Consider the following 130,000-nt stretch of genomic DNA (forward strand, 5'->3'; position numbering starts at 1 on the left):
GGGGTGCCCGGACGAGGCGGCGGCGGTGTGGGAGTCGCTGCGGCAGGAGTCGAAGAAGATGCAATTCTCCGGGAACCTGTACGACATGTGCGCCAACCGCGCCCAGCCGGCCACCACTGTGCAGAGCCCGCCCAGCCAGGACCAGACCAATCAGGAGTCTCTAAAAGCTCACGCCCACCGCAATGACCGCGCCTACATCCTGCTGCTCTCCCTGCTGATGCTGCTGGCTGTGATGTAGCCACACCCCAGGGAGGGGGAAAAGGGGCCGGGCAAGTGGATCATTGGACAGGCCGTTGATAGGAATCAATACACATGTACATGGACAGTGTCATGTTTCATAAGACCTTCCCCCATTTTTCAGGGGGAGGGTTTTAATTCACTAAAAGCTGCATCTCAAGTTCTATTTGGCAAATTCAAATTCTTCCTAAAGCAAATGCACCTACACACACACACACACACACACGCACACACACTGATACACAAGCATGCACACATGCATATATTTATTATGACAAACAATATTATAATCATCAAATACCAAAATACTGTATCTAAATAATAATCATAAAATGTCTTATCAGTTAGTTGCAGAATAGTTCAGACCCCAAGATATTGTGTGAAGAAGTGCACACATTTTTAGCCGAAATGGAGTTTTTTAGACTCACGTTCCCATTTCAAATCAGGATTTGCGTTTCTGCTGTTCAACATTCAGTGTGGCGACTTTGTAATTAACATGTACATACTGTAAATACCAGATTACTATCAGTTCCACTGGAACCTAACCCGTAGGGAGAGCACTTTCGGCGGTGTGTCACAGACAGGTGGACCTGCTGGTGCTCCTTTGCGTTTTCTCTCTGTGTTGATTCCGCTCTGATAGCCACTCCCTCCTCATCCACCTGATACTCTCACCCTCAGTCTCACTGCTGACTGCCAGGAGATGCCGTGTGTAGCATGGAACCGTAGAAAAGGTAGTGCATTTAACCATTTTTTTTTCTGTTTGTAACATATATTGTAAAATATGCCATCTGATACACAATGTAATTTGGCTCAGCATTAAACTGAAGTACAGTGTAATATCTGTATATCACAGCAAACAGTGTATAGACAATGTACATTTTCAGGCAATGGGTAACAGTTATCTACATATTATCTTATATATTATATTACTATTATATTTAGATTTCACACATCCATTCAAACACTGATGAGAACAGAGGAAATGAAATAATGTTTTTTAAGAATAAATATAGAAAAATATATAGTTCATGTTTACCTTTTTAAAATGGCTATCAGATATTTTTCTAATTTTATGTCCTCATCACTACGGGAGTTGATGACTTCACAGCGGACAGAGTCTATAAAGTCTATAAAGTCTATATAAGAATCTATAAGAATCATAATAGCAGCATATACTTTTATTACACTTTTATGTCCAGCTTGGAAGCTTTATTCTGGTATTTGTCGGATGTTTCTGTGCTGAATCAATATGCTGAAGATGGCTCTAAGGGGCAAAAAAACCATTCCGAGACAAAGGGGGAAAATTCCACAGAATTCTAGATCACATCCCTGACCCTTGCTTTGAAGCGTTTGATTCTGTTGTTGTAAAGGATTGTCCATCAAACACTCAGGCTGAGAGAGAATGTTTATTCAGAGGGCCAGAGATGAAAGAGTCTCTGTGAAGGTCATTCAGCGTTGCTGTAGCACTGGTAACCAGCAGAGACTGGCCGGAGGAGAGCCCTAATTCAGCTGGCCATAATGTATTCATCACTTATATTAATCACCTTCCATGGGATGGCTTTTGTGACAGTGAAATTAACTCTTGTTCTGCTAGGATGTGTAAGTCTCCCAGCTGTAGGTAAGTGTTCACTATCATAAAGAAGAAAAAAAAAACAGCAAGATATGTGAAACGTAATCCACTGGTCCTTTGAATGGTTGGATTGTTCTGTCAAATGTTCTTTTTCTTCTATTTGGATATTCTGTCTGTATGCATAAAGATTTATTACATTTATAAAAAAGAAATAAAATGGAGGTGACTGACTCGGTTGTTTGTTACTGTAGCCCTGCCTCAGGGGGTGAAACTGTCCCACACGCTGGATTCAGACACGTTTCCACACTGAGTACTTTATACACTCACTTTGCAGACGTTCTTATGCAGGGAGGCTTGCATAGCTTATATAAAGCACATTACCCATTCATACAGCTGGATATTTACTGAAGCATTCAGCTGAGGTCCATTATACTCAAGGGTATGACTGCGGGCCTACACCTAGAATCCAAGCCTGTGACGCTCTGGTTATGAGTGCAGTCATGTTCCGGAACCTACGCCACACTGGTGTTCTACGTCCTTTTTGGAAGAAATTGGGGATCTGGGTAATAATGGCCATTGACTGAAATCAAGTCAGAGATGATGGAAAATTAGTAGAGCCAATGGCTGCCCGAGTCTCTGGCCTGTGGAGGATATCAGCTCTATACGTTCTGGGAGTGCTGCGTGATTTGCATGGCTGCGTCTCTCTGCTTTAGATCATATTATTATTTATATTCCTCACTTCCATCATTATTAATATTTCATGGCTGACAGCTGCTCCAGTAAACAGCGAGCTACCCTCACTTAGCAAAACAGAGATCATCTCCCAGCACACCTAGCGTTATACACACTCACATACGCACAGAGAGACACACACACACTCACATACGCACAGAGAGACACACACACACACTCACATACGCACAGAGAGACACACACACGCTCACATACGCACAGAGAGACACACACACACACTCACATACGCACAGAGAGACACACACACACACACTCACATACGCACAGAGAGACACACACACACTCACATACGCACAGAGAGACACACACACACACACTCACATACGCACAGAGAGACACACACACACACACTCACATACGCACAGAGAGACACACACACACTCACACACACACTCACATACGCACAGAGAGACACACACACACACACACACTCACATACGCACAGAGAGACACACACACACACTCACATACGCACAGAGAGACACACACACACACTCACATACGCACAGAGAGACACACACACACACACACGCCTGCACGATCACACCTAGCATTATACACACTCACATACGCACAGAGAGACACACACACACTCACATACGCACAGAGAGACACACACACACTCACATACGCACAGAGACACACACACACACTCACATACGCACAGAGAGACACACACACACTCACATACGCACAGAGAGACACACACACACACTCACATACGCACAGAGAGACACACACACACTCACATACGCACAGAGAGACACACACACACTCACATACGTACAGAGAGACACACACACACTCACATGCGCACAGAGAGACACACACACACACACACTCACATACGCACAGAGAGACACACACACACACTCACATACGTACAGAGAGACACACACACACTCACATGCGCACAGAGAGACACACACACACACTCACATACGCACAGAGAGACACACACACACACCCACGCCTGCACGATCACACCTAGCATTATACACACTCACATACGCACAGAGAGACACACACACACTCACATACGCACAGAGAGACACACACACACTCACATACGCACAGAGAGACACACACACACACCCACGCCTGCACGATCACACCTAGCGTTATACACACTCACATACGTACAGAGAGACACACACACACTCACATACGCACAAACCTCCACACACACACTCACATACGCACAGACCTCCACACACACACACTCACATGCGCACAGACCTCCACACACACACAGCCAAGCGTGTATGGCACACCTAGCCTTATACACACTCACACACGCACAGAGAGACACACACACACCCACGCGTGCATGGCACACCTAGCGTTATACACACTCACATACGCACAGACCTCCACACACACACACCCACGCATGCATGGCACACCTAGCATTATACACACTCACATACGCACAGACCTCCACACACACACACACACACCCACGCGTGCACGATCACACACAGAGACATATACACCATACACACGTGCACAGACTCACCCGAATGCACATACAAGCACACGCTGATCACACGCCTGTGTCCCAGACGCACAGCAATACACAGCTGAGAGAGTGTAAATGCACTTTCCTTCTTCACTGGTTTATTGTGAAATGGATCCACGCCACTCGTGCATGCGCTAGGACCCGGAACACACCTGCGGGTTTCCAGACTGCGGTAACGCATACACCAGCAGCCCCCCCATCGCACAAACACTGCACACATTCATCCTAATGCCACCTGACTGATCAGAGTGAAGCTGGGCCATTTGATGATAGTTATCCTTCCTGTCCTCCCTCCCTCTTTCACTCCCTCTCTCTCTCTCTCTCCCTCTCTCTCCCTCTCCTTGTCTCTCTCTCCCTCTCTCTCTCTCTCCCTCTCTCTCCATCTCTCCCTCTCTCTCTCTCTGTCTCCATCTCTCTCTCTCTCTCTCCATCTCTCCCTCTCTCTCTCCCTCTCTCTCTCTCTCTCTCTCTCTCCATCTCTCCCTCTCTCTCTCCATCGTGTGAGTCTGCCTCACACAGTAAATTTACCCATAATCCCTTTTTTTCGCACTGTTACCGAGGAGACAGGGTACGTCCAGGAGCTGCAGCCTCTGCAGTTCAGCCCCAGGGAATGCTGGGATATGTGACGTAATGTCAGCCAGGGTCCCTGGGGGGGCAGGAGGGTGTGGGAGTTTAACCAGCCCTTCAGTAGCCTGCTCTGACTTCAGTTAGCCATCAGATGAGAAGAGTACCTGGCTCCAGGTAATTGGATGCCAAGATAATCAGGTGATAGAAAAGACAGATGTCTGTTGGAACTTTCTTCGCTCCGTTATTCAGCATGAGATGAACCCCCCCCCCCCCCCCCCCCCCCCCCTTCTCCTCCAATCCAAGGCCGGAGCTGTGGTGAGGAGCTGTGATGAGGAGATCCTGAAAGGAGCGGCCATCTCTCCTGCTGCCACACCCCATGTCTTCCAAACTCAATCAGCAGCAGAGCAGTGAGGTAACGGGATCCAGGAGAATTAAATATGAAATATTGACACGGGACTCAATCAAAGCGGACCTTGATTCGCTGCAACAAAGCTCAGGGCCTGCTTTGTTCTTCTACAAAGGCGTCTCCTCTTTGATTCAGGGAAGAGGGGGTGGAGTGGGTGGGAGGGGTGGTAGTTGGTGGGGTTGAGGTGACAAAGTTAAGAACATGAATCAAAGTGTCAGATCTGTGAAGCTGACACCGACGGGCTCTCGGTCGGGCTAACCCCTCACCGTCATCACCTGCACACCAGGAGAGTTCTGGAACCCCCATTCATGTCCTTTAGAAAGTATTCTTTTGATATGATTATACCTAATGCATGCAAAGTTGGATATCTTGTTTTTGTATAAGCTCTTTTTCGGAACCTCAGTGTCCAGGAGGTGACAAGAGTGTTCAGCGGGTTCCGGAACCCTTATGCAAGGAACCTGGAATAGAGACCACCAAGGACTGACCAAGATGAAACGGTCAATTTTTGCTTCCTTCTGTCCTGAGCTATCTGTGCTTGAGCTCTACAAACATGTCACCTTCGAACAGATTGCGGTGATGTCATATAATGGCTGTCATTGGGTCTGCTGCCGGACATAAATCATGGTCTCTGAGTTAAGAAAGCTGTGGTCTAAAACCCTGAACTGGATTAAGATGGTTGTTGTTTGAATCATGGATTAAGGCCACGGGTTTGAAGCCAAGAGTTTGGAATAAAAGGGTCATATGTTTGAACCTTAGATTCAGGACTAAGAGGGTCATGAATTTGACTCCTGGAGGGGATAATGCTTCTGATATTTCACCTGGATTGCTCCAGCAAGACCCAGTTTTATGAATGCACACCTGATTCAAGCACTGCTCTATTGATTTCATAATGAGGGCCATCACCCCTGCAACAGTCACTTTCTTCTGTTCACTCAGAATAAATGGCTGTACCACCCACTGCCTCGCACCTCTTCAGAGACAGCTCAATAAACACACAAGCTCCACTCCCCCCAGCACCCTCCCAAAACGCATCAGCCAAATTTGAAAAGACAAAAAAGGTGATTTATCACCCAGGAAATTTTAATATTGCCCCTACCATCTCCTGACAAAACGAGCACAATCGCAGTTATTAGAAATGTGCCCTGAGGCCCTGGATCGAGTTTGCTTTCTTTATTCTCTTATTTCAGGAGCTCATAAACCTGAGAGAGAGCGGGCAGACATGCAGATGAAGTTCCTCCACTCACTACAGCAACGCAGCCAGACTCACCCAGGGAGGACAGGGCGTCAATCAACAGACAAAAAAAACTCAAAAGTGTTCACCTTAAAATAAGGATGTGTTGCATCAGTGTTTTCATACAATTTAGGTTACATAATAAATAATTTTATTTTTATACCTATCTGTATGTTTTATTTTATTATGACTCCCACATTTACCACTGATTTTTCACTGTTGTTACCAAAATGAAGACGGATTGTTTCATAATCTTATCAAGAAAAAAGTAGAATTGTTAACACACATACTTACTTTTAAATAGATAATCTTACAATGAGAAAATAAGCTTCCATCGAACCCCCCCAACCCCACACACATGAGCTCACACACACACAAGCACACACACACACACACACACACACAAGCACACACACACACACACACACACACACACAGCAGAACCACAGGGCTGATGGAAATGCTAGGGAAGATTAGGTTTCAGGGTTGCCAGATGTGTCAGATTACGGTGGTGGGTTATTGATCCAGTCAGTGCAGGCAGCGAGGGGCTGGGGAGGTAATTCCTTGGCGCCCCATGTGTGTGTGGGTAGAGGCTGGGGTGGGGGGTGGATTGCAGTCTGACCTTTGAGAATCATGAAGTTTCTGTAAGTGAGTCTGTCTCTGTATGTGTCTGTGGGTTTATGTTAGTAGTGTAGTGTGGTTTTGTAGTTCTGTGTGTGTGTGTGCGTGCAGCAGATAAGGGTCATATGTATTGTACATCTCACTAAGATGGAGGACACACCTACTTTTCTACACAGATAGGAAACCAATGGGGGAGCAACAGGGCTGTGTTAAAATTAATAAACTGCACTCTTCCAATCAACAGACACTGGATGACTTTATTGATTTTCAGCAACATTGCAATTAATTACAAATCTCAGATTTGGTAAAGTATTCAGATATTACAATTAGAAACAACCAAAAAAAGGCACTTGGATTTTTATTGATTGTACATAGGAATATTTTTAAAGACATGGATTCATGTCAATCAAAGTAATATACATAAAGTATCAATGATTTCTGAAAGGTTAGCTGAGGCATAGCCCTGGAGACAAAATGTGAAGCACCTACAAGCTTACTCTACTGATTTTATCTTTGGTGAAAATACTGACAAATGCATCATATCCTTTACTTTCATTTAGTAATATGTAATTATAACGTATGACAAATTTAAAGCCACCGGCCCTGCTGTTTGGGAGCTTTTACACTTTAGGACACAAGAGGTTCAGCAGCACTTTCCTGGGTGAACGCCCCAAAATCTACCTCAGTAGCAGCACACAGTCAAGGGGTCCCCATTCTCCCCCTTAAAATAAAAGCCAGGATTGAAGTAGACAAAAAGGGACTTGTCTGTGTCATATGCAGTGGAGTGGATGAGAGACATGTTGTCCGCATTATAAAAAGAGATTCGCTTTCTCTCACAGTCGAGGAAAGTCCCGATCTTCTTAGGTCTGACCGGGAGGTTGAGAGGGATTTCTTTTTGCGTTTTAACCCTATGTTTGCCGAACCTCCCATTCAGCCTGCAGATGGCCTGTTTGCTGCTGCTGAGCTGAGCGTCCAGCCCCAGGCTCCAGTGCGACTTCTCCCCCACCGTCACCTCCCAGTAATGCTGCCCTGATCTGAAGCTCTCCTGGCTCCAGGTGTGGGACATGGAGAATTCCGGAGCTTCCCCAAGCCCCCACAGTGTCCTGGAATTCAGTTCTACGTGTCTGACGCTATCAGCTGACACTTTCAAAAGCGGGTCATGAAGGTCCTCCAAAGTCACACATGTGAGAACTAACACATAAATAAAATAGAATAAAACAAGAAAAGACAAAAACCATAAGTATTTAATGCATTAAAGTTATGATGTTATCATTAATTGATAACAATGAACAAACATGTCTGAATGTTATATATTATGAATTCACAGGAAGATGTTGGTAAGCGTTTGGTTGGACGGACCATAAACACAGCAGATCAGAGCTCACCTGGTTTGATCACTTGCAGCATCTCCTTCCACACGAAAAGCTGCAGGTGGCTGTCATACGGCCCCAGGGAGGGGGAGTGCGGGGAGTGAGGTGTCACACAGAGGCCTTTCGCCTCAGACTTAAACCTGTGGGAAAAAGCAAATACCAGCATTTCAACAGGGTAGGACCTATAAACAGCAGACAGAATTTCCCTCCTTGGTAAAAAATATCCATCTTAGGTCAGTTTAATCATTCTGATACAGCCAAAAAGTGTTACACCAGGTCAATGAATGTATATTTAGGAAAATCACAGGTTTTGAAACGTAGGCTAATCGCTGATCTGTGAGGGATATCACAGGATACGGCAGACCAGCTCAGGAGAGTGAGCTGAACACTCACTCATCATTTGCTGCCTGGCCCCTCGGTCCTCTTGCTCTACCACCTCGGTTCCTCAGTTCCTCAACTGCAGAGGAACCCTTGCTGATCCACCACTGCACACAGAAAAACAGAAAGTGGCTCATTCAGACAGAGAACTGCAGGTGATCTTACTGGCAAACTGTCAGCCAACCAGGTCTGCTCTCATAAGGAGCTCTCGGTGAAGGAAGTGCCAAAGACCACTCCGCAGAGACAGAGAAAGCCTGAACACTTCCATCCAGGCTCAAGCATCAGAGTCAGAGTGAAAACACACACCCCGCCTCTTCCCCTGCACCAACAGCGACAGCGAGGATAAAGTATTCATCACTCTCAGACGATTTTTAAAAGGAGACGTGCATGTTACAGGACAGCGGCAGGGTTTGCAGGCCTGTGGCGTTTTCCCCAGACCAGCCCCTGGTGCCCCTCACACCTGTCACCTTCTCACCTGTTGGAAGCGGTCAGACTCGCTGATGTGCAGCGCTGACCGCAGCATCTGTTCTCTCTCCCGCCGGGCCGTGAGCGCCTGCGTCATCACCGCCAGACCTCCCTGCATGGGAGTCAGAGCTCTCTTCTCCTCCCGCGCCGCCTCCTCCTTCAGCACCCGCTCCCTCTCTTGCAGGAAACGCTGAAGCTCTGCAAACTTCGCCGTGATCTGGCCCATCAGCAAGGTGGACCTCTCCTACAGTTACAGAGCAGTTATAACAGGCAAGCGGACTTCTCCCACAGTTATAGAGCAGTTATAGCAGCCAGGTGGGCCTCTCCTATAGTTATAGAGCAGTTATAACATCTTGGTGGGCTTCTCTTACAGTTATAGAGCATTTATAACAAGCGGGTGGACTTCTCCCACAGTTACAGAGCAGTTATGGCAGCCAGGTGGGCCTCTCCTATAGTTACAGAGCAGTTATAACAGGCCAGTGGACTTTGCCTACAATTGTAGAGCAGTTATAACAGGCAGATAGACCTCTGCTGTAGTTATAAAGCAATTGTATATAGAAGGAATGTGACTGAGTACAGCAAAAACGGCTTGTTGATATGCAAGGCAAAGTAATGACAGGGTTCAGGGAATGTGGGCGTGCGTCTCACTTTGGTCTTCCTTATCTCATCACTCTGCTGGGCGATCAGGTGAGTCAGAGCAGCGTTGTCCTCAGACAGGAACTCCAAAGCCTTTTCCAATTCAGCCTGCAAAACAGATGAAAACATATCAAACCTGAGCGTGACTCCAGCTCTTCCTCTGAGCTGTACCAATTACCACCTCCCACTACACCCTCAGTGGAGTGACTGCAGCTTAAAGCCTTTCATAATGTGACTAGCGGGCGGAGAGACAGGGGCTTACTAAAATACAGGGGGTGTTATCTGCCCCTGCCCCCCAATGAGGCAATGGCTAACTGACTGACACTTGAAAGAGTTACCCTCTGACGTTTATTTACTTATTTTATCTCTTCATAATATTGCCTCAATAAGTTCTGCAGGTTTTTTAATGTAGAAAATGAAAATAACTGTTACGGGAAGCAAAGGTTACACTCTGAAACGGCATTCTTTAACCCTTTTCCCTCCCTTCTTTTGGAAATGGGTTGAAGAAAGTAATTCCTGCCACTGACAGAAATGACCCAAAGCAGGCCTGTCCACTCAGACAAGGACAGGCAAACTGTGACTGAGAGCTGTGTTTATTGTGCGCAGTCAGTAGAAGAGGGTAGTGCAGGTGGCCATAGGTCATGCTCACCCTGCTGATCGCCGCTGCCTCGCTGATGGGCTTGCATTTGTGATCCCGGTGCGTGTTTCCGTCGCGGCAGACCACGCAGATCAGCTGTCGGTCTGTCTCGCAGAATAGCTTCATCTTTTCCTGGTGCTCGGGACAGTTGCACAGGTTCAGCTCCGTTTGCAGTCTGTCGGCCATGTTCCGCAGAGTTCGGTTTGTGCGGAACTCTCCGTGTGCAAACGTCGCTCGGCATTCCGGGCAGTGCGGGCTCAGATTTTTTTCGCATTGCCTGATGCACCGGCGACAGAAGGTGTGATCACACGGCAGGCTGACCGGATCACTGAAGAGATCGAAACACACGGCGCAGTAAAGTTCTCTGAACAAGCCGGACGCAGCCATCGCGACCTCTCTCTTCTCTTCGGCTCTCTAGGTTACTTTCATTTTCTGTTCTGGGACACAGATAACAAAGAGAACGTTCAAAGAGCGGAAATTTCCACACGCAACGCCCTTGGCGAAACTCCTGCCCGCAAGCGCTCCCTCACCTCACTCCTGGATTCCCCTCCTGCCCTCCATAACAGTTATTTTCATTTTCTGTATTACTAACCCGCACAACTTGTTTATGATCACACAATGTATTTGTTCTTTTTTATTTTACGGCCACGTAATAGTTTTTTCAAGCTTTTCAAGTGTCAGCCAATCGACCTTTACCCCACGCTTGACTTGGGTTCAGTTTAATTATTTCTAAGCAAATAAAGCCTTTTACTACTGACTCTTTGAGGGGAGTAAGAAAGCTTGTAGGATCCGGTGCATGCACTGGAAAATGTACATGGAAAACATTGACGTTACACTGCCGATATAATTGCGCAAACCCAGCTCGCGGGTATTTCAGACGCAATCCACGGCAATCTGACGCGTGCCGCGGGCAACAGCGCGAGCGCAACGCACTGTAAAGCTCGCGCTTCCATTTCATTTAGTACCTTGAGCGCGCGCTGGAAAATTGTCATGGTAACTCGTCTGCGCTCGTTGAGCGCCGGAGATAATGTAGGATTGGAGGAATATCATTATATCACGGTACGTGTCACCGTGCCTTTGAAGAGATACTTACATGAGTGGAACCGCAACCCACAGTTTTTATGTTTATTAAAATGGACATAAATGTGCAATCTGTAATATTTTTATCAACGCAAACAATGGTTCCTGGTGAATGGATCAGCGCGTTTTTACTGTGAACCAGTTCCCCTGCAGACTTCTTACCATTATCTTATATTAGTCATTATCCATCTAGACACGGACCCAACGGCCAGAGACCTAATCTTCCCTCTGTGTTGTTAATCGAATGCAGCACAGTGCCCTAGGTGAGTGTGTTTTGTGCGTGTAGTGAACCTGTAGTGAACCATGGTTATATAGCGTGGTCTGAGCCAGGGGGCTGTGTGTGTGGCATTCTCCTCACCCTGGGGAACACCAGCAGGGCCAACGTCCCCCTGGTGCGAATCTCCCACCCAGGGTAATTCCTTTCCTGTTGGGCAACAGCTTCCCTCACTGTATGGGGCAACTCTCCCTCTGTGGGGCAAGTCCCCCAGCCTCCCACAGGTGGTGCTTGTGTGACTGCCGGGTTGAACTTTACTACGTCAGAAGGTTCATCTTGTCTTTCTTTTCAAAACACTGGGGAAAACAGAACAGTGGAACAGAAATGTGATAAGGACAACATTGAACACAGTGGAGACAAGTTGCATAAAGGACATTTTCAGCGGATTGATTTATTTCCAGCAGAAAAGTCGTCCAGTCGTCAGTAGAAGCCATGCCCTGTGCAACTCTCTGTCTTCGCAGGCCAGGTAAGTCACAGTGACTCATCACACCTGTACACATGCATAGTTCTGCTCCTTATGGGCGGGGTTATGTGAGGGCTTTGTTTATGTGGCGGTGTTGCTCGGCAGCACGGTTGTTACCTGAGTGGGAACGACCGTAAGCAGAGACATAACCACGTGCCGGCTTTGCTCACCGCACCCGGGCCTTTCCCTCGTCCCCGAGGCAGCAGATGCTCCTTCTGTGCTGTGCGGTTAATATTCGGAGCAGTCATGTGTCTGGGCTCTCCAGAGCTAATTGGGTTTGCCTGTTTTAGCTGTTGAAGGAGCACTAAGTAACATGAAGATGGGAAAACACATCACCGTCCCTGCCAACCACCCCCCCCCCCCCCCCCCCCCCCCCGCCCCACTGCGTCAGCTCTGTTACTGTGACTTTATTCTTTCCCCCGTCCCTTTGTCTTTCTTTCCCTCCTGTCTTAAAATGGACCTTTTCTTCTCTGTATTCATTCTTTCTCTCCTGCTTGAGGTCTTTTTTTCTGTCTGTGATTAATGAGGATCCAGCTCAGTCTGTAAGGAATCTGGGGCATAGTGACAGGATCAGGCCGCGCTCTGATTGGCTGTGAGCCCGAATGGAGTCTGGATCGGGTCTGCTGGAGTCTGGAGCTGTGCTCCAGGGCTGTGTGCCGAGGGGCAAAAGACAGCTCAGAGAGGATATCAATTTTCTGGGATAACCAGGCCCTTTCTGCCCCATCCACTGATCCTGGGTAACCCAACCCCACCGCGGTTTCGCATCCCGAATGTTAATCGGAACGGTGGAAACTGATCCAGGGTCAGCTCATGGGATTGGAATAAACTGAGCAGTTTGGGAATGGCAGCCCTCATGGCCGTAGCCCCAGACGGTCACCGTCACACACTGCACACCAGCTGTCCTTTGGATGGCAGAGCGGGCGTCACTGTCGACACGTTCTGCCTCGGTCCCTGCGACGTCACCCCCTCCGCAGAACACAAATCACAGGTGGTCCAGACAGCGATTCCGTTTTTCACTACGGCCCGGCCCAGTGTAGCGCGAGTCCCCGGAACTGCCCCAGAGTGGCACAGATACAAGACACGGGAGCGAAGGGATTTATCGAGCAGCACTTCCATGGAAGCCATAAACAGGCGGTCAGCGGGGGGGATAAATGTGTGTATGTGTGTGTGTGTGTGTGAGTGTGAGTCTGCGTGTGTGTGGTGGTGGTGGGGGGGGGGGGTCAGCCTCTTGTTCATTATGTGGACTGTTGGGCGGGGGGGGAGTATTAGTGTGTGTGTGTGTGTGTGTGTGTGTGTGTGTGTGTGGGGGGGGTGGGGGGTGGGGGGGGGGCTTGTCGTAAAGCTCTGATTAATTTGCCTCTGCTTTCGTAATGAAATTCCCAGTGGAGGTGGGAATGGTCCGCAAAGGGTCCCCATGGAAATCATATTTCCTTCTGCTCTGATTATTAAAGCCAGTGCTTCGACTGGGATCCCTCCACATTCGGAGGAGATGAAAATAATCCGGCTGAGAGAGGGGGAAAAAGAGAGAGAGAGAGAAACAGAGGGAGGGAGAGAGAGTTGGAGATACAGAGAGAGAGAGAGAGAGAAAGACAGACAGAGAGAAAGACAGAGAGAGTGAGAGGTTTGATTGACCATCCAGAGACACAAGGAGATTAGTAACAGCGCAGCATAAAAAGCCAAAGTTGATCTGCACGTGTTTCCTGGGTAACAGAAGCACAGATATGATTACAATACCCCTGATTACTTTAACAGCACTGTGATATTACAAAAAATGATGTCACCTGATCTGTTTATATTTATGTTAAATACATACTGTATAGACAAGGGCGTAGGTTTGGCCTCAACATTGGTAGGGACAGAACAACCAAGGGCACATCGGAATTATCTAATATGACTTCACTCCAAAGATAACGCAAACGAGTTCACTCAAATATTGGTAGGAACAATTCTGTCCTCCCAAATCATAGGTAGGGACATGTCCCTACCGTCCATATGCAAACCTACGCGCTTGCATATAGATAATGGTGATTACTGTTTTTATTAGGCAGACTCCTTACATATGTATTATGTTTCATTGCTCCTGTTCCACAAAGTGTATTTGCATAAGATATGCTGTAATATAATCAAGCTAATACAAAAAAATCTCAATAAGTGACAGAGATCTGTACATATGTGTGCATATGTGCACGCATAATGTTCATCTTCTTTGTTAATTTATTTTTTGTCGTTATAAATGCTTTGGCAATGCAGATATAATCTTGAAATTGAATTATAATAAAAATCTGAAGGACATGGAGTGAGGAAAGCAGAAAGAAAAGGAAAAAGGGATGGGGCAGGGAGGCAGGAAGAGAGAGAGAGAGAGAAAGGTGGTGTCTAATTTCACACATACATCCACTGACACCAAAAGCAGAACAGGGGACTAAAAATACCAGCAGAGTTCAATGATTGTGGGTTTTATGGGTGCAGTGAGGATGATCCATTTCCCCCTCCTGATAGCTGCCTTCCGAGAAAGCCCTCCTCCTTCAAGGAGTTAAACACTCGTGAAACAAAGATGGAACCTTGTCTTTCAGCAAAAAAAAAGCATCAGTGGAGAGCAGCCACTTTGAAGCTGTACGTAAAGCAGCCTGCTTCACAAAAGCAGTTCCGAGGAGGGAGACGCTGAATGAGCTGTGGTCGTTCCACGAACCTGCGGCTATTTTCAGTTCACCGTTTGTGAGAAGAATGACGGTGCTGGATGTGGCCATTCTCCAAGCCACTCTGAGCACGGTCAAAAGAAACGTCAGGTGTTTCATTTCCTACGGTACAGAGACTGCTAACCGCAAGTGATGTCACGACTTCGAACCTGAGCTTAAACGGCCCCCCTCCCTGAATGCCTGCGCCGTTTGCTGGATGTGGAAGTTTCGGAAAATGACACCTCACACTGTACCTGCCAGTCTCGCCCCCCCCCCCCCCCCCACACCCTCGCCCCGTCTGGGAGAGCAAGGGTGCAGGATGGAAATAGCAGCACGCTGAAATAAGCCTGGAGTTTTAGGGACATCTGACAGGCGACATCTCACTCCTGTTCCTGTTCTGCAGCTTCCTGTCCCCTGCGTTACGCATCCACAGGGTCCGGAGAGAGGAAAGAGCAGCGTGATATCTGAGGCGCAGAGACAGGGGTGCTTGTGTTTGCTCCAGTAGGGCTAGTTTTTTCTCTCCTCCTTTCCAATAAATAATGCACAGCAGTCAGCACATTTGGATTTAATGAATGGTCCTGACCTTTATAAGTGTGGAAAGAAAGTCAGAGGGAGAGGGAGAAGTAAGAGAGAGAGAGAGAGAAAGTATATGAGAGGGCAAATGAGAAAGTGCAGGAAATTAGAGAGCCTGTAGAGCTGGGTGAGGGGAACGCTGGGGGTGCGCACGGAGAGATTTAAAAAGAGTCATCGCCATGGAGACATCACCATGGCGACCTCAGGCCTGTTATGGAGAAGGGTCTGGATGATTGGCAGGGGACAGTTCACCACAACCCAAGCCTCCTGATGTCACCTGTCCTGAGAAGTCTGACAGGTGAAGGGGGAAGTCACCTATCCAGGGTAGCTCTGACACCTGAAGAACACCAGAGTGTGAGAATGTCTCACAATGTGCCACAGTTCTGCTCTGGTCTGGAATCCATCAAAATCATAAGCACTTATTAACAGAAGCCGTGTCCACACCTGTGTTAGTGATAAAGCCGAGCACAGGCCCAATTTCTGTTGCTAATCCATCATTGTGCCTTTGTTACCATGAAATCTTACTGGAGATTCAACCTCAGGCTGGACACTCATAAGGCCGCTGATACTGAAATATTAAAGGCATACGGTACATGTGTCAGGGAACAGCTGGAAAGTGCAGCACACAGACAGCAGGTGATTCATGCACTTTGCCAGCTGCAAAGAGACTGAGGGAGAGAGAGGGGTCAAAGGGATTGGAAGACAGAGGGATGTAGGACCTGGCAATGGACAGGACCCTGAGGAAAGTGAACTCAGATCAGCAGAAACCTAACCCAAAATTACTTTCAAATGCAGCCATTCCGACCGAACCACCTCCCTATCTCCACACCCCACATCTCTCTCACCCACAACCCCCCTCAGAGCTACATCACTCTTACACCCCCCCCCCCAACATTCCTGCACCCAATCACCTCAGACCTCAGTCACTCTCACACAGAGGCACGCCCCCACCCACTCCTCCCCATCACCCAGCCAGAGAAACACAATAAATATGAATCAGATCCAGCAATGAGCTGACTTATTGCCCTGCAGTAACTGGTTCACCAGAGATACAGAGCCAGCTTTCAGTGCTCAGTCAGTCCCCTAAAAACCAGACAGTGTCCTCTGTCTCTCTCTCTGTCTCTTTCTTGCTCTTGCTCCAAATATCTTTTACTGTCTCCTGCTGCAACAATATCCCTTTCTGTCTTGTTCCAAATATTTCTGTTGATCTGTCTCTCTCTTTCACAATCTCTGTCTTTCTTTCTCTGAATATCTCGCTAAGACCTCTAAATATATCTCTCCTTCACTGTGTCTTTCTTTCTGCTTCTGTGTTCACCTCCCTCTTTTTCTCTCTGCCTTTCACAGAGGGCTGTTTGTCTTAGTTCCCTTTACTGGAAATAAGAACATCATCTGGCAGTGGGGTTGAGAACAGTAGTTCCTTTGAAGATGGGGGTGAGGGGTTCTGTCCTGTTGTGCAAGGTTTAGTATGAACCAATGGCAGCTGTGGAGAGGGTCATTAGTTAGCTTTGGCTGCCATGTAATCAATTGAAACCCACTTAGTTACAGAGCGAGAGGAAGGAGGAGTATTCTGATACAATCAAATTGCTGACATGGTATTTTCATTTCTCAGTGGACAGAAATGTTCTCTGAAGAGAATAATTTACATTTGAAGGACCACAACAAATAATGTGTCTGGGATTGGTCAGCGCTAACCTTTAGCGCACTGCACCCCCTGTGTGAAATGTGGTACAGTCCTTATTGCCCTTATTGCCATTTGCAACAGTCTGAAATTCACTGTTGTCACAGTCAGTCATTCGGCTGCTGGATGGCAGCTCACTTTATGTGCTTTATGTTTGTCAGACCCTAACGTCAAACCCTGGAAACCTCTGTGATTGGCTGGTTGCATAGTGATGCTCTCCACCTATGCTCTCCACCCTTATCCACATCATTTAGACAGAAGCCCACCTGAGTGCCGTCACCTGTATACCTGGGCGTGCCACTTGGGCAGAAGGCCGAGGTGAGCTCAGGGCTGGTTACACACCTCCACACCTGTTCACTGGTGTGAATACACGCACACACCTGCGCTGCACCTGTGACCTACACAGACCCTGAGGGAGACTCCTCCCCTCCCTACCCCGGCAGCAGGACCCTACAGGGGACAGAGCTGCAGCCAGTCCATTACCAGAGAGCCACAACTCCCAGAGATTAAACACACCGGATTAAGGGGTTTACCTTATTCTCACGCAACATCGTCATAAATGTGTTCCAACATCGCTCGCACATGCACACACAGCCTCAAACACCATCACCACACAAATCAAACAGAGGCAGAGAGGCACAGGGCTCCATTAGCCCAGCAGCAGACATTTTGAGTGTCTGGCAGACAGATGTGGGCGGGGTCAGGGGTCAGATGATGGCTGATATCCTCAGGAAGTCGGGGGCTGGATGGTAACTCAATCAAACAGAAACAAAACACTGGGATTAAACCAGGCCACAGCAGGAAGCAGGGACACAAACAAGTGTCCCTCCACCACCTGTGCTGCCCTAACAGCTGGATTGCCGACACACTCTGCTGTTGAAGGCCTCTCCTGGCTAAATACCCCGTCCTTCCCCTGAGTTTAATCCCCTTAATGCGGGGTTTTGTTGTATTTAAAGGAGACATGCTTCTTCGTAATCTGCATATTTTTTCATTAGATGCTCTCTGGAAATCCCAACTTGCAGGGTGTATTAATGGTTACGTGTTGGAGTGCACGGAGGCGGGTTGGGTGTGAGAGGGTAGGGCTGCGGGGGGGGGGGGGGGGGGATTACTGTAGTCCAAGCTGGTTAATACGCAGGGCTGAGGTAGGACGCCTCTGGTGATATCTAATCTCTCTCTCCGCTCCTCTCGTTCCCTCCAGATTGTTGTATTTATTTTTTCCCGGCTCCGGTCACCTCTGACCCAATGAACGGACACATCTGACATGTGATCCAGAGTGTTTGGATCCGAGCGCCAAATATGGACACAGGCAGGGTGGCCTGAAACAGCATCTGCATACACAACTGTGATTCATTTCAGCCAATATATTTTTTATAGCTTTAAAAACTGGAGGAACCGGAGTCAGACCTGAGATAAAGCCATTGGTGAAACGGACCTGAAGTGATACTTAATCTGAGCTGAAGGCGTTTATGTGAAGATGCAGCTGAAGTGGTGCTGAATTTGTGTTTTATTAGGAGCTTTTATTAGGACAGAAGTTTTTATTAGGACAGTGGTTTCAGAAATGATCCTGCACAAGATCTTTGAGTTTAACGGACATGCTGTGGCTCTGGGATCATTCTGGTGCAGACCGCTTGCCCTCTTCCCTGTCCGGTGCACTGTGCTCATGTGACGTCCCCCTGCACCTGTGCCAAAACCACCTGATCTGAGAGTGCAACCTGGCTTTTTCATAATGTTGCTGTGATATAACAGGACTGCAATGACTCTGCTGTAACTTTGATTTGTGAACATCAACATCCACAACAGGAATAAAAAGAATTACATCACTCCAACTGACACAGGGAAGGCTGCAGGACATGACTGTAAATTTTTAAGTCAAACATTAAAAATGCACAGATTCCAGGGCTGTTGTGGGGCTACTTAGCTTCTGTTTTAGGGATGGGGGTGTGGAAGATAATGTATGTTCTCAGGGTATATCTGTCTGTGACATCAGGCTCTGTGACCAGTGAATTGTGGGACACAAGTTTCAGTCTGACAGTTTGCTGTGACCGACTCCAAACTTTTCCTCTATCCTTCTGTCTCCTACTCTATTTGTCTCTCTCTTCTTATATCCATCTCTGATTCTCCCCCCCTCTCCCTCCTGCCCCCCCCCCCTCCCTTCTGCTTTTTTTTTTTTTTTTTTTTTTTTACTGTCAGTCTCTGTGTCTCTTGAACATTGCCCTCCCCTTTGGTTATCTCTTTGTCTCTAATTCTCTCTCTTCCTCAGATGATCATCTCTGTTGGCAACAGCAAAATTGTCTCATAGACTTCTGTTGTTGCATGGAGGTTTTTTTTTAGGATTTATATTTTCATAAAACTCACATTAGCGTTTGGTGTAATTTAGCATATTTTCATGGCAACTGTCAGCATGAATTCACTGTAAAACAGGCGACAATGTTAAACCCAATATTTGCCATCATTACTTTGTCTAAAGCAATGCTCATTCCACCTCTCTCTCTTTCTCTCTGTCATTTTCTGAGGGGATTAACTGAAAGTGGTTATGAAACAAAAAATACTTTGATTAAAGACTAAAGCAGGTTGACATCACTCTGACTGATGTCAAAAATATTCTTTGTGGGGGGAAAAAGTTTAAATAAATGGCATAATAATTTTCAGCAATGTAAGCAATGCTGTGATTTTTCACACATACAAATATCAACAATATAATAAGTATTTGCTCTTTTATTTGATGGTTGAACTTTTCTCTGTGGCATAAATCGTGTTTATGAGGAGGAAAACAATCAGCAAGTATAATTTAATTCTCTGGGTTGAAGATTGTCTGAGCATAATATTGTACACGCTGTCTCATACGGCAGTAGGAGGGGGAAGCGGGTAGTGACATTATCCATCATAAATACATACATCGCGATTTCATTTTTACACACACACACACACACACACACACACACACACACACACACACACAAAGCATCGAATCAGAATGATCTCCCTTACAAACCCCTCCGTATAAATAAGATATTTTAGATTCCACATATTCTCAACGGTAAAGACATTACACAAAATACATTTCCCCCCTCTGGTTATGTCTAACGTTACGTAGACCGAGGCAGAGGTTTTTTTTAAAGAGTCCGTTTGATCTCTGGATCACGCCCCCATCGGTCGGGCCGAAGTGAGGGTAGCGGCAAGGCCCCACTAAATATTATGAGACTTCTCTGTGAAGAAAATATTAAAGTAGGCTATTGCTGATCGAGTTATTTGTAGCAAGTAACAACCCTTTACAGCTGGCTCCGAACTCCGATGTCTGTTGTGACAATGTTGTCACCTTCCTGTGACTAACCCTAAAATAAAATACTTGCAAAACAGCTTTCCGCAGAAGATAGGACAAGCTTTTTAAATGCATTTTGCTGAACTGTCTTCAGCATGGCAGACGGAGATGCTTGGGTGTAACTTGTACTTCTTTCAGTTTGAATTCGAGCAGCTTCCCTGTCACCTGCTCTGGACACATGTGCAGGAAGCCATCAGCAGGGGCATGGCGCCCTCCAACGGCTGCCTCTGGTCATTCAATGTGAAAATAAATAACTTTCTCTGAACATGTTCGCACTTTTCCTTTGAAGAAGCGAGAACCTTAGGCCTATTTGCTGAACGTTCATGGAATAAAGATTATACTTTACCCTAAATAAATGCACTAAATTAGAAGTACCGGAGCACGCCACTCGTTCGCTTCCCAAATACGCTTTCCCCAAATTTTGGCAAAACTTTGACTAAACCTGACGCCATTTCGGATCTATTTAAGGTCGGTCTTTTCTAATGGAAAAGACTGACCCTGGAGCCAAAATGGCAGCATATGTTTGCAAGGAAAAAAGTGTCGGCAAGGAGCGTCGCTCGGTATCCAGGATGTGAGCTCACAACCAGTCGGTGTGGGTCTGTTTCTGTGTTAGAAAAAAAGCCGAGGTCCTCCCAAAAAAAGTTGTGCTGAAAAAAGGTGGACCATCGCAAAAACAGTTTCGGAGCAAGTCAACAAGAACCTGAAACACAGATTATTGTGCAATGTCGGAGTTTGGTCGTGATTGTCACACTCATCTCTGCAGCTTGTTCAGAATGCTATTATTTTTAAAGTAAAAGTAGACGGAAGGAGAAATAGTCACCAACTAACTGGATTAAAGTTATAAAAAAAATCTGAAGTAAAAAATGGAGAGATCTGCTGGAAGTGGGGTGAGGAGGCTGGCGCTCGCAACTGCAGGAATCTGCCTTTGTTATTCGCTGCACCGTATCTAGCGACTTTAGCCAGCTAACATCCATTATAACTACGAGAAGCGGTGAGTTTTGCTTTATTTTTAAGTAATATGATTTAAGACTGAATGGTATTATTGAGATCGTAGTGCTGCTAGCCAGCTAGTGAACTTGAGTTGCGATAAGACGTTTGGGAATGCGGGATTCGCTTTTCACTCATGTTTTCTGGAAGAAAACGAAAGAGGTAGTTATCTTGGTAACAAAAAGCGTCTTGGTGGTTTAAACAAACGTAAATGTTAGTAATACGTATCCGAACAAGCCGTGTTTAATGTTTGGTCAACTTTTTTTGGAAGGGTAAGAATCAAATGTCTGTAACTTTGCTAGCTACATGGCTAGCTAGCCGCACGGCCTTGCAGAAGTCTAAAGTTAGTTAGCTGTCTAAGGCTAATTAGCCTAGCTGTTTCCCTAAGGGTTTTTCTGCTGTGTGTAGTAGCTTACTGGCTAACAGTGCATCGTAGTATAAAATTATTATTTTTTTATTTTCAGTGGTAGTTAGCTAGCAAGCCAGTTACGCCCGTTCTGTATGTTTTCCATTTTAACTAGCTCGCTAGTTTAGCTGGGCCGCTGACATTTGACATTTAAGGTCATGTGAGTTTTAAAGTTATAGTGAAGCTTGTAACTTGTATATTCTTTCGAAAAACTAATACTTATTGTGCACGGCCATTTCAACGGCTCGGTTCAGGTAGCATTAGCTGTGTGCTGTATGGTAAGCGATGGACTGGGAGTCTGTTACCTACTCATGCTGAACGTGAAAATTTTAGTTGTAGTTTTAATTTGAGACTAACAACTAACAAAATCGATATAAGATATTACAAATGCGAAATCTTATCGTTCTGAAGCGGTCCTGTTGCATATTCGCTACGCAGCCATGTGTAACTTTCTCCACGTTTTGTGCTCTGACAGTGTAATTAAGATGATGTCGAAGTTCTTAGAGAGCAAGCAAAGGTGTCATACAAATTCCTAAATGAGATATAATAATTCAGCAAGCTAGCAAATCGGGTGGATTACTGATGTTGTCAGAGACAGCTGTCACAGGCATTGTAGTTGGCACGTATTAGCTTTTCAATGTGACAGATTTCCTGGCATCATAAATGAGGCCCCCCCTTTGGGCCACCTGTGGGGCACGCCCACTTCATAAACAGAAGCATATCACAGGTGGCATATTTGTGAGATATTCATTGACACAGTTGCATTTTTTGGGGGGGTAATAGGGGTATGCAGGTTTATTATGGTAAGGATGACTGAAAAGGACTTTCAGTGGAGAGTTGTTTCATGTTCTCTTGCCTGTTTGAATACCATTTTATAACCACTTGCGCTTGTTTTTGCAGGGGGTTTCTACATTTGCAAATCTCCCCCCCCCTCCTCTCTCTGGGAAGTGGATTCTCACTGTGGTGGTTTGGTGGTCGGCAGTGACCGGGTCAGACGGGGTGTTGGGGGTTTTTTTTGGGGCGTGGCCAGCGCGCGGGGGTCTGACGCCGCGCGGGCGATGACGATGGTCTGTGGCGTCCGGGCGGCAGGATCGTGACATGATGGGCTGTGGGACGAGCAAGGTGCTCCCCGAGCCGCCCGCGGAGGTCCAGCTCGACCTGGTCAAGAAGGTGGAGGCCCACATGAGCCAGCACACTGACCCGTACAGGCACTTCATCCGGGACGGGGGCGGGGCCAGCAAAACGGGCGGGGAGAAGACGGCCCCGGCCTCGCCCTCTCCCCAGGCCCCGCCCCCTCCCGGCAGCCCCCCCGACCCCGCCGACCCCCGGCGCAGCAAGGCGGCCAAGTACCGGGCCAAGTTCGACCCGCGGGTGACAGCCAAGTACGACATCAAGGCACTGATCGGGCGGGGCAGCTTCAGCCGGGTGGTGCGGGTGGAGCACAAGAGCACGCGGCAGCCCTACGCCATCAAGATGATCGAGACGCGCTGCCAGGAGGGCCGGGAGGTGTGCGAGTCGGAGCTGAACGTGCTGCGCCGTGTTCGCCACACCAACATCATCCAGCTGATGGAGGTGTTCGAGACGGCCGAGCGCGTGTACATGGTGATGGAGCTGGCCACGGGCGGCGAGCTGTTCGACCGCATCATCGCCCGCGGCTCCTTCACCGAGCGCGACGCCACGCGCGTCCTGCAGATGGTGCTGGACGGCGTCAAGTACCTGCACACGCTGGGCATCACGCACCGCGACCTCAAGCCCGAGAACCTGCTGTACTACCATCCCGGAGCTGACTCTAAGATCATGATCACCGACTTCGGCCTGGCCAGCACTCGCAAGAAGGGCAACGAGTGCCTGATGAAGACCACCTGCGGCACGCCGGAGTACATCGCCCCCGAGATCCTGGTGCGCAAGCCCTACACCAACGCCGTGGACATGTGGGCGCTGGGCGTCATCTCCTACATCCTGCTCAGCGGCACCATGCCCTTCGAGGACGAGAACCGCACGCGTCTCTACCGGCAGATCCTCAAGGGGAAGTACAGCTTCTCCGGAGAGGTGAGGGCTCGCTGCATCTCTCTGCTTCTCTCCCTCTCTTTTCCTTTCTTCTTTCTCTCCTCACTTCTTCTCTTTTCCTTTTGTCTTTCTCGCCTCGCTTCGTCTCTGCTTCTCTTATTCTCCCTCTTTGACTTTATTTTCTCAAAGTGCTGACGCACCCCCCCCCCCCCCCCCCCCCACCACCCCCTGCCCCCAGCCGTGTCTGCACAGGAAAGCAGATGTTTTTGGTTGCTTTTTTTCCTTCTCTGTATTCCCAGGGAAGCAAAAAAATGTCTCACATTTTCAAATGTTTATCAGATTTTGAGTGTTTGATTTGTTCACTTATTCACGCCGTGTTTTCTCTGCTGAAGCCAGTGAGAATACTCCCCTCTTTGATATAGGTGCTCTTGAACGTTTGACTCTTTGGTGTTTGTGCACGGGGTGGTGGTGGTGGTGGTGGTGGGGGGGGTTTTGGGAGAAGAGCAGCGAGAGGGCATGCGTAATATGAGATGGCTCTGGGCTTGCTGTTTGTGTGTGTGTTTTTGTGTGTGTGCTTGCCAGTCTGAATGTGAGAATGTGTCTGTCTGTTTGTGGTGTGTGTATGTATGTGTATTTGTCTGTTTTTATGTGTGTGTCTGTGTATATGTTTGTCAGTGTGTGTGCGTGTGTGTGCGTGTGTGTGGCTGTGTGCGAGTGAGTATGTGAGTGTGTGTGTGTGTGCGTGTGTGTGGCTGTGTGCGAGTGAGTATGTGAGTGTGTGCGTGTGTGTGTGTGCGTGTGTGTGTGTGTGTGTGTGGCTGTGTGCGAGTGAGTATGTGAGTGTGTATATGTTTGTCAGTGTGTGTGTGGCTGTGTGCGAGTGAGTATGTGAGTGTGTGTGTGTGTGTGCGTGTGTGTGGCTGTGTGCGAGTGAGTATGTGAGTGTGTTTTTATTTTCATTGGAAATGGAATCTGGAAGTTTCAGAACACAGAAGTGCCAAACTTTCCCAGAACCCCCTGCATATGCCGCAGGGAGTCGGTTCCCATTACCCAGCCTTACCCAGTGTCTGCGTACGGTAACCATGGCGTCAGACGCAGAGAGACCAGGCCCTCGGTGTCCCCTGCTGCGACCTGCCCGTCCGGCCGGCGGGGGTCAGCTACCTGTGTTTGCAGAGCGGTTATCTCCTCACTGCACTGCCCTGCTGCTCACCCTCTGAATGCAGGCCAGCGAGAGTGTGTGTGAGGGTTTGTGTGTGTGTGTGAGGGTGAGCGTGTGTGTGTGTGAGCGTGTGTGTGTGAGCGTGTGTGTGTGAGCGTGTGAGAGGGAGCGTGTGAGAGGGAGCGTGTGAGAGGGAGCGTGTGAGAGGGAGCGTGTGAGAGGGAGCGTGTGAGAGAGAGCGTGAGTGTGTGAGCGTGGGTGTGTGTGTGTGTGTGTGTGTGTGTGTGTGTGTGTGTGTGTGTGTGAGCGTGTGAGAGAGAGAGCGTGAGTGTGTGAGCGTGAGAGAGAGAGAGCATGTGTGTGTGATTGTGTGTGTGTGATTGTGAGTGTGGTGTCCCTGCAACGCCTGCACTTCTCTCTCTGTTTAACACAGGCTGCGGGCAGCGCTGAGGAAGCCGTCTGAGGTCCTTCCAAACCAAACAGGCCAGTAATAGTCAGATTAGTGCTGTACAGACGATAAGGAGGCAAAACAAACAGAAACATGCATCGGAAACATGCGTCCGCTGCTGCGTGTGTGCGAGCAGAGTTTGGTACTGCGGTAAGCGCTGTGTCAGGAGGCATGTGCCGCTGTCATACCTGCCTGAGTGGGGGACACCAGGAGTCACCTCTCCTCACCTGTGACACTGGTGGATATCGCCTTTAAAAAAACAGGGGTAGTGACAGATGTGTCTGTGTACCAGCTCAAGTGGTGTGTTTGTGTGTGTCCCTGTATCTCTGCGTGTTCCAAGTATATGTGTGTGTCCTGTCTGTGTGTGTGTGTGCATGCACATGCATGTTTGTATCTGTGTGTGTATGAAGGGAAAGGCAGGAAATCTTTGCGTGGCTTGTGTGCCACTAGGGGGGGTTGTACTCACTGACTGAGGGGGGGGGGGAGTGCGCTGCTGCCGGTAAGGACAGCCCACAGGAGGGCACCCAGCACGGAGGGGTCAAACAGCGCTCACATCCACTACAGTCTCTCACTGCAGGTCATTCATACAGCGAGGACGCACTCAGAGCTGGGCTCACAGCGGAAACCGGACTGAGCGTTTCAAAAAGGCTGTGTGTTTTCCTCTTTTCTCATTGCATAAAAACATTTTCTCACAGGCCCCAGAGAGGGTAGATTTGAGATTGTACTCGCCAAGAACTGGTGTTTCAAGAGTTTTTTTTTTTTTTTTTTTTAAAGGGTAAACCACAACAGGTTGAAGTTCAGGTTTAAGCCTCAGTAGCAAGGGAGTAGTTAGAGATGAGGATGTGACCACAAGTTTGGAAAATTCCTGTAAGCCGTAGAACAGGATGAAAACTGCTTATGTATTGTACATTTACATTTACATTTATTTATTTAGCTGACGCTTTTATCCAAAGCGACATACAAAAGTGCATATAGTAAGTATAGCGACAGTACGGGGACAGGATGTGTACAGTTCTCAGCTGAGAAGAAAGTCTGTTTGAGGACGCCGTACTAGTTAATTTATACAATTACAGGGTAAAGGGCAACTAACAAGATACTGTAAGCTCAGGAAACAGTTCTGGGGTGTGAAGATGCTGCCATTCTGAGACACATTTCAAGGATCTACCTTTAGATTCAACCAGTGGCTGAACCTTCTGGGGCTCCCGGGGTAAAATATACAGATAGTTAGACCTTGTATAACTCCAGTTCTACGTAAATTATGACTCAGTGCATGCAGATCTGCGTTCTCTCACACTGTTAGGCCGGAAAATTAATAATGTCGTTGACTGCAGGGTTATCCAGGGTTCTTACTAATTCATGAATATTGATGAGAATGAGTGCAACTTTTTTTCCAGTTACAGACGTTTTTATACCGATGCCAGAGATTCATAAGGGATATCAAGGTCAAATGTGATTAGAATAGGCTGATGCTGGGAGCTGTGGGTAGTCAGTAGCACTGAGCAGAATGGGGTATCTTGCAAGCATGAGTAGGCTAACTCTGGCTGTAGGTTTGCCTGGTTGGGGGGTTGTGTATGGTGGTGAGAAACAGTGTGTTATTTTCACCTGAAAAAGCCACACCCACCTGCTATACTGTATAAATGGTGTGCTGTCTGATGTAGCTCTGTGGCATAACCCTTTTATCAGATGTGAGTTTTGGAGTTGTGCAGGCTAAGGACATCTGCTAAGCTACTTGGTATTAATAATAATAATCTGAGACCTTTAGATGAGATGGTAATGTTCCCTTTTCTTCCTAGTTAGCTAGAGGAGTGGGTTGTGGGTAGTCAGTTTTCCGCAGGGCTCTTGTAATTTCAAAAGTGATTTTCAGTCATTAGAATGGTTCATTCGCAACATGAAAAGGTTCCACTGGAACATGAACTTCAGTAACTGAGTGAATTTGAAGAGAAAATTTTGACAGTAAGGGTTACGTAAAAGTTACTGCTTAAGTGTTAGAAAATCCCACATGGGGCATTCACTTGCATTCATGTCTGAACTCCTTTCTACCCATAATGCACTGGTTCTGAGAGCGATATCATTTTCAGTGGTAACAGCTGGAAGGTTTCCCTCCTCCTGTGCCTTCAGTTCTATGGTAAAGTCTCTGACGCAGCTCTGTCTGTGATACATGGATTGATGATGTCATAATGCTTGGCAGGGAGTGCAGTGTGATTGGTTCTGTGTGGTCAATGGCACACGTGGTGTGAAAAAGCAGTTTTTCAGGTATGTTGTGGTCACAGAAAGGTTATCCACAGGTGTGTTGGAGTCATAGGAAGGTTAGCCACAGGTGTGTTGGAGTCATAGGAAGGTTAGCCACAGGTGTGTTGGAGTCATAGGAAGGTGAAGGTGTCGGATACTCATATAGCTGTCAGTCAGTGTTGGCCAGAACATATTTGTGTTTTTGAGGAATTTCCTAGCCTGCAGGCATTTTACCTTTGGCTGGTGAGGTTTCTTTTGTCTGTATGTAACTGGGACAACACTTGCTCATGTGCATACACACACACACACACACACACACACACACACACACACACACACACACGCACGCCATGTGGGTCTGTGTGCTTTGGGCCATCATCGTACATCACCGTAAAGCCCTCACCTGTGTTACAGGTTATAGCAGGGTACCTGTGTCCCATTATTATCGGAATGATTGAGAAATTCTGATCCAGTGAATCAGACTTGATTTGCTCCGGCGGATGGTCAGAAAGCGCTGAACTTACAGCGCAGAGCGTTCTCCCGAGGGAATGAAAGAGAAAGAAGGTAAAACCCAGGGCCAGCGCGGCAAAGTGGACCATTACTCCCTTTTCGTGGGAGAGGGCGGCCTGGAGACTCCAGATTTAATGATTAACATTGTTTTTATAATGGTGGCTGCAGTTTACTCCACAGCTAAAGGGAGCTAATGCGGTTAAAATGCTGTGCTCCGTGTCCTGACCGTCCCCAGGGACAGGCAAACCCACAAAGTAACATGACGCGCTTTAGTGCTTCTTTCATATTAACACGGGTGCTTGTCTGTGACATTAGATTAAAATAAAATTGCCGTCGCCTCACTTCTAACTGAAAGCAGCCGTGTATCAGAAACAGGAACGAGTTAAAGTGAAATCCTCAGCGCAGAGAGTGTTTCAGAGGAAGAAGGCGAGAGTGTGTGAGCTCAGACACACAGGAGAGGGGGGTAACGGCAGGACTGCTCTCCTGTCAGGGGTTTGCGCTAGGCTGTGACCTGTGACCTGTGAGGGTCGCGACCCCTCCCTGTGGTCAGAGGGGCGCTTCCCGGCAGCATGGTCACCCCCTCTTCCGGGCTCGGTGCGGTGCAGTGCTTCTGCTCTGAGTCAGAGACAGCGGACTCACGCCCCCCCGCCCCCCCGCGGCACTGGCCTTTGTCCTGCCGCTACGCCTCCCTGGAGCTCAGCGCCCTGACGGAGCACGGCCCCTGGGCGGAGCTGTAGGGAGCAGCGAAGGAGTGACCTTTCAGCTGCTGCCAAACACCCGCTCTCACTCCCTCTGTCCTCCCCCTCCCTCTCTCCCTCCCCCAGTCTGTGGGTCAGAGGGACACTCTTTCCATCCCTGTTCTCTCAGGATATCTCTGGTTTTGTCACATGACTTTGACCACAGCGGGTGTCTCCATCTCCCTCTGCTGGACACAGTTGGTACTCCCGGTTCTGCTTACATAAAGCTGGCTTCTCACTGTTGCCTGGACACAGAAGGTCACACACCTGTTGTGATACACGCAGTAGAAAATTACTGACAATCCCTAACCAGAGAGTCACTGAGGCGCAAGGAATCGCACTGAAACGGAAACTCTCGCCAGTGTTTGTGACTGTGGAGTGGTTTTCACCAGACGGCTTTGATGAACTGTTACAGTGCTGGTGTGAAGTTCTCGCCACAGCGGTTTCTCCGTCGCTGAATGTGCCTGCATATAAAAGCGTGAAAAAACACCCAGTGAAAATGGAGAAGTGTAGTACTCAGCACAGAGGCTGCTCTCGGGGGGCGGTCTGCTGTTATAACCTCAATCTCGGCAGCAGAAAACCAAAACCCCTACTGTTCCCACACTCACCCTCTCAAATAATGCAAGCAATGAACATCAGGTGTGCCGGGCTGTGTGTGTGTGTGTGTGTGTGTGTGTGTGTGAGAGAGAAAGAGATTCCTTTTTGTTCTTCCTGAATGAAATTTTGTCTTTTAGAAAATTAAATCACCCTGGTTAGAATTACATATTTATATAATTTAATGTGTTTGGCTGTCCGTATAGTATGGATGAGAGCGCGTTAGAGTAGTGTGGCATCGTGATAAGGCATCGTAACGGGAAAGTTGCTGGTTCAGTCCCATGAGGCACTGCTGTGGTACGCTTGGGCAAGGTACTGCCTTCAGTAAATATTCAGCTGTATAAATGGGTAAAATTGTTAGCTGCACTGGAAGAGAGTGACTGCTAAATGACAACAGTGAAATGAAAGGAAATGTAATGAAATGTAATGCAATGTAATGAAATGTAATGCAGTGTAATGAAATGTAATGTACTACAGGAACAGCAAGAATGCCTGAACAGCGGTACTAACACTAAGCCACTTACTGCTATGGTGGCCTTCATGCTGATAGGTGGTGCTATAACATAAGCCTGTAACAGTTTTACAGTGTGAGGATAATCCTGAAGAGCAGCATGAAGTTGCCTCAGAACACAGGCCTGTAAGAGTGGTCTGTGAAAGCAGCGTAGCTGCTCCCTCCCTGGGGGCTGGAGCGGTCTTACTCAGCACTGTCTGCTAAGAGCATCTGCTAAGTGAAGGCAATGTTCCGTGGATACATTACCTTACATTGTCATTTAGCAGGCTCTCTTATCCAGAGCGACTTACATAGGTCACAGTTTTTTATCTGTTTATACAGCTGGGTATTTATGGAGGCAGTAGTGGGCTAAGTAATTTTCCCAGGTAGGTACAGCGGCAGTGCCCCAGCAGGGATTTGAATCGGCAACCTTTCGGTTACAAACCTTGCTCGTGTGCCACACGGCCTGGTGTGCTGCTGTAGAGTGACAGTGATTTTCCCCCTCTCTCCCAGCCCTGGCCAAACGTGTCCAACCTGGCGAAGGACTTCATCGAGCGCGTGCTGACGGTGGACCCCAGCTCGCGGCTGACGGCGGGCCAGGCGCTGAAGCATCCCTGGATTGTCAGCATGGCGGCCACGTCCTCCATGAAGAACCTGCACCGCTCCATTTCCCAAAACCTCCTGAAGAGGGCGTCCTCACGCTGCCACAGCACCAAGTCCGCCCAGTCCACGCGCTCCAGCCGCTCCACCAAGTCCAACAAGTCGCGGCGCGCCAGAGAGCGCGAACTGAGAGAGCTCAACCGACGCTACCAGCAGCAGTACAACGGCTGAGAGCGTGCCTGCCTCTCCTCCCGGCCCACACACACACACACACCCCTTTGGTCTGTCGTTTCTCTGCGTCCGTGTCTCTCTCCTCTTCCTGTTCCTTCCTTTCCTTTATTTATTTATTGTTTTTGTTGCTGGTGTCACATTGTTTGTATTTTTTTTTTTTTTCAGTTAGCATTACTAGAAGTTACTCAGAGCCTTATGGCTGGAAGGGTCTGTTGAACAGAATGCTGGGTAATGAAGTTTTATGAAGGACTGATAAAAGAAGGTGTAGTCTGTTCCTTGGATGTTTTCTACAACCTTGCTGTGAAATGAGATGGTGCAAGAAAGGCAGGTGAATGTGAAGGTGAAGGGAAAGCTGCAGCAGGCATTTGAAAGGCTGTCCGGTTGAGAAAATCTGGGAGAAATCTCAGCGTATTTATAACGGCCAAATTCACGTTTTGATTTTGAAGTTAGTTTCAACTCACCTAATCACCAAATGTTTGGTGAAGGCCGACTCATGCCATTTTTGGGTAAAAATGAAGTTATTTTTCCTGTATATTGTTTTGAAGGTTATACAGGGCTGTCTCCCTACAGTGTCTGTATTTGTGACTGATAGCTCAGTCTCGATGCGACTTCCTCAGCTGGAGTGAAGAGGCCAAACTCTCTCCCTGTGACCATCACTCCTGTGCCATTGCTCCGCCCCCACCAGTGGCCCCGGCCCTGTTACCACTCATTTTCCCATAAAATCCGCTGTTCACTTGGCTCACGTGTTCTCCATGGTGACAGCCAGTGACATCATCTATGCTAGCTGATGCACTGCAGGCGTTTGCCTGTCTGCAGTGACCTCTGACCCCACCCCTGCTTCCCAGGCGCACTGACATCCGATGCCCTTCCGCTTCGTAGCGCTGATGACCTCACGGTGAGAGTGCTGTCGGCTCATACAGCCTGTGTCGGCCCGAGGCCAGTGAGAGTCCTCAGAGCGGCCCGAGGCCAGTGAGAGTCCTCAGAGCGGCCCGAGGCCAGTGAGAGTCCTCAGAGCGGCCCGAGGCCAGTGAGAGTCCTCAGAGCGGCCCGAGGCCAGTGAGAGTCCTCAGAGCGGCCCGAGGCCAGTGAGCGTCTGCAGAGCGGCAGATAAAGATGGAGCAGAGAAAGGAACGGGCTGCCATCGCTGACCACAGCGAGCAGCCAGGAGCAGCAGCAACGAGGAGAGCAGCTCTGCGGGGAAGGGGCAGTTCCACCAGCTTTCAGACTGAGCGTCACGCAGGACAGCTCTGGTTCTGGGTGCTGCGGTGGATAAGCAGCTGTGCTGTACCAGGCCGGCCCGCTTTGGCTGTAACTCATGCCAGCCTTGTTCTAACCTGATGTGGCTTACCCTTACTTTAGAACAGTGTTCAATATGATGGCCCAGAATGTCTGTGCTCTTGTGAATTCTGGGTAATACGCAAGCATGCATTGTACAGCTCATCAGCCCTGACTTTTGAGCAGGGAGGCACAGGCTGATGATGTCACAGTCAGTGGAGGACCTCTGTCCCCATACACGAAGCCTGGAACAGCTTCCCCCTCCCTGATCCTACCCAGCCTTGCTGAGCAGAGGGTGGACAGTAACTCAGAATCGAGCTGCAGGTCTCTGCTCAGTCTCTCTGTGTTGCACCAGTGGGCTTTGGTCAACACTGAAACGACAGAATCCGATTGGCTGTCTGCAGACTGAGCCTTGGTGGGGCGCTTTCCCGCTGCAGTGACGACTCGCAGTTTGGGCCCCTGCAACAGAGTAGTGAACATCATGTGGGGGCGCAGGGCACAGACGCCGAATTATTGGGGAGGAAAATGGCTGCTCCCGGCCTGTCAGGTTCACATGGTGGGTCTCCAACAGAAGCAGCAAATGAAGGACAGTGTCAAGTTTAGGTTTATTTAGCTCTGGCTGACACCAGGCGAAGCTGGAAGAGGAAGGAACCCTGGGTTTGTTGGGAACTCTTACCTAGTCTACTGCTGTGAAGTTTCTCTCCCTCTTACCCCAAGAAAAAGCAAAAAAAAAAAAAAAAAAAAAAATTTGTTGTCATTTTAATTTGTACTCACCAGTATTATATTTGTAATGATGGTCACCTTATAGCCTTTGAATGAAGTATTCTGTTTTATGCTCCTGAACTTAAGTTTTTTTTTCCCCATTTCAGTGCAGCTAGTAAGTTGAAACCCGTTTGTTTTTAAATGCACTAGTTTTCACTTAAACGTGTCTGAAATGTTGACCTGCATTGATTTTAAGAAGAATGCATTACGACAGACATGCAAGCAGGTGCATCCTAAATAAAGGCACTACGGTGACGGAACTGTGCTGCAGGCGAGGGCACAGCCAGGCCTGGGCTCCGCGCAGTACACTGACAAGCTAGTGCATGATGGGAAATGTGTCTGTTGTGAAACTGCAGGTGAAAAAGCAGATTCTGGTTAGATTACAGTCCTCCGGCCTAATGCGTTTGCTGGCATCCGTTGTTGGTTTCATGTTGAGATAAATACTTTTTTTTGGAAAATTGATTGTTTCTGTATCTACCCGTTTTTTCCATTCAGAAAGAACGTTACTTAGGAACTCAATGCTGGTTATTTTGCTACTGGACATATCTTTCAGTGAATACGTATTTCTGAAAAAAAGGGGTCATTTTCTTTATTTTTTTTGTTGTGTGTGAATCCTTTTGACGTTGTAGAAACTGCTTTCTGTTCTCTTCTGAATCGAGATGTGAATTACTTTGTTTTTGAAATACTGGAATTGCTGAGGAGGCCAGGAGGCCGATGGCGGCAGTTGGTCTCGCTGTGGGGGGCAGGGGCGGCCTCTGGGGGTACCAGCGCGCCTCTGATCCCGGGCTGGTCCATGGCCCGGCTTTTTCTCTGCTCAAAGACTGCGGGGGCATTTTAACCTGTATCTTTCTGACCCTAGCACTTTTAAAGTGACCTGTGGAGTAGAGTAAATGGTTGGATTGTTTGTAATTTTTTTTTTGTTAAGATTTGCCTTTTTAAGTCAGTGGGTTATCGCTGTCACGAATGACCCTGTTCATGAACGGTCAGCATCGTCTTAGCCGACCAAAAACCATGTCAGAACTCATGCTAATTGAAAATAAACATCCTTTATTTTAGTAGCCCTGAAGTTACTCAGGATGTTCACTTAATCAGCACTGTTAAAAAATGATGAAAACAGCGGTGACTCAGATTTCGTTAATAATCCCTCATGTGTTGTCCACATCAGTTTTGACCAAATCCACTTCAGTCTTGTTTGTTTTCCTGACTGATCATGTGGAACTGAGTGATATCCTGAAAAAGAGGGACTAGCCCACAGTATCAGCGTGACTCTGACCTCACTGTGACATCACAGCAGATGACCCTCACCTGTGAATAGCCTTTATTCCATTAGTGAGCTGCAGGACACAGCGAAGCAATAACCCACGCTCACAACAGCATTCCACACATCTTTCATAAACATCTTTAATCAAAAATCAGCGGTTTTCACAGCTTCTACAGGAGACTGCTCAACTCTGGAGCGGAACCACAATCCCAGCCTAAATACAGGGGCTTTACAAAGTTGCCAATCCAATTCTCGAGGCAAAAACTGACCATTTGAGAGGAGCAAATTGAGCCGAAGTCGTCTTTGCTTTATTTTCCTCGACATACACTGTGTGCAGAATGGCTAGATCAGAAAGGCATTTAGCTGTAAGAGTGCAGAAATTCCTTTTTTTTTAAATATACATGTACTTGTATTGTGTGTTGTGTGTTTCACACTTGTACAGTCCATACAAAGCAAAACCAGCACTGTCTCCCCAACTTTTTTATTTGTTTGTATCGTATGTATGTTAAATGTTTTTATTTGTGTGTTTATAATGAAGGCTAATAATGAATAGATTTTTTAATTTACTTTTTTTATGATGAAGTGGCTCAGTTGTAGTTTTGTGTAAACTCGTGCCTACAAAATAAACAGTATAACATGTCACGGTGTCCTCTTCCTTACGGACCGGTCCAGGAAGGCCATCCAGAGCGCAGCTTTTAAAACTCACCATTTCTACTACTCTGCTTGTTCTAATCATGTTTAGTAAAAGTCTTCTGGAGAAGGTGTGGCTCCAGATGTTGAAAACTGTTAAAATCCCAAAATGACAGCTCTAGGTGCATTCATTTCAACAACGTACATGCCTGGCAAGGTGCTCTGCCCAGTTCTGCAGAATTGCATGCCGGGAGATTTCACCCAGGTGGTGACTGTGGAAGTCATGCTCCTGCTGAATTGTTGTGATCAGAACGTTACACTAAAGTACGGTGAGATTGTGGCGTGGCTTCCCTCACCTTCAGTCGCCTTCCCTCACCTTCAGTCGCCTTTAATCTAGCTCTTCTATCAGACACTCTGGTTTCCTGCGCCCTGTGTCTGGTTTGGGTTTGTCCGGACAGCTCAGTGGTTCTGGTACCATGCTCTTCCACTGAGCACCGTCTGCCACCCCCTGCTCCTCTGCTGCGCTGCAATTGGTGGGCTCTGGCTGCTCTGATTTGATCAGAAGGTGTCTGTTGGTGACCCTGAGAAACAGCTCTGGGGACCCCACTTCCAGGACCTCAGCGGGTTTGGGGTCAGAGGGAGCGTCCTCGATTGATGATGTCACGGCTGGCGGCTCGTCCGTCTCCTCCGCCTCGCTCTCATCACTGCTGCCCCCGATTACTTCAATTTTCAGTCGCTGTACATGCTGTAAAAATAAAACAATACACAAAATGGCTACAGAAGAATTATTTATTAGGAGCCTTTTCAAACTGTGAGACACTGAACTGCTGGGGGTTCAGATTTGGTTACTCTGAGGATGCCCTCTCTGCCCCCCACATTAAAGTCTCATCTTCAGTCCCTGTCAGCTGGAGGAAATCACCTGTGAGGAAATCACCGTTGCGCTCAGATCCTCTGTGTCAACCTCCTCCAGATCAGGAAGATCCTGTGATTAAAAACACCTCAGTTAAATTATTATGTTTTTCAAGGATCAAGGTCAGGTTCTCAGGGCTTTCCAAACCACATTAATGTTAGAAGAAACTGGAATTCAGAGAGTACAGTAGTTACAGTATAGAGATTTGGGAGTACAGCATTACTGCATTGGTAGAAGACAGAAAATGTAGTTCAGCTCTTCAGTAACAATGAGGTCATTGTGCGGGAACACAGAGTTGAGGGTTATGCTGTTCTCCTCTGTCACAATGAGCAGTGCTAGGGAGGGCACTCACATCGATGAGGATCCGGCATTGTGTGTCTGTGGGGATGGTCTCTATCTGATCTGCGCTCTCCAGCTCTGTGACCAAGGAGCCCTGAGTGGCCATGGGCCATGTCTCCAGCTCTGTTATTGGTTGAGATCCTTGAGGGGGTGTTGACCATGTATGCAGCTCTGTGATTGGCTGGTGTCCCTCTGTGGACATTGGCTGTGTCTCAGGCTTTGTGATTGGCTGGGTTCCCTCAGCGGTCATCGGCTGCGTTTCCGTCTCTGTGTTTGGCTGGGCTTGCCCATCGCTTGTTGGCTGAGCATGGCTCTCTGAGTGGAGGACAGAGAGGAACAGCAGAGGTGATGTCACTGCACTGCCTCACACGCAGACTCAGAGCCCTTGTCTGAATGGCACCTTAGCACATCTCCAGCTGTGAGGGTGAACTGGTTTCAGGATAGCAGGCAACCCTATACTGTGGCAGTCGTTTAGAGCCAGGGATGAGAAGCATGATGGTTTTTAAACTCAGTTCCACGGCAGAGTTTAACTGGTGATTCACCTTTCCCAAGAACCATTAAAAACCACATTTGAGTGGGTGGAGATGGTTCAGTCCTCCATACTACGCTACCGTGGAAACATGACCAATGTGGAGATGCTGGCCCTTGCAGTCTGACACATTCAATACCAGTCCATTCCCATGGACCAGACACAGGTGAGTTTAGAGCCATGGTCTCACCTGCAAGTGAGTGAGTGCTGGAGTCCTGCTCTCTGAGGGATGGCTCCTCTGTTGCCATGACAATGCCAGGGGGCTCCCCCCTGGCAACCGCCTCCAGGAACTCCTCGTGGGCCTGAAGACTCTGCTGCACAAAGGCTTCGGTCCTCTCTGGCAGGGCGGAGCCCTTGGATTCGCTGAGAGGGTCCTGGCTTTCCACTGCCACAGAGGACTGTGCAGCAGACCCAGCTAACAGAGTGCAGTGGGAAAGAGCACTGTCACTTACCACTGTCACGCCTCCCACCACCAGGGGGCAGTGTCACATGATATGTACACACAGAATGCAGTGTGAAAATATTTATGCAACTGGGGCAGTGTGTGTTTGTGTGTGTTTGTTTAAGGTGCAAGGAAGTATGTGTGTGTCTGTTTCAGGAGTGTGTGTGCGTGTGCGCGCATGTATGTGTGTGTGTGAGTGAGTGAGTGAGTGAGAGTGTATGTGTGCGTGTGTGAGTGAGTGAGAGTGTGTGTGTGCTCGCGTGTGTATGTGTGCGCGTGTGTGAGTGAGTGTGTGCGTGCGTGTGTGCGCGTGTATGTGTGCGCGCGTGTGTGTGTGTATGTGCGCGCATGTGTGTGCGCGTGTGTGTGAGTGAGAGTGTATGTGTGCGCGTGTGTGAGTGAGAGTGTGTGTGTGTGCATGTGTGTGCGCGCGTGTGTGTGTGCGCGTGTGTGTGAGTGAGTGAGTCGGAGTGTGTATGTGCGCGTGTGTGAGTGAGAGTGTGTGTGTGCGCGTGTGTGAGTGAGAGTGTGTGAGTAGGTGAGTCGGAGTGTGTGTGTGTGCGTTCGTGTGTGTGTGCGCGTGTGTGAGTGAGAGTGTGTGAGTGAGTCGGAGTGTGTGTGTGTGTTCGCTGCACCTCTCTCCTGCTCCTCCTTGAGTCTGCGTCTCTCCCTTGCTCTGTCCCGGATGGCGATCAGGGCATCCACGCTGTCCTGGATCTTCTTTCTCTCCCGGGACTCCCACGCTTCCCTCTCTCTCCTCTCCGCCTCCAACCCTCCCTCTGCCCACGCCTCTGCACACGCCCTGCGACCCAACAGCCAAACAGCATCACTCAACACCCACACACACTCAACACACCCACATGCACTGCGCCCAACAGCCAAACGGCACCACTCAACACCCACACACACACAACACACCCACAAACACCCAACACACCCACACGCACTGTGCCCAACAGCCAAACAGCATCACTCAACACCCACACACACCCAACACACCCACACACACTCAACACACCCACATGCACTGCGCCCAACAGCCAAACGGCACCACTCAACACCCACACACACAACACACCCACAAACACCCAACACACCCACACGCACTGCGCCCAACAGCCAAACGGCACCACTCGACCACCACACACACCCAACACACCCACACACTCGACACCCCCACACCCAACACATGCCCTGTGGTGCACACCTTCAGCCCTGCACTGCCCCCTCCTGACCGCTCTGAGTGTTACGCTGCACTTTTTATTTTTATGCACTGGTTGTCTTATATACTGCTTTGTTTTCACTAACCATCTCCTCCTGAATTTTGAACCTTATCTTATTTCATTTTATTAGTCTTATGAATACAAATTTATCTCCTTTGTTAAGCAATGTGAGTTACCTTTGGCATTAATTGTGCTGTGTAAAGAAAGACACATTACTATCATAATTAGGTCAGTGCCTGCCTTTCTGCATTAAACGTTCCCTCAGCGCCCTCTAGTGTGTGGAAGCGGAAGACCACAGTAATGGGCAGAAGGGGCACCGTGCTGGGAGTCCTCACCTGTCCTTGGGAAACACTGGTCTGTCGTCCAGGTAGGTCAGCTGCTTCAGACGCACTATCAGAGTCTTCCTGTAGTTGGGGATCTTCCTGATGACCTCATTTCCCATCAGGTTCAGCACTCGCTGAGTCAGGAGGGAGACGACCACAAACGAGTCACAGAAATCAGAGGATTACAGAGGTTACACACACCCCTGTCAGAGATAGAGGGCAGAGACAGACCCTGACCAACTACAGTGACCACATCCTAGCAGCTGAAAAAGGTCGACTCAGACAGTCATGGCAACCAAAAGAAGAAAAGCTATGTGGTCAGTGTGAGACAGGTGAGGTAGAAACAGAGATGTACTTTCTCCTACACTGTAATAGAACATCAGTGAACAATTACAAAAACTTTAAATACTTTGAAAGATTTCATGCAATGGAAAGATGAAGAGAAATTACAAAACGTTCTGCACCTTTAGCAGCACAGAACGTATCTGACTTCCACAGACAGAGAGACAATGGGAGGGAAGTATCTCTCAGTAACTGTATAACTATATATATATTATATTGTCTGTATGTGTGTTTCTGTTTGTGCATATTTTTTGGTTAATTATCATTTTGTTTGCATATTTTTGTGAAAATTGCTTTGGCAATACTGCACATCTGTGTGGTCATGCCAATAAAGCTTGTTTAAATACGAATTTGATATCTGCTGTGGGTTTGCCATGGGGGAGGGGAAACATTTAGGCATGTCCCCCTGGACAGGATGCCACTCAAACCTAAAGTATCATCGGGGGACATGGCCGTGATGTCACTTGACCTGTGATGTCATGAGTGTATGTTTGTTCACACAGAGAACGAGAGAGGGAGGAAGACAATGGAAGAAAGACAGAGAGATAGGAAGGGTGGGAGTAAGGAAAAAGTAAAACGTGGGGCTCACTAGATCAGGCATGACCTCCAGGACAGTGAGGATGTCTGGGTCACTGAGCTTGTTGTGTGACAGGTCGAGCACACTGATGCTGGGACAGTCGGCCAGGTGCGCGACGTCCTGCACCGTCTGCAGCTTATTGTGAGCAAGCTGCAGAGTGCTCAGCTTAGGAAGGCATGCTGGGAAAAAATAATACAATAAATAAACAAATAAATGAAAGAGACACTTGACAGACGCCACCTGCCACAGCCAGGGCTCAGGGCTTTTTTAAAAAGATTTCATCTTGAGAGCAGGATCACTTTCAAGGTTGTAGAATAAAACAAGCACTTATAAGGTAAAACATCACAATTTCATGAGATTATGATTTAAGAGTCTGAATTATGGAGAGGATTTTTAACCAGTCTAAAGCTTCACATTAAAATGTAAAGCAAACTTTAGTTTTGATCACTTGTCTCTAATCCAGAACATCTCAGGCTGGGTCTGTAAGAATGTGCCAAACCGGGATCTGCAGCAGCAGCACCGGCAGCCCTGTCTCAGGCAGGACGACTGCAGTAAGGGAGGGCTGGGAGCCCTCTCTGAGCATGGCTGTAGGATGCACGTACAGATGTTCTCGATGACCTGGATGTAGTTGTTGCAGAGGTTGAGGGTGCACAGTTTGCTCAGTGGCTCCAGGTTCTCCAGCCTGTGGATCAGGTTCTGCTGCAGATAGAGGCAGCGCAGGTCCGTTTGGGCCCCCAGGTTCTGGATTCGCTGCAGGCCATTACACTCCAACCACAGGCACTTCAGCCCAGAGTACTCCTCCAGGTTCTCTATGGTGGAGAAACCTGGCAGGGCAATCACAGATACTCAGCTCCAAGCACAGATACTCAGCTCCAATCACAGATACTCAGCTCCAAGCACAGATACTCAGCTCCAAACACAGATACTCAGCTCCAAGCACAGATACTCAGCTCCAAACACAGATACTCAGCTCCAACCACAGATACTCAGCTCCAAGCACAGATACTCAGCTCCAAACACAGATACTCAGCTCCAAACACAGATACTCAGCTCCAACCACAGATACTCAGCTCCAACCACAGATACTCCGCTCCAACCACAGATACTCAGCTCCAACCAGATGACTTGCAGGAAAACACTGGGGAAGTGTTGATGAAATGGCAACTCACCTTTATACCCCTCCTCCACCCCCCAAACAGAAAGTGAAGATTTTCTCAAAATGATTCAGTGAAGCAGACACTTCATTGCACCTCACCAGCTGATTCCATTGCTAGTTTTTCACTGATAGCTATTTTACTATGATGAATTCTGTGGTGGAAATTCACCCCTGAAGAGCCATCCTATCAGTTTGAGCTGCTGTACTGTGATAATGGAGGTCGAGTCCCTACCTTTGAAGTGCAGGTAGAGTGTGTCATTCAGGTAAGGGGTCAGATACAGTTTATTCTGCTTGCAATGATTTCTCAGGAACTCCTTTGTAATTCTGCGGAAGGAAATAAACACAGTTCAGGATTATAAAACTGGAACCACATGCATGTGGTTTGCAGAATAAAATAACTGAGAAGTTGAACATACATTTTTGCAGGACTCATTCTAAAACTGAAAACGGAAACCATTCAGAAAACAAGCGGTGAGTTCTGACTGACCCCATAGGGTGTATTTTTTTCATGTGCAAAGAAAACATGCCAGTAGTCTGTACTGGAGAATATATTTAAATAGATCATATTTTTAAAAACAGTATCATGTTTATAAATGTTTTTGTCCTCATTTATATTGTAATTGCACCCAGTGGTGCAATGGCTTTCTGCATGCATTAAAGACATAGCTCTTTAAGACAATCAAAAGACGATGGTTTGATCCATGCACAATTAGATCAATGTCATATATGATGTAATTAGCTATAATTTAACAGGATTGTAGTTAACCACCTTGGACCCGTGTCTTTTTCAGACTTGTCCCTCTGTTGTCTCTTGACGTCACTGTTCGACCCTTCTGTTGTTGTAACTTCTTTCGTTACTACGTCACTGCCTGCCGTTTCTGCAGCGCGTGCCTCCAAGTGTGTGGAGCAGACGGCTTCGTCTAAGAGAAGGGCAAGAATGCTCAATATAATATTGACAATATATTTCACAAGCCTCACAAAAAAAATGTTTCATAAATATCCCAACCATGCTGAAATCTTAGCAAGATAAACTGAAATGGGAATGTAGCGAGCTAAATTCAGTGTAGTTCATCTTATATAGCTATATTACAGTCAAAGTCACTGAGAGGTAACGTTATACTACATACACAAAGGTTAAGGTTTCACGCTATCCAGCTCGATGAATGTTAAGTTTTACCCCTTTTGCCAGTCGTGCTCTCTTGAAGCGTCACGGCATCCTCGGTTTGCGCCAGGCTGATGTCCAGGCTAGCTCCCTCTTGCTGTGGGACCACTTTCAGCTCCTTGGGCTGCATTCCGGGCGAACACTTCTCCTCAAACAACCGATTTAGCAAACTAAACACGACGTAGCAGGCAGTTCACTAGACTATTACTTATTCAGCCCACTAACGTTGGTGTAGCTAATTTGGGATGTCTGAGAATTCATTCACTCAATCAACTTGTCTAGTAGCATAAAACATTTTCGCATGTCTATTGTTTCATATTTATATTGAAATAATACTGAAGAATCGGATTGGCTGTTCTTTCTTTCTTCTCTTGGTACTTATATAGTTGTTGCAAACTTTCAATAGCTGTTGTCTTCTACCCGGATACCATCAAAGTATCCTGCAACGCTGTTTGTGTTACCATAGAAACAGTGTAACGTCAAATTACAAGCGCCCTTACTCATTGATGATTGGCCGAAGTCATTGCCTATCGTTTATGTAACCGCCCTTACATTTTAACTCTTTATAACGGGTTACGCATGTGTTATTTAAATTAAATCTACCCCTATTTGATACAATTCCTGACAATCGTTAGTTCTACCCGAAAGTACTGATTTATCTTATTTTTATTGGTCAGACCTAACGTCAATTTACAATGGTGGGCGGGAGTATTATTTTAGCCTATGCCATTGGGCAGTTTCAGTATCTGTCTTGTTAATATTCCGCATCTGTGCTGATGATTGGCTGGCTCATGCCTGTGGGCGGGCTTCGGGATGTCTTGGACCGCCAGTGAATGCTGCAATGTTGATAAAGCGTCTGTGTTGGGAGAGTAGTGAAGTTTTGTTGTCTGGAATTGCTTGCTAGTGGTCTGACGCATACGAAACCAATCAATATAAAGCAGGGGAAGTAGCTGGCTGTCTAATTTGCTGTCGGTTCGGAAATCTGCATCTGTCGTTGAAACGAATCCAGAAAGTGAGTATGATCATCGCACATGTGTTGCTATAATTTCATCTGAACGCGACTTGGCTAGCTACCAAGCGTTAGCTTAGCTATGCTGTTACACTGAGGTAGCCCGCTAACCAGCTGCCTAACGTTAGCTGAGCTAGCGTGTTATATTGAGGTAGCCCGCTAGCTAACCACCTGAATATCTGTTTTCATACAGCTTGCTGGAACAAAGCCTGCTAGCTAAAGTTACCATCGTTGTAAACAGTGTGGCCTGTAATGTTGGCTTATGTTTTTAGCCAGCTAGCTAGACTGTCTAATGTTAGTTAGCCTGGTACTACTGCTAGCCAGCTAACTAGCTACCGTGAAATAATGCTAATGGCATTGACGTTAGGTACGGATGAGAGGCCTATATTACGGATGCATAATCAGTTAAGATAAGATCATCACACTAGCTGCATGAATTCATAAATTAAACGCTGACAGCAGCTAATGAGATCATTCCTGTTGTAAACAGCCACTGGTTTGCGGGGTTGATGAGCTAGACAAGTTGACTTTATCTGGTTAGCATGTAGCATACTGATTTGCAGAGTTCTCGCTGTTTTGTTTATAAGGTAACGTTAGGTAGCCATCGGGTTGTAACTCATTTCTCTGCATGTATGTAGCCAGCGAGCTAACGGCGCTGGGGATCATTTTAGCAAGATTTTGGTGATGGCTACCATTAGCTAAGTAACGTTAGCTGATTGCTAGCTAGTTTATAAATATTTGCATAGGTAGCTAACGTTATTTAGGAAGCCAGGTAGCTAACTGGACCAGGTCCTACTTGGTAGTAGGTGGTTAGCTATTATTATGTAGATAGGTTATTTTGTTATTTCCAGATATAACAATATTTGTATTCCCAACTAGCTGGATATGCAGGTTTATAAAGAATAGAAGGACGGGGAAGGTCTCGGAATTGTTGTAGCTAACATGTACGGAGAGAAAGAGGGGGCGGGTAGCTGTTGTAGAAATGATCCACTTTCCTGCTGTTGAATCTGTTGAAGGATGCTGTTTGGATGGTAAAGCGGTGGGACCGGGTACCATCAGACCCCAGGCTAGAAAGCAGCCGGATGCTATAGATGTTATAATTCGGACAGACTCTTTGTCTTCGTTCGATGGCCAGTTAAAAATGACGGGAATATCGTTGGCTGTTATATTCCCCAGTATGTGGGAGAGGATTGTCAGTTCGTTTTCACCTCCCCAACTGCAGTATCAGTGATTTTCTTTGTATAATTTTTAAACATGTAATTGTCTTTATGACCTCAGTACAGATGGAGATGGAGTGCCTCGATCGTTAGTAGTAGGTTGGTTGTCAGATTGGTCCAGCATGTGTTTTGTGGCCTCTTGCCTGAAACCTTGCTGGATAATTGTGGAAAAAATTTCCCAGAATGTTAGAAAGTAAGAATTTTGGGTTCTGGTCTCCCTCATGCATGTGTGTGTTTCCATGGTCACTACGATGTGCATGAATCCATCCTGTCCTGTTTGGGAAGGAACAGCAAAGCCCTTTAACCTTTTAGTGCCATCCTCACCTGGGCCTGCCATCTGTGCTCTGTGGGAGGGAGGTTATTAACAGTGAGGTTTGCTGTGAGTTTTTAAGGGTAGTAATTAGTAAGGAACAAAAAAAATGACATTCGATTTTTGCCTGGGCTAATCTGTTAAAATGTGGCCTGTAGTACGTTCACATTTAATGTGCTCAGTATTTGGAAGGAAACCTTGAGGCAGACGGGGAGCAATGTTGGTCTTACCCCCTGGGTAGTGATGTCACGTCTGTGCAACATTTCCCAAAGCATGCTGGGAAGAGGTTTTCTCATGCCAGTGTCTTTTTGTCGCATTGACTCAAATGGGTGCTGTCTTTGCAGCATTTGTACAGCAGTGTGTGTCTTGGACTTTTGGAGGAAGAGCTAGAGATGTGGATTTACATGTGAGGTCCCATCTGGCCTGCACATTAGGGCTTTCTGTGTGTTTTTTCTCTTACATCCGGAAGTAAAAAGCTCCCTCTTACATAACCAGCCTGAAAGACGGGGTTGGGTATCAGAGGGGTTTGGGGGGCTGGGTTTTGCTTAAGTTTCTGCTGCGGGAGGCTACAAAATTCAAATCCCTGCAGCTGGAGTCTGTGGTTGTGGAGGTGGTGGTGGTGGGGGGGGGGGTGTATTGGGAGGAGGTGGGGTTTGTTTTGGAACAGGATCTTTACAAGACAAAGTGTACCCTGGGGGTGGGGGGTGATTTTATATAGCCACTGCAGGACCCCCAGTGATAAAAAGCTGCAGAATTCCCGGCCGGATTGTGAGGCCTCTGTACGTCCTGTACTTTGGCGAAATGCTGTGCTGTACAGTGGGTGGATTCGGCTCGGTTCCGTGCGCAGCTGTGCGGACCGGCCGATCGCGGCGGCCGAGAGGGAGCAGGGAGGTCCCTTTAAGAGAAGGTCCTGGCGGCAGGGGGAGCGTTGGCTCAGGGCTGTCGTGTGCTTTTTAGTCGTCTTGTCTTGCTTGGTTTTGTTTGGTCTGCTCAGGGCGTGTAATAACACAGCCCAGGGTGTTTAAGGATACACGACCTTCCTGTATACTTACAGCAGTTGACAGGATACAGTTACAGAAAAACCTCTCCCTCCCTTTATTCTCGTGTAAATTGCCCCAGAATTGCTGGATATTTCATCAGCTGTTTGGCCTCTGTGCCTGACCGACTGGCGTGCTTGCTGCTGCCAGAGCGTAATTTGATTAAGGAAATATTATCATGTTTCTTCTTAGAAACTTTTAGTCACAGCCTTCCCCCAAAGCGCTGTAAAGTGTTTACTTTTCTCACATGCTATTGATTATTGATGAAACCGAACGCCAGGTCTTTGGTCCAGTGGATCTGGAAATGTTTAGGGGGATTTTTCCGCACTGAGTTTGGCTGGAGGAACCCTCAAGCGCGTCTCTGGTGCAGGAGATACGTCCCCTGCAGTGAAGCTAACACCAGAGCTTGTGAGCGTTACCGAGTTGGGTAAACACCTCAGCATGACCCTCACAGTGTAAACAGGCTGGGAGTGTGGGTGGCAGGGGGCAGGACACCCGGGTTTATTTGCCTGTGCATACAGACGAACATCCTGTGTGTCTGAGAAACCAGGCTGCCCACAGCCTGGTGTCTCTCTCTCACACACACACACACACACACACACACACACACACAGGCTGTGTCACTCTGGGCGCAGAGCAGCAGGTCTGAGTGGCGATGCTGATGTCCTTGTCTTTCCTTTTCAGGTGCTGTGGCAGGGTGTCTCCAGCGGACCCCTCCCCCGCCCCCTCCTCGTTCTCTCTCTTCCTCTGGTGTGCGAGTATGGACCCCCCTACGCCCTGCTTCACTCTGCATGACTGAGCACCACGCTGAAAACCCGGCCCAAGATGGAGAGGAAACGCAGAAAGAAATGAGAGAGCGCGGGCCCTGTGCGATCCAGGATTGTGTGGAATGGACCATGACACCCCACCCTGTTCTCTCCCCTGTAAACTGCTCCCATTGAGTTTGTTGCTTTCAGTTTGATTCAGTCTTTTACTGCTGTGAGCAGCTCCCCCAGGTGGCGTGGAGGGACAAAAGCCAGAGTTTGGCTCCCTGTGGGCGGACACTGACAGAGGCTATAGGGACCATGGCTCTGGTGCACTTGTGGCTTCCCGTCCTGGGGCTGCTGCTGTGTGGGGGGTGGGCCTCTGTGGGGACAGAGGAGGGGGGTGCAGGTTCCCTCCCCCCACCCACCGTCACAGGACTTCACTGTGTGAACTGCTCTCGCCTCACCCTCAAGGTGGAGTTCTCTACTAGTGTGGTGGAACACGGTAAGTCGGTTGGAGCGATTTTTTAAATTTTAAAATTTTTTAAATCTATGCTTTGTGCTGTCTCCATCCATTTTTACAGCTCACGTGTTCTTCACAAGATATAAAGTGGCAAAGTCCAGATGGTGCCAAAATCCAAAGCGAGCCCCAGTTTCCGACATTAAACGGGACAGTCTGCCAGGAGGGCTGAGGGCTTCTCTGAGCTGTCCATGAAAACAAATGGAAGCAAACACAGAAGCACCACAGGCCTAATCCCAGAACACTCGTTTTTCTTCAGTTTGCTGCACACCTATTATTCAGAAATGGTGGTGGCAGCTGGGGAGGGGGGGGGGTGTTAAATTTCACACACTCAGCAGCAGCCCCCCAAGGAGGAGACCACACTGCTCTGTGTGTGGGGGTTGGTCATGTGACCACCGTCTGAGAACATCTCAGGCTTTGAAAAAAACAGACTGACTTCATACCTAGAATTCACAAATGCGTTTAAAAGATTTGGGTCTTCTGTTGAGTTAATGAGGGAGTACAAGTGTCTACGCTAATGCATGGAGAATGTTTTAGCAGTGAATGGCAGTGTAACAGCAGGGTGGTCTTCTGAATGTAAAGGGGAGGTTCACTCCTCCTTTGAGGGGTTGTGTAGGGCCTTGGTGCTTGTGCTTCCTTAATCCCAGAATGCACTGCTTCAGTGGCAGCAGATGTTTAAAACCCACAAGCCAAACATTTTCTTTGGTAGCAAGATCACTAAACTCAAGATGAAAAATGAAAAGTTAAAATGAAGAATTCCGAAGTTGAACTCCTTATCACCATCTTAAATGGTGTGTGAACTGAGAAGGAATGTGTAGGCTGCGTCATTAACGGTCTCTGCTTAAGTGCTCAGTGTAATTGGGGTCTGGGCAAGTGAGAGAAACTTCTCCCACAGAGGAGAAAGCAAGCTGGCCTGCAGGGAGGCTCCACCCCTTTCACAGGCCTGGAGCTGGAGGTGAACAGGGCTGTGTTGAGCTGGTCGCCCAGAATCGCCGCTTCAGAGATGGCTGTGGATCTGCAGACTGTCTCCCCGTTCAGGAAGTGCAGAGAAATGTGTCGCCCACATGTCTGGCAGCGCAGTGCCTGGTGCGTTCCCCCTCTGCCTTCGGCTTTCTGTGGGGGAACCGGTTGCGCTAAATATTATATATAATGAATATAAAAGACCGTGAACAGGAGTCTCAGGTTGGACCAGTCTCGTGGTTGGCGCTGTTTGTAACTTTCTCTTTTGGCAGTCTAAAGACGGCAGGTGGTCATTCCCACGTTGTTCGGAATGTGGAAGGAGGATGTGGTGTGGTGCATTTACACCGCAGCGATTGCGGCGTGCGATTGCGGCGTGCGATTGCGGCGTGCGATTGCGGCGTGCGATTGCGGCGTGCGATTGCGGCGTGCGAATGCAGCGCATGTTCCAGCTGCATGGCTTCCCCCCCACCCTCTCCCAGACACAGGATCCACATGCAGGAGGCTGCAGCACTGATACTCAGTGTGTTGCCCAGATAATCCGCTTCCTGTGTTTGACACTGAAAGTTCTGTCTCTTCCTTTGTTGAAACTGTAAGAGTTCTGTTTTGTGGGCTCAGAATAGCAACGTGCAGGACGAAAACCTCCTGTTACCAGCCAGAGCCCTCTAGACAATGAAGTGGGGAGTGGGGAGGAGCGTAGGAGCTGAATATCTGCTCAGAATATAGAGTGTCTGTGGCTGTGTCCTCAGGGCTGGGAGTGAAGTTTGAGGGTATTGTACTTCTTTACAGCGCTGTTCTCTGTCTCTATCTCTAGCCCTGAGGCTGCTGGGGTTATGGCACCCTGTGGAAAGCTGTCTCACTGATTTAAGGTGTCTGTGGGGTTGTTTTTGGACTGTTGAGTGGGGGCAGGCGTAGCAGAGGGTGGGGTAGGTGGGGGACAGGAGGCGTGGCTGGAGACAGTGGGGCGTGGCCCGGCCTCAAACCCCACCCCCTGCCGCCTCCAGGTCCCTGCAGCTCAGTGTTCATTGGCCGCTGTCCCAGAATGCGAGAATGCCCTGACCCTCGCCCGGGGGCCCTGCGGCTCGGCCACCGGAGGCCCGAGCACGCCTTCGTATGCCAGAAGAAAACGCGATATTCACAGCGAGCCGGTCTCCTCGTCAATGCCTGCTCTGTGCCGGCCCCAATGCCCCTTTCATCTGCCCCTCCCCCGGCACTCAGAGCAGTGCATTGTGGGTTGTGGTAGAGGGTCGCTGGGGAGTTCGGGTGGCGGAGTGGGCGCAGCAGTACAGTAATACCTGTTTTAATAGGTAGTTTACTGTGACATGCTTTCAGAGGGAAATTGCAGGCGATCTTGGCGAGTTTCGTCTTTGAAACGCAGCGCTGGGTCAGAGGGTCCTGCCCAGGTCGTGGGAGCTGAGAAAGGCGTCTACAGCTCTGCCTGAACGGAAAGGCCTGGGTGCAGACCCCCCCCCTCCGGCCGTGCTGCTGCAGATTACATCACCGCCTGTGTTTCCATCGCACCGGCGGTGCCTGAAGCCGTGCGTATGCATGCAGCCAGCGTGTCCCTGCTCACAGATATCGATGCAAACTACACCTGTTTCCATTGAAGTGTCAGCGCTGTGTTTCCACATTCACTTCCAGGGCTTGACTCTGGCGCCCGTAATGGAAAGGGCAGCGGTGTCAGACAGGTGTAACGCGCACTCTGAGAGAGGGAGGGAGAGAGACAGGGAGGGAGAGAGAGAGACAGAGAGAGAGAGACAGAGAGAGAGGTGTGCTCTGTGCGGGAGCGTGTTTATCTACGCGCTGGGGAAACTCGAGAGTTTAGCGACCCCTCCTCGAAAGGAATGCTGTCTGACAGCGCGGGAGGAGCGAGGCAAGGATCACACCTGGTGAGAAGGTCAGGTGTGGCCTGGAGCACCTGGGACGGGTATCTCACCTGTGTACACAGTGCTGGAGCTGCAGCACCCGTCCGTCCGACGGTAAAACAGGTCTGTTGGTTAATGTCATCGATTTGCATTTCTGCTTTATCTCTTTGGCAGAACTGGGTGTTCGCTGGGATGTCCCTGGGACTTCAGCTTTTGTTCCTTGAAAAGAAAACGGCCGAAATCCCGTGACACAACATTCCCTGCATCAAATTGACCACAGCTTCACTTGGAGGATAGGGCAGCTACTGAACACACAGCACATCAGTGGTGTCAGCTTTGGGCTGGTTTTTAATGTGTAGTGTGGTGTTTTCCCTAATTGGTAGATTTTAAAAAGGTTGAGATTTTTGGGCTTGTGTGAACAGGATGTGTCAGGCCGGGTCTGGCTGTGAGTTTGTGCAGAAGTGAGCGGGGTTGCATAAAAGGAAACGTGTGTCCTGGGCTGGCGGGAGCACGCTGCAGCAGAAGGCAGCTCTTCTCTGGAACAGACGGTCACGCCTCTGACCCTGTGTGGATGGAGTTTCTTTGTCTGACTGCCCCCATCCCCCAGGCTGCTGCGATAACTGTTGAAGCAGGATTAGAAAGAGATATGACTGACAAAAAAGTGACACTTCTTTCTAGCTTTTTTCCCAACTCGTAACCAGACATAAACATTTACAGGTCTGGACTTGTTGATAGCCGCATGTCTCTAGCTCAGACCGGTGTTCCTGGACATATTGTACTTGCTTATTTGTACACATCCCTGTAATTTGTAATGTTCATTTGGCTTCATAAGATAAGGGTCTGTTCCATATTAATGCTGACAGTAATCTTGCAAAGCTGTCCTGGGGGATAATGTAGGTATTGAGACATGAGCACTCAGTGTAAACCTGTGGGAAAATGGCTGCCTCACCATGCTGTGGCGTTATCCTGCGGGATGGCTGAGCGGGAGGCTGCTGGACACTGCTCCAGGAGATGTTCCTCTTTGGATGAGCTTTGACACAGAAATCCTGACTCACTGAGGATCTGATGTGATCTTTAAAGATCTAATAGTGTTTATCACAAAGGGTTTTTAGGGAGGGTTCCCTTGTGGCCTGGCAAATCGCCCCGTCTGGCTTTATAATCTGACCTTTATTCTGACCTCTGATCCGTCTCTCATTTTAACTGTCGAAATGATTCCTTGAGCCCCCACATCAGCTTCCCAAAATGGCCGCCATGTGTCAACCCAGTAGGAGGAGTACATTAGCGGTAGTTGTGTCGAGTCCAAGTAATATTCTTGGGAGTGACAGAAAGCCAGAAACGCGTGGATCATGTTCCATCACATGCTCTGGTGGTGTGACTGTTTTGCAGGGGGGGGCAAAGGGGTTTTTTTTTTTTTTTTTTTTAATTCGGTTGGTACAGAAGAGTTTATCATTGACAGCAGTGGCAGCTCCACCAATCATGGGATGCCTGAGTCCTCACTCTTCCTTCACGAGTTCCTCACTCCGAATGAATGGATTGATGGATGGATGAACGAATGAATGAATGAATGACTGGATGGATGTGATCGTCCTGCTTCATGGCCGGTCAGTTAGATTCTGCTTGTGACTGGACCTGTGTCCGCTGAGTGACATGTCGTCCTGTCACCCCCCCCCCCACAGAGTACATTGTCACCTTCAACGGCTACTTCACGGCCAAGGCGCGGGGCCACTTCATCGGCAGTGCACTGCGCAGCTCGGAGGCGGTGGACTGGCGCATCGTCCCGCGGGACAACCCAGCCAGCGACTACCCCAGCGACTTCGAGGTGGTGCAGATTCGGCAGGCGCCCCAGCAGAGCCTGCTCACCCTGCAGGAGCACCCCTACATCAAGCGGGTGACGCCCCAGCGCAAGGTCTTCCGCAGCCTCAAGTTCGCCGACTGTGAGTGTGCAAGCCCGCCCATCCCGCCCCGACTACACCTGCTCACTGCCCTACTCCCAATCTACCCCCCTCCCTCTCTCCCTCCCCCTCCCTCTCTAACCCCTCCGCCAATCTACCCGCTCCCTCTCTGACCCCCCCCCCCCAATCTACCTGCTCCCTCTCTGACCCCCCCCCCAATCTACCCGCTCCCTCTCTGACCCCCCCAATCTACCCGCTCCCTCTCTGACCCCTCCCAATCTACCCGCTCCCTCTCTGACCCCCCCAATCTACCCGCTCCCTCTCTGACCCCTCTCTCTCCCCCCATACCCCCTCCCTCTGTACCACCTCTCTCTCTACCACCTCTATACCCCTCTCTAGGTGCCCCTTACCTCTGTGCCCCTCACATACACAAACCCACTCTCGTCTTTAGAGCTTTGGTGTGACAGACATTCTGCTCCATGGTGACCCTGTGACCAGATAGGGATACACAGTCAGCAGTCATGTAATTCAGCCGGTCAGTAAGGGCTGATGGTTGTGTGCAGACCGTGGGAGTCGGGTCCATAACCGCTGCCACTGAGGCCTGGGAAAGAGTGGGTTTTGTGCTGATTTTCAGCAGGGATTGGTAGGATTAGCTGTAAAGTGACAGAGGGTTTTGAAAGTATTTGATGGTTTTTAACTCGCTCTCAGAGGGTATGATGTATGACACTCCTTGGGGCAGAAGGGAGGGCGGAGTTCTGTGACTGTGCCAGTCCCCTGTAATTTAAGTAGAGGAACCGTCTGGAATGTCTTTCAGAGAACACGCCCTCCCCCTCTCCCTCCCCCCCTTTCTCTTTCTCCCTCTCTTCCTCTCTCTCTATTGAAACAAGCTTTATTGGCGTGCCCACACAGATGTACAGCATTGCCAAAGCAATAGTCACATAATTATCCAAACAAAAGAGTAATTTAACCTAAAATATGTATACACACACACACACACATTAAACTGAATATATACAAATTTATATATATATATATATATATATATATACATTTTTTTTTTTTTATATGCTTAGTGGGTTGATGCTTCCTGCCCATAGTCTCTCAGCCTGTGATGCTTGCATGCGTACCCCCCCCCAGGCTTGGTCTCCTTCCTTTTGGAGGTCTGTAAGCTGAGAGTTGGGGGTTGTGGGAGGGATGGGGCCGTCCCCTCCCCTCTAAATAAAGGATGCTTTCCCAGCAGTGGTGCTGCTGGTGGTTAGGGGGTGAGTTTGTGCGGGCGCCACCCTCCCCCCTCTCCCCTGTCATTATCGCGCCTCTCCTGGGCGTGGCCTGCAGGCCTGCGTCTCTGTGGTCACCTCGCCTTTGTCCTTCACCCAGAGAGGAGTCCCGGCCTGGTCTGGTCCGGTCAGGGTGACTCTGTTCTCACCAAGGTGTGGCTGGGCTGATCAAAGACTCTGTGGCACCAGGCTGACGGCGTTTGTGTGTGTGTGTGTGTGTGTGTGTGACCGGGGGGGGGGGGGGGGTCAGAAAGGCACGGTTTGTGTTTACTGTGTGTGTTGGGAGGGGGGGCACTGGGTGGGGTAGTCTCGCCTGTCCCTGTGAGCGCTGTAGTGAAAGACTCCTCTGTGTGGGTCATTAACAGCAGCCCACCCGCCGCCCGCCCCCCCTCCTGCCCGCCCCTTCCTCTGCTCTCTGGCGCCCCAACTCCCATATAAAAAGAGCATTTTAAGCTGTTGAACATGTTTATGACTACAGTATGCGTGAATTGTAAATGAGGGAACTCAGACCCTGTCTGTGCCCGAGGCCGACCTTTCACCCTGAGTGACGTAGGCGAGCAGTCCTTCCGCTAACGATGGCGTTAGTACGGGCCGTGTGGTTGCCCGGGTGATGGCTGCGGTTCGTGGGGCCCCTGGGCTGGGGTTTACGGCCTGTGACACTGTGCTGTGGAGTTGCTCTGCCCCTGTAGATGATTCACTGATTCTGTACCCTGTGGTGTGGGGTCTGTCACCTCTCCTCCGGCCAATCAGGGCCCAGTGTCTCTCGCCACTGTGGCGGGAAGCGGTGCAGGGAGACGTGGGTAATAACGGGCCGTAGAGGAGTACCGGCCCGTAACACTGCTCTCAGACCTTCGGGAGCTCAGACTCACCCAGGCCCACCACACCAGCCGGCCCCGTAATGAACATCTGATGAACTGATCCTGTCTCTCGCTTTTGGATGGCGGCAGCAGTGATGATCATCAGGAACGAGCACGCTTATCTGCGTTTCCTCATTGAGATGAATCAAACGGCCACCTTAGATTACTCCCGGCTGTAACCTGCTGGGGTTTGCCAGTCAGCACTCAGCCTTTAGTATGATTAAAACTGGGCAGTCTGCGGTCAGGGGCCTTGCTGTGGTGCTTTTGCGTTTCGTGAAAGTGCTTTTGCACGATTAGACTGTGGTGCTGATAAGATTTCGAGGCAAGAAGCTTCATCTGTTTCACCCAGAGCTGCAGATTTTGTAACGGTATAGAAATGTCCTTCCCTGGAGTAATGCAGCACTATACGTACACAGGCGATAGCTCTCATTTTTCACTCTGCCTTATGGCGTTTGTACTCGTGTTGTGGCTTGTGTTTCTGCCTGATCGTGTGCTGGGAGGAGTAACTGGCGGTGGGATAAAACGAGGCTGGGCAATCCAGTGTCATCTTTCTGATTCTCCCTCCCCTCCGGCGATTATGATGTCATAATCATAATGATGTCATAATCGTCCATTCTGGAGCTGGTCTGCATTCTACAGACATCTCATTTCCAGACCGAAGTCTTATTCTTCTTAAAGCGTCTTCTTTACATTTTGTTCACTCCTGCTCATCCATCAGGAGGTAAAGCATGGATTTCCTCTCTCCCCCGTCGTTTCCTTCAATAGACTGCAGCTCTGTAGCCTGTTCCCTGTCAGGGTGATGTAAAGCCCTCAGCTCTTCCCTCTGCTCGTCTCACATAAGTGCTTCGACTCGTTTAGATGGTACTTAATCAGCCGGAATGAAACCACCGAGCGCCACAGAGGCAGAGGAATCGATGAGGCGTGCTCGGTCTGTGTGTGAGTGATTGGTGTTGGGCTCCGAAGGGTGCTAATGGAACCCCTAACAGAGGGCAGCTGGAGCGCATGTTTCTCCTGTCTCCCCCTGGTGGCAGCTGATGGACGTGGCTCCTGTCCAGCTGTGCTGTTTCAGCTCTGTTGTAGTGGTGGGACTCCTCTCCCCTTCTCTTCTCTCCTTCCCACAGCTGCGGCCCTGTCTGACACAGATCCCAGGCCAGGGCCAGTTTGTTTCAGTGTGTTAGTGGGTTCTGGGTCGGGTCAGGGGGTTTGCCTGCAAGCCTGCCGCTGTGTTCCTAACCTGTGTGGGGAGACTTGGCCGGGCAGTGCTGCAGAAATCACAGTGTGCTGGGGAATTGTAGGGGGTGGGGGAGGTCAGGCGGGGACAGCTGGAGCTGCTGTACAGAACGCCATTGTCTTCTTTTAGAAGCATTTTATTTTTAAAAACTGCAAATCACCCACCCTTCTCATGGCATGTGCGGTTGAGCGGGCAGAATCCCTGCCTATGACTCCACCCCTGAGTGTGCTGCACCGGAGGATCATGGGAGCTGAAGCCAGCGAGCCGCAGCGGGGTCAGCGGTGTGACGTCCTCTCCCCTGTCTCCTCCCCGCAGCGGCAGACACGGCCCCCGCCCCGCCCTGTAACGACACACGCTGGACGCAGAAGTGGCAGTCGTCTCGGCCGCTGCGGCGGACCAGCCTGTCTCTGGGCTCCGGCTTCTGGCACGCCACCGGCCGCCACTCCAGCCGCCGCCTCCTCAGAGCCATCCCCCGCCACGTGGCGCAGATCCTGCAGGCCGACGTCCTCTGGCAGATGGGTCACACCGGTGAGCGCAGCGGGGGGGGGTGTGACAGCAGGGGGCGCTGTGCTGGCGTGTGCGTGTGTCTGTGTGCGTGTGTCTGTGTGCGCGTGTCTGTGTGCGCGTGTCTGTGTGCGCGTGTGCGTGTGTCTGTGTGCGCGTGTCTGTGTGCGCGTGTGCGTGTGTCTGTGTGCGCGTGTCTGTGTGCGCGTGTCTGTGTGCGCGTGTGCGTGTGTCTGTGTGCGCGTGTCTGTGTGCGCGTGTGCGTGTGTCTGTGTGCGCGTGTCTGTGTGCGCGTGTCTGTGTGCGTGTGTCTGTGTGTCTGTGTGTGAGAGATATGTCAAGGCTTTGACTATGTATGGGTGTGTTGTGTGCTCAGGATTGAATTCTGTGAGTGGTATGTTGAAGCTGTGGCAGTATGTGTGTAGTGTTAGCTGGCTTTAAGAGTGTCGCTATGTGTTGAGAGTGAAACTGTATGTGTTACATATTTATGTGTGAGAGCTCTGGCAGTAAAAGTGTGTGTGTATTTGCGTGGTCAGGAAGTAACTGTGTGCTTTTCCTCAGGCTCTGGTGTGAAGGTGGCTGTGTTTGACACGGGCCTCAGTGAGAAGCACCCACACTTCAAGAACGTGAAAGAGAGAACCAACTGGACCAACGAGAAGACGCTGGACGACGGTGAGGTTTTGCTCGGTGGGCGTGTCACTCAGCGGGCCAATCGCAGTGTGTCAGGGGCGGGGAGAGCAGAGGTCAGGGTTGTGGTTCTCGGAGCTTGCGACCGCATGCTGTGAGATGCTGTGATATGGGCCGGCAGTGTGGACGGTGGTTTGGGTGCAGTGTTCATCCTCGCCACGGACACTGTGATTACTGAGATGGGTAGCGTGTTAGGGACAGTGTGACTGACAGTAGCAGCGGGAGTTTGATGTGCTGCCTCCTGTCCCCTGCAGGACTGGGTCATGGCACGTTTGTGGCAGGGGTCATCGCCAGCATGCGAGAATGCCAAGGCTTCGCCCCCGACTCTGAGCTGCACATCTTCAGAGTGTTCACCAACAACCAGGTACACGAGTCCGGCTCGTTCAGATAGAGCTCCTCTTTCTCCCCGGCAGGCTCACACGTCTTACGGAATGCTACAGAGCTCCGCCCCTTTCCTTCTCACACAGTGTAATTAGCACTCGTGTTCTCAGTCCTCATTGGCCCATGCTGCTTGTCCCCGCTCCCTGCAGGTGTCCTACACTTCCTGGTTTCTGGATGCCTTCAACTACGCCATCCTGAAGAAGATCGATGTCCTGAACCTCAGTATCGGTGGTCCTGACTTCATGGACCATCCTTTCGTGGACAAGGTGATGTGGCAGACCGCCACCTGCTGGTCGGAGGACTGCTTTCTGTTTGCATTTTTTTGTTTATGGTTATTTTTTTGGGTGCAGGTGTGGGAGCTGACGGCCAACCGCGTGATCATGGTGTCTGCCATTGGGAATGACGGCCCTCTGTACGGGTGCGTGCTGTTTGGGGACAGTTTCGGCATGTGCGTGTGCGTGTGGGTGCATGTGAGCGTGATGACACTGTAGGTCTGGTGTGTGTGTAAAGTTGCATGTAGAAAAACGTGTAGTTGTGTGTAATAATGCAAAGCTTGTGTGTGCAAGTGTGTAAAGACCTGGTATATTTTATGTGTATCTGTTTTAAGTTCCCTAGATGACCAGTTTGTGTCATTGTGCAAAGCCTGTGTGTGTCTGTGCATAATGCACATGCATAAAGGCCGTGTGTATATGGTGTTGCATTGTAAATCTGTGTGTAACTACGATGTTTGTTTTTCAGGACCCTGAACAACCCTGCAGATCAGATGGACGTGATCGGGGTGGGGGGGATCGATTTCGAGGACAACATCGCGAGGTTCTCCTCTCGAGGGATGACCACATGGGTACGTCTGCCCTACGCTGATCGAACCCTGTGCACTCTGCCGTCCGGCTGCGTGTACAAACGCATACAGCGGAGGCCAAGCCTGTCAAATCATGTCGGGGAAAATTTTCATTTGATCTTCATAAATCTGGGTAAAAGTGTCCATCCTGATTTAAAATGGCCAACATAATCACTGAGACATTACATTATTTATTTGCTGAAGCAGCATCTTTATCCAGAGGAACCTGCACTGATGATCCTGCACCGTGTTTCCCCCCTGCTGCCTGTGTCCCCCCCACCCCCCCCCGCTCCCTGTGCCTGACCGGTTTCCTCCCCCCTCCCTCCCAGGAGCTGCCGGGGGGGTACGGCAGGGTGAAGCCCGACATCGTGACGTACGGCTCCGGGGTTCGCGGCTCTGGGATGAAGGAGGGCTGCCGATCACTGTCGGGCACCAGTGTGGCGTCGCCCGTGGTGGCGGGGGCGGTGACCCTGCTCGCCAGGTGAGTCCCCTCCCCCACGTCTGATTGGTCAGCTCTCATAGGAGTTTCCTTCCTTCATGACTGATTGCAGCGACTGCTTATTAAACCCGCAGTGTGAAGGAATGCACTGAAATATTGAAAGGTGCTGGAGTGGCAGGTGGTTCATCAGGATTTACACCCGTTTATTTCCCTCCTAGTTCAGCTTTGACAGTAATGAGTCCGTCATGGAGTCATAACAAACAGTGGCCCTCCCCCGACCCGCCCACTTCTGTAGCTCCTCCTGCAGAGTGTTTTACCCATGAGTACCGTGCTCTGTGGCCTTCCGCAGAGTCTTATATCTCAGCGTCTCAGTGTTATCCTGGAGACAGGCTCCACATGGAGAAGGTTACAGCCCGCTGGCAGACGGGGGAGATAACTGCCTGTGGGATGGGGAATCTGACCCCCCGCCTCTGCACGTATCCCATGAGCACTCTGGCTCAGATCTGTATGTTGGTAGTCTGGAATGAAAAGCAGACGGACTTTCAGACGGTTATCTGGCCTCCTCTGCTTGATTGTGTGTGTTCACCCCAGCAATCTGTCTGGTGTTTTCTTCTTCATGTAAGATAAGCAGCTGCTCTATTTCCCGTGAAGTCGTGAAAAAGGAGAAAAAAAAAACGCAGGCTGTAAAGCTACCGGTGATAACAAGTGACAGACGCAGTGAGCACAGCCTCACGTTCACACACATCTCTCTCTCTCTCTCTCTCTCTCTCTCGCTCTCTCTCTCTCTCTCTCTCTCTCTCTCTCGCTCTCTCTCTCGCTCTCTCTCTCTCTCTCTCTCTCTGTGTCTTCTGTCTCTCGCTCGCTCTCTCTCCCTCTCTCTGTGGAAAATCCCATCTTTGTTTGCGAGTGCCTGGTTTACCAGGGGGTAGCTGTGGTGGCATGTGGGGGGGGGGGGGGGGCAGGGGTCATGCAGCTGCAGCTGGAGAGGGCCGAGGGGCTCGGACGGAGCGTTAACACCTGGTAAAGGCTGATAAATGGCTGCCGTTGTGTCCCTTTGAAACACATGTCCAGTTTAAAGGCCTGGTTGTCTGTCTCCCTGTAAGTGGCTCATTTGACCTCTCCATTCTCCTCTGAGCTCGAAGGGAATCAACTTGGCTTTCTCTTGACCACTTGTAAGAGTGAAAAGACCAAGGCCTCAGTGAATGAGAGGATAAGTGTCCTTTTAGTGATTGACTAGCTGTAGCCCTCCCTCTTTCTCTCTCTCCCCCTCTCTTTCTCTCTCTCTAACCCCCCAGTCGCTCTCTCTCAGTCTCTCTGACAGGCAAACATCTGCCCCGCTCTCACTCTCAGTTTCTCTCTCTGAACATCATTGGCTCTGCCGCTCATTGGCTCTTGCCCAACCTCTCCAGGTCTCAGGTCCAGCAGGTAGTTGAGTTTGTGTAACCCTTCCCCCCCACCCTCCCGCAGCACGGTACCAAACCGGGAGCTGGTGAACCCTGCCAGCATGAAGCAGGCCCTGATCGCCTCGGCACGCCGCCTCCCGGGGGTCAACATGTTCGAGCAGGGCCACGGCAAGCTGGACCTCCTGCGGGCCTACCAGATCCTCAACAGCTACCGGCCCCAGGCCAGGTACGCCAGCCACGCCCACGGCCCGCGCACCTGTTCACCCCCCCCCCCCGACCCCCCCGCCCTTGGCTCCCTTTCAGTTCACAGCCTGTTCACTTTCATTTTACCTGTCAGTCCCTTTCAATCTGCATTCACTTTGCATCCGGATGTTCCTTCTGCCTCGATTTGCACAGTCCTCTTCCAGTAGCATCAGTGATGGCCTCCCTACTGCCCCCCTGTGGCCGTGTGGCTTTATTTCCTCCTTTCTGTGAGCTTGGTGTGAATTTTGTTGTGTCCATTGGTGACACAGCCTAATAGGGCAGGGATCCATTCTGTACCCTAGAAGACCAACCCATATCTCACCCTCAGAATTGCATTTTCATCTTCTGTTGTTGACTTCATCAGAAATGAGTTGTCACAGGGGAACTTGTAGAACTTGGGAGTTTGGAATATTATGTTGTCTGTGTTTGATTGCTCTAGCCTGAGCCCCAGCTACATCGACCTGACGGAGTGCCCCTACATGTGGCCGTACTGCTCACAGCCCATCTACTACGGCGGAATGCCCACCATCGTCAACGTCACCATCCTGAACGGCATGGGGGTGACAGGCCGCATCGTCGACAAGGTGAGGGGCAGCTCCACGCTTCTGTTGGCAGCTGAAGCTGCTGTCTGATTGGTGCTGATTGGTGGTGGGTGTGTTGCCTTCTGCCTGCAGTGGTGCAGCTCAAAGCTGCAGGGTGTTGTGGGAGATTTTGCCCCGCATGACCGCTCATTAGCATGTACCCGGCTATTTGTGTCCGCTTAATGTATGTCAGGACATGGCTGGAATAGCATTTTGAGTTAATGAATGCCTGTCACTTAAGTTTAACCATTTGAAACTGGTCAGCGTAGGTGTAGGGGTTAGGAGTGGTGCTTACAACTCAAAGGTTGATGGTTCGATCCATTTGCATATTACATTTATTCATTTGGCAGACGCTTTTACCCAAAGCGACTTGCAAGTGAGGCAGAGTACAGCACGATGCCCCTTTGGGGCACTGCTCCAGTTGTATAAATGGAAAAACTGTAAAACTGTGACCTATGTAAATCACTCTGGATACAAGCTAAAAAACAATAATATGATGATGTACTACTGTAATGGTCAATGTTAAATGTGAGTTATGTTGTTGCCCCCTGCTGAACTCTCTGGCCCCTCTTGCCCCACAGCCCATCTGGCAGCCCTACCTGCCCCAGAACGGCGACCACATCGACGTGGCGGTGTCCTACTCCCCTGTCCTATGGCCGTGGGCGGGCTACCTCGCAGTCTCCATCTCCGTCGCCAAGAAAGCGGCGTCATGGGAGGGCATCGCTCAGGGGCACGTGATGGTCACTGTGGCCTCGCCAGCCGAGAACGACGTGAGTGACGGGGCCAGGGGGAGGAGCCTCTTCTCCCAGTGCTACGCACTGATTGGTTAACACAACACCTCATGTGTTCGGGGAAGCGCCGGTCCTGCTGTCTGGGGTTACACTGGCAGTGACTGCTCTGCTCCTATTCTGCATTGTGCAAACATTCATCTGCTGCTTAAAACGGTCGCATGAAAACATGAAGCAAACTCATCCACTGCTGGTGTTTTTTAAAGAGAAAATGGCATTGGAGACTGTAATTCGGTGTTTTTTTAAAGTGAAAATGGCATTGGAGACTGTCATTCGGTGTTTTTTTAAAGAGAAAATGGCATTGGAGACTGTAATTCGGTGTTTTGTGCTGGTGATTTTTAAAGAGAAAATGGCATTGGAGACTGTAATTCGGTGTTTTGTGCTGGTGTTTTTTAGAGAGAAAATGGCATTGGAGACTGTAATTCGGTGTTTTTTTAAAGAGAAAATGACAGTGGAGACTGTAATTCGGTGTTTTGTGCTGGTGATTTTTAAAGAGAAAATGGCATTGGAGACTGTAATTCGGTGTTTTGTGCTGGTGTTTTTTAGAGAGAAAATGGCATTGGAGACTGTAATTCGGTGTTTTGTGCTGGTGTTTTTTAAAGAGAAAATGACATTGGAGACTGTAATTCGGTGTTTTGTGCTGGTGTTTTTTAAAGAGAAAATGACATTGGAGACTGTAATTCGGTGTTTTGTGCTGGTGTTTTTTAAAGAGAAAATGACATTGGAGACTGTAATTCGGTGTTTTGACAGTCGCACGGCAGTGGCTTACTCTGTTTGACATCGGCTTGGCTTAAATGCACCCTGACTGTAGCTCATACACAGAACACTGTTTTTAGTAGCAGTTCCCATTGTCTTGCTTTCAATAATGATTTGGCTGAAAACTCTGTCGACGTTTAGTCATGTCAACGATAAAAGTTTTGTCTAACTGGCGGCAGAGCTGGTAGTGGCCTCTTTCCCAAGGATTTGATAACTCAGAGATATTTGTGTGTGTTTACACAAGGTCACCAACTGACTCCAGGTCAGTTTGAAGCCCTTAGATCTCAGGCCAGCCGGGATAAATCACGTGGTGTTCACTGATTTCAGATCTAAAGGTTCTCTTGGATCGGCTTTCTTTTGGCAGTGGTGTCTGTGTTGGTGCTGCCTTATCAGGTTCAGCTTCTCTCCCAGGCCTCCACCCCCCCCCCCCCCCCACTCTGTTTTGGCAGAGTGTAAGAGTGTATCATTGGAGGAAGTGGTTGCGAAGGCGTTATCTGTGTGCACAGAGCCCCATAATCTTCAAAAATATCTCTCTTTTCATGTCTTGTTTCTTCCTTAAACTGCTGTTCTACAGAGAAAACAGTGCTTGTTTTTGTGAGTAACAAAGAGGAAATAAAGGGATGTCATTGACTCGTTGCCCTTCTGACCCCTGTGGCTTCACTGGTCATTTGGGGTGTTGTTATGGAAACTGGGTTTCCCATTCAGCTTATTTTTTAGGAGTCACAGTTTCATCAGTATTCACTTGCTTAACAGAATTTAGTCTTTAACTCTAGTGATATAACCAACCGTTAGATTCTTAGTAACAAACCGACAACCTTAGGGCTCTGATTCTGAAGCTCTAGCAGACCTGGTCTCTTGTTGAGACGTTTCCCAGCAGAATCTCACCTGTAGGCTTCTGTGCTGTGTGGGTCTCTGAAGCTCAGGGCTCCAGGATGCAGGGGTGTTGGGATTTGAACCCATGTTGTCTACCTTTGTCCCCCCCCACAGTCCACGATAGGTGGCGAGCTCACCTCCACCATCAAGCTGCCGGTGAAAGTGAAGATTGTACCGACTCCTCCTCGCAGCAAGAGGGTGCTGTGGGACCAGTACCACAACCTGCGCTATCCTCCCGGCTACTTCCCCCGAGACAACCTGCGAATGAAGAACGACCCTCTGGACTGGTAAGTGCCGCAGGCCTTCCTCACACCCAGCTCTAACAGGGGTGCTACTCTTCCTCATTACCTGACTGTACCTGATCAGAGGAGGCAGATTCAGCCGCAGCACGTGTCCCGTAGCTGTGTTGTCCTGGTTGTTGTCATATGTTAGCTTGGTGATGCAGAAAGTGTGTTTTTAATGTGTGCTCATTAATGCCATCAGATGTAGCGGGTGAGAGGATTTTCAGTGTCTATCTGCATCTTGTCCCCAGCCCTGTATACTTTCAGCTCACATTCTCCTTTTGTCCAGAATGAATGGTGACTGAGTGTTTTGATTTCTGTTTGTATATATTTTTCGAAAGGAATGGAGACCACATCCACACCAACTTCAGGGACATGTATCAGCATTTGAGGAGTATGGGGTATTTTGTGGAGGTGCTGGGTGCTCCCATCACCTGCTTTGATGCCAGCCAGTACGGTGAGAATGTCCTTCCACCCCCTGAAACTAGCACGGACCCCTGCCTTTCAGTCCCAGAGCAGGACAGAGAGAGACACAGTCATTAACTGTCAGTGGGAGCTGTGCTTGAATGATCACTTTTCGTGTTTATTGTGAAATTCTGTTCTATAATTATTCACTTGTGGAAATGACCCAACTCAATAATAATTTCTGTATATAAATTATATTAACTCAAATTGAATACAAGGGTTGGGAATAAGGTGTTCTGCTAGTGGGGTAATTAGGATTAAAATGGGCTCCATGAGTTTGAAGTGGTTTGAGTGGAAGCTCTGGAGAGGGTGACCGCGGTCGGGCATACTGCTCTGAGCGGGTAAGAGACCGGCATGTGGTCATTAATTATGTGACCGGTGACGGTCGCGTGCGGTCATTCTGACCGGTGACGGTCGCGTGGGGTCATTCTGACCGGTGACGGTTGTCCGCAGGGACCCTGCTGATGGTGGACAGCGAGGAGGAGTACTTCCCTGAGGAGATCAGCAAACTGAGGAGGGACATCGATAACGGGCTCTCCCTCATCATCTTCAGCGACTGGTACAACACCTCCGTCATGAGGAAGGTCAAGTTCTACGACGAGAACACCAGGTAGCCCCCCTGCCCGCCTCTCCGGCCGAGAGATCTCTCCTGCAGCATTGACATAGTCTTTACCTGAACTTAACACATCGCTGGCTGTTAGTTCTGTCTGTAGTGGTGGACACACACTGCTTCTTAATGCGCATTACCCAGGGGCAAACGCTTACTTCATTTTCTCTCTCTTTACATTCAATCAACCAGTCACCAACCAATCACAGCAAAGGCTCCCAGGCCATGCTCACCAATCACTGCTTTTTTCTGTTTTCCTGTGGGAACAGAGTAAGGTTTGTTGAGCTGATGGGTGACCAGTGTGGCCTTTTGTGTCTGAATGTTGTCTGCAGGCAGTGGTGGATGCCAGACACAGGGGGCGCCAACGTGCCAGCACTGAATGACCTGATCTCAGTGTGGGGGATGGCCTTCAGTGACGGACTGTACGAGGGAGACTTCACCATGGCTGACCACGACAGTGAGACTTTTTATCCCACTCTGCCTGACACCGCTGCTGATCTTTGATCAGCACACAGCGGCTGAGCACCAGACTGGTCCTAGCCTGAGCACTGATCAGAGATCAGTATTGCTTCGAGGAATGTTTGGCTCACGGGTGTTTTGGGATGCAGCCTAAGATGTGTCTTTGCTGGTCCGAACACACCCATATCCGCTCATGAGCAGCTGGAGGGGAGTGATTTCAGGACCTTTGACATCTGACCTCCAAATTCCTGTCTAGAGGCCCATGTAGATGTCAGACTTAAAATAAATAAATAAATAAATATAATACAGATAAATATATGCTTGATTTTTTTCCATTTTAATTGTTATGGGTTAGAATTGATCATTGGTCTGCGATTTTGAGTAGCAGGCTGTAATGTATAGTATTGGGTTGGAATTGAATACGGTTTTGTCTGCAGTTTTGAGTCGCAGGCTGTAATGTATAATCTCCCCCCAGTGTACTACGCCTCTGGCTGCAGCATCGCCCGCTTCCCAGAGGATGGCATCGTCATCGCTCAGACCCTAAAGGACCAAGGTGACACACGGCTCCGCCTCTTACAACACGTTCAGCACAGCTGGCTGCTGTTGCCACGGTCACCTGATGCCGTATCCTTAATGTTTCACCTCCCTCCCTGTCTCCCCCTTCCATTTCTTTACTCACTTCTTTTTTGGCTCTCTTTCTCACTGCCTCTTTCTGTTTCTCTGTCTTTGTCTTGTCTCTCTCTCTCTCTCTCTGTCTCTCTGTCTCTGTCTCTCTGTCTTGTCTCTCTCTCTCTCTCTCTCTCTCTCTCTGTCTAGGTCTGGAAGTGTTGAAACAGGAGACCGCAGTGGTGGACAGCATTCCCATCCTGGGGCTGTATCAGACCCCTTTGGAAGGGGGCGGCCGGATAGCACTGTACGGAGACTCCAACTGCATAGACGACAGTCACAGACAGAAAGGTACTGTAGAGAACCCGCCCCCCACCTGTCTCCGCCCTGCTGTTTGACCAGTCGCCGTACGCTTTATACAGACTGAAGTGGTTGGTAGTAAACTCATCTGTGGTTGGTTGACTGAATTCTTCTCTTTGAGGCCTCTGACGTGATGGTTGCCCTCCTCTTTCCCCCCTCAGACTGTTTTTGGCTCCTGGATGCACTGCTGCAGTTCACAGCCTACAGCATGACCCCCCCGAGCCTCAGCCACTCTAAGAACAGGGTAGCGCCCCCTACAGGCACAGGACACCCCCTGCCTGTCAGGCTCGAGGGTAAGACTGGCAGTGTCACTGATCATCTCTTTCAGCCTCACACCAGCACCAGAAAAAATCTCTGCCTGTCCCTGAGTGAGCCACACATGAGGTGCTTGGGGTACGGGTCTGGCAGTGCGATGGGTTTTCTGCATCTTTAGTGTTCAGAGGATCCTCTGTCTCTCTACATCAGAATGGTTTCCTTAATCGCCTGTTTTGGTGGAATCCCAGAAAGTGGCCCTTACAGTGTACCTGAGCATGACCTCTCCTCTCTTCTCCCGCAGGTAATCACCTGTACCGCTATTCAAAGGTGCTGGAGGCTTACCTAGGAGACCCCAAACCCCGCCCCCTCCCTGCCTGCCCTCACCTGTCCTGGGCCAAACCGCTGCCGCTCAACGAGACAGCGCCCAGGTGAGTGCGTGATACCTGTCAGGTGCTGACCCTGCAGGACCATTCTCACCCCGACAGGTGAACGCGTTCTCTGTGCTGTGAGCCGTGTTCGTGAGCAGTTAGCCTAGCGTGCGTATCGGCACGCATCCTGTATGACGGCGGCTTTGAGCTCATCTGCTTCACATTCATCCCAAATGCAGTGAGCTCCGTCAGTACTGGAACTGACACCCTCTCGAGTGCCACAGATAAGGCATACCGGTGTTTCCCATCAATCTTTTACAGCATCTGGGTCCTCATTGGCTCCCACATATTTATTGGGTGCATCAGAACCAATCAGACTAAAGTTGAAGGTTCATTGAGTAAAACCCTTTCTACACTCTGTTCTCCTTGAAAAATCATATTGAATGCAAGTTAAATGGTGAAATATTATTTAATGAAATTGTTTTACTTGAGATGGTGTGACCCATTCTCTCAGGCGTATTTAGCACACCTCTAGTGCAGTGAGGTTAGATCTCCTGCCTCTTTCAAAAGAAATGCAGAGCCCCTCACTCATCTCCACTGGAATTGAGTAGTCTGATTGTAAATCCCTCCGGGCTCTAGAGAAATGGTCTCACCCCTCTTCCTTCTCTAATGAGATAGTATGATCCAGGACCCCCCTGCACTCTAGTGGTCTGACCCTGCTCCCTGTCCCCTCCTCATTGGCAGTAACCTGTGGAAGCACCAGAAGCTGCTGTCGGTGGACCTGGACAAGGTGGCGCTGCCCAACTTCCGGGCAGACCGGCCGCAGGTGCGGCCCTTGTCCCCCGGAGAGAGCGGAGCCTGGGACATCCCCGGAGGTGAGGGGCAGGAGGGCTGCGTGCGCCTGTTCGGGGGTGTTCTGGGGGAGGGAGATGCAGAGTTATCCACTGAGAACAGACTTCCTTTCCTTTTCTCTTTTTTAACATTTGGAGTTTCAAAACATTGATAAATAAGTTAATCAATGTTCACGCTGAAAAAGCAGTTTCTTGCCTTTTGAGTATACCTGTCTGCTAAGCCTCTCTGTAAGGCGGAGCATGGGAAATCTGACCCCCTGACCTTGTGTTCACAGGGATAATGCCAGGGCGCTACAACCAGGATGTGGGGCAGACCATCCCAGTGTTCGCCTTCCTGGGAGCCATGGTGGTGCTGGCCTTCTTCGTGGTGCAGCTGACCAAAGTGAAGAGCAAGCCGAAGAGGAGGAAACCGCGGGTCAAACGGCCACTGTTCCTGCAGCAGCCCCAGCAGACGCACACGGGGAAGACGCCCACGGTCTGACCGCGCGCCTGACCGTGTGACCGTATGGCTGACCGTGCAGCGACCACTCTCACTGAGAGGCAGTCTGGGGGCCCACTGGACGACTGTCTCCGTCTCTCTGGTTTTAAATTTGTTTTTCCTTGAAAGGGACTAAAATTGAGCGCATTGGCGCCGTAGAGTACACAGGACTGTGGGGGGGGGTGGGACTGAAGCCACGCCTGATTATTATGGGATGGCAGGACTTTTTAAAGGCAGAGGAAGCACCCTGAAGAGTTTGTACCTGCAGGAATTCGATGTCTCCATCTTGCTTGTCTCCTCCCTCAGAGAGAGAGAGAGCGTGCCCCTCATTCCTCTGACCAACAGGGGGCGCTGGGGTCAAATCCCGCCTCCCTTTCTATTTATTATTCCCGCCTGTTTACCAGACGACCTGTCCTCCCAGACTCTGCATTACGGAGAAAGGATCGACCAATCAAATTGGACAGAATCTTCTGATTTTAGTGATGCACATTTGGGAATTTTTTCTATTTGTTTTTTTGTTGTTTTTTTTTTTTCCTCTCTCTGATTTTGATTTTTTTTGTACATCCTGCTCCCCTGATCTCCTGCTCATTTCAGCGGACAGTGCCGCTTGTTTTTATCCGTTTCGCTCCGCTGTGACAGTGTAAATATGCATCATGATGTCACCGCTGTTGGTGGAGTAGGGCTGCAACCTTTTCAAATATATCTCATTCATTATGAAGCTGAACCCTGTGTGTCCTGTTTGTGTGTTCCTGGTTGCAGGCAGAGGCACACGGCCCTCTCCTCTCCTCTGTGTACAGTGGCACATTCGCTGTTTGACATTTCAGGTGTGCTTTTGTGAGGCCTGAGGGGAAAGAGGGGCGGGAAACGGCACAGGTGAGCGGGAGCTAACAGTGCGAGGACAGGTGAGCTCTGGCACAGGTATGAGTGGGTGGAGCCTCCTGATCAGGGGGGCTGGGTTAGCGGTTAGCACACATGTGAGCTGTGACACAGGTGTATGTGACTACAGGTGCCCGGTAATGGAGACAGGTAACGGAAACGGTAAAGGAACAGGTGAACTGCAATGCATGTGCTGTATTGGTGTGGAGCCTGAAGGAGAAGTACAGGTGAGCAGTGATACAGGTGTGCTCTTGTGTCACGTTAGCCAGCTCTTATCTCCTCAGACCGGATCTTAAAGCTCAAAGGTGACTTTGAGGAGTTTACCTGAGGCCAGCACACAGGTCCAAGGTAAAGGAAAAGCAAACAGGTAAACTGCTGGATTCCACCGAGAGACGGACACAGTCAGACCCAAACTCTAATAATCCTTTCTATTTTTTGACTGACCCCAATATCCAGGCATTCTGCCAGAGCATAGGGATTCCCGGAGTGGGACGGTTAACAGAGCAGTGATGACGTCACTCTGTGCTGAACTCGGGTGCGTTCCAAACACTGAGCGATTTTCCTCCACAGTTCAGTGTTAGGTGAACAGAGCAGCTCCATCCAATACCTGACTGTAACCTGGCTCTGCTGGACCAGACCAGAACCGATATTACCCTCCTGCCTCCTGCAGTCAACGCTTTCAGCTTGCCGTGACATTGCTGTAACACAAGTCAGAGAATGTCCGCTTGATAAAACGGCCTTTGCTCTCTGGAAGAAGTTTCAGGAACGTGAGGGTCAGTTGCTGAATCGGTTTTACAGCACCTCCGGTGTGTCGCCATCCCCAACCACATGGCACATGCACACCAAAACAGGAAGTAGGAAGTGACCTGCTTCCTGTGGTATCCTCAGCCGCCAGCCGCTTCTGACCTCCTGATCCACTTCTGTCTAATCAATAACCAGATGAAACCGTGTGTCACGAGATCCTCGCTCGTTACTGTTAACGGCACATGAGGCTGGAAAATTCCGGAAGGACGTGGAGAATGACAGCAGCAGAGGCCAGTATGTGGCTCGGTAATTTCTAATCTCATGACCTGTGCCTGCTCTCAGCCATAAACAAACCTGGAGGTTAAATACAATTAACAACCGCAGACAAAGCTGGAATGAAGTTCAGTATGTAAATATAATATTTTACTACAAATTGAAGAGAATATTACATTTTGGAAAGTTTAATCTCGAAGGGGTAGGCAAATTAAATTCAGGATCAGGACAAGAAACTTCAGAGAAGAGAGTTTGATTAATTGAAGGCATTGATTATGATGTGAATAGAAGAAGCATTAGCTTGAGAGTTACGCAACTATTGAGTTATGTCTTCAATAACGATGTTGCATGATACTACACTGCTATGTTGATAATCTGCTCAGGTGAGAACTGATCTCTGAACAGTGCTCAATGTATGTGCACGTTTGCGGTCGCTTACTGAGTCCTAATCAGGGATCAGTTTCACGTGGAATACCTACCAGAGGCTTCAAATAAAAGTTGCCGTTAAGTGCTGATCTAGGACCAGTTCTGCTGTTTACCTTACTATGGTTAAGCGGATAGGATTTTGGTTGGGGGATCTTGTCCTAGATTAGTTCTTCTGGGCAACTTATCTATCAGATGGCGTACATTGATGGTTGTGTACACGTCTAAGAGTTTGTGGAACTTGTGTGTAAAATCTTATGTGTTTCTCCCTCCACTCAAAAATACAGTAGTATGTGTATGTGGAAACCAGTGAATGTACTAACACATGCAAAGCAAGCTCAAAATGGTTTCAGCTTATGTCATGTCACCTTTTTATGAGTTGGTGACACAAAAGAAAGAAGATTTGAATTTTTTAGACAAAGTACACTGATCATTGCAACAGCATCTTTGGTTGAGCTACTTCCTGTGAGCACTTTGCAAACTCGCATTACCTTAATTGATCTCTTCACTATGTACTTCCCACATGGAAAGAACCTATGGGTCGAAGATGGTGAGATGTTGTTACTGCTGGTGGTCAGTAAGGGGCGCTGGAATTTGCAGGACTGCATCTTCGAGTCACAGCTTAATAAAAGTGGCATCCAACAGAACTGTGTGGGCACAACCTTCAGAGTTAGACTTTCACCGCATTTCCCTCTGAGAGACCTTCAAGCTTACTTCACTTCGCCGTTGTCTTTGTGAAATGGGGTCTGTGATGGCGGTGGCTGTAGCCAGGCGGCTGTGGCCACGGCGGGTGACGCTGAACTCAGGTGACTCCCTGAAATGGTGTGTACACAAAGCCAGGCTGCGACTTTGATAAACTTCTGCACGGCATCGCTGTTATCAGGACTAATGAAAAGGAAAAAAAATCAATGTTGTGATAAGGCCTCTTAAAGGCTGATTTTACCATGCGGTTCTGGCAAAGAATTGCTTCACACAGGTCAGGAAGGCGGGGGGGGGGGGGGGGGGGGGGGGGTGGGGGGGGCACTGGGGGGAATGTGTGCCAGCTTAGAGAGTCAAAAACCATGATTTCCTCTCACTGAGCCACTGATTCTGTCTGATGTCTGAATTGATTTAACTAATTTTTTACTTTTGGTTTGGCAGCTTTTCATTTTTGTTGATTGTTGTATTGACTGTATGACGTTCTGCTCTAAAGCTTGTTTGAATTTGCCCCCGAAACGTACCAAAAGAATGTAAAGAAGAATGAGAGGAAGGATTGTCGTGGCTCTTGATTAAAAATTTCTCTCGATTGCAAACACCTTTTCAAATACATGGAACGGCAGTGAGAGAGGAAGCTGTCCTAACGTACAGAGGCTCTGAGCCTCCTGTGTTTGTTACTGATTCTGCCAGTACAATGGCCTTGTTTCCTGACGTAAACATTAGCTGAGTCATTGGCTTCTGTTTACCAAATTATATAATGCTTTTTGTAATAAAACTACACCGCATCGCTGCCAGCAGGCTCAGAAGCCCGTCCCCCTGACAGCTGTCAATCATCAACATCTCAGAGGCTGCTGAATCATGGTTTCCTAGCAGTATTTTTCCAGCCCACCCCCCTCCGCACCCCAGAGAGCCTCTCCGATGGTGTGTGACCAGAGTAGAGTGACATTGCATATTTAAACGGTGAGCAGCGCTCTCTCAGACACACGCCCACCTGTCTGACGTTGCATATTTAAACTGTGAGCAGCTCTCTCTCTCTCTCAGACACACGCCCACCTGTCTGACGTTGCATATTTAAACTGTGAGCAGCTCTCTCTCGCTCTCAAACACACGCCCACCTGTCTGCTGGCCCTGTGAGCTGATCTGCTCCTCTCCTCTGATCTGCTCCTCTCCTCTGATCTGCTCCTCTCCTCTGATCTGCTCCTCTCCTCTGATCTGCTCCTCTCCTCTGATCTGCTCCTCTCCTCTGATCTGCTCCTCTCTGAGCCTTGGCTGTGTCCTCTGTCTGCCACCTGCTTCTCTCACCTCCTGCTCTCAGGTAAGCACACATATCCTGTTTATACCTGCTGAAGCCTCACCTGCTCAGCGGCTGACTTCAGGCTTCACTACCTGTTCTGTGTTTACACCTGTTCCCTCCTAAGTCTAACACATCAAACTGAGCAGTGTTCTCTATCACTGATGCTCTCAGCTGACATCCCTCCATGCAGCACAGTGCATGAAAGTAACCTGTTCTGTATGTACCTGCTGTGTTCACACCTGTTCTGCCTCTTCTGTGCTCTGTTGATGATGCTGTCAGCCGATCTCCCTGCGTGGAGCACAGAGAGTGAGAGTACCGTCAGGTTGCTTGCAGTTCCGACAGTGAGGGTGGAACCGAGCAGCTGGAGAAATGAGTGTTTGCACGGAAATGACAGCGTGCAGCGGGGCAGTGAGTCGGAGAGAGAGGCTGAGCCACAGGAAGCCTGTGCATCTGATTAAACCGCTCACACTCACACTCACACACTCACACACTCACACACTCACACACTCACACACTCACACACTCACACATACTCACTCACTCACTCACTCACTCACACTCACTGACATACACACTCACACTCACACTCACTCACATACACTCACACTCACACTCACACTCACACTCACTCACATACACTCACACTCACACATACAGTCACACTCACACACACACACTCGCACTAACACACATACTCGCACTCACACACATACACTCACACACACGCACACGCACTCGCACTCGCACACATACACTCACACTCACACGCACTCACACTCACACTCACACACACACAGTCACACTCACACACACTCACACACATAGTCACAGTCACACTCACACTTTCACTCACTCACTCACTCACACTCACACTCACACTCACTGACATACACACTCACACTCACACTCACTCACATACACTCACACTCACACTCACACTCACTCACATACACTCACACTCACACACACACATACACTCACACTCACACACACGCACTCGCACTCGCACTCACACACATACAGTCACACTCACACACTCACACACATAGTCACAGTCACACTCACACACATACAGTCACACACACACACACATACACTCACACTCACATACACTCACACATACACTCACTCGCTCACATACACTCACACTCACGCTCACACTCACACATACACACTCACACTCACTCACATACACTCACACACACTCATATACACTCACTCACATACACTCACACACACTCACTCACTCACATACACTCACACATACACTCACTCACTCACATACACTCACACATACACTCACTCACTCACATACACTCACACTCACACTCACACTCACACTCACTCACTGACATACACACTCACACTCACTCACGCAGCAGCCTGGACCACCTCCCAGTGCCTGCTGGTGCCTGAGAGAACCACACAGCAGGTTTTAAATGAGTGTAGCGTCAGGGGAGGGATTTGGACTGCATTTCGGAACCCTCTCCAGAGCGGTCACAGGGAGAGCTTTTCTTTGGGGTGTGTGAACATGCAGGGGCGCGTTTCTGTCTGGGTTTATTTCCTCACTGTTTTTTCCCTGGTGGCTGTCTCTGTGTGAGCAGATCTATTAAATCCTGTCAGGGTGTTGGGTGGCGGTGTTGACACTGAGGATTTGATTGGTTTTCTGTGGGGCTCGGGTCTGTGTAATCCTCTCTCATGTGTGAATGTCTCCACAGGTTTTGGAATCGGGCGTTTGCAGCCTTTATAAACTCATCCACAACACAGACGAAACACTCATCAATACTACACATACAACACACACACGGGGGACACAGCAATGACCCCTGGGCTGAAGGGACCCTCTGGACTCCGCCCCCAGGAGCCTCTCCCAGTGATCATCATTGGTAAGTGTGTGTCTGATGGAGAGCCAAACAGACATCAGCACCAACCCTGATCATGTTGTTCTAATATCCTTCCAACAGAGGATAATGCAATGAAAGCTCAATCACTTTTCTGAACTCAGAAATTTGTGATAGCAGATTTAATGACAGCTATAGCTGTGTCATTTCATCAGCATCCCCCTAACACACACACACACACACACACACACCCACACACACGTTAATATAAAAAAGGCACAGTATGTAGGTCACATCCTGCAAATGGCACGTGAAAGTATAGCCCGTCGTGTTCTTAAAATGGCTGATGTCCCAGCTGGCTCTGGTCAATGATTGACAGAAAGTAAAATGAATGAATGTTAGGCTCGAGGGTAAAACGGTCAGAGAAGTTCACGACTGTTAAAAGCACAACGTAGCCTTTTTCTTACTGAATAAATCAAAGCTTTTTTGAAACATACCTAGGCTCATTCCACGCTAAAATATAACCACAAAAAAACGCAAAAGCGTTTATAATTCAGGCTCGCAAGAACCAATGTCTTACCATGTCATCCTTCCAATCCAATACGCAGCAACGCATTTTAACTTAATTCTTTCAGCGCTTGCCTAATGCCTACCAGGTGCTTAACATTGCGAGGACTTCCAGTGTCTCCCGGAAACCTGAGAGTCGAAACAACGAGGCACATGCCGGCGGAAGCGTGCGATCTTTCCCAGTGCAGCTGATAGAAAAAATGTGGAAAAACTGCAACATTTTAAATTATAACAAAATCTGTTGTTTTTAAGCCAGCAACAAATCTCAAATGGTGAGGAAAAACTCCCACAGAATCGTTATAAGTGACCGTGCAGATGTAACTGGAGTACAGCTATGCTGTGAGCTGACAGAAGAATGCTTGTTTACAGCTTGTCACTGAGATGCTGGAACTGGGTAATGTGATAGCTTTGATACGTGGAGGTGCTATATTTCTGGCTTCCTGTGTTGTAGTTTGTTTACCCTCCTCTGCGTCCTGTTGTGTGCGGTATCCTAGGTAACGGTCCCTCTGGAATCTGCCTGTCCTACTTCCTGTCTGGTTACAGGCCCTATGTGAAAGAGGGGGCGGCCCACCCCAACCCCATCCTACACAGGAAACTTCAGGACATTTTGGGCCAGTCGCTCCTGGAACAGGTACACTGCACCCCAGCACCACAGGCTCCTGGAAGACCTGATAACCCCTTTTGCTGTGTTGTATTTTTGGTCAATAGCATTCTGAAGTCATAGGATGCCTGACTGTTAAGTTGAGAAATTTGAACAATTTTATTTTTATCATTTATGTTTTTTCACTGACCTGGAAGGTGGTGGAACTGCAAAATGCAACAACATTTTCTCTTCGCCAAGACTGAAGCGAAATATTAATTTAAAAAAAAAAAAAAGAAAAAAAACTCTATCAAGCTTTCAGGGCAAGGAAAACACTCCCCAGTCACTTATGCTTATTTGTGTAGTGCATATTCAGGGGGAATTGCATTGCAGGGGAGCTGTGTCTTGCAGTCTTTGAAGGACTGACTGGTACGCAACATAACCACTGCTGCTGTGTCACTCTCCATAATGCATTCCGCTGATCCAAGATCAGTGCTATGTGTTTGACACAAGCCACACATCCACATATGCCAGAGCCCAATTGAAGGGTGTCAGATAGGATTTCACTAGGTTAACTATTAAACATGATACTGGAAGGGCCAGTCAGCAATTCTGTGTGTGTGTTTGTATGTATGTGTGTGTGCGTGTGTGTGTACACGCACACATTTGCGTGGGTGGGTGTGTGTGTGTGTGTGTGCACGTGTGTCTGTGTGCATAAGTTGCAACAGCTGTAACATGTCATCTGATCAGAATATAGAAAACCAAGGCTTGTAACTAATGTGTTTCCAGTCATTGTAATGTACTTTGCAAAACTCAGTTGCTTTGTCTTGTCAGTGTAGCTAATATTCTTCCTGCATAATTTAAATCCAGTCTCTGTGCTCTTGTTCTGAGCTGACACACTGCACAATAGACACTGACTCACACACTATCAGCTTAGCTGCAGAGGTACAGGGGCCTTGTGCATCGCGGGGTAATGACTCCTCTCACCTTTCTGGGGCCTTACTGTCCCTGCAGGACCTGGAGTACCTGTCGGAAGGTGTGGACGGACGTACCTCTAGCCCCCTGGGTCTGCTCTTCGATGCTCTCATCCGGCCAGAGGGGGACGTGGGCGGGGCGGCTGAGTCGCTGCTCACCTGGCGCATGGAACCAGAGCAGCGCGTGCCACACCTGGTGCTGGGCAAGGGCCCACCTGGAGGAGCCTGGCAGGTAACTGATCTCAGACCAGTATTTGCGAATGACCCCATACCCAACAGAGGCCCAGATCACCTGGTCCAGTGCTGTTTCTTTTCTGATGAAGGCCTGATAATGATTAATCTTGGTAATGGTGAACATTCAGGAACATAGTTAAACCTGAGAAATGAAAGCTGTCTGTACCGTACTGTACTTTACTGATTAATGTCCATTTGAAACCACAATGAAATGAATAGGATATGAAATTCTTGGTTTCCCCCCCTTTTTGTGTGATGAGATTTAACTAATTATTTTCATCTTCCTCCTCAAAAGCAGAAAGGTTGTTTAGTTTAAAGTTTATTTAATTAATTGAAAAACGATTATCTGTATAATCTGGAACAGCAATGTCATCTGTTTGTGGAGGGGGGGGGGGTGTATGTTGGTTTTTATTTGAGCAAGTTACACATTTCCTGTTTACGAGCTCATTAGACACCGTGACTGTATTTCTCTGCAGGAGGACGGAGCAGAAGGATTTCCCACCTTAAATATCCTGCTGTTTTACATTTTTTAATTTGCCTGCCTGTGTTAAACAGCTTCTCCAGGAAAGAAAAAGAAACATCCTCACCATGCATAAGGCTGTCAGCTGTGTTCATTTAACATTCCTGCATAACACTTGTCATCCGAGATTCTCATTCGGAATACACTTCACAGTTAAATGGCCTTAATTAAACAGCAGAAGCTTGGAACGGTGGCCCCAAATTCACTGAAAGTGCGCTGACTAATTACCCAATCACTGTCACTTCTGTCCAAGTGCAGGGTTTCAGGACGGCTCCTCCTGTTCATACATCGTGTCTTATTCTTGTACCTGAAAACTAGCAAAGTACATACGAGTATAGACAACACTAAATTATGATGCTCTGCTAATCCTCCTTCACTGACACACGAGGAGCCTCTCACTAGTATTGGAATGGTGGAGTAGTAGTTTTGAAATGCAGGTGTCACGTTCACTGTGTAAACACATTGTGAAAGTGGATGTCAGCCACCCCACGCTGACTGAGGTTTTTAAAGCCGAAGCCAGGTGAGGAGAGTATGAGCAATGCCCCCCCCCCCAACCTGCCCCCCCCCCATCCTCCTGTTTACACAGCTTAGTGCACCAGAGTCACACAGACCCGCTGACATCACCTGACCCAGGATTCCGCCGACCCACATCAATAATTGCGGAGGTGACAGGAAACCCGCAGACAGCCTTGTCTCTGTGGCAGCAGAGGTGACAGGGGCAGAGTTCAGACAGGAGTACACTCCTGTCGTACACACACCGGCTGTGGGGTGACAGGTACAGGAGGAGTAGGGGAGTGGGGGAAGGGTGGGTACGGTGGAATTGTACCTTGCTCTGGGCCTCACAACCCCCAGGTGCATAGTCCAAACTAACAGAAAGTATTCTACCTCTCTATCATTTTTCCCCACCTGCTTCTCTCTCCCCCTCTCCCATCTCCTCTTTCTCAAATGTTCTCTCCTGTTTGCCCCCCCCCCCCCCCATCCCAGTCGATGGAGGGATCGATGGTCACCCTGAGTCTCGGGGACTGGATGGAGATGCCAGACCTGTCTTTCAGAGACTGGATGACGAGGCGGGGAAGGTGAGTCTGGGTCATTTCCGTTCAGCCGACTGCAGAGAAAAACCATACTTTCAACTGTATGGCATGCCAACCAGCCCCCCTTACTCAGCGGAAACTAATGAGGGCTGGGGGGGTTTACATTAATTAATATTAGCGTAGTGCTAATCCGGCTCTGTGAAATGGCCTGTCACTGACAGCGTGAAGAACTCTTATGTGCATAAGAACAAAAGAACTTTAATAATGAGAGCAGGCAACTAGCCTCCTTACTCTGCCTATAGTCTGGAGTACATGGCACCGTGTCAAACCTCAGAGCTGTCTGCTTGCACTGCATTCCTGGTAAGCCATGTATTAATAACTCTCTGAGTGGAAAAAGTACTCCACAGTGCGTGTGTGAAATTTACCTTTGACTGGTTTCCACCTGCTGTCTTCATGTTCTGCTGACAGGACACCTTCTGTCTTTAATCTTCAATCTCTTTAGCTAGAGAAAGAGACAGAAAAACCTCTGTCTACAGTGTGAGCCTCACCGCAGACCGTGCTTTTCCCTGTGGCAGGCACCTGCGGAATAACAGGGCAACGACCCGGGACATCGCTCAGTATTACCAGCACTACGTGGAGGCAAAGGGCCTGAAGGAGCACTTCCGCAGTGGGGCCCGGGTAACCTCTGTGAGGCCACTCACGCCGAGCATGCTGGGAGGAGAGGGTCTTTCGGTGGAGCCGCACACGCTGTACCAGGTACAGGGCGTTCGGGAGGACAAGGAGGGCGAGGGAGGGGCGTTCTGCCTTTATGCCCGGAACGTGGTTTTGGCCACAGGGACGTATGACTGCCCGAGCAGGCTGGGGGTGGGGGGCGAGGACCTGCCCTATGTGTTCCACACCGTCGCAGACCTGGAGCGGGCGATTCGGGCGGGGCGGCTCCGCCCAGACTCGCACCCCCTGCTGGTGGTGGGGGCAGGCCTGACGGCGGCCGATGCCGTCCTATTGGCCCACGGCAGAGGCGTGCCCCTCCTCCACGCCTTCCGCCGTGATGTGCGGGACTCCGCCCTCGTCTTCAACCAGCTGCCCGAGCTCATGTTCCCCGAATACCACAAGGTGCACGACATGATGCGCTCGCAGGCGCTGACCAGCGGGGGGCGCTACGCCGGCTACACCAGCCTGCCGCAGCACCGCGTGCTCGGCTTCTCTCCCAACGGGAAGTGCATCCTGCAGGAGGTGGGGGGCGGGGAAAGGAAGAGGCGGGTCTTCCAAGTCTCCATGGCGCTGGTCCTGATAGGCTCCAATCCCAACCTGTCGTTCCTGCCCGACGAGGGGCGTGGCCTGGCGCTGGACCCTCTGCAGCCTGTCAGCGCCAAGCGGAACCCGCTGGACACCGACCCCTTCACGTACGAGGTCACCCAGCAGCCTGGCCTGTATGCCCTGGGGCCCCTGGCGGGCGACGGCTTTGTCAGGTTCCTGCAGGGTGGGGCACTGGGCGTGGCTGCCTCCCTGATGAGGAAAAGGGGCTCGGCTGTGACCGTGTAAGGGTGGGGAGGCTGGACCTCTCTGCACGTTTGAGTAAACCAGGCGTGTGAAACCCAGGTTCATATGAATGCTGATTTCACACAAACCGCTGCTCTGAATGAACTCATTGGCCTGGCCATTGCTCATATGTTTTCATTGTACATTTCTGTAAATAATACCACAGCAATGTGCTGTAGCGGTAAGGAGCAATTCCCCACCGGGGCACTGTTGCTGTACTCTTGGGCAAGGCACCTAACCTACAATTGCTTGTATTGTATTGCATTCCATTGTATAAATGGATAAGTTGTAAAAATTGTAATCTATGTGCATCACTCTGGATAAAGGCGTTTGCCAAATGGCAATAATGTAATGTAATGTAATACTTGTGCTCTCTGCTCAAATGAAATTTCCGTCAAACACACTTTGGGGAAATGCACAGGCAGGAATGTGTAAGGCTGAATCAGGGGAGTCTGTCGGTGAAAGAAGCCACCTTCCCTCTGAGCAACAGGCCCAGAGACAGAGACACAGCCTGAGAGGCAGATGACGAGACTGCTGTGAAACCTTGGCTTTCCCTGTTATTCCTTATTATTTCCTATTGCTTCATGTTTGGAAATGTTCATGTACAGAGTTATAGCTTTTATTTATATGCACCTGTGTATATATTTCTTGATATGTTCATTTTTTGTTGAACTTTATTTAAAATGATAACTGTAGATCTAAGACCAAAACAATTCACTATTGTAATGACTTTTCAATTATGGGTAAAATATTAAACTTTTTTACTATCATTGGTGGCCTGACATTTGTGTGAAGATTTAGTAGCCTTTAGTGTATTGATTATGTATCAATTCTGAATTAATTTTGTTTATAGTTTTTAAAATAGTTTAAACCCAAAAATCCAGTTTGTGGAGGCTAATTATGCTGACAACTTGTGGACAGAATGTGTTTGTCTTTTCTTTTTTTAACTGGGTGATTGTTGCATAGATTATAGGGATGGCAGGTGTGCCATTGACCAAGTTAGAGGTTAGGGTGGTATACCCCACTTCAGAAGCACGGCAGGGCTACACTGTGCAATGCGCTCGGGATGTAACAGTGGCCTGGGTCATCCAGCAGGGGGCATCATGCTGGAAGAGGGCCGTTGGTTCACACAGCTGGAGCAGAAGCTGCGACAAGTGTATCTCCTTCCAACACGTTATACTGAAGATTTAGAGGCCTTCCCCACGTCAGATGAAATGACCTGGGTTAAATGAAACGGACGAGCTTATTAAGGACGGCACACGTTTTCAAACCCGCTTCTTCAGCGCGTAAAGCGGTAAAGCGGTGCGGTTCCTGTGGCGTTATGAGTTGCAGTCAGAGTTGCTTTGCTTTGTGCCGCCAGCAGAGGGCTGTCAATCTCTGCGAGCAGAAAGTAGTCTGTCACACCAAGCCGACGCGAGAAAACGCTGCTGAACTGCAGAAATACATGCTCGGCTCTGCGGGGAAACAATCCATGGTTAATGGCGTTAGTGATGGGATTCCAATGCAAGCAGTAGCTGTTTCCATCACGCAATAAATACGTGACTTCTGTTACTTTACACTGAAGAGAAATTCCCCGTCGACCTTACGGTCTGTGCCATTTAAATAATAATGTCTACATAGATAACTACTTGTGTAAGAAATGCTCGCACTTTGTACAGAATTGAGCATTGTCTAAGGTGTACAGTCAGGGAAACGGAGCAGTGTTTTTTTTTTTTTACTCAGTGTCGATTATTAAAATAATACCTGGGAAGTAATCCTACAGATACACCGCCACGTTGCAGAAGCATGCTTACTGCGAACAGCACGGAGAAAGGGATTAGAGGGCCAGTCGGATGCCTGCGGTTCATCCCCCAGCGCGGGCTGGACGGGATTGATAAAGCAATGCCAGTGAAATTAAAAGTGGGTCATTCTAAACCCGCGCATCCGTGCAGCGAACCGTGTCGTGCCGGGAATTTAGGTGGATTGCCCTGTGTGGCATTCTCAGCAGCCGACAGCAATGCGTTCAATGTGAGGAACGAATTTCAATGAAAAGACTTCTGTGACACGTGTCTTTTTTCCCCAAGCTGAAGTGATATGTTGAATTGTCTGCAAATGAGTTTTGTACGCGTACCGTGCAGCTATCTGAAACCCAACGCTTTTCCCTGTCAGCCCCTTAAAGCAATATAATGTGCCGTGTTCTCTTTTTTTTATGCTGTATTGTATTACGTATGGGGGAGTGTTGTAAACAAATACCATTTATTCACACTTAAAGTACAAAACAAATGTGAGAACGCGTGCGAAGAGAACCGTTCCTTTTAACGAGGGGTCTTTGGTAAAAGGTGGAGTTTTCGCAGTGGATATGATACGTTATTTGGTCCGTTAAGGCATGTTCAAAACATTAAGACAGCGAAACAATTCTTTTTGTTCTTAAAGGTCAATGACAGGACAAGAAAAAAAATGTATGTGTGCTTTTATTTCGTTTTTCTTTTAAGTGCCATCCGGCTGCATGCACACCAGACATCACAGGTTCTATAAAAAGACGCTGTTACTGGCCTGTACAAATATGGACAAATTCGGAAGGGAATGTGAGCACTTTGCCCTAGTAGATCACTTTGGTGAGAACCATGAACACTCCTAAGACACGATCAGAAATACTAAAAGTAAAGGTAGAAATTCTTAGGACACCTGGAGTTCAAAATGACCGCGATTTTTCTTTATGAGTCGCGATCACTGAGTCTGGCAAACTGGGGAAAAAGTGAATTACTAAAGGGAGTGGTGATTTACTTTCACTGAGCTGGGAATTCCATTGAATCATTTGAGTAAATACCAGGACAGCACCAAAAATGAGAGTGTGCCAGGTCCGGCCTCCATGGGCGTGGCAGTGAGGCTGAGTCTCCGTGAGCACATGCAGACCGGGCTTTCGGGCATCTCCACCTAGGTGCCTAATAAAAGCCGCATTTTCGCACCGTTCCTTGAAAGCAGCGGTGCGCCGCTGCACCTTTCACACGGGCGTGCGAGAGGGTGACCTGCCCTGGTGTCAGAGCACCGCACACAGGCACCCAGCACAAACTACTACCGCCAAGGAAATACAGCAAATGAGAAGTCCTTATCGAGAGCACAGACACTGATAATGTATAGTCTGTTTGACTGTGAAAGGGGGGGGGGGGGGGGGGTGGGGGGAACCACAATGCTGAGATTCTGAGTAAAATACTCCCTTTGTAGCAGTTAGCACATAACGTTCTCATGACGTTGCTGTGACGCTGTGTCAACGTGAGACAATGTTAGAGCAATTTTTAGGATGCCGAGTGCTGATTGCTGTGTGAAGGTCATGGCCATTATGATGACACAGTGTGAGTTAAATGTATTTTTTCTGGTTAAATGAAATATTTAGATACTATCTTAATTTGAAGTGCAGTACCAGACAAAAATTTGGACACAGTTTTCTTTATTTTTCACTATTTTCCACATTTTAGAATAATAATAAAGACATCAAAACTGTGATGTGCAGGTCATCGCATTGAAGAACGCCTTACTCCCTTTGATCTGACCTTTGACCTTTACAAACGGACAGACACACAGTCCACATTCCAGCAAATGAAGTGTGAAGCAATTGGCTTGGACAGCATCCAATTATGACTCACACTGGTGACACTGGGGGCCACATCTGAGTTTAAAACAATGAGCAAAGTGCCTAATTGTTCTGATTAACACACAGCCCTGGAATTCCATCGCAGGTCCATATACAACTGTATTGTCTTCACCAGAAATACTGCTAGGCTTGCATTTTTTAGTGTAACGAAGTGTAACCAGGGGCATTTGGGAAAGATGAGTCTGTTGTGGAGGTGTTGCCACCAACTGAACACAAGTGGATGTCTTTTGTGGTACCAGGGACCCAGGTCTTTCAGAAAGGCAGAGTCAGAGCTTTAAACAGTGTTGCAGATACCATAGAATATACCGTCTATAAGGAATGCTATTCACCACATATGTAGAATTACTAGATTGGGAATTCCCATTGAAAACATTGTAGGGTGTGTGCAACATGGCTTCCAGGAACGGTCCTCTGAGCATGCATGGTAGATGCTGATTTGATTTAAGTAGTTGTTCCAGACTATCAGGGTCCACTGGAAATCACTGGTCTCCTGGCATTCATCCTCACTCAAGTCTTCATTAGTGGAGTTATTCGATTGGATGGGAGCTCAAATAAACACTTTGTCAGGTACCCATTAGCTGGTGGATGAGAGCAGTCTCTAAAATGCTCAGGACTGCGGATCTTTAGAACCAGACGTGAACACCGCTGTTCTGGACCATCAGACCATCTGTGTATATCCACCCAGGGCAGCTCATACTGATGTGATGACAAACCCATACTGTCCTTGGTTCCTTTTTTGGCCCTTTAAGTGCTCTGTGTACAGCCACACAGCCTTCACTGCTCCCTGTATCTCCAGGCGAGCTTGCTTAAAGAGTGGGGTGGAACTGGAAGGGTGAATGGGACTGGCTGTGGCTGGCATCCTGGAATTGAGTCATTAATCCTCTATTTGTTTCTTCGTTTATTATTATTTATTTCTCTGTTTATTTGTTTCTTGCTCTTGTTCTCCCAACCCCAAACCATTAACTCGGGAATTATGTGTAATTATTACTGAATGACTTTGGGTATGTGTGTATCAACTGACATTGGGGTGTTAATTGTGTGTGTATGTGTGAGTTTTCAATTTTGATCAGCAGATTGCTCTTTGATGGCTCTGTTGTGGTTCTGATGTTTACCTTCTTGTGCACACAGAGGTAAAAAGAAGAAAATGCATTTTTTGGCTGGTGACAATTGTCTGTGAGGGTTCACTCTCTTGCTTTAGAGAAACTGTCTGTGCAATGGGGGGGGGGGGGGGTGTGGAAGTGAAGGTTCTGTCACATCACTATTGGCATCATGTCGAACCCAACGCCACTGATCTGAACGCCATAAACAACCAATTCAGAAAACTCCCTCTCTCTGCTTAACATCCTATCAGAGCTGTCTGTGAAGCAGTTGCCTCACTCCCTCTGCCCCCCCACCCCATCCCACCCTCACGACTGTGAAATGGACTAATTCCATTAGAGCTGGTGAAGGCAGTGCCTCTAAAGCCATCTGATCCAGTTTTAATGGGAGAGAGCCGCCTGTGAACATGTCACCACGGCCTCTCGGATGACAGCCCACGATGGATGCTAATTATCTGCGGAACATGGGAACTGACCCTGTGACCAGTATCTGCGGCTAAATGGATTTAAAAATCCTGTCCTCAGCGGGGTCACATGCCCTCCTTTCCTGGAAGGTTCCCAGCTTTGTTCCTGATTTCCTCCTCCAGCCATCAGGTCTGGCCTAAAGAGGGGGGGCAGAAATAACCCCCCCCCCCCCCCCCCAAGAAAAAAAAATCAGTAGGCCTGCCCACCATGCTCTGGGATTCTGGAATTGGGAATACCCCCCACCCTTCAGCCACCCAGATTTTCACTTTTTCCACATTGCCAGCTCTCCACCTTTCTAACGTTCATGATTCAAATTTATTGCTTTATTGACAAAACTTCACAATAACCAATATCACCACCAGGGTTACAAATGTCAAATATGACACAATAAAAACGGTTATGGTGACAATAATCTCTCCTTCTTCCAACTAGGAGACACACTGGCATAAAATTGAAAGGAAAACATAAAGCTACATAAACAAAGAATGAGTCAAATAATATTACAAGGATAAAAAAAATCTTCCCCGCCACATCCAAGATGCCTCCGACAAGTATGAGGCACGCGCTCACCGCAGGCACGGAGATGACAGTTTGCAGGCGGTCACGCGCCACTCACGCACCGACGCCGCGAGCCGCCGCTAATATCTATTTACCGCAGAGCGTGACGGGTCACCGGGTCACGCGGACTCCAGCCACGGCCCGTCAGGGGTCACGCCTCGGTAGTTTTCTGTCGGAAAAAACACAACGAATTTGTTTTGTGAGGTTTAATACTGCTTTATGTTGACAATTAATTTGACAGTAATAATTTTTAAACCAAAAGCATCGACCTCCTTCTTTTAATTTGCTTACTCCTCTGTGCGTCCATTTAACCGGTTGACGCAGATTATTGACGGTGAAACGCAACGTAAAACGTATTGGGGAAATGCGGCATTTGTGCTGATGCAACAAAACACACCTTTCTCAGGTGACAGACAAGGCGGCCCCGTTGCAGAAATGTCGGCAGCCCCTTAACACATTTCGCACCCAGCCGCTAAATGTGCTGATAGATTTAAGGGGCATTTCAGCCCCGCGCAGCGTATTTTAACAATGAGCGCTGATTGGAAGCCGAACTGACAACCTGTCCTGTCCATTCAAACGAAATTAGGATTTATCAAAGGTGGTCCCCGGTCGAGAGGGGGAAGAAGAAGAAGGAAAATCGCTTTGATTGGTTTGGAAACTTGGGTGACACCTCCGCCAACTCCCACCTGCCCACCCCTCCGCCCTTCGCCTAAAGTTAGGAAGTGTTCCATGAGAGACAAGTTTCTGGCTTCTCGATTCGCGGAGATTTAATTCAGAGGTCGGGAGCAAAGTGCGCGGTCGGTGCGCGAAAGCATGGAGGAATTAGCGAGAGAGAGCATCAGCCTGCTGGCCAAGCCCGCGTTGGACACGGACGGGCCGCGGCTCGGCTCCTTCGGGGCGATCTTCATCATGCTCAAATCCGCGCTGGGAGCGGGGCTGCTCAACTTCCCGTGGGCGTTTGACAAAGCCGGCGGTGTGAACACGGCTGTCGGCGTGGAACTGGTGAGTGAGGAATCGCTGTTTGAGACAATAAATTTACCCAGGAGATGAAATCGCGCCTGAGAGAGTTGCGCAATCAGTTCAGGTGTGTCAATCGATGCAGTCGGGTTTTAAAATGACAGAGCGGCCAGGGAGAGCAGTGATGTACAGCTACTCTCTTCCGAAACGTTTGTTTCACAATGAGATTTATGCGTGTGGCCTCATCGTTTCATTTCCACGACTCTTTCTGCAGAAATTGCCATGACTGCTTGATGTTATCGCAGTAGACATAAGGTGTGCGCGCAATACAAAGTGCTATGGAGGCACATTTAAATAATTCACACCTTCATTCGTTGTTAGAATAACATCCTTACATCCCGTTAATTGAAAAGGTTCAATCGTGATTTTCTAATGCTCAGGTCACGACAAATTGATTAGAGGCTGTAGGAAATGGAGACACAGGCCCGCGCTACGTCCGCGCGCTCTTGCAGTGACGCTTCTCTGATCATGTCCTGACTAACACACCTGCTTCAGTGCGGGAGGAAATCCTTTTTCATCTGTGCTCGGGTTTCGTTGTTTATCGCGTCAAAGTCTTCTGAGAGTTGCTCACACGGACAAGTGAGTAAAGTGGATGATGGATGTGTGTGAATGTGCACTGAATGTGTGCTTGTTATTTGTGTTGCTTTCCGCGTGTGTTTGCATCTAATGGGAGGAGACAGTTTAATGTAATGAAAATGAAAGGACTTTAAAAGAAGCCCACCATCCATCCACACACACACACACACACACACACACACACACACACACACACACACACACACAAAGCGGCAGCATGAACCTGCCTGTTGATATTCACCACAGAGCTCTCTGGTATCAACATTACTGACATAGCACAGCACAGACGCACATGGACACACACACACTCACACTCACACTCACACTCACACTCACACACTCTCAATGATGAGTCTCCTTAGGCTATGTGTTTGTGGAGATGGGGATCGCCCCGAATATTTTCACCCTGAAAAAGGAGGTGTTTATAGCAAAACAACAGACTGTGTAACAGAGCAGAACTTGACTTGCAAGCGTCCGAAGGTGTGATAATATTTATTATAAAGGTAGACATAACCTCCCCAACCTATCGATGCCGATCTCCCTTCAAAAAAAAAAAAAAAAAAAAAAAGACAAGCCCCAGGCAAACTTGAATTAGCCCCTGATCTTTTCAATAGCTAGAAATTCCCCTGGTGCGATATGTAGTTGTGCAGAGGTAACCCACGCAACCCTCTGTGTGTGTGCGTATGTGTGTGCGTGTGTGTGTGGATTTTTAAGATGCATGTTTATATCAGGGTAACTGCAATAAGAGAGGGGATCAAAGAGGAATATGTCAGGAGCTGTAGTTTCAGGAAGGCCCAGCTTGAGATGCGTGCACACACACACACACACACACACACACACACACACAGCTGCACAGATACACACACAGTGTAGGGGGATGTACTGAGTTGTTGCGGTTGGACGCTCTCTCTCTCTAGTGAGTGTAAATCCCTCAGCTGGCACAACAGCCTGTACTGGCATCCAGAGCTGGGGTTGGCATGGGGGGTGGCAGTGCCAGGGTCAGGGGGGGTCTGTGAGTCAGGCTGTACCCACAGTGACCTGTGGGGGGGGGGGGGGGGGGGGGGCAGAACCCGACTGAGCAGGTGGAAGGGGAGGTGAAAAGACTGTCGCCTCATCTCATTGGTTAGAGCCTCACAGAGTGAGATCTCGTTGGTCAGATCCACACACAACGTGATTTCATTGGTTAGAGCCTCATTCAGCATGATCTCATGGGTGAGGTTTCCACGCTGCGGCTATTTGAAGATGTCTGCGAGGTGTTTTTCTTCCTTTAGTGTATTCCTTTGTCTTTGATAAGGGGCAGCAGTGTGGTATATTAGTAAGGAACAGGGCTTGTAACTGAAAGGTTGCTGATCTGATTCCCCCGGGGGGCACTGCTGCTGTACCCTTGGGCAAGGTACTTAACCCAGAATTGCTGCAGTTAATATGCAGTTGTATAAGTGGATCAGTTGTAGCCTATGTAAGTACCCTGGGTAAGAGTGTCTTATAAATGACAATGAGGTTAGATGCGAGCATCTGCTAAATGACAAAAATCTAAATGCAATGCGGGAGTGTGAGTGTCCATGTGGTTTGTGCGGTCTTCTGCTGTCCCCCCTCCCTGAGACCGATCCTGACACCCCCTGCCCCCTCTCCCCTGAGTGTGGTTGTCGTGTGCCTGGCTCCCCGCGTGCACCGCAGTGCCGGGGGTCAGAGGTCACAGCGTTTTGAGGGTCAGCCCCTGTTTGCGGACCTCCCCGGTCTGTGGTGTGTTGAATTCCCTCGCTGCAGTGTGAATCCTGGCAGCTGCGCTATAATGAAGGGGCGGCTGCATTTACAGAGAGTGATTAGGAGTAGTGGTGGTGGGGGGTGGGGGGGGGGGTGTAGGCATTCTGCTGATGCTAGCATCTCTCCCCCCCCCCACCCCCCTGTCATTTTGGCTAGAGCTCAGCTGTGCTGGGCTGTTAGTTTAAGTGCAGGAAGCTTAGAGTCAGATTTTAGCGTTGATGCCCCTCTCTGTGTGCTGGTGCTGAGCTGGATGGGTTGTGCAGTACACTCGCCTTTCCACGTGAGGATGCTGTGTGATGAGGAGAAGACTTCCGTGCTGCGCTTGGAGGGACGTTCACCCTCGGCACTCTCTCTCTGTCCTTCAGTCCTGCTTTAACAGAGTGGGATTATCAATAAATGGGCGATTGATCATTGTGATCAATAGCCAGGGCTCCTTACAGCTCATGCACACGTGCACATCATTGAATAACTTCCATTCTTTCATTTCTTCACCCTGACAGCAGTTATTCTGCACAGAGCCAGACAGCTCTGTGCTTCATGTTCAAAGTTCTTTTTTTCCCCCATCCTCTTTTAAATGCCCTTCATCGGGTACAAACTGCCGCTGCCAGAATTCTCACAAAAAAAAGCAGTGAATGTGATGATAATACATCTGTCTGGATCTGCACTCCATTAACTTCCCATAATGCACCGGGCTGACGGTGCTTTTAGCTTCTGAAGCGCTAAATGGGCTGGCTCCCACCTGCTTAACAAAGCCATTATCTCCCCACGACCCGCCGTGGCTGCTGCAGTCGCATGGAGCTGCCTGCCTCACAGGCCCAGAGAGAGCGGGAGCGCAGAGACGCATTTTAGAATGCACGGAAGTCTCATTCCTAAGATACAGATTAAAGACCCAACTGTTTAAACCGTCCTTCATCTGAACTGATCTAGAATATTGTGGTCTTGAATATTTGCACTCTTAACAGGGCCATAATAGGTCAGTGAAAAGTAATAATTTTCAGTAAAAGGAGATTTGCATTACAGATTCATAACTGCCTTGTGTTATTAATTGTGATTATGATTGTGTCAAGAACCCTTGTTATGGGGCCTGATTCAGCATTTCTTCCTTAAATACGAGTCGTCGTCTCCAGGACGAGTTTCACTGTGTCTGTTGTATAATGAAAAATGAGAACTGATTTAGCATGTTGTCCTTAATTACGAGCTAATTTGAAAGTCAGTGACTGTCACTGCCTGACTGCTGTTTAATTATTCAGTAATGACTCATGTGGATGTAACATGTCTATTCTCAAGGATTTCCTGCAGTTAATCTGATTTCCTTTTGAAAGGGATCAGGGTTTTTCTCCCCCGTTTAGTGTGACTTTGAGTTCCATTTTCTCCTCGTTTGGAAAGGCCATGGAAAGCGCTCTGTGTGCCTTCCAAAAAAAAAAAAACTTGATTGATTTGATTGGGTAATTGAGGAGTGCTGTAGTGCGGTAACTGTAGGAGCTATGATTCGCTGGCTCATTATGAGCGCTCTTGAAGGGGCGTGGCCTAAAGAAGAACATCTGTAGCTAGCAAAGCAGAGCAGATGACACCAACACCTTGACTTACTGACCAGAACCTCCTAAGCGAGGAAGTGCGGAGGAAGGGAGGAGTGTGGGAGTCAGATATCTGTGTGTGAAGTGAGTATCTGTGGTGACTCTCCCCTCTCTGCTCCTACATTACCCAGGTGTCCCTGGTGTTCCTCATCAGCGGGCTGGTGATCCTGGGCTATGCCTCGTCCATCAGCGGGCAGAACACCTACCAGGACGTGGTGAAGGAGGTGTGCGGGCCCGCCATTGGCCAGCTGTGCGAGATCTGCTTTGTCTTCAACCTCTTCATGATCTCCGTGGCCTTCCTGGTGGTGGTACAGGACCAGCTGGAGAAGCGTGAGTGGCGGCCGGCCTCCCACCATCACTGCACCCCGCTAATGAGCGGCTAAAGACCCTTTACAAACACACGCCTCTAAAATTCCCCAGGAGCATGGAAAAGTGGAGAATACCACTGTTTGAAGGGACACCACTGTTTGTGCCATGTTGACTTGGTAAAGTTAACTATGTTAATGGGGACCCCAAATTATTATTTATTATTTACTGTCATCTCTACTGCAGGTTTTGCTAATTGAGTTGATTTTTCATGAAGTTACCCTGTACAAATCTTTAAAAAAAAAAAAAGTCTTGTGCTTTTGAGCGTGGTTGGCTGAGCAGCTTTGGATGACGTGGTCGGACTTTACCTAACCACTCACAACCAGACCGAACACAGTTTACTTTATATGTTCAGACTTAACTTGACCTCTCAACAGCCACGTTGAGCAAAGTTTAGCCTACCCAACCAAAATACTCCGGGGACCTTGTCTATCAAACGATCATACGCTCAGATTTGAATGTAAAGTATGATCATGTATATTTTCAGGCAAACTGTTGGGTTCATCAGCATGAGTGTGAACATGCCTAAGAGCAAGCAGCGCTCTCTGTTCTTTCGTCCAATGGGGAGAGGCGTGGGCCCCGCCGGCCTGCTCTGCCTCTTTTATCTGCTCTGATCCTAATTTTGGCATCCACCTCCACGGCCGCCCAAGGCTGCCCTGCTGCCCGCAGCTGTGGTTTGTTGGCAAGGTGGCACAAGTTGGCACAGCCTTTCACCCTACGACCAACCAAACCGTGCTTCTTCCTCAGCACGACAGTTAATACGATTCCTGTTTCTCAGGCACAGAGGGGGGTTTTATGCGGTGGTGAGGTTATTGCACTGACAGTAGTGGCTTTGTGGGGGCAGTTTTTATGTTTGTTTCACCCATGTGTGCATGCTCGTTATTCAAAATACATTTTGTTATGTACACCTACAGTCAAATATACAGACAAATCTGTGGATTACGCATTTTCTTAATCAGATCTGAGGGTGACGAAGGGCATTACTGAAGGGGAGAACAGTCCCTGTCACTGTCCCCAGCCTCCGTATTGGGCGCATTATTGGCCCCTGATGACCTGTGACCCCTGGGGTCTGAGTGAACTAAATCACTCTCTTCTGACTGCTTTAGCGTGGGACTGGTTTTCAGCACGCCCCTTTCTGTCTGCTCCAGAATGTCACTTCCTGTCTGTGTCATTGCATCACTTCCTGTGTTTCAGTGTGCGACTCCCTGTACGAGACGATAACGGGCTCTGCGGAGTCAGAGATGCCCTATCACTGGTACACAGACCAGCGCTTTGCCCTCTTCATCATGTGTCTCATCCTCATCCTCCCCCTGTCCATCCCAAAGGAGATCGGCTTCCAGAAGTACACCAGGTGAGCCAGAGACGTCACCTCCCGCGGCGTCGCTGGGGCATGCTTATTATTATTATTTACAGTGAGAAATATTATACAGCGGTGCAGCAGTGTGGTATATAGTATGGAGTATGGCTCATAACTGAAAGGTTGCTGGTTCAGTTCCCATCTGGGGCACTGCCGCTGTACCCTTAGGCAAGGTAATTAACCCAGACTTACCTTACGTAAATTTCCAGCTGTGTAAATGTAAATACAGCTGTATACATGTACATCTGTAGCCTATGTAAGTCTGATAAATGGCAATGTTGTAATGCAAACGAGTAGCAAATGGCCACATCTGTATGACGGTGATGGAAAGAGGTTGGTGTAGTTTTCGGTGTTCGGTTCTCCTGTGGTTCCTCATGACGCAGAGGCCGAACGCGAGGTGAATGCTTTATGATATAAAGATGGCTTTATGGGGCTTGGACTGAGCCTCTCGACTGAGCCTCTCTTGGCCCCAGTCTCTTCAGCTGACCTCTGACCCCTGCTCTTCTGTTTGCAGTATTTTGGGGACTCTGGCTGCGACGTACCTGACTGTGGCTATCATTGTGAAATACTACACCAAAGAAGACCATGTGGCTGTTATTTCCCCTTTGTACACCAATGGGTGAGCTGTGTGTGCCTGTCTGTGTGTGCCTGTGCCTGTGTGTGTGTGTGCCTGTGTGTGTGTGTGTGTGTGTGCCTGCCTGTGTGTGTGTGTGCCTGCCTGTGTGTGTGTGTGCCTGCCTGTGTGTGTGTGTGCCTGCCTGTGTGTGTGTGTGCCTGCCTGTGTGTGTGTGTGCCTGCCTGTGTGTGTGTGTGCCTGCCTGTGTGTGCCTGCCTGTGTGTGCCTGTCTGTGTGTGCCTGTCTGTGTGTGCCTGTCTGTGTGTGCCTGTCTGTGTGTGCCTGTCTGTGTGTGCCTGTCTGTGTGTGCCTGTGTGTGTGCCTGTGTGTGTGTGTGTGTCTGTGTGTGAGACAGACAGAGAGAGAGAAAGAGGGAGAGAGGGAGAGAGGGAGAGAGGGAGAGAGAGAGAGAGAGAGAGAGAGAGAGATGAAGGGAGAGTAAGAGAGGGGCAGACAGGCAGGCAGAGAAAGAGAGAGAGATAGAGGGGGCGGGTGGAGTTGGGAGGCCAGCCCAGATACTGCTCTGGGTTCCTTTTGCACGGTCACTGTATCATGCATGACACCGAGCTCGGACTTGGATGTGTAAGTCCTTTCCTCCGGGTTACCAATCAGAGCTGTGCTGTTTAGACCGGTGGAATACCTGCACTCTCGGTTTATAAAATTATTGACTAATGGACCTGGCTCCTGCTGTTGTAGCAAAGTACAAACTGACAGAACAGGGGTGTAAGGAACGGCCAGACCCTGGTCAACACCCCAGCAAACATCCCAGCACTGCCTTCAACGGGGTCTCTGAAAATCAAACATAATGTGTAGCCCAAAATAACTGGCTGGTTCCGTTACGGCTCATAAATAATGATAAAAGAACACGGTGGCGTCAGGGCCAGAACCCGAGCTGCTCTCCACTTCAAGGGCGATTTTGGCTCACCGGTCACTACCTCCCTTCTTTATTGTTGAGGTCTGGGAGTGTGAAGTCAATTACAGCTCTTCCCTTTCAGTGCGAGTGTGACTGGCAGGACGCTCGACCGCGGTTGCAGTGACCTCTGAAAGGTCGGGGCTGTGTGCCTCTGCTCCGGCTTTCAGCCTCTCTCCGCTTTTGTAGCGTTTTCACTGATTTATTTATCGCTGCCTTTTCCCTGCTTTTGCAGCATAAGCTCCTGGGCCTCCATGTTCAGCGTCATACCTACCATCTGCTTCGGGTTTCAGGTGAGTCCAGCTTTTCCATCACCTTTGGTACCTGACAGCTGTCACAGCGAGTATTTTCGGAAAATGCCAGAACGGATGTACTTGGATTCCCATCCCCCCCAACCCCCCAAAAAACAGTCCAGTCCAAACTTTCTTTGGCCTTCCTTCAGGCAGACTCTCTGCGTGCTCCTGAAGGGTGAAGAGAAGGGAAGGCGTAATCTTCAGAGTGAAAGTAACTAACAGTCTTTAGAATTATTTCACTTATTAATTAGCTATACTGCAGGTAGCCTTGACTATGGAAGTGGGTAGAGAAAAATGCAAATGGGTGGGGGGGGGGGGGGTCTGAGTATAAGATTAGAGACCACCTACAGCCTGAGGAAGGGAAAAATCGGGGGGGAGAGAGCAGCAGCAGGATGACATTGATGGAGGGAGTGATGGAGTAGGAGGAAAGGATGGAGAGAGAGAGAGACGGAGGAGTGAGAGGCAGAGGACACTTTAGCAAAGTACACAGCTGTGACTGTGCAAATTACTTTTCTGCGGCTGAGGAGTCCTGGAGGCGCAGGGTGGGACAGGAAGGGGGTTTTTATGAAGAGACGTGAAAGCGGGGGGTAGCCAGGGGTGAAGCAAGGCGAGGAATTACACCTCCCTCCTCTGTATTTTTAGAGAGAATTCATTAAAGCTAATGGGTTTTAGTGAAGCAGGGTTGGATTCAGTGGATTTAGCTTGTTTAAACTCAGAGTGTGACCCAGACACATTGATATTTCAGCTGTATGAGTTTTAAAAGTGCTGAAAGTATTTAAGCAGGCAAAGGGAATGTGCTAAAGGTTATATTTTCTCTTGAGTAACTACCTCATGTAGTTTGCCTCATCAGTTATGGCCCATGATGCGCTCTGCTGGGAAAGTTCTGGAGTGCTCTGTCACGGCTCTCTGTCCTTTGTTAGTGTGCTCCGAGCACGCTCTGTTAGATCTGTGCACTGAGCACGCTCTATGAGGTCGGTGCACTTTTCAAATATCAGTGTAGGTCAATGTAGTTGTAGTGCCTAGGGCGTTTCTTACAGTGTTGTGGTCTGTTGTGTCCCGTGTTCCGGAGGGTTCTGAGCATGCTCTGTTGTGTTCCGTGTTCCGGAGGGTTTTGAGCATGCTCTGTTGTGTCCCGTGTTCCAGAGGGTTCTGAGCATGCTCTGTTGTGTCCCGTGTTCCGGAGGGTTCTGAGCATGCTCTGTTGTGTCCCGTGTTCCGGAGGGTTCTCAGCACGCTCTGTTGTGTTCCGTGTTCCGGAGGGTTTTGAGCATGCTCTGTTGTGTCCCGTGTTCCGGAGGGTTCTGAGCATGCTCTGTTGTGTCCCGTGTTCCGGAGGGTTCTCAGCACGCTCTGTTGTGTTCCGTGTTCCGGAGGGTTCTGAGCATGCTCTGTTGTGTTCCGTGTTCGGGAGGGTTCTGAGCATGCTCTGTTGTGTCCTGTGTTCCGGAGGGTTCTGAGCATGCTCTGTTGTGTTCCGTGTTCCGGAGGGTTCTGAGCATGCTCTGTCGTCCTGCATTTCAGTGTCACGAGGCCTGTATTGCCATCTACAGCAGCATGGAGAACAAGAAGCTGTCCCACTGGGTCATCATCTCAGTGGTGTCCATGTTCTTCTGCCTGCTCATCTACTCCCTCACAGGTGAGACTGCCTGTCACTGATCACACCATCCATACCAGCCAATCACCAGTCAGAGTGCTCTCTGTCAGCCCAGCCCACTTCTCCATGGCTCCAGTACTTTACACACTGCCCAGCGTGTCTGTGCAGAGTGGTTTCATCAGGAAGAGGGCCCAGTGGCTAACAGCCAGGGAGGCTCACACATCTATAGACCTCTACAGCTGCTGGATAATGAAAATAACTTTCAATAGCAATGAATATGCACACTCTTGTGTGAGTGAATCCTTTATTAAATGGTGAAATCTAACAGCATGTCGACCATGGAGGCCTTAGGCAGGTCTCATGAGTTTTCACTTTGGAGCAGTACAGCTGTGTGTGGGTACATTCTTTTCTGTTGCCCAGCAGGTAACAGCGTGCGGTGTGGAGACACTGTTCTGCACCATGTTTTGTGTGAGGGAGAATGGGACCTCATCTATTAGCCCAGGGCAGCATAGTGCTAGACTCCTATTACCATAAACAAGCTGCTTGCTCAGACTGTCACCCTTCAATCATGTTGTTCTGACTCCGCCTGGACATGTTCCCCCTCCTCTCGTTTCAGGTGTCTTTGGGTACTTGACCTTCGGTAAGGAGGTCGCCGCGGATATTCTGATGTCATATCCCGGGGACGATGTGGTCATGATCATCGCCAGGCTGCTGTTTGGAATTTCCATCATCACCATCTATCCCATCATCCTCCTGCTGGGCAGGTATGACTGCTGCTGATGTCATCAGAGTGAGACACAGGAAAGGGTGAATGCACGCATGCATGCACACACATGGTGTCACTGACGCGCGCACACACAGTGTCACTGACACACACACACGGTGTCACTGCCACGCACACACACAGTGTCACTGACATGCACACACACGGTGTCACTGACACACACATGGTTTCTGTACGCCTCAGTGTGTAAAAATGTGTATGTTTTGTGTTTGCACGTATCTCTGTGCATCTGTATCTCACGTTCGTGTGCATCTCTGCGTGTTTGCGTGTCTCTGTATGACTGTCCCTGGCTTTCGCTGCATAGGTCAGTGATTCAGAACCTGCTGCTGCGTTGCCGCCGGCGATACGCCGTGGTGACGCAGTCGTATGAGAACCGCAGCCGGGTGCTGCTGACGGTGGCCTGGATCGCCGTCACCCTCCTCATCGCCATCTTCGTCCCTGACATGAGTGAGGTCATCAGCGTCATCGGGGGCATCAGCGCCTTCTTCATCTTCATCTTCCCAGGTACGCAAGCACGTGTTCACGCACACACACTCATACACAGGCACACACTCACACACACACTCATGCACATACATACGCACGCACACACACTCACACGCACTCCCACTCACACACATTCATACACATACATATACACATATGCTATCACAAGCTGTGTTCACAGACAATCTTGTTTCAGTGAGTGCTTTTATCACACATTAAAGTGTACTTTACTCCATTTGATATGCATCTTTACCCGGAAGATTGGCCCTCTCTGCCCTCCCCCTCTGTTCTGTGGGTCTTTCTAATCCGTGTCTCTGTCTCTCCTACAGGTCTGTGTTTAATATTCTCCATGCAGACAGAGCCAGTGTCTCCCAGGACCAGGTGAGTGGGGCCTGCCTGTGATTTCAGAGAGGAGGGGGGGAGAGGAGAGACCCTTGGCTATGAGGGGAATCTGTTTCACCCACATCACTCCCACATCCAGCTGTGTGTGTGTGCGCGTGTGTGCGCGTGTGTGCGCGTGTGTGCGCGTGTGTGCGCGCGTGTGCGCGCGTGTGCGCGCGTGTGCGCGCGTGTGCGCGCGTGTGCGCGCGTGTGTGCGCGTGTGTGCGCGTGTGTGCGTGTGTGCATGTGTGTGTATATGTGTGTCTGTGAATGCGTGTGTGTGTGTGTGTACATATATGCGTGTGCGTATGCGCATGTGTGCGTGCGTGTGTGTGAGATCTGCATGCTTGCAGTGGATCCGAATCCGCTACACCTGAACCTGGCTGTGAGTGCTCACTCTCCCCCTCCCTCTCCAGGGTTGTCTTGACGACATGGGGAGTGATCACCCTTCTGTGTGGAGCCTTCATCTTCGGACAGAGCACCACCATTGCTATCATGGAGCTCTTCAACAAGTTCTGATCATCATCATCATCACCAGCATCACCACCACCATTGTCATCACAGAGCTGTTTAACAGGTTCTAGTCTTCATCATCTTCATCATCACCACCATTACAGAGCTCAGAAAGTATTGATCTTCATCGTCACCATCGCAAGCATGGAGGACTTTATCTGTATTGTAAACTTCCTGGTTCTCAGCTGTGGAGCAATCAGGTCGGAAACTCTTTCTCCACCATTAGCAGGTGCCTGCACCGCCGGCGCTCGAGAATTCTGGGGGTCTGGGTTTTCACACGGTCACTGCAAAGCCGTTAACTCCACTTCCCTGCACGAGTCCTGCCACAGCGTGACGCCCCATCACACTGCTGTCAGCGCCAGGCGCCCCCGTGTGGCCAGACCCCGCATCAGCGAGCATCACCAGCCACGGTGGGCAGGGCCGTCACGCTCCCGCCCCAAACGTGATGGGGTTCACGGGGCCTGGTGTCCGCTGAGGGGTAGGGAATGGGCTCCTTCACACAGTCCTGTAGTTCACCCCGCACAGGGACTTGTTTTTCCACTGTGAAACACTGTAAAAGCTATTCTGACGTTTGCTTGCTGGGAGCACAGTTTTTAGCTGGCGTTCTGTGGACAGAGATTGGTGGAAGGGGGAAGTGGAGTTGCAGTGTGTCACATTATAATGCACCTTTTTTGGAAATGTAATTAAATTTGGTCGGAAATTTGTTTGCTTTAAACCCCAGCAGGCTGCATCTCAATCCCTTACTAGTTTTAGAAATGTGGACTGAAACAGTGTCTTGAATAGATAGAAATAGAAAAAATGCCCACAATGAAGGGGTTTGCAGCTCTTAATATAAAAACAGAGCTTCTAATAGTGTCCATTTGTGTTTGGCTTTGACCATAAAGGTCTGAATGAAACTGGAGTGTAGCTGAAAGAAAACCCCAGAAGAGTGATACTGGTGTTTCCTAAAGTATTCAATAAAAAAAAATCATGCCCATTGTTTATTTGGTAAGAGTATGGATAGAATGGTATGTACTCTTATGAAAATGACTGTTTATTTTAATAGTTAATGTATATTTACTGTATGTGTGCATGTTTTATGGATTAATATATGTTGAAATTGTTTTCTGTGTCGAATGCATTCAAAGAAACTATACAGTATACAGTATATGTTCGTGTGGTGTGGGAAATGTACAAAGGTGCAAAAAGAATGTCAATTTTCAGGTCCTGATTGCTTAAACATTGATATGCACGCAGAACAGCACAAAAAGCAATGAAAACGTTTGTTTTATTCCAGTACGTTTGCTTTATTGATTCTGAGTATCGTCACTCTACATGATCTAGAATTTAAACAATTTTCAGACGAAATATATCACTTGCATCCCTGCTGTATGACAACTACACTCTGTTTTTAGGAGAGAAAGCAAGTTTACAGAAGCATACCGAAGTATAGTAATAACTTTAATCAATCAATGCCATAAAAGTCAAAACATATCATTCTCTGCATCTGACGTACAGTACGGTTTTCTATATATTATTTCGGTCAAAGGATTATTATAAAAGAAAGAAATGCACAAAACTCATTGAAATTGCACAGCTAAAATCTACTGCAAATAAGTTACTGGACGTTGAGAAGAACATGCACTGATTCTAGAGTGAAGGAGAGAAAGGGAAAAAAACCCCGTTCAGATCGCACCGGTAGTACACAGCCGATAACGTTACAGAAACGCTGGGAGAACGTCATGAGTCACTGTTTCTATACAGCCAACCACTGCAGCTGAGGTCCAAAGATCAGGCGGGAAAAAGCCGGGCTCAGCGTGGAACCGTGCGGGTCACCCACGTTTTAAACCTGGTCCTAAAAAATAAACCGCCCGTCCCAAACCTGAACGATCCTGCACTGTCCGACTGTATGACACGGAAACAAGAAAAATCAAGGACCCAATGAAACTTCGCCACACAACCCAAAGCTGGTGCCCAAACCCTGAAGGGGCTGTCTCATTGGTCAGCTGTCCTGTAGGTGAGAGATGTCCTAGACATGCAACACCTCTGTTGTGGTGTGGGCTCCAGAGATGGGTCATGTGGCAAACTGCCCCACAGTGCCGTTCTTTCGTAACAGTGTTAGAGGGGGAGGAAATAGCGGGCAGAAGCTGCAAGATCCTGGACTACCCTGATAGACCCCTCTCTCAGGCTCGGGCTGATGGGGAAGCTAATGAAGACTACTGGTTATGAATCATGGTAAGATGTTCTTTGAAGATAGAACTTTTTATGATAAAAGCCTTTCCATTTCATAGATATTTTCTCTCTCTGTATATATATTTTTATATATATATATATATCTTTTTTAGTAAATCACCTTTTTTATTCATATACATTGTGCTTGTAGACAGGCTCTAGTGTTCGTGGGGACAGTGGCCAAATTTCTGCTGTGTGCAGCGCTCCTCTCTGTCTAGGTGGTGGGTGAGCTTGTCACTTATTTATTATCGATTATTGATTATTGATTATATATTATTGTTTTCCTTTGCTGTTCTGGCCTCCGAGACCATGCGCTCCCTGCATTTTGCCTCTGTAGTTTATCAAACAGACACGGTTTGGTAATACGTTACAAAAGAGAAGAGAGAGAGGGTGCTCCTCTTCCACGCGGGGGTGGGGGGGCAGGGGGGAGGGGGGAGGGGGCGACTGCAGAGAAGGCTCCGGGCGTGGCACCTCACCTGCCCAGAGGCCCCTCCCACATCAGTCTCTGTTCAGGGTGCACCAGGCGGCTGTGGGGGAGACACAAACAGAGCCGTTAGGGAGCGCTCCGTAAACACAGCGCTCCCGAAAGCAAACGCTTCCCTCGGCAGGAGGGTTTCCTGCTCGAAAACTCCATAATTCTCTTCATGGCTTAGTTAGGCCTGAGCTGAGTAAATGTATGGAATTTAATAAAATGCGCTTGTGTAAAACGGACACATGGTGAGGCACTGGCTGTGGTCCTGTGCGCGGTTGCTGAGGGGGCGGCGGGGCGGGGGCTGAGTGTGCCGCACGCCGACCGCGCTTCGCCCCCGGCACTCACCCGGCACAGCCACCGTGGACACAGCCTCTGGCTGGCACAGCGTGTCCACCTTCACATGCTGGAACGCCTTACAGGACACCGTCTGCAGGTGCCTGAGAGAGAGAGAGAGAGAGAGAGGTAAGGCATCACTGCGCTTTACACACACACACACACACACACACACACACACACACACACTGTCTCTCTCTCACACACACACACACACACACACACACACTGTCTCTCTCTCACACACACACACACACACACACATATACACACACACACACACACACACACACACACACACTGTCTCTCTCTCACACACATATACACACACACACACACACACACACACACACACACACATATACACACACACACACACACACACACACACACACACACACACACACACACACACACACACACACACACACACACACACCCCGTGGGAGAGCGGTGTGATCGCTGGCGTTCATTAATATGGGAAAGTGACAGAAGTGGGTCACCTATGATGGGACAGCCCTGGAGCAGAGGCATGCAGAGGCACGCGGAAACCCCTCCCCCAAACCCCGCCACCCCCGCTCAGCGTTCCCCAATGCATTTACTCATCAGACATATTCATGCAGCACTCTCAGCAAACAACACAGCAAAGAGTAACCAAGCAGGGAGAGGAGGGAGCACAGCGCATTACAGCACAGCACAGCACATTACAGCAGCACACAGCACAGCACAGCACAGCGCATTACAGCACAGCACAGGGCATTACAGCACAGCACAGGGCACGGCATTACAGCACAGCACAGCGCATTACAGCACAGCACAGCGCATTACAGCACAGCACAGGGCATTACAGCACAGCACAGCGCATTACAGCACAGCACAGCGCAGGGCATTACAGCACAGCGCAGGGCATTACAGCACAGCACAGTGCAGGGCATTACAGCACAGCACAGCGCATTACAGCACAGCACAGGGCATTACAGCACAGCACAGGGCATTACAGCACAGCACAGCACAGCGCATTACAGCACAGCGCATTACAGCACAGCACAGCACAGCACAGCGCATTACAGCACAGCACAGGGCATTACAGCACAGCACAGCACAGCGCATTACAGCACAGCACAGGGCATTACAGCACAGCACAGCACAGCGCATTACAGCACAGCGCATTACAGCACAGCACAGCACAGCACAGGGCATCGCAGCACAGCACAGTGCATTACAACACAGCACAGGGCATTACAGCACAGCACAGCACAGCGCATTACAGCACAGCACAGGGCATTACAGCACAGCACAGCACAGCGCATTACAGCACAGCACAGCGCATTACAGCACAGCACAGCACAGCACAGGGCATCGCAGCACAGCACAGCACAGGGCATCACAGCACAGCACAGCACAGGGCATTACAGCAGCACACAGCACAGCACAGCACAGCGCATTACAGCTGGAATGGGATGCAAGCAGAGATTTTATAACACGCGCCCCCATCTCTTCTCTGTTTCAGTTAAAAGATGGCAGTGGCTTCCTCATGAATTTTCACAGAAAATGAAAATGAAATAATGGCATTAAAGAATTTAAGCTTTTACCGTTTCCACTCCTCCTCTCCGTCCCAGAACTCATAAACGACAAAGGAGACTCCATCCGGCAGCCTCACTGCAGTCACACTGGAGAGAGAGAGAGAGAGACAGAGAGAGAGAGAGAGAGAGGGGGAGAGAGAGAGAGAGAGGGAGAGAGAGAGAGAGAGAGGGAGAGAGAGAGAGAGAGAGAGAGAGAGGGAGAGAGAGAGAGAGAGAGAGAGAGAGAGGGAGAGACAGAGAGAGAGAGAGGGGGAGAGGGAGAGGGAGAGGGAGAGAGAGAGAGAGAGAGAGAGAGAGAGGGAGAGACAGAGAGAGAGAGGGGGGGAGAGGGAGAGGGAGAGAGAGAGAGAGAGAGAGAGAGAGAGGGAGGGAGAGAGGGAGAGGGGGAAAGAAAAAGAGAAAAAGAGAGGGAGAAAGAGAGAGAGAGAGGGAGAGGGAGGGAGAGGGAGAGAGAGAGAGAGAGAGAGGGAGAGAGAGGGAGAGGGGGAAAGAAAAAGAGAAAAAGAGAGGGAGAAAGAGAGAGAGAGAGGGAGAGGGAGGGAGAGAGAAATGGACAGAGGGAGGAGAGAGGGAAAAAGAGTGGGACAGAACACAAAGGAAGGAGAGAAGTAAAAAAGAGGAAGAGGAAGGTAGAAAGACAGAGGGAGATAAACAAGGAAAGAAGGGACAGGCAAAAGAAGAAGGTCAGTTTCATAAGTATGAGAACATCATTTACTACATTCTTCCTCGCTGTCTGTTCTCCCTCCGCACAGCAGCTTACGGCTCTCTCTGGGGTTGTCCCATCTTTGATTGGCCCTGATTCATTTCTGTCCATTTCACCACCTGTGAAATTCACTGTGCATTTTCCCCATCGGCCACCAGGTGGCAGCCTCACAGATGACATTGCCTTAGAGCAGCAGTACTGCAGTTACATGCAGCTGAGGGCAGGCTGCTTTGCAACCTCTTTCACACAGTCCTGCTGTGTCTCACTGACCACCCGCAAAGGGACACGGCGCTGCTTGAGCTTTGGGCAGACTTTATTTCACAGGGGGGACTGTAGAACTGTGGGGTCCAGGGTGAATCAAACAACTGAGGAATGGCTGTTTCACCATGAGTCTCGTGTGTGTGTGTGTGTGCGAGCAGTGTGTGTGTGTGAGTGTGTGTGTGTGTGTGTGCAGTGTGTGTGTGTGTGAGCGTGTGTATTTGCAGTGTGTGTATGTGCAGTGTGTATGTGCAGAGTGTGTGTGGTGCATGTGTGTGGTGCGTGTGTGTGTGTATGTGTGTGTGTGTGCAGTGTGTGTGTGGTGCGTGTGTGTGTGTGGTGCGTGTGTGTGTGTATGTGTGTGTGTGTGCGTGAGCGTGTGTGCGGTGTGTGCAGAGTGTGTGTGTGTGCGCGCGTGTATGTGTGTGTGAGCGTGTGTGTGTGTGTGTGTGTGTGAGCGTGTTTGCGTTTGTGCGAGGTGTGAATGATGCAGTCTGTGATATTAACAGGGCCCATTAAACATGGAGGCCGATGGCAGAGTAATAGAGAGTAGCTACAGCACAGCCCATCAGCAGCTGTAATGTGGGAGAAACCAGCTTCTCACTGATGTATTATTCAGTGCAGCCTACATCACCACGGCACTACAAATCGCTCCTGATGACACGCGCTCGCTTGCTTAAAGCTTACATTCTGGGAGCACTTTGGAAGAAGAATATAAAAGTTCAGTGGATGCTCCTCTGAGTCGACTCTACTCTCCACAGATATGAGACAGAGAGGGGGACTGTACACTCTCTCTCTCTCTCTCTCTCTCTCTCTCTCGCTCGCTCTCCCTGCCCAACTCTCTTTTTATATTTGTCCCTAGCTCTCTCTCCCTCTGTCTCTCCCCCTCTTCCTCTTTTCCCCTCCTATAGCTTCCTCTCCCTCTCTCGCCCCCTCTCTCTCTCTGAGGGTGTGCTGCTCTCTCTCTTCTCCAGCTCCTGACACTTTCTTGTCTTTTGTCTTTTCTGGCCTCGTTCTGCTGACGAGGGCAGCTGCAGGATTCTCATTCAGATTCACTTTCCTAATGAGCCCCCCCCCCCGTCAGCTCACAGACCTGTGGACAGGACTGAGCTTCCGAAAGCATACTCTTCCTCTACAGCTGCTGACTGTAGAGGAAGAGTATGCCACCCTGCCCCCCACCCTGCTCCCCCCCACACCACGCTTTCTCACTCTGCACCAGGGAAGTTATGCCCCCCCCCCCCCCCCCCCCCATTTCATCACCACTGCATCACTGCAGTCTGCACGCCACTCGACATAAGAAAAAAAAGCAAATCCATTTCAACAGAGTAATTACAGATCAACAACGCATGGACCTGGAAGCAGCCAGTCACAGGAAGTGGGGCAGAGAGGAGCTGGGCTGGTGAATGTATTGCATGCGAATGTGAATAAAGTTACATTCAGAGTGCAGGTTGGTCAGACAGACACAGGGGTCGATGGACAGACAGTCGCACAGATAGATAAGCAAAAAGAAATGAAGCCAGCTGGACAGAAGGAGAGAGAGACAGCCATGTTGGAAAACAGCCAGATAGAGAGGGCAGCGGGACAAACAGCGGGACAGACGGACACACAGACACTCACTGGAAGCAGTCTCTCTGGGCAGAGACGTTCTTCAGGTACTGCTTCAGAGCCTCACAGAACTCCCCCAGGTGCTTCTGGGATACAGTCATCTCCTGACGAATCAGGTAGAGAGACTGAAGAAAGGGGAAAAGTGGGGGGGGGGGTGAGAGGAGAGATTTGTTAGTTATTGACTGCTGTCAATCGGGAAACAGCTGTGTGTATCTAGCCTGAGTTCTTCAGCTTTTAGGCACCAGCACCACAGAAGGTAAAGCATAATTAGCAATGTATCAGTGTCAACAATGCAAATAATCAAGCCAATAGATCCAGCCAGACAAGACAAAAAACCCTCTTTTCTTAGCTTGTTGAGTGAGTGTTGAGTGAGGTCGAACCGCAACACACGCTCCAGTCTGTGTGTAATACCCACAGCTCACCAGTACCTTCACACGCACCACTCTAAGCAGCATGCTGCTGCTTCCCTCAGGTGTGAAGCCAGGTGAGAGAACTTCATTTAGCATCGCAGCGGTTAAAGGCTGTCAGTTTGTTCCCAACATTCACATCTGTGTGGCAGATAATTGCACAGCTCCTGTCCAGCAGCTCACGGAAAGCAAACGGGTTATTCTGTGGAAAAGTAGATCAGTAAAACCCCAAAAACAGAAGACTTCACAGCCGAAGTCACGCTACGCGCATGCTCTGCCTCCTGTGTTGGGCCCAGTGTCCTCCTCCCAGCCCCTGACAGACACCTGAGCCTTACAGCAGCCGTATCTGAAAGCAGAAATCAAAGTCGTATTTGCAGGGACAAGCTGAGGGGACTTCACGTCCCGTGGGAATTTGGTGAAGCCATCGTTTGATATTTTCTGGGAGTTTAAGGCGAGGAGAGGAGCTGTGTCTCTGATGCTCATTCCGTCCAATGTCACTGCCGGTCAGTTCCTTTTTTCCCACACAAAGCTGAGAGAAGGTGATGGTGGGTCTGTGTGACACCCTCTCATGTCGTATTTAAAGCCCTCACTTTTTGAAAATGTCTCAGGCTGGACCTCTGGGAGGCTATGACCCTCCGCTCTGAGAGGCGAAGGCGGGAACCTGCACCTCCAATAAAAGAAACAAGCATTGAACTTCCTCTTGCAAACGCCAAGTGAACAACTTCAGCAGGGACCAATAAAAATGCAGAACGGCTGAATTCTGAACACACACAGGGACGATTGGTGAGGGAAATCTGGCTGGAGCCAAGAGCGAAACGCTTTCCCACCGTTGATGGATGCAGTGCTGCTCCTGGCCGCTGGTGCCAGGGTCCCCCAGGAGCCACGGCTATTACACTGTTCATCGATAACGCGTTCAGGTAGACACAAATTCTCATTAGTTATCATACTGGTCATATTATAAGATGTCAAGCTATTGATCGCAGATGTGTACTGATACAAACGTAATGATAATGGCTAATGATATACATATCTGAGGCCGATACATGGCCGGGTCCACAGGCCCTGACTCATAACCAATCAGAGAATTAATCGCAATCGCTGGCTGGAATCACAGTCTCCCCGGAGTGGTTATTAATATGTGCTTCAGCTGTGCTTTGTTCCAGTCCTCCTGCAGCAGATGAGTAGCCCTTTCCCAGGAAGAAAGCAGCCGCAGCCTCTGAGCAAATCTGAGCAAGAGCTTGACAGGAAGGGAGATCACATCACTAACCAGCATCCTTTCTGTATAGGAGCAGGCCAATTTACTGTGGGGTCCTATGATGTTACACCTATAGGAGGGGGGTGGGGGTGTCCCTTGGGTATGAGGCAGAGACGTAGGGGGTGTTGGAGGTGTGGGGGTAGGGAGCAACCTCCAAGTGCAGAAGCTGAATTCACAGTTACCATGGAAACTGGGAAATACGGGTTTGTTCTTCAGCCCTAACCCAACATCCCCCCACCATCCCCAAATCCCCCTCCCCCCACCCCGCATGCGCGCGCATGCACGCACGCACGCACACAGAATTTACCCATCATTTTCTCTGTTAGAGAAGTTGTGTGCTGTACCTGCCGGGTAATCTGTCACTCATTCATTCATTTTTCCTTGTACTGTTAGTCTTAAGACAGAAAAAACACCAGCAAACACCACAGAGGAGAATAATGTCAGAGAAAAGACGCTGCCGGCGAGAGATTCCCTCTCTGCACAGCACTGTGCTCCGCCCCTCCCGTGATGGGGCTCCAGCTGAGAGCTCTGTAGCAGAGCTCTCTCTCAGGAGGAACGCCTCTCCCGTTCTGACAATGCGGAGGATTTCCCTGTGCCGCTCACTACCTAAAACCGCTGTGACTCAGCTCAGGCGGCGGAATGGGAGATCGCGGAAAGGAACGCTCAAACGCCTCCTTTTGGAGGTGCACAGATGTGCTGCTGCAGCCTCCTAGCACTCTTGCTCGAGTCCTGCGACCGCTCCGTCCGAGACTGCCCGGTGAGAGCGACAGGCCAGGCTTCAGCCCATTTGTTTTTAGCAGCATTTTTGTTTTTGATAATGTTATCCAGTTACACAGCTGGGTATTTACCAGGATAATTGTGGGTTAAGCACCTTGCCCAAGGGTACAGCAGCAGTGCCCCAGTGGGGAAACGAACCAGCAACCTTTCGCTTATGAGTCCTGCTCCTTTCCACTATGCTACACTGCCACCCCACCTTTGCGTTCATGAATCAGTTCGAGCTAGAAGGGTACAGAGCCGCATAGTGCTACTGTATGTCGGGACATGTGACAGACAGCTGGATGCTACACGCTCTTTTATAATTTGCAGACTGTTTGCATACATACGCACTCTGGACATCTGGCCTGTGGAGCAATGTCCTTATTTGAAACCCGAATGACCAATGAACTTTGATTAATGAAATCGATTTCAGAATTCCCGGAACTGGGTCCAAAATTTATTTCAACACGTTTCTGAGGTGAGGAGAGAGGTAACAGAGATGGCAACTGAGGCACGTAATGGAGGTCTTTTAATTTGCAAATTGGCCTTTGGATGATATGCCTTTCCTTGATCACCAGCACTTCTCATTGGACAACAGACCTCTCTCCAATCATCACTGCTTCTCATTGGACAACAGTCCTCTCTCTGATCACCAATGCATCTCATTGGACAATACGCCTCTCCCCAAGCAACTGTTCTTCTCATTGGCTAACAGCTTGCTTAGGGTCTGCTGCTCCGAAACGTGACTACCTCTTTTCCCCCGCCTGCCACAAGCATTCCTGCCACCAGCTCAGCAGCTTTGAATTGCTGTAACACCTGAACCCGCCGCGAGTTTGAGCTCAGGTGTGGAGCCCTCCCACAGCGGCCGAGCCAACACCTGCGTGAACACCTGTGCAGGACGCACCGGTTACCACAGATTTACAGCACTGTGGAGAGGAAGTACATACGTGCTAAACAGGAAATGACCTCAAACAGCGTACACAGACACATGCTGCTACATGCCCATTTGCAACAAGATTCTCTAAGGTGCATTAATGTACACCTATTGGGCAGAGCCTGACGGGGGGGCTGGGGGCTTAGGAATGAGATAAACAGCATGCAGATGGATCCCAAAGTGCATGCTGGGAAAAGGACAAACACCTGATGCATTATGTGGTTGCATGTGTCTCTATGTGTCAGGAGGTGACATGCTCATGGTTTGCAAGCGTTTGCAGCATGGTATTGGGTTGCTGCCAAGGGTTACTAACTTAAAAAAGCTTTCTTAACAGGCAAGAGAGCCACCTTTGGTGTGGCTTTAGCTCTTCTGGTAAGACTCTGGAGTGCAAAAGATGCTACTTACTGCGCTGGCTGTACCATCAGTGTCTGTTAGCCTCTGGTGAAGGTCAAACCACACTGTCTGTAACAAGAACCAACAAAAAAAAAGGAAATGTGAATTTACACCTTGCAGCGCCATGTAACACCACCAGGGCGGCGCTGTTCTTACACCCATTAAACTGCATTGACTTAATTTCTGTAAAAACAAGGAGGTCATTCAAAACCTCAGGACTGTCCAAGACACCCTCTCCTTGCCTTCCTGTATCCTGTCTTGACCAACCAAGGTGTTAAAAGACGACTCATCTCATTCCCATCTCTTAACGCTGACAGCAGAAATGAATGAAGACATTCTGACAAAAGCCACAAAAGAGAAAAATACACTAATTTAATAATATTATAACCTATGACAGAGAGAAAAGACTTCCCATTACAATTAGGAAAGACTGCAGAAAAAACACAAAAAACTGTGAATATTTAGATTTATAAAAGCGATAGCTGTAGCCCCTCTTTCTGATTGGCCTATGCGGCATCCCAGCCCTGCACATAATCATGGTTATCACAGATAAAATCCTCTTACCTCTTAGTGTAAATAATATCATTTCATGCATAGGCAAAAGATCTAGCCAACAGTAGCTTAAAGAACAGACTGAACTCCACAACACCATAGTGTTGAATGAAACAGGAAAGTAAAAGCTCTCAAAACAAAGAAAAAAAGTCAACTTGTTAATTACCTATGCAATTATTTATCTCCTTAATCAAACAAGCCAACTTCTTAATTCGCTACCTGGTTCCACATGTTGTCAAAATAAAGGTATATAAATCATTTGCTGTGCAAAAGCTAGAGCTATTAATACAGTACTGGCTGGAATACAAGTTTACAAGTTTGGATACAAGTGACTGTGCTGGTTAGCTAGATAATGACAACTGAACTTATTTGTAGGTGCTTACTCTACTTGCTAGGTAGGTACTGGCTGCATCTACATGTGTACAACAGTGATAAACCTCCTCAGGACCATGCTGCCGAGGGTTTGCAAAACGGCCATCACCATCACAGGTCCCCCTGATCACAGCCACATTTCCCTGCCATACAGAGATAATCAAACGCTCGCTTAGAGGGAAGGGATATCATTTCTGTGAGCGGGGATGAAGCAGGGAGCTCACTACAGAGCAAGCAGAGGCTAAACACCAGCAACACGCCACCAGCTAATGCTGTACAGGATGAGTGCTGACTCAGAGTCAGGTGAGCCAGAGCCATGCACGATTAATGGAAATGTCCACATACTGTAAATATGAATAAATAACAGGTCTGTGGTCATCTAGCTACCACTGCAATGTTGCTGTAACATTTCTGTAGACCAGCCAACTGCACAGCCACCATTTCTTCTTCACTCATTCATCTACTTTAGATTATTTTTTTTTTTTTTAAATTCTCCTTAAAATTGTTTTGAATATGAAGCAACCGTTTTTACGAAAGCAGTAAGGCACTCAAGGCCCTGTGATATCATGACTGGTGTTGTTTGCGCAGAAGCAGACTTTGAGTATTTACATTAGGCAGGACAAATAATTATTTAGTCTATTGTTTACTTGTTCCCTGAGGACAGCCCTTTCAGTACAGAATAAATGTGTCAGAGCAAAGGCAAGAGCTGCAATAAGAAGGTGAACTGCATTTCTACGCTGAGAGAACAGTGACAGATGAGAGAGAACTGACGGAAAAATGGGCAACATCTCGTGCAATCAGACACAGCTCTCTGAGATTCAGACGCTGGCCACAGACCTGGGCGTGCTCCCATCACCTTCCAAGGCCAGCATGTTCACTGAGTACCTGTCGCTCAACTCATCCGCTCACCTGAGCGCTCGCTACGCAGACCTTCAGCGCTCTCTCACCCCTGATCAGCTGACTGCCTTCAACCACAGCCTGCGGTCCACAGTGGGAGAGAGCGGGAGAGTGACGATGGGGGGTGTGGGTGTGGTGGCCCTGTCCCTGGCCCTGCTGTTCGATGTCCTCGCCCAGCAGGTGAAGAACCGGAATGGGACGTCCGATCCCATCCAGAGACTTTTTGGAGAGGGAGATGGGGGCAGCATCTCTGAGACCGGAACCGTCATCAGCGAGTACCTGAAACTTGTCCCGCGGATCGCCAACGACCCACAGCGGATGAAGGAGGAGACTGAACGCTATGAACAGAGACTCAATGTCACGCTGTTCAGACACATGGAGAGTATGGCCGAGTCCAAGAACGTCAGTGTATCAGAGTGGACCGGTTTTGCACATGGTGGCATGTTTAATTTTCACATGAAGATTCACCTGCTTCGCTTAGGTTCAGACAAACCCCAGGATCAACTGTTGGAAAACACATACTTCTTGAAACGTCTCAGACAGACTAGTGAGAAAGTCCTAGAAGTTGGTTTCCATGAGTTTAAACATTTTTTTGAACACCTCAGAGCTTTAAGTCCAAAAAAACGTAAACTACTCGACTTATGCAAGAACGACCAACCTGCCATCTCTTACATGTATACTTTTGGCCTACTCAAGGGGACCCATCTGTTCCTTAAGTACAAAAAAGGTACTGATAGTTTAATCAACCAGAGAGATGATTTTTACTTACACAGAAAAGAAAGCAAATAAAATATACAGTTTTATTTCATAACTTCTCATCATAGATGATCAGGCTTTCGTGAACCTGGAACCTCTCTCTCATATTCAAACTGAGAATGTTTTGTATTGTCAAAGCAAGGTTAAAAATGTGAAATATATAACACAATAAACACAATACCGGTGGAAATTTAACAGTGTCATTGAATCATTTTATAAATATTGTATACATATACACAAAAACTGTAATAAACACACAAACACACACATATACATACATACATACACGGGGGCTAACAGAATGACAAAAATGAGGGGACAAAATTAAAAGCTTTATTTTGTTTTTGCCTGTATTTACTAGCCGTACTGTAAGAACTGGAAACATTTCCTTCCAAGAAATCCCTTCCCAATCCCCAGTATAACCATTGTCTCTGTGAATCCCTCTGTGAATTTGAATCAGTTTTAAACAATGTCCTTTTCTGCACTGTTTCATCAAGCATGTTATTATGTGGCAAACAGATTCCATTACTCTCCCATCATTACGAATCTCTGGCTGACGGGATATGAGCTTCTGCAGTAGCGTCCCCAAACAGCTGCTAAGAACATCTTACTCCCTGCAACACATCGAGGCTACTGTCACACGTAACGAATACTTCACTGTGCACCCGGTCTGAAAAAGGGCCCGGTCTATACACTGCTTATACCAGCCGAAGCTTCATCCTCTCCAGGGTCTGCATTACATGGGAATTAAATTCACAATGTGTGAAAATCTATCAACTCAGTCTGGAAAGGGAACCGATAGCTGGGCTTCCAAATGCATGCATGCGTGTGCGTGTGTGCGTGCGCGTGTGTGTGCGCATGTGTGTGCGTGTGTGTGCGTGCATTTGTTGGCGGAGTAATTCTTCTGATTCTGGTAAATGCTCCTGCTCCTTTGCGCCAATGCAGACTCTAAATATTATCACAAGATTGCACAAAAATAAATTGACTGGCACGTGTCATGAAAAAAATGACATTTCAGCTCAGTTAATACACCACATATCAGCATAAAAAGCACCTGCCCGGGAGAGAGTGCTACTCAGATCTCCTAAGTAACACCAGAGAAGAGGCAGCAGACAGCAGTGGCACTGCTCCTGATTGTGTGCAGTGATAAAGACTTTGAATATTTGCACCAGGCTGTACAAATAGAACATCAGTTGATTATTAGCAAATGCCATTCAACTGTAAACTGTAAGCAGAGTTTAAATAGCCGACCCAACCGAAGACAGTGCAAGCAGACAGCACAGGAGAGAAGCTGAACTACATTTCAACTTTGATAAAACAGACGAGAGAGAGAAACAGAGGAGAGAGAGAAACAGAGGCAGAGAGATTCAGAACCATGGGAAATGCAGAGGTTGTCCCATCGTGCAGTATTCCTGACCTGTTTGAGGTGTATCAGCTGGGCACAGGGCTAGGTGTCATTCCCAAGACATCCATGGACAGCATGTTCACTGACTACCTGTCCCTCAGCTCCTCTGCTCACCTGAGTGATCACTACACACGTGTGAAGTGCTCTCTAACCCCTGATCAGCTGACTGCCTTCAACCACAGCCTGCGGTCCACAGTGGGAGAGAGCGGGAGAGTGACGATGGGGGGTGTGGGTGTGGTGGCCCTGTCCCTGGCCCTGCTGTTCGATGTCCTGGCCAACCAGGTGAAGACCCGCAACGGGACATCGGATTCCATCCAGAGAATTTTTGGAGAGGGAGATGGGGGCAGTATCTCTGAGACCGGAACCATCATCGGCGACTACCTGAAACTTGTCCCGCGGATCGCCAACGACCCACAGCGGATGAAGGAGGAGACTGAACGCTACGAACAGAGACTCAACGTCACGCTGTACAGACAGATTGAGGGTATAAAATCAGCTACCAACTTAAGCATTTCAGACATTTTAACGGTTATCCACGGAGTCGATTTCCACCACCACATGAAGGTCCACATGGCTCGTTTAGGAGTGGCTATACCCCGAGAGCAACTGGTGAGAATCAGCCAGCAAGACTTCCAACTCACGGCCGAAAACATAGCCCCAAATTACATAGAGAAGCTGAAGACCCTCAGTCCTGAAAACGAAGATTTACTCGAGAAGTGCAAAGAGAATGAATTTTTCTTGCGTCTCTATTCTATTCTGAACTTGCTACGCAGCCTGCCACCCTTCTTTTTCGGGGACAGCCCAAAACAAATTGACAGGCTGCTCAGCCAGAGAGACGACTTCTTCCTTCACAGTACGTAAGGATGTAGGTCACTCAGCTTCACACTTTTTCACCATAAATGATGGAGGGACTGTAAATGTACATGCTCTCTCTGAAATTCAGAATGCGCTTTTAATTTGCCTCATGGTGTCTCAGTGTGCAGTACTGCCAAAGTGGGGCAAATATATCATGTGTAATGACAACAAAAATTATAAAGAAATTGAACATGGAAATATATTATATATAGATTTACTGTTACATGTTGAACCAGAATGATAGCATAGGAACTGAGGTGTAAGTAGATATAGAATGCAGCACCTAGAGATACATTCTACCAGAGAGCTGAGAGCATATAAAATCATCAGTTACAGCAATCACATCTACAGGAAGGATCTAACTCCTTCAAAGGATACTTCATTTGCTCAAATATTTGCAGAAAATGCATCTGCAAGAATACCTTGTTGTCAGATTTGAGCACATAGAAAGCATATAATAACACTTTGAAAACCATCATGACACATTAGTAAATGAGTTTAAAACAATTAACTGTGAAGATCTAGCGAGGGTTTGAAAATGAAATTAATCATCCATCATTTAGATATCAGCCGTTATGTTTGGCTTAGCTTTGCAAAATGTAGCTCACAATACAACATTATTTCAAAACGGACACTGCTAATAAGGAAAAAAGCTATAACATGATTGAACATACTTTTTTTCCTTTTACTGTCTAATATTCATAATATACTGTGGGTTTGAGTTTGAGTGCTGTATCACTTTTATAAAACAGATCAACATAAAGTAAGAAACGAGAGCTAAATGAACAGGCTGTATTGATTACATGAAACTACCATTGAAGGGAGTGCCTAGCTTATAGTGACACTAGTGATACAGCGACGTTCCTAAATTTATACAGGCCTATATAGTGCAGCTGGATTTGCCAACTAGCCAGCGAACAAGCTCACAAACAACCTGTCTCTTACTGATGTGGAATGTATCGATTACAATATTAACGTTTGTAAATCCCTGATGATATTAAATGATGTGATAAAATTCAGTTTCGTTATTGTAGGGGTGTGTTTTTTGGAAGCGAACTGGGCACACTCCGCTGTCCGTCAATCCAGCGTGGTAAATCTTGACCAGCGAAACCATGGAAACGGCAGAACCTTGGAATGCCACACAGACAGGATGGGTATAAGCTTGTACACTCGCTCAATGGGAGCAACTGAGGGCACATGAATGTTGATTCTGCAGGCTGGGATACTCTCAAACAGAGGATCAGGTGCCATTTGACGGGAATCCGAGAAAAAATGCCGTTTGGAAGGCAACGTTGCAGAGCAAGTGTGGACACCTGCGGTCCGCAGACGGTAAGGTGATCGTGTGTGCAGGAGGGTGGGCTGAGAACCGAGCTGCTGAAGGTGTAACTGGTGTGAAGTGAGCAAGCGAGTTTCGAACCGATGTTCTCGATGCTCAGCTAAACCTTTATGACCAGCGTCGTTACCAGCTGAGCTAAAGGAAAATACCCCTCAACTCTACTGGAAACAGCGCTACCTAATCTTAGTCTCAGGGAGTGACGTTACCGCAGAAACTCCTGTGCTACATGCTACCCTGCTAGCTTTTACGCAGGACTCTCACAAGTTATTCATTTCAGCTCTGCTATAAAGGCGTGTTTGGAGAGGCTGTTCTGCACGTTGCAGGCCTCTTCTTTGTTTCCCTGACTCGGCTGTGCTTAGCTGAGCGTGGATAAACCTTGATATTTTTAGCCACAGAAATAAAAGCTATTGCCAGCAAAAAATGGCCATATTAACTAAGGACTCCATTAGGCCTGCACACTCACTGCCTGTAAGATTGTGTGTGTTTGTATGTGTTTATGTGAGCGTGTGTGTATGTTTGTGTGTGTCTATGTGCATGCACTCGTGTGTGTGTGTGTGCACGTGTTTGTGCTTGTGGGTATGATGACTGGGTAGCAGGAATGGCTTTCCCAATGTCACAGCACAGAGCCCCGGGGTTTCTTCACTGCATTCACCTGGAGGTTCTGGTGAGGGGCTGGGAGGTGTGTGAGGTGGCACTGACTACATGAAGCGCTGACGGCTCTTTGTCCAGAGAAACACCAAGCAGCCGAGGAAAGGCCTGTAGTGGGAGTGCAGGGTAAGGAGGGCGTGTCTGAGTCTGAACCCAGCCTTCTGCTGCCAGGCTGGGCCACAGCCAGGGGTTTGGAGACCCTCGGCTTAATTACAGTTTATCAAAATTACCTGACTGCTTGCCTGGGTCAATAATCGGCACTAATGAGCAGATGTTCCAGGTGAGCCCAGATACGTTTTTAGTGTGCGCAGACAGCGTTCCTCTGAAATGCTGGAGTGTGGATCAGCTAGACTGGAGTTTCCTGATCCCAATCATTTTTGGGAAATCAGGGATTTTTTGCAAGGGAGAGTTTATGCTGGATCAACACCTGAAATTAGTCAAACTATAGTATAAACCGAACCAGTGTCATGAGTTCAAATCCTGCTTGGTGGCTATAGCTAAAAAGTCATAGAAAATAAGCACACACATCCAGAGTAGGATAAACACCAGGGGTATGTCACAAGGCAGAAACAGGGAGGGGCGTGTCTTCAGTAGGTTCAAGGGGTGGAGTTTGGGCTGAGGGTGAGGTTCAGGGGCGGGGTCCTACCTTGTTCTCAAGCCGTCCAATCAGCTCAGCCAGGCGGTTGATCTGTGCCTCCAGCCCCTCCTTCCTCACTTCCATTGGCCCTGAAAGGAGGAATCAGGTGTGCATCAGAATTTCCTTCTTTGGTCTGTGTCTGCACACCTCAGGACATCTCCTGTGCTTAGCTCCCGGTATCTCATCACCACGTATCCAGGCAAGGTCTGTAGTAGCACTTTTGGACCTCTGTCAGGCAAAAAGTTAAGTTCCTCTTATGGGTCATTGTTAGGAACTACGTCTATGCCGAGTTTCCTTCTTTGCTACTTATGAGGGCTATGCATAAGCGTGCCATAACAGCTTCGGTGGAGAGCTTATCCCAGCTCTGTTTTTATTTTGCTCGCGATGCCGAACCATGTTCTCACTGCTTTTATATGCATTATATGCATGTTGCCATGATGTTGCCAGAGATCATCTACGAAGAATATTTACATTTCATTTACATTTGTTCATTTGGCAGATGCTTTTATCCAAAGCAACTTACCCTATATGAAAAGTAATAATAATAATAAATAATAATAATAATAATAATAATAATCATAATAGTTGACTCTTCTTCACCCAGCTCCAGACACAAATTCTGATGCCATACAAAGTCCTGGTTGTGTCCTACAATAATTCAACCCCAGAGAGGGAAGTGTGATTCTAAAATAATAATAATTGTCATTCCAAGCAGGTGGGAATGTCCGGTATTTACTACTGGTGTGATGTCACAGAACGCCGTGGGTGTGTCCCTGTAAAATGTGCACACTGCCTGTACCCACGGCGACAGCTGACCCATGTTTCAGCACATCCTGAAATAAACGATTCCTCTGTCCTCTGCCATCAAACAAAGTAACAAACGACAGCTAAACTACAGCTAAAGCTTGGAACAGACCCTGGTGGGTCTGTTATAAAGTTAGTGCTCTGCAGAGTCAATGAGGGGCACTGCTTTGGCAGGAAGCAGAGTCACAATTCAACAGCAGCGGTGCTGAGTGTCCCCTCTCCTTCCTGTGTGCAATGACAGATGCCTAATTAACAAGGAAGAAAGGAGTCAGTGCGCCTTAACATCCTTACTCTGCCAGCTGCCAAGCCAAGAAGGGGAGAACACTTCAATCTGTCTTTGTGTGCATGTGTTCATGTGTGTTCATGTGTGTGCGCGCACATGCGTGTGCATGTGTTCATGTGTGTGCGCACACATGCGTGTGCATGTGTTCATGTGTGTCCGTGCACATGGGTGCGTGTGCGTGTGTTTATACCTGTGTGTTCATGCAAATACATTTGTGTGTGTGTTTATGTGCGTGCTTGTGTGCGTATTTCTGTGTGTGTATTTGCACGTTTGCATTTGTGTTTATGTTTGTGAATGCATGTTAGTGTGTGAGTATGTGCATGCTTGCACATGTTTTTGTGTGTTTAAGTGTGTGTGTGCATGGTTGTGTGTGCATGCGTGTTTGAGTGTGCGTGTGCATGGTTGTGTGTGCATACGTGTTTGAGTTGTGTGCATGTGTGGTTGAGTGTGCATGTGCGTGCGTGTTTCGGCGTGTTTGAGTGTGCGTGCGTGTGCGTGCGTGTGCTGGTGTGTTTTGGGCGGTGCGTGACGGAGGACAGTCCTGCAGACGACAGAGCTGCTGTAACTATGGCGATGGGGACAGGCTGCAGAGCAGGGACTCCCTGCCAGCCGGACGTCTGCCGGTGTCAGAGGTGAGACGGCACCTCCTGTTTGTGACTGCTTGTCTCGGGCGGGGACAACACCGTGACCAACAGTGTCTGTGCCGATGACAGGCGGCGCCATCTGCAGGTACGGGAGCATATGGCATAACATACGGCAGCTCTGGAGCTGCGCGCACAGAACAGGGGGGTGGAGCTCTGGGAACGTTCCGGAACACAGGGCACAGGCGCATTCCGGCCTGCTCAGAACTGTGCTGCCTGGCTGGGGCAGGTCCTCCATCGCGGGGGTCGCCCTCACAGGTCTCTATCCATACTGAGGGATGTGAGCCAAATGCAGGCCAGGTTTCACAGATGCGGATCAAAATGATACTTCTGAAATGAAACAATGCATGTGCATCTGCCCTTTGAGAGAAAGGGCGAGTAAGCCCAACGCCAGTTTCCCTACCTCAGTCACACACAGTGCTCCTGTGAATCTTACTGAGCTGGTGTCAGCAGGGTACGTAAGGAGGTGTCTGCCAACTCAAAACAGGATCAAAGAAATTAGGACGACCTCAAAAGAAATCAGTTGTCATTTCGAAGGTGAGGCCCTGAAAGGTGTGAGGTGCCGGAGTGTCGTGCTGTTCTCTGGCTGATATTTGAGGATGTCTGCACCACACACGTGTCGTGAAATGGCATTTCTCAAATAACGTCAATGTTTCACACGATTCTGTGCAGCGCTGTTCTGACAAGACAGTGCAGTGTGAGGAGAAGAGCTGTGTGACTCCACATCGAGTAACTCTGACCTGGATGTGGATGTGACAGCCTGGCAGAGATGGACAGAGCGAAAGAGAGAGAGAGAGGAAAGGAAAGAAGAGAATAGAGATGAGAGAAAGACACAGGGGAAAGACAGAATCCAAGGAGACGGGGGGAGGAGACAGAGAGAGAGAGAAAAGAGACAGGAAGAGAAAGGCTACAGAGAGAGAACACACAGAGGAAGAGAGGAGAGGGGCAGGGAGGAGGCAGGAAGGTAAATTGGGGGGGGGGTAGGGGGGATCAGCGGTCAGAAACAGAGAGAGGAGAGGAGACAGATGCTCAGCCTCAGCAAACAGATTTCTGAATGGGAGTGTGCTCTGTGAGCGTGCCCAGAGAACACTCCCCTCCCAGCCACCCTAACCAGCAGCCCCCCCTTCCCCAGACCCTAAACCCCAAACAGGGAACTGGGTCCCAGTGTTTGCTCAAACAGTAAAGAAAAGGGGGGCTTTGATGAGTTTAATTAACTCATTAGCGGCACACTTTTCTCTCGAGCTGATGAGATGCCCAGGAGACTGGCAGCAGCTCGCCTCGGGGGCAGAAACGGATGGCCGTTCCTTTCTCTAAGGAGACGCACCATGTCTCATCTCACCAATAGCGCTCTCTCCCTCTCTTTCTCTCTCTCTCCCTCTCTCTTTCCCTTGCTCCCTCTGTCTCTCCCTCCCTCTCCCGCTCTCCCTCTCTCCCACTGATCTGAGAACAGCTTGCCTTCACGCGTGGCTAAATTTAGACATCTTGTTTTGCTGTGTGCACTGCACCTCCTCCCCTTTCCCGCTTCAGTTGAGCCTGGTGTTGCGCACACCGAGCCGAATCTTCCACATTTTCAAACCACCAGCAAAACAACCGCCAACACTTCATATTAACTAGGCATTTACCTACATTAATTACTGGGTAACAACACTGTAACTACTGAGTGACTAATGAGTAATTACACTGTATACACATCTTCTTACACAGTTTATGTAATTACACAGCACTGGAGTAACCCACGGGTGTCCTCTGATCCTGGCCTGAACCACAACTTCTGCTCGGCCCCTCACCGCAAGTCAAACAATAGCCTTTACCCTGACCCTACGTCTAAGCACAAATGAACGCTAACCGCTTATGTAATTCTGTAAGTTATGCATCGATATAAACCTGCACAACATAGCACTTGCTCAGGGTGACTTGCATTTCAGCTACAATGCAATTATGGAGTGAAATGTCTTCTTAATACAAACTGTGAGCAGGAACCTTTGAGGAGGGTTAGGATTTTTTTTGCTGCTGCCAAATTAGACAGTACAGAAATGCAATGATCTTGCTCACTTTTATCATGCTCCATTTTTTATTATGGGCATGAAAATCAATGTTTCGGTGCTTAGCGGCGCACTCCATTCGAAGGCCCGGCGCAGGCTGAAGGAAAAAATGGTCTGGTTTCGGAGGGGATCGGGAGGCGTGACAGCTGTACCCCTCTGCTGTCTGCCTGAGAGAGAGCTTAATCATGTGGCGGAGGTTTGTGGGGAGGGGGGTACCCAACCCTCCCCTCCCAAGTGACTGCCCTGGCAGGTTTAGGTAGCCTGTAACGTTGGCCCCAATTCTGACTGACTCAGCATTCATGTGGGGGGATGGAGAACGGTTGGGTGGGGTGGGGGGGGGGTTCTTTGCTAATAAATGACGGTGCCTGCCTCATTCCACTCCTTCTCTTACGGGATGGCAGCTTTTTAACGGTGGCGGTTTTATGCGGTCTTGAGGTATGATTTAGCATCACGTCCCCTGCAGGTCTCACGGCTGAGGAGACCGCTCTGTTTTTACTTCACAGTTACTCACTGTGATGGCTTTATCGAGCAGCGGTCTGCACGCCAAAGCAGGCGTGACTCGGCTGCAGTCCCGGCCAAACGCCACTGCGGCAGATGCAGGCGCGTACCCCCCCCGCCCGTTTTTTCAGCAGTTTTCCCTCCCTAAGTGCGCGTGAACTTTGACGAAATCAACGTAGGCCACGCCGTTTATGCATTTCCTCATTCCCTTTCGTCATTCATCGTCCTCCACTACTCTGCTGTGATCGGCCAATGAGGCGCCTCACTTTCCTCCCTCTGTTCTCTCACCTTCTGCCTCTGACTCCACCCTGAAGCAGTGAGTTTAGGCCCATTCGCAATTTTGGGCATAACTTGTTTGTAAACAGGCACAGAAAACGCTGGCTCATACAGGGGGCACACCAAAAATCATTCGGGAAAAAAATCATTCAGGACATTAACTATTCAAGATGACCTGGTTCCAGCTCTACAGTGGGAAAGGGGTATAATGAACCAGCCTGGTTCCAGTTCTACAGTGGGAAAGGGGTATAATGAGCCAGCCTGGTTCCAGCCCTACAGTGGGAAAGGGGTATAATGAGCCAGCCTGGTTCCAGCCCTACAGTGGGAAAGGGGTATAATGAGCCAGCCTGGTTCCAGCTCTACAGTGGGAAAGGGGTATAATGAGCCAGCCTGGTTCCAGCTCTACAGTGGGAAAGGGGTATAATGAGCCAGCCTGGTTCCAGCTCTACAGTGGGAAAGTGCCTTTGCTTCCTGTACATGTGAGGTCACGTGTAAAATGCCGTCTGCATCCCCAACCTGCCATAGCAACACAAACAGCACAGCACGAGCTTCAACAGCAAGGGCACAGGGACAGAGCAGTGAGTGACACATCTCTGATTTAACACTGAGCCAACACAAGCTTTCAACCAGCCCATTTCATACGCACTGCCTTAAAGTATTATTAAAAAAAAACTTATTCATCTTCTGGCACAGAAAGAGCGTAACAAACAAAGCACATATAAGAATGAACGGGAGAACACCCCTAAGAGTGAGCTAAGCTTTCAGCACGCTGACACACACACAGGGCCAAACGCTGACCTAGCACCTTGTTCCAAGGTGAAAACGTGCAGGCTTCAGGTGAAGGATTTGAACTTGAACTAACTCAGTGAGTTTCGCAGCTGAACACAGAGGACGGGGTGGAGCACACGACTGCTCCCCTCTTACGGGGCTCTGAATCGATGCCCCACTCAGGGCAGCTCACAGTGCCCGTCCTAATGTGATAAGCTGATGAGGCGAGTGTCAACAGCATGCTAACACGTTAGCACAACAGCACACTAACACGTTAGCACGCTAGCACAATAGCACAACAGGACCCTCAGAGTGACATCGAATTCACTGCACTCGGAGTGCGGATAGAAGGTATCAGGGTTCTGCTTGTGGTGTTGAGGGGAATCGCTGTTGCAGCCTAAAACAGTCCCTCAATCTGAGAGGCAGGGGGACAGAGGCCAGGACAGACAGACAGAGAGACAGAGCTCCCCAGGTCATCACAGATATTACAGAGCAACTACTACCCTTTTTTCCATTCATTTTTTTCATTAACACCATTATTTATTTCTCCTTAGCACTGCCACTAATTGCTGTGTGTCACTGCCCCTAGTCGTAATGGATATGATATTGCTTTCCATATTTTTATTTTTATTATTTGCATTAAAATAAGATTATTCATGTTTTATGTAAGCAACTTTAAAGCTCTGAGTCCTAGCAGTGCAGTCATAAGTCATGCCAATAAAGCAATTAAGAGAAACAGGGAAAAAGCAAGATGCATTGAGAGAGAGATAAAGAGAGAGAAAGCGAGAGAGAGTGAGGGAGAGAGGGAGAGAGAATGAGAGGGAGAGAGGGAGAGAGAGAGGGAGAGAGGGAGAGAGAGAGAGAGAAAGGGAGAGAGAGAGAGAGAGAGAGAGAGAGAGAGAGGGGAGAGAGAATGAGAGGGAGAGAGGGAGAGAGAGAGGGAGAGAGAATGAGAGGGAGAGAGGGAGACGGGGAGAGGGAGATGAAACAAAACCTCAGCTGAACTTCAAAGGGAATCATTTCTCTCTATCTCCAGAGAAAGTGCTTCACTTCATTGGTGAAACCATGTCCTAGAGCGTCTTTCCTGCAGAATTACCCTGCACACAAAATGGTGAGATTAAGGCTTTTTTCATGTAAAGTAAAATAATTATTGGCTGAAATATTAATGCAAAACCTGATTTTGCAGAAGTGAGACGCTCTGTAGAGAAGAAGAGAGTTAAGATGGCTCTGTGAAATGGGCCCGCAAAGTAAGCCTTACAAATTCATTCACATCTGTGCATTTCAGAGGCCGGTAGAGAGGAGAATGGGACTGTAGTATCACTGTAGGATCCTGCTATGCTGTCCTACACTCCTGGTGCATGTTAACCCCAAATCCTGCTGAAAGTTGAAACAGACAGATGTCGTGCACTTGCAGCTCACTGATGGATGCTCTGCTATAAGCATCTGTTAACTGTGTCTGCTCACCTTTACGTGCTTATAAGGGAGCTTGCTTATATGATCACTTTCAAGCCATACATGTGTACTGAAATAGTGGTAACATGCAGGGCTCATAACCCAGAGGTTGTCAGTTTGACTCCCTATTGTACCACTGCTGTGGTGCCCTTGGGAAATACATGTAACCCATATTCCCTCAGTAAATATCCAGTCGTATAAATGGATAAACATGTAAAAACTGTGAGCTATTGTATGCGAGTTGCTCTGGATGAGAGCATCTGCTAAGCTAATGGAATGTAATTTTTATGCCTTATACCTTTTAGCACTGTTTTTAGCTTCAGGCGTAAACACTAATGTGGTGCTTGCTGCTCTGTACCTGAGTACTCTCTGGTGACAAGCACTTAATACGTTTACCTGAGATGGACTTATAAGTTGCTTGGTAAGAGTATTTGTCAAATTAAAAGAACTTATAAAGAACCAGAGGGCTGTGCAGTTGTCAAAGGAAGCAGGTTTCAGGATCTGTTGGAATGAATAGGGGAGCGCCAAGGACAACGAGGTGCTGATCAGAGCTGTATCACAGCGTGTCTGAGTGTTGGATCCTGTCCTTTCTTGACCAATCCCACAATCTGCTTAATCAGAGGCAACCAATGGCTGAGTCTTCCATCTATGACATCACAGTGAATTCATACTCTGACCTGGTTGGGGGGGGGGGGGGGGGGGGGCTGGAGTTACCTGAGGAGTCAATGGCTGCAAGGGAGTTTGAATTAGCAGCTGCTGACTGATAATTTCAGTGAGCAACTACAGGCAAGGCCTGGAGGCCAGGCCTGGGAAGCGGGGGAAGGCCAGTGAGGGGCGAGGCTTCACAGGTGTGAGGTGGAAGAAGGGCGGGGTCTCACCTTGGGCACTGCTGATGTTCCTCATGGTTTCCTTGGCGCTCACCCGGTTGTTTGGCGGGTAGTCAGGCACCGGGTGGGCATAGCGGGACTCCAGCACGCGGGGACTAGTCTTACTGGGGTAGGGCCTGGGGGAGAGAGGGGTGCAGACAGAGGAGGGGAGGACAGAGGGAAAGCGGATGGTGAGAGAAAGAGAGAGATGGGGTAGGAAGGGAGAGACAGAGAAGAAAGGGTGAGAGAGGGTGGGGGGGGACAGACCACATGGGGGAAAGTATGAGATAATGATCACCATCCTTCATTAACAGTTAGAGGGGAGCGGGGGGGTTCATTATTTCCCTGCCATAGTATGAGGCCCAAAAGGAATAAATTACACTCCTCCACTTTACAATACCATAATTCCACCATCCAGCACAAAGCAACTGTTGTTTCAATGGAGAAGATAAAACCACCAAGGTGATGACTGCTGGCAAACCAGGAATTTAAACAGCGAATCGTCCTTGTAACTAATAGGGGACAGATTATGGTGGCACAGTAGCCCCCTCTGGATGCAAAACTCACCCTGATTGGCTGTGCTGCTCATCAATGGCATCCACGGCACTCTCCACAGAGTTGAGCAGGGACTGAATCTGATTGGCTGACTCCTTCAGCAGGAAGCGGGTCACAAACTGCTCCACGTTGGTCCCTCTTTCATACACCTGTGAAGAAGAAAAATCGGATGAGCGTGCCGTCTCTTACAACTGTAACACATGCACTATAAAAATCTGATAAATTCACCTTTGTGTTTTTCACCATCACTGAAAACCTTGTTTAAGGCACACCAGGGCAAAGCAGTGTGGAAATATGACTCAGGAGTGAGTAACACCCCTTCACTAAAACCCATTTCATCTTCGTTATAAGCTGGTCGGGCTGGCTGAGCTGGTTTGAGGAAAGGAATAGACCATCCAGATAAATTCATTTCCTTGAATAAAACAGCGAAGCCGCGAAGAATCTGATTCAGAGGGGAAAACGCCTGTGCTTGCTCTCTTCAGATCCTCCACAAGGGGGCGATCAACCACATCGACCACGTGTGACGCATCGTTTAAGGCTGCAGCGGGAGAGCGTTGTTCTGACCTCACAGGGTCACTGGATATTGGGACGGGGTTAAAAATGACAGAGCCAGTGTGGCGTAGCGGCCCACAGCCTCAAGGCTCAGGTTCAGCTCCAGGGTGCCTCACCGGGATCTGAAGCAAATCCACAGCAGATGGATAATCTGAACCATAGCTGCTCAGATGGATAATCTGTAAACCATGGAGGCCACTCCTTATAGGAGACTCTGGCAGATAAAGAACAGAAAAAAGCCTCTTTTCACCAAAGTCACAAAGCCCCCCCCCCAACACTGCTCACTGGCACAGGTGCTCAGTCATCCTGTACCTCTAATCTCACTAAAAGAAGAGACAAAAAGGCCAGGACATACAGGGCATACTTATTTCATTACCTTACTGGCTTCCGGGAAAAAAAGCTTTCAAAAGAGGAAGAATTCAAAGCTGAAAGGTCCAAGCTAAAGAAATCGCAGAGCTGGCAATGGGTTTGATTTGATTAACAGGTGTAGCTGTTATATAATAACCTGTCTTACATCAAGAAGGCTGTCTGCAGAACTTTAATTCGATATTATAAAACATAGGTGGGCGGGTGGGCATCGCAATAGATATGACATACTTTACCTTAATTACATTACCTGTACCAACATCTAGTAAAAATAATAATGAAAAACTAACAAGTTAGCTGGAACAAGCCCCAAAAACTCAAGTAGCATGAATACGATTGCCAAACTTCCCCTCCAAAACTGTAAAAAGGTAATTTGTTTAAAAGCCCCCAAATGTTAAAACAACACGCCGTGCACTTGTGATTATTAGGAACAAGAGCTTCAGGTAGCGTCTGTCCCCCAAAACCCACCCTGAGTCAGACTGCCCAACTCAGCTCCTAATCTAATTTAATTAACGGATCTGGAGAAGAGAGAGCTTGCAGCTGCAAATAAACATTTTGGGGGCCGTGCTGCAAAGCCATCACTCCTGCGGGAGCCTTGAGAAAAGCTGCAAAGCCATAACGTTGATGGCTTTAACCTTGAGCCTTCCTATGCTTCCGGGCTTCGCACTATGCAGCGCAGTCATTCAGGGAATGATGTTCCTGCTTCCACATCAGGGCAGCATCATCATCATCATCATCATCATCATCACGGTGCATTCTCACGCTCACCCACACACTTTGACTCACACCTCTAACAATCAGAATTTCTAATAAAAACCATTACCTTTCCTCTCTTCATTGTTCTACGATCTACCATTTATATTAAATATTTAATCATATTTAATTTGTTTGCTATGTCAATGTCCCGGCACAGTGGATGTCTATTTGTCCTGCCAATATAACGTACAGAAAGGAGACAGAACTGAGAGAATGTGTGTGTGAGAGACAGGGCGAGAGAGAATGTGTGTGTGAGAGACAGAGCGAGAGAGAATGTGTGTGTGAGAGACAGAGCGAGAGAGAATGTGTGTGTGAACGACAGAGCGAGAGAGACAGGGAGAGTGTGTGTGTGTTTATGTACATGTGTGTGTGTATGTGTGAGAGAGGGGAGGATTAGAATTGTTGTCTCACTTACGACGACGTTACGTAACCTGAAGCTTTGGGAATGTTTAGAAATATGTAATTCAAAAGCCCTGAATCTCACAGAATCTGGCTCTCACAGAAAGTGAGAAAGAGGGACATAGAGAGAGAGAAGAAACGTTTTATTAGTTTGGGGGCAGCTTTAGATGACACCTTGCGATTGCTCCAATTAAGCCAATTACTTCTTACAGCAGCACTAAATGTCACACACTGAGCAAAAAATTAATATATCAGATGCCCCCCCCCAACTCCCTCCCACTCCCCCATAAGTGTTCACCTGAAAGGAAATCTTTGATAATCACACGACTGTCTCTCTGTGGAAGTTAGGAGTTTAATCTTCGTTTCCTCAGTGCAATTTCTGCTTACAGTAAAATGTTGTTGCTAAGTAACATTTTGACTCCTGTTGCTAGGATACAATTAATTTCTTTCAAGCCTGATCAGTGGCAGCGGTGTCTTGGCGGAGGAATGTTTAGGCTCAAAATAGATCACAAGGGCTGCGTGTGATGGCATATTAATGAGTGAACAGACTGTGGCCGAGTGAGTGGGCTTCCTCAGTAGCTAAAAGGTACTGAGGAAGCCACTGTGGCATGTTCTGTGTTTCTACACAAAGGCAGTAAACAGAAAATATCTGCTCATCTGATCATCTTCTGCAGCCTCAAAGCGTTAACACAACACAGAACACCCCTTTCATGCTGTGTCTGCCATGCGCTGCATCTCACAGAGAGAGAGAGAGAAGGTTAAAGATGCCGTCTGTGCGCACCTGGGTATACCTGTAAGTCTTTTCACCTGTCTCTCCACACAGGAAGTGTACTAGTCTATAAGGCAGGTGGTGTGCTGGTGTAATACTTGTTTTGGCGACATCTTATTAACAGCCAGTGTTGCAGCAGTGTTAAGGTAAAGCTGGTTGTTCTTATAAACCGTTACACATGTACAGAAACTGCTGGTGCTACACGTTAGAAACACTCACCACTGTTAAAGGCAGATTCAGCCCTCTAATGCTCCATCCTCTTACAACCTCCTCTGAATGAGAACAATGATAAAAGAAACAGTGTTAAAATATGAGATCTTACTTTCCTACAGTTTTCTGGAGTATGCGCAGAGATATGCGCAGAGGTATGAGCAGGGAGTGAAAGGATAAGGAGATCCAGGGTGTAAATCGCTCATCTTATGAAACCCATCAAAAAGTTCTAGCTGTCACAGAGACGGGCAACGGGAGAGCCGCAGCTCTCAGGACCGCTGTGAGACGCAGAGGCATGGACAGAGAACGGGCCAGCGGCATTGTGGGGGAGACGCAAGCGTAACGGTGGGAAAAGCACTGTAGATCACAGCGCTCACACACACAAAGCAGACACGCCGGAGCCGAGCGGCACGGCATGGAGAGAGAGAGAGGGGAACGGATCAGAGCTGCATTAGCAGGGCGCGCAGTGCAGCATGAGAGATAATGCCGTTATTCCGCAGCGGACCGATCCCTGCCCCGCATCTCCATCCGCTGCTGAGAGGGTCTTACCTGCCGGGGATTTGATCTCCCGCTCTGAGAAAACGAGGAGGACAGGGGTGAGGGCGAGAAGAGGACCCTGTGTCTGTGAGGGCCAAGAATGGAGCACTGTCACACACACTCTGTGTGTGTGTGTGTGTGTGTGTGTGTGTGTGTGTGTGTTAGAGGGCAGAGCTGGGTAAAGCAGTGCAGTCTGGCGTGAAGCTTCGTCCGTCACCTGCCACGCCCTTGTGCGGACGTGCAAGCATTCACACAAACTGAAAATGAGAATCCCTTCTTGACGTCAGCCCGACCTAGGGGTCTTGTTAACTCCAGTTCGCACTTTGCAGCTCTTTCAAAAACCGTTTGAAAACACAGCTGCGCATTTATTCTGCTGCCGAAAGGAAATAAGAGGACTCACAGACTTGGGCTCCAATCAGACTGTCCTCTGCACACTCTCAGCTACCACATCCAGAAGGCCCAGTCCTGCAGAGTCTAAGAACCCCTCTCCCCTCAAAGGTGGGTAGTATGTGTAGGTGGCGGGGGCTTCAGGCTAAAACCCAAAAGCACTGAGTGATGAAGGCTGTCTGAAGTACAGCTTTTTAAGTAGTTTTATTACTGAGAAACCATTTATTCTAACAAAGGGGCTCTGATTGCAGCGCATCTTTTCCTGATAAAGGCGATGGATAGGATCATTAGTCTTCTGGGAGCCGTACTTGGTAAAATCTTCCCTTTTTTCCCTTGTGTAATGGTGTAACCACTTGGAGACTTTTGAGGTGAAAAAGCAGCCTAATTTAGATAATTGTAAGAGGAGAACAGAAAGTGTCCGCTTTTAATTAAATCTTGAAAAGGAGAGGGTGATTCCTGCAACTGCCGAAGCAAAAAGACTAACGGAAAAAAAAAGAAACAGGGAAATAATAACGAGAAAAATGGAGTCATTGCGGAGAGAACAGCATGCCACCTCTTCTCTCCGATGACTCAAATTGCCGCCGAGCCCAGATTCCCTCTATTGAAGCCTAAGACCCATTTGGAGAGCTTCATAATGGAAGTCATTAACGATGAGCCTTACAGCTCGACTCAAGGGAAATAAACTCCCGATTGAGAGGAATAGCTGCATCTCTTCCTTACACACACGCACACACACGCATTCCCCTCATCCGCTCATTCTCTCCATCCAGAAACAGACTGAACTTTGACCTTTCATACTGGAGAGCAGGGATCCTGAAGAGCACTGAGATCTGGCCACAGAGTGGCAGGAGGAGCAGCTGCACCAGCTGCACGCTGCGTCCCTGTGTGACAGGAAGTAGAAAAGAAGAAGGGGTCGGAGGTCAACGCTGACACTGAAAGTAACAGCAGCAGCAAGGAAGCAGCGGGGGGCAGTGAACAATGCCAGGCACGGCAAAGAAAAAAGCAAGCCGCCAACAACAACAGCGTGTTAATTGTAATTGCTGGTCACCGCGCTTCTGAAGCAATTTTAATCAGGCAGATGATGCTGAGAAATCATCATCAGGAAGGCTGAGCGTTGCCCGGACGATGAGCGCCGCCTCCAGATGGGCCCCTGAAGAGGCTGGCGTTCTGTGCCGTCTCTTGATTGAGACGCCGGAGCAGAATGGCCTAATCAAGGCATTGACGTTATCGGCCGGACCACCCGCCGGGCGGAGAGGGTTAATGCCAGCGTCCCCCGCCTCTTCATCTCCTTTCCACTGCGTTCATTCAGCCGCTGACAGTGAGGATGCTGGGATGTAAATGGCTGCACTCAGAAAGCATTAACCACAACTCAGACTCACCACCTCATTCTGCACGCCGGGCGGACCACGGCAGAGAGAGAGAGAATGACAGAAATTAACTAAACATCCTCTTCAAAGAACAGAAATTAACGAAACATCCTCTTCAAAGGACAGAAATTAACGAAACATCCTCTTCAAAGTTTTTAAAGAAAAAAACCCCTCACAACGAAAGAAGACATTTTTTCAACTAAACTTACTTTATAAAACAGTTTGAATTTTATGAGCATTGTATATATTTACACAAACACACACAGCTCTGTGAGAGTGATATTGAGGAACACGTGAATTTTTGGGGGGTACATGAGAGATATGGCAGACAGACGGGGGGGGGGGCAGTGATACAGATTCTGTCCGCACAAACAATGCAGAAGACATCGCCGCAATTCCCTCCGCGCGGCTCAGTCTCTGTGCAGCCTAATTCAAAGGCAGCCATGAAGTAATTAATCAGTGATTAATCTCTTTCTCACCACAAACCTGCCCCTCATAGGAAGAGGAGGGCAGAGGGGGCTGTCTGAGGGCACCAAAGCATAATCACACCTCTTCAGGAGAGTGAAATACAGCAGTTCCTGTTTTTATTCGGGCAAAATTGCTCTTTATCCAGCTGAACACTTCATTAGACCAGAATAAGAGGGCAGTGGTCCGTGGATAAATGAACACAAGGAAGACAGATGCTGGTGCGAAGCTCTCAGCCGCACACAAAAGAGGTGTTCTGTGCCTGACCATCCGAACCGTGTTTGACAATCACCCTTCACGTTAGGTGCAGGTGTTCATTTGACTGTCACAAAGCTCACGCGGTGGTGGGTACTGCGGTGACGCTGCCCCACTGGGGAGTCAGAGGCATTACAGTTTGAAGAGCAGGTCATGTAAGAGGACTGCTCTCTAACGGGACTGGCCAGACTGGCCGATGCTGTGGAACCTCATCTTACCTGTCCACGTGAAACAACCATGATGCCATACCCACCCGAACTATCAAACCCTGAACTTCTACGGGACAAAATGTCTAACCCTGAGCCTCTAAAGGCTAAATTTTCAAAACCCTAACATTCTACAGCCTAAAGTATCAAACCCTCCGTTTCTACAGGCCAAGGTATCAAACCCTGAGCTTCGATGGACTACAGTATCAAACCCCACACACTGTTTGCAGAGCACCGAGGGACAGTACAGCACAGGTTCCCACAGCTCTGCATGAAAAACACACAATTATTCTCCCAGTCAGAAGAGGAACTGAGACTTCCTTTGAAGATGAAGCTGGAAACAGGATTGAATCTGGCTTGAAATGATTCAGTGTGCCGTTAGCCAGCACCTACTGAACTGAGAAAGAGAGAGAGCGTGCCAGCCTGCTTCCATTACAGACGCAACGGTGGAAGATTCACTGATCCTCACTTTCATCTGTGAATTTAAGATTAGAGCATCCAATTATATGGCATTTTTAACTGTTAAATACTTTGACAATTCTTTTAGAGAGAGGTGTGGATGCACAGCACCTCATATATCTGCCTCACCAACAGGAATTAATGATTCCCTACAAACCTCTTTGTAACTCTCATGCACTTACAAAAATACTTGTACCATACCTGTACTTTAAAACCTAGTAAGCCTAAAGAT

At 48.7% G+C, this 130,000-nt stretch overlaps 8 protein-coding genes across 9 annotated transcripts in view; 5 read left to right on the forward strand and 3 right to left on the reverse strand.

Moving 5' to 3' along the window:
- Positions 1-600, forward strand: part of nrn1la (neuritin 1-like a) — a 25,769-nt gene extending 25,169 nt beyond the window's left edge. Inside the window, exon 3 of the mRNA XM_036544592.1 lies at positions 1-600. This exon is cut by the window's left edge and continues 42 nt beyond it. Within this exon, the coding sequence (XP_036400485.1) occupies positions 1-238 (238 nt within the window). The 3' untranslated portion in view covers positions 239-600.
- A 6,925-nt stretch (positions 601-7,525) lies between these two features.
- LOC118787659 (nuclear factor 7, ovary-like) lies at positions 7,526-9,265 on the reverse strand. Its single transcript, XM_036543206.1, has 4 exons — positions 9,131-9,265; positions 8,671-8,762; positions 8,293-8,417; positions 7,526-8,098 (listed from the first exon to the last, which is right to left on the reverse strand). The coding sequence occupies exons 1-4, from the start codon at positions 9,236-9,238 to the stop codon at positions 7,590-7,592; spliced, it is 834 nt and encodes a 277-aa protein (XP_036399099.1). The 5' UTR covers positions 9,239-9,265; the 3' UTR covers positions 7,526-7,589.
- A 2,884-nt stretch (positions 9,266-12,149) lies between these two features.
- Positions 12,150-30,889, forward strand: pskh1 (protein serine kinase H1). 2 transcript variants are annotated; one of them, XM_036543639.1, is made up of 3 exons: positions 12,150-12,213; positions 22,746-23,894; positions 30,533-30,889. In XM_036543639.1, the coding sequence occupies exons 2-3, from the start codon at positions 22,944-22,946 to the stop codon at positions 30,848-30,850; spliced, it is 1,269 nt and encodes a 422-aa protein (XP_036399532.1). In that variant the 5' UTR covers positions 12,150-12,213; positions 22,746-22,943; the 3' UTR covers positions 30,851-30,889. The 2 variants fall into 2 exon arrangements, with proteins under 2 accessions (XP_036399532.1, XP_036399531.1); XM_036543638.1 differs by lacking the exon at positions 12,150-12,213 and adding an exon at positions 21,108-21,443.
- Positions 30,890-36,273: 5,384 nt separating this feature from the next.
- Positions 36,274-41,111, reverse strand: dnaaf1 (dynein axonemal assembly factor 1). Its single transcript, XM_036544186.1, has 8 exons — positions 41,107-41,111; positions 40,852-40,943; positions 40,066-40,287; positions 39,476-39,642; positions 38,557-38,678; positions 37,634-37,800; positions 36,802-36,971; positions 36,274-36,342 (listed from the first exon to the last, which is right to left on the reverse strand). Exons 1-8 carry the CDS (start codon positions 41,109-41,111, stop codon positions 36,274-36,276), a joined length of 1,014 nt encoding a protein of 337 aa, XP_036400079.1.
- Positions 41,112-42,624: 1,513 nt separating this feature from the next.
- On the forward strand, positions 42,625-67,092 carry mbtps1 (membrane-bound transcription factor peptidase, site 1). Its single transcript, XM_036543963.1, has 23 exons — positions 42,625-42,793; positions 46,039-46,602; positions 51,116-51,373; positions 55,012-55,224; positions 55,762-55,872; positions 56,142-56,251; positions 56,418-56,534; positions 56,619-56,686; positions 57,007-57,109; positions 57,436-57,587; positions 59,013-59,174; positions 59,631-59,775; positions 60,354-60,542; positions 62,304-62,476; positions 62,812-62,927; positions 63,389-63,545; positions 63,875-63,999; positions 64,477-64,554; positions 64,818-64,958; positions 65,129-65,260; positions 65,524-65,650; positions 66,335-66,465; positions 66,717-67,092. The coding sequence occupies exons 2-23, from the start codon at positions 46,419-46,421 to the stop codon at positions 66,920-66,922; spliced, it is 3,198 nt and encodes a 1,065-aa protein (XP_036399856.1). The 5' UTR covers positions 42,625-42,793; positions 46,039-46,418; the 3' UTR covers positions 66,923-67,092.
- A 5,952-nt stretch (positions 67,093-73,044) lies between these two features.
- Positions 73,045-78,514, forward strand: LOC118788231 (oxidative stress-induced growth inhibitor 1-like). The gene is made up of 5 exons (XM_036544187.1): positions 73,045-73,111; positions 74,128-74,264; positions 75,228-75,419; positions 76,926-77,017; positions 77,548-78,514. The coding sequence occupies exons 1-5, from the start codon at positions 73,045-73,047 to the stop codon at positions 78,512-78,514; spliced, it is 1,455 nt and encodes a 484-aa protein (XP_036400080.1).
- Positions 78,515-85,072: 6,558 nt separating this feature from the next.
- slc38a8a (solute carrier family 38 member 8a) lies at positions 85,073-96,556 on the forward strand. The gene is made up of 10 exons (XM_036544566.1): positions 85,073-85,261; positions 89,319-89,517; positions 90,748-90,904; positions 91,425-91,529; positions 92,672-92,729; positions 94,251-94,365; positions 94,940-95,087; positions 95,412-95,611; positions 95,923-95,974; positions 96,391-96,556. Exons 1-10 carry the CDS (start codon positions 85,073-85,075, stop codon positions 96,491-96,493), a joined length of 1,326 nt encoding a protein of 441 aa, XP_036400459.1. The 3' UTR covers positions 96,494-96,556.
- A 2,565-nt stretch (positions 96,557-99,121) lies between these two features.
- necab2 (N-terminal EF-hand calcium binding protein 2) overlaps positions 99,122-130,000 on the reverse strand; it is an 83,289-nt gene continuing 52,410 nt past the window's right edge. Inside the window, exons 6-13 of the mRNA XM_036544182.1 lie at positions 123,053-123,189; positions 122,498-122,622; positions 114,865-114,944; positions 107,410-107,466; positions 103,665-103,777; positions 101,096-101,173; positions 99,516-99,607; positions 99,122-99,225 (exon numbers count right to left, since the gene is read on the reverse strand). Coding sequence (XP_036400075.1) covers positions 99,197-99,225; positions 99,516-99,607; positions 101,096-101,173; positions 103,665-103,777; positions 107,410-107,466; positions 114,865-114,944; positions 122,498-122,622; positions 123,053-123,189 — 711 coding nt within the window. The 3' untranslated portion in view covers positions 99,122-99,196. The remainder of the gene's footprint in view (positions 99,226-99,515; positions 99,608-101,095; positions 101,174-103,664; positions 103,778-107,409; positions 107,467-114,864; positions 114,945-122,497; positions 122,623-123,052; positions 123,190-130,000) is intronic.

The sequence above is a fragment of the Megalops cyprinoides genome, chromosome 13 (genome assembly GCF_013368585.1).
Source record: "Megalops cyprinoides isolate fMegCyp1 chromosome 13, fMegCyp1.pri, whole genome shotgun sequence".
Classification (NCBI taxonomy): domain Eukaryota; kingdom Metazoa; phylum Chordata; class Actinopteri; order Elopiformes; family Megalopidae; genus Megalops; species Megalops cyprinoides.

Excerpts from the sequence above, each read along its gene's own strand:
- LOC118787659 (XM_036543206.1), bottom strand. The coding sequence starts at position 9,238 with ATGCAGGGAGGTCTGGCGGTGATGACGCAGGCGCTCACGGCCCGGCGG. Across the intron at positions 8,763-9,130 it reads AGTCTGACCGCTTCCAACAG|TGGTGGATCAGCAAGGGTTC; the intron begins GTGAGAAGGTGA and ends TTCTGTGTGCAG. Across the intron at positions 8,099-8,292 it reads GCTGCAAGTGATCAAACCAG|TTCTCACATGTGTGACTTTG; the intron begins GTGAGCTCTGAT and ends TTTATGTGTTAG.
- pskh1 (XM_036543639.1), top strand. The coding sequence starts at position 22,944 with ATGATGGGCTGTGGGACGAGCAAGGTGCTCCCCGAGCCGCCCGCGGAG. Across the intron at positions 23,895-30,532 it reads AGTACAGCTTCTCCGGAGAG|CCCTGGCCAAACGTGTCCAA; the intron begins GTGAGGGCTCGC and ends CCTCTCTCCCAG.
- dnaaf1 (XM_036544186.1), bottom strand. Across the intron at positions 40,288-40,851 it reads ACTCTACCTGCACTTCAAAG|GTTTCTCCACCATAGAGAAC; the intron begins GTAGGGACTCGA and ends TTGCCCTGCCAG. Across the intron at positions 38,679-39,475 it reads TGGAGGTCATGCCTGATCTA|CGAGTGCTGAACCTGATGGG; the intron begins GTGAGCCCCACG and ends CTCCTGACTCAG.
- mbtps1 (XM_036543963.1), top strand. The coding sequence starts at position 46,419 with ATGGCTCTGGTGCACTTGTGGCTTCCCGTCCTGGGGCTGCTGCTGTGT. Across the intron at positions 56,252-56,417 it reads GAGTGTTCACCAACAACCAG|GTGTCCTACACTTCCTGGTT; the intron begins GTACACGAGTCC and ends CGCTCCCTGCAG. Across the intron at positions 60,543-62,303 it reads CCTCGCCAGCCGAGAACGAC|TCCACGATAGGTGGCGAGCT; the intron begins GTGAGTGACGGG and ends CCCCCCCCACAG.
- LOC118788231 (XM_036544187.1), top strand. The coding sequence starts at position 73,045 with ATGACCCCTGGGCTGAAGGGACCCTCTGGACTCCGCCCCCAGGAGCCT. Across the intron at positions 74,265-75,227 it reads GCCAGTCGCTCCTGGAACAG|GACCTGGAGTACCTGTCGGA; the intron begins GTACACTGCACC and ends CTGTCCCTGCAG. Across the intron at positions 75,420-76,925 it reads CACCTGGAGGAGCCTGGCAG|TCGATGGAGGGATCGATGGT; the intron begins GTAACTGATCTC and ends CCCCCATCCCAG.
- slc38a8a (XM_036544566.1), top strand. The coding sequence starts at position 85,073 with ATGGAGGAATTAGCGAGAGAGAGCATCAGCCTGCTGGCCAAGCCCGCG. Across the intron at positions 85,262-89,318 it reads CGGCTGTCGGCGTGGAACTG|GTGTCCCTGGTGTTCCTCAT; the intron begins GTGAGTGAGGAA and ends TACATTACCCAG. Across the intron at positions 94,366-94,939 it reads GCTCATCTACTCCCTCACAG|GTGTCTTTGGGTACTTGACC; the intron begins GTGAGACTGCCT and ends CTCTCGTTTCAG.